The sequence below is a fragment of the Salmo trutta genome, chromosome 21 (genome assembly GCF_901001165.1).
Source record: "Salmo trutta chromosome 21, fSalTru1.1, whole genome shotgun sequence".
Lineage (NCBI taxonomy): Eukaryota > Metazoa > Chordata > Actinopteri > Salmoniformes > Salmonidae > Salmo > Salmo trutta.
Window position 1 is genome coordinate 32,616,359 of NC_042977.1, and position 135,963 is coordinate 32,752,321.

Consider the following 135,963-nt stretch of genomic DNA (forward strand, 5'->3'; position numbering starts at 1 on the left):
CATCACAAATGGTCCTTTTGTTCAATTAATTCCATCGTTATATATCCAAAATGTCAATTTATTTGGCGCGTTGGATCCAGAAAAACACCGGTTCCAACTCGCGCAACATGACTACAAAATATCTCAAATTACCTTTAATCTTTGTCCAAACATTTCAAACAAGTTTCCTAATACAACTTTAGGTATTTTTTTACTTAAATAATTGATAAAATTTAAGATAAACTGCATTCAATACCGGAGGAAAACAAAGTGGAGCGTGCTTTTCAGGTCACGCGCCTCTATCAAACAGTACACTTCCCTAACAGTTTTAGAAACCTTAGAGTGTTTTCTATCCAAGTCTACCAATTATATGCATATCCTAGCTTCTGGGCCTGAGTAGCAGGCAGTACACTTTGGGCACACTTTTCATCCGGATGTGAAAATAGCGCCCTCAAGCCATAAGAAGTTGAATGTACACGGAGAGCTAACATTGATGATGTGCATGTCAATCTCTCATAGCTCAAAGTGGAGGAGAGGTTGACTTCATCACATCTTGTTTTTGTAAGAAGTGTTGACAAACTACAAGCACACAGCTCAGACACCCATGCAAACCCCACAAGCCAATCCACCAGAGGTGTCTTCACAATCCCCAAGTCCAAAACAGACTATGTGAGGTACACAGTACTACATAGAGCCATGACTACATGGGACTCTATTCCACATCAGGTAACTGTTGCAAGCTGTAGAATCAGATTTAAATAACTGATAAAAAATATACCTTATGGAACAGCGTGGTCTGTGAAGAGACAAATACAGGTTCACAAAAATCAGCTTCATGAGGTAGTCACGTGGAATGCATTTCAATTAGGTGCCTGCCTCTCGCACTCTCTCTCCAGTGCGCCTGCCCAGCCCAGTTTGTCCTGTGCCTGCTCCCAGAGCCAGGCTTCCTGCATGTCTCCCCAGTCTGGTGAGTCCTGTGCCTGCTCCCAGAGCCTGGCCTCCTGCATGTCTCCCCAGTCTGGTGAGTCCTGTGCCTGTCTCCCCAGCCTGGTGAATCCTGTGCCTGCGCCCAGAGCCAGGCCTACTGCAAGTCCCGTCAGTCCGGAGCCGCCAAAGCCGCCCGCCAGTCCGGAGCCCGCCAGAGCCACCCGCCAGTCCGGAGCTGCCAGAGCCGCCCGTCTGTCCGGCACAGCCAGAGCCGCCCGCCAGTCCGGTGCAGCCAGAGCCGCCCGCCGGGGGGGGGGGGGGGGGGGGGGGGGGTACTGTCACGCCCTGGCCATAGAGAGGGTTTTATTCTCTATTTTGGTTAGGCCAGGGTGTGACTAGGGTGGGCATTCTATGTCCTTTTTTCTATGCTTTGTATTTCTTTGTTTTGGCCTGGTATGGCTCTCAATCAGGGACAGCTGTACATCGTTGTTGCTGATTGGGAGCCATACTTAGGCAGCCTGTTTTCCTTTGGGGTTTTGTGGGTAGTTGTTTTCTGTCTTGTGTGTTCACCTGGCAGAACAGTTGGCTTTCGTTTTTTTGTTTTGTTTAATGTGTCATTAAAGTTAATATGAGCACATACCACGCTGCATCTTGGTCCCCTCTGTCAGACGATCGTTACACAGACACATCTCAAAATCAACTGTTCAGAGGAGACTGTGTGAATCAGGCCTACATAGTCAAATTGCTGCAAAGAAACCACTACTAAAGGACACCAATGAGAAGAAGAGACTTGCCAAGAAACATGAGCAATGGATATTAGACGGGTGGAAATTTGTCCTTTGGACTGGAGTTAACATTGGAGATGAGCTGTGTCTTTGTGGGACGCTGTGTGGGTGAACGGATGATCTCTGCATGTGTATTTCCCACCGTAAAGCATGGAGGAGGGGGTGTTATGGTGTGGGGGTGCTTTGCTGGTGACACTGTCTGTGATTTATTTAGAATTCAAGGCACACTTAACCAGCATGGCTACCACAGCATTCTGCAGCGAAACGGCATCCCAACTGGTTTGGGCTTAGTGGGACTATCATTTGTTTTTCATCAGGACAATGACCCATGACACCTCCAGGCTTCTTTGACCAAGAAGGAGAGTGATAGAGTGCTGACCTGGCCTCCACAATCACCCGACCTCAACCCAATTGAGGTGGTTTGGGATGAATTGGACTGCAGAGTGAAGGAAAAGCAGCCAACAAGTACTCAGCGTATATGGGAACTCCTTCAAGACTGTTGGAAAAGAATTCCAGGTGAAGCTGGTTGAGAGAATGCCAAGAGCGTGCAAAGCTGTCATCAAGGCAAAGGGTGGCTATTTGAAGAATCTCAAATATAAAATATATTTGATTTTTTTAACACTTTCTTTGGTTTCTACATGATTCCATATGTGTTATTTCATAGATTTGATGTCTTCACTATTATTCTACAACGTAGAAAATAGTAAAAAATAAATAAAAACCCTTGAATGAGTAGGTGTTCTAAAACTTTTTACCGGTAGTGTACATTGTGGTATTGTTGTGTGGTAGGGTTTTTTGTGTTGTGAATATGTAGTGGTGTAGCGATGTTATATGATTTACTGTTTAATTGTTTGCTTAATTGTAATGTAAGTGTCTTGATGTGCTTAGACCCCAGGAAGAGTTGCTGCTGCCTTGGCAGAAGCTAATCTGCATCCATAATAAAATACCAAAAATACTAATACAAATGTTTGATGGCCCTCATATGCACAATTTTGAATCTGTTGTTATGGGGTAGGCTAGTCAAGGTAGATAAGGTATACCAGCCTGTCCAGCCCCCTGCTCCAGCACCCAGGCTATATCTACAGTAAATGACAAGTCTATTTTGGGAAGGAGGCTGGACCATAATAGGAACGTCAGCTACTTGGCATCATGAGGTACCAATGAAGAAAAAAGAAACACGCGTAGTCAACCACTCACTGCAGGAGACTGAAGGATGTTATACTGCCCTGGATACAAATCATCATTGTAGGAATATTGACCAAACATAAATTTGTTGAATCTCAACGGCAAAGATTGGATCATCTTTCGGACTGTAAAACTTTGTTAAAGTTTTCGTCCACATGTTTCAGCGCTTGTTTTACCAGAGAGTGTCTGAAGACTCAAGGTGAGAAAATTATTGCTGAAATTGAATTAACCCAGTTCCCAGTTGAAATAGTCTAAATGTAAATTCAATTTGCAATACCTGAACAACATAAATTGTAACTTAATCAGGCCTAATTAATTTTGGCCTATTTTTAAATGTTGAGTTTCTTATTTTTAGACAAATCATCTTCATTAGTGTGCTGTTCTATGTTTGTGGTGACAGTTTTACACTGTCTAAAACCTATGTTTTTATAACTTATATATTGAATTGCAATGAGTAACTTGTAGGTCCGAGAAGACCATATTTAAAATGTTTTTTTTGCCGACTATCTACAGTACATCAAACCAACTACATAAAACATGTATGATTTATTTGCATAATTGTAATGGTACATTTATCAAGTAATATCGAATAACGAAGCTTTTCCTTCTCTTGTGGGTTCCCTACCAAACAGCTGAACTCTCTTTGCTACTACAAATGGCAATGGACAGAGACGCGGCCTGACAGCTGAGGTTATTTTTGGGACAGGCAGCTCAGGGGAGGGAGGTGACAAAGATGGCAAATGTCACCCTTTCAAAGACAATATTTGCTCTATTTAACCTAGTTAAAACAGTATTTATCGTAATCTGACGGTGCGCTGATCAGTTTGGGTAGGCTACAGGCCTAATAAACCACCTGCTCCCCTCTGGATACGCCTTTTTAGCAAGTGTGTAGGTGTTATTTGATCTTGATATGGGTCTGGTTGATGTCCTATGCGACCGTGCTTCTCAAGTCCTGTCCTGCGGACTCAAATAATGTATAAATAAAGAATGTGCACCCCTGTGAGTTCCCAGGACCAGAATTGAAGAACAGTAGGCCTATGGCACCAACTAATCTAAATATTCCACTTCAGTAGGCTAGTATTGTTTTAAGTGTAACAAATAGGCAGAAACCTATGAAATATGTACCTCTAACCCAAAAACCTACTGTAGGCTATTATTTGGAAAGAATGAGGAGGATTGTTTTTCTATACATCCCTCTGTCACTCTAGAATCTCCCTCCCTCTTGGTTAGCTCTGATGATTGTTTATCATCAGTTGGACTATTTTTGCTAGAATATGATCCATTTTATGGTTGTTACTTGTAATCTTGTTAGCCTACTCTGTATCACGGTGTTTTAGTTGGAAATCTGTCCTGGGTAGGCAAATGTGCTGTACAAAACAATAAAACTGCAGATTGTTACATTGAATGGGACAATTTTATGTTCGACCTACATAGAGACATTATATACAATATTTAAGTCAGTATTCTGTATTGTTTATGTAAATGTAAACAGATGAAGGCTGAGTGATATGCTCTATAAATGTTTTAATTAGTGAGATATCATTGTTATCTGTCCATTGCAGACAGACGTCACTAAAAATATCTAGGCCATAAGTGAGACATGTTAACACATTCCTCCAAGTTCCTATGTAAACAATCTTAATTTACAGCAAACAATTAGCTCTACAATGGCCCACCCAAACACAGTGTGACCCTATGTGTGAACAAGGTTTTCAAACTTTAGTCATTACTTGCTGATGTAGAGTTGTTACATTATTATGTCAGGCATGAGAAGGATGAGACACTTGAGGCTGTGTAGTGTCATGCAAGTGATTTAAATGATTGACAATAAGATTAGAAGGATATCTCATAGTTTTGGTTGCCTTTCCTATGCACTTCTTGATATAGCCCAGTATTCTTGATTATTCTATTCTCTCAACGGTGTGTTTCAATTCTAAATGACACTATTTCCTTGGTACTCTAGGAACTAGTAATGGACCAGAACCTGTTTGGAGGGGCCCCCAGGTTTCTCACGCGGCCCAAGGCCTTCGCAGTGTGCGTGGGAAAGGATGCCACCTTGAGCTGCACCATCGTGGGCAACCCCACCCCACTGATTACCTGGGAAAAGGAGAAGCTACGTCTGACCTCTGGCGGCCGCTTCAAGATGGTGGATGATGGTGACGTCTACCGCCTCACCATCTACGATCTAACCCTGGAGGACAGCGGCCAGTACATGTGCCGGGCCAAAAACAATGTTGGGGAAGCATATGCATGCGTAACCCTTCACGTAGGCCTTCCACAGGAGATGGTGGAGAGGGCCCCCGTCTTCATGGTCAAGCCTACCTCCGCACGCGTAGGCCTGGGGGGCGACGTGGTCTTCCACTGCCGGGTTGCGGCTTACCCAGAGCCCAAATTTGACTGGGAGAAGGACGGGCGTTACCTGGCCGAGACGAACCGCATCAAGGTGACATCGGACAGTGACAGCAGCTCTTTGAGGATCCAGAGCGTGCGCAGCCTGGACAGCGGCACATACACTTGCCGCGCCCAGAATTCGGTAGGCCGCTCTAACTCCGCCGCCACCTTGGTTGTAGACACCCAGGACTCCCGTCACCTGGGCAAGGACAAGAGCACCTCCCTCCTCTCCCACCTGCAGAAACGTAAAGAAGGGATCTCTATCTACTGCACCGCCGAGACCAGCAGCTCCACTTACAACTCCACTACCACCTCCTCGACCGCCACCACTATGGTCACAGACGGGCTGAGCCTTCTGGGTCTAGACCACAGCAGCGCAGCACTGGTCAGTCATCTGCCCAAAGGCGTCTTCACCCGCACCTGCACAGTGACTGAAGGCAAGCACGCCAAACTCAGCTGCTTCGTGACGGGCCACCCCAAGCCTCACATCATCTGGAGGAAGGATGGGGGGAACATTGGCGAGGGACGCAGACAGATCATGTATGAGGACCAGGCCGAGAACTTCATCCTCAAGATCCTGTACTGCAAACAGAGGGACAATGGTCTGTACACCTGTAACGCCTCCAATATGGCCGGACACACCTACAGCGCCGTGCTGGTGATAGTTAAAGGTAAGCAAAAAAAACTATAAAAATCACAAATGGTTGGTATTTCAAGAGCGATGTTTGTTTGGAATATAAATTATGTAGAATAGTGCATTTACTCCATGGATTATTATTTTAATTTGATAGTGCATCACATCTAAGTCTTCTACAAATAAAATGTTTAACATTAGTTTTTCCATATTCTGCCATTATCATACTCCCAAGTCTAGTTCATCACTCGGCTGTTAAAGGAAAAAGTGAGGGTAGTTTTCTTTAATGTTTCCATAACGAGGCAAAGGGATTCATGACTATTTAAGGGACATGACAATGCTTGTCATGTGGGGAGATGACCTTAGATTAACTCTCTCTCATTGCTCTATCTGAATTGCTGATAATCGACTAGTATATAACATATATAACATTTGTTTAAATATAGCTCAAATGTCTCTGCAATGCAGGCCTGCATAACATTGGAGTTTGTCATTCTTGTGATGTTGGGGTCCCCCTGTACACGGGCTTATGTATGTGAAAGCATTGATTTCAAAGAGTGTTTAAAGACCCAATGCAGCCATTTTCAAATTTTTTACATTTTACATTTTAGTCATTTAGCAGACGCTCTTATCCAGAGCAACTTACAGCAGTGAATGGATACATTTTTTTATTTTTTCCCGTACTGAGCTCAATATCAAATAATTTCTGGGTGACAGTTAAGTACCTTATTGTGATTGCTTTCAATTAAAATGGTCATAAAGAAACAAAAATAGCTTCTTAGCGAAGAGCAATTACTCCAGCAAGAATTTTACTAGGACTGTCTGAGTGGTCTGAGTGGAGAGGTTAAAAACAAAAGAATTAGCTGTTATTCACCGCATGTTGATGTCTCCATGGGAAGGCCAACACTCCATTCCACCAAAACAGGCTGAAATTTCAGGCGGTCTTTACAAACATCTTTTACACTAAAAGAGCATTATCAAAATTTTACAATACACAGTATTATTACAATCTCATTGTGTGGAAATATACTGTATATAAAACACAGGAAAATCACATGGTCCTGCACTGGGCCTTTAAACATGATAGTGCAAGGAATCTGAAGAGGTTAACCGAGGGTGTGCTGTCCTTGAGATATCGGATAATGTCATACAGTCATGCTCTTACGGAAATTAGTCTCAACAATTCTATCCACACTAAAATAATTAACCAAAGTGAGCTAAAACGTTCACCTGAGCACAGTTTTACTTTGCCCCAACATAGACTTAAACTGTGCAACTAAGTGGTGGAATGCTGGCAGCGAAATGAAGGGGGAGTGTCATGTTTCATCTATTTTCTGCTAGTGATGAGTAGTTCACAGTTGCAATGATGGCCATTAGGTGCCAGCTCTAGGGTGATTTTCCATGAGCAACTCCTGATTTGCTAGAAGCCTGGAGCATGGAGATTTATCAATGGCGGTTGTTAATCTCTGTCTCAATTTGACAGCGAGTGCAGTGCCCATGGCAGTGATTTTGGTTGCATCTGGTTATACAGTAATTGACACTAGATAATGGATTCTTGAGAGGCTTTGCAAGCGAGAGGGACTGTATCCCTCCTCCCTTTATGTACCAGTGTTTTTATTAACACCAGATCATTTGATGACCCTCTGGTGTACAATAAGCACCTCTAGGAAATGTCATAATTGAAACATACTCAGTAGTCACAGTCCCAGCCAAACATTCAAAACACACATTCAAATGATAAGTTATATGGAAAGATGAAAGCAGCACATAAACGCTAAACTAAAATGTAAGTGAATATGGTTTAGCCTCTGTTCCTTCTCAACTGTTTTCAAAGAGCATAAGCCATTATTTAATATTTTACTGCAGTGGGCTAAACAAGGGTCACACAGTATTTCTTGGTAGTCTTAAACAAATATACTTTTAAACAAAAGTCTACACCTCACACACATGGTTAAGGTCTTAAAACAATAAGACTCCTGTACCATGTCAGATATGGAGTTTTGATGTATTACATTTTGAGTTTGCATCACAATATTACACTTGATATATATCACATAAGACTGAAATATAACAAAACTGTGTGACATAGAAACCCCATATTTTCGGGTGGGTTTTTGAAATAATGTTTATTAATTAAGAAATTATGAAAAATATGAATAACATTCCACCCATGAGGCAACTAGATCATTTGACTGTGTTGCCTATTTTGAAATTATGAATAAATAGAGCTGATTATTCTGAGTGCTGATGTCTTGTTCTAATATTGTCCAAATGGAAATGCAGTACATAATAATAGCCCTGTAAGTAGCTTTGTAAGCTCATTCCATAATAAAGTAAACAGACAGTTAAATCGTAGAGAACTAAAGCATTCCCCAAATGGAGATGTTTCCTTTTGTTGCTGAAAATGGAACAGCACTTGTCTATCTAATCTGCTTTCTAAGGACTGTAAATGTTAGTTTTATTTGATGGAAATACTCTGTGATGTATTGGAGCCCATAGAAATCAGTCCTATAGAATGTGTGTGTATCACATGAGGTGGATACATGACAAAATGCTGGCTTGGACTGGTTCAACCGTGGGTTGTTGATGGAGTACAGCTGAAATACATAAGTGATTGAAACTCTAGTACTGTACAAGTACTTTAAAGGTAGATTCAGTGAAATTACGTTGCCACGAGCAGCAGCGGAGATATTGAGATGAGCGAGAGTCACACATAGTATCTGCGCATGTGCACAGGTTCGCTTTGTGCTGTGTACAGTGTGGTAGCCAGGGCACCAACACAGTGGAGAAGTTGAGTCTCGCGCTTCAATGCTCTTAGTTGTTGCTGAAATTGATCCACTATGCTGTTTACTTTCTGCTGAGAAGTGTTCAAAAGTAAGATACATGAATTTAATTACTGGAGTCACTCAACTTTTTAAAAATGTTCTGCAATCCTCCTATGTCAGAGCCCATGGCAGGGTATGGCATATTAAAATAAATACATCCATTGTATCGGCAAAACAGAAAGAGATTGACTTTATGAGCAATTGATTTACGCATCCACCAATTTCCATTATTTCACTCACCTTGTGACAATTATTCTGTGTTCTTTCAATGATCCTCAGAGCCCAAGGTGCCGTTCAGGAGGAAGCTGCAGGATGTGGAGGTCCAGGAGAAGATGACGGCCACACTGCTGTGTGAGGTGCCCATCTCCACCACCCAGGCCAGCTGGTTCATGGAGGAGACGCGACTGGAGGACTGCTCCAAGTACCGAATGGAGGAGGAGGGCACCATGCGGCGCCTCACCATCCACAACGTCACCACCAATGATGATGCCGTCTACATCTGCGAGATGAAGGAGGGGAGCCGCACCGTGGCCGAGCTCACTGTGCTGGGTACGAGAGCCATTTTCTTGTCTCTAGTCTTCTGACAAACTCCTGATGCCTCCAATAACAAATATTATGCAACATTATCAACATTGAGATTGTTCCTACATTATACTTCGATGGAATATATATCAGACAGAAGTTTACAATGAAATGTTGTGCAGTTTCATCATGTAATAGGCATTACTGCCTATTACTGTCAAAATACTGTCAAAATATACTGTCAAAATACAGTGTCAAAATATACAGTCAAAATACTGTCAAAAAACTGTCAAAACATTTAATGATGCAAAGGGAGTCTCCAATTTCCTTTCTGACCTTTCAAGGGGGCAATAACCTTGGTATTTAGTTTACACAGTGTTAGTGCTGCAGCGTTGTAGACTACACTTGCCATTTGGTGACCCTTGTACTTGTCACTCACAGGCAACATCACTAAGAAGCTGCCCAGGAGGACTGTAGTGCCAGTGAGTGATACAGTGATCTTCTGCGTTGAGCTGGAGCACCCCTGTTCTGACGCCTACTGGACACGCAATGCCGAGCGTCTGAAGCCGGACACACGCATATTAATTGCATGCACCCTCAGGCAGTACACTTTAACCATCAGCCACTGCCAAGCTGACGACTCAGGAGAGGTGGCCTTCATGGCTGGAGACTGCAAGACCTCCACAAGATTCTCTGTCACAGGTGAGCTACAGACATAGACCTACATGCATAGCACAGACTCTAAAGCCCTTTTCCTATCGCAACATCAAATTAGGAAATCCTACATTTAAATTCCCTTTTGATTAATCTGATCACAAAGGTTAGGGTTAGGGTTAGGGTTTATTTTATTTCACCTTTATTTAACCAGGTAGGCTAGTTGAGAACAAGTTCTCATTTACAACTGCGATAACCATGATAAAGCAAAGCAGTTCGACACATACAACAACACAGAGTTACACATGGAATAAACAAACATACAGTCAATAATACAGTAGAAGAAAAAAAAGTCTATATACATTGTGTGCAAATGAGGTAAGATAAGGGAGGTAAGTCAATAAATAGGCCATGGTGGCAAAGTAATTACAATATAGCAATTAAACACTGGAATGGTAGATGTGCAGAAGATGAATGTGCAAGTAGAGATACTGGGGTACAAAGGAGCAAGATAAATAAATAAATACAGTATGGGGATGAGGTAGTTGGATGGACTAATTACAGATGGGCTATGTACAGGTGCAGTGATCTGTGAGCTGCTCTGACAGCTGGTGCTTAAAGCTAGTGAGGGAGATAAGAGTCTCCAGCTTCAGTGATTTTTGCAGTTCATTCCAGTCATTAGCAGCAGAGAACTGGAAGGAAAGGCAGCCAAAGTAGGAATTGGCTTTGGGGGTGACCAGTGAGATATACCTGCTGGAGCACGTGCTACGGGTGGGTGCTGCTATGGTGACCAGTGAGCTGAGATAAGGCGGGGCTTTACCTAGCAAAGACTTGTAGATGACCTGGAGCCAGTGGGTTTGGCGACGAGTAAGAAGCGAGGGCCAGCCAACGAGAGCGTGGAGGGTATTTTGTAAATGACATCGCCGAAGTCGAGGATCGGTAGGATGGTCAGTTTTACGAGGGTATGTTTGACAGCATGAGTGAAGGATGCTTTGTTGCAAAATAGGAATCCAATTCAAGATTTCATTTTGGATTGGAGATGTTTAATGTGAGTCTGGAAGGAGAGTTTACAGTCTAACCAGACACCTAGGTATTTGTAGTTGTCCACATATTCTAAGTCAGAACCGTCCAGAGTAGTGATGCTGGACGGGCGGGCAGGTGCGGGCAGCGATCGATTGAAGAGCATGCATTTAGTTTTACTTGCATTTAAGAGCAGTTGGAGGCCACGGAAGGAGAGTTGTATGGCATTGAAGCTCGTCTGGAGGTTAATTAACACAGTGTCCAAAGAAGGGTCAGAAGTATACAGAATGGTGTCGTCTGCGTAGAGGTGGATCAGAGAATCACCAGCAGCAAGAGCGACATCATTGATGTATACAGAGAAGAGAGTCGGCCCGAGAATTGAACCCTGTGGCACCCCCATAGAGACTGCCAGAGGTCCGGACAACAGGCCCTCCGATTTGACACTCTGAACTCTATCAGAGAAGTAGTTGGTGAACCAGGCGAGGCAATCATTTGAGAAACCAAGGCTGTTGAGTCTGACGATAAGAATGTGGTGATTGACAGAGTCGAAATCCTTGGCCAGGTCGATGACTACGGCTGCACAGTATTGTCTCTTATCGATCACGGTTATGATATCGTTTAGGACCTTGCGCGTGGCTGAGGTGCACCCATGACCAGCTCGGAAACCAGACTGCATAGCGGAGAAGGTACGGTGGGATTCGAAATGGTCGGTAATCTGTTTGTTAACTTGGCTTTCAAAGACCTTAGAAAGGCAGGGTAGGATAGATATAGGTCTGTAGCAGTTTGGGTCTAGAGTGTCTCCCCCTTTGAAAAGGGGGATGTCCGTGGCTGCTTTCCAATCTTTGGGAATCTCAGACGATACGAAAGAGAGGTTGAACCGGCTAGTAATAGGGGTTGCAACAATTTCGGCAGATAATTTTAGTAAGAGAGGGTCCAGATTGTCTAGCCCAGCTGATTTGTAGGGGTCCATATTTTGCCGCTCTTTCAGAACATCAGCTATCTGGATTTGTTCTATACGTCTGCAGATACGTCATATCACTGACTTTTCTCAGAATTTATCATACATACATGAGCCATTTCAAACTATACCTCCCTCCCTCCCAGCTGCCAGAAAGCATCCTCCTGATCCCCCCATTGATGTGGTGGTGCGCAACAAGACCGACTCATCCATCACCCTCCACTGGTCCCCCCCAGACAGTGACCGCCCTGTACCCATCAAGGGGTACATAGTAGAGAGGAGGAAGGTGGGTGCCCAGACCTGGCAGAGGTGCAATGGCATGGAGATTAGCCCCTTTACCGAGATCACAATCCAGAACTTCACAGAGGAGGCCAGCTACCAGTTCCGCATTTCTGCAGTCAACAACTATGGCCAGAGCCAATACCTGGAGGTGCCCGGGACCTTCTACCTTGGTGAGACAGACAAACATCTTCTTACTCCTTATTACTTGGTTTTATTGAAGAAGAAACTAATGGCAGTCTAGGAATACTCCTGGAGATGTATGAGGTAGACAAGAAGAATGTGGGTCTGTACCAAGGCTTGTAGGTAGAAGGTGACTTGTCCGTAAGAGTAAAATAACTAAGTACACTCTTAGAAAAAAAGGTGCTATCTAGAACCTAATAGGGTTCTTAGGCTGTCCCCATAAGAGAACCCTTTGAATAACCTTTTTTTGGTTCCAGGTAGAACCATTTTGGTTCCAGGTAGAGGTTTTTGAGGTTCCATGTAGAACCCTTTCCACAGAGGGTTCTACATAGAACCCAAAAGGTTTCTACCTGGAACCAAAACGGGTTCTACCAGGACCCTGAAACGGTTCTCCAATTGGGACAGCAGAATAACCTTTTTGGAACTTTTCAACAGGTACTCACAATCAAACCGTAATACAAAAAAATATATAAAAACACCACCATGCTACTTTTGTAATACTGATGTGATTCAACCCTTTCTTACAGAGCCCAGTGCAGAGGTGAAAACAGGCCTGATGAACAGCACAGCCATCTCAGGTGAGGAGGCCTCACTCTCCGTGGATCTGTCTGCCGTGTGCTCTGGCTTCTGGTCTATCAACGGACGCCTCCTGCGTAGTGGTGGTGACTACCTTATCACCCGCCAAAAGACCACACACACGCTGATGATCCGGACGGTCTTGATGGAGATGAACGGAGCCGTGGTCAAATTTGTGGGCGGTGGCTCTGAGAGCACTTGTATACTCAAAGTGAAGGGTAAGCACTGGAATAGGGGGCAATGCCAAGAATAAGAACTGTGGATTGAATATGCATGTCTTCATTAGCATGATGCTTTGAGTTGCCTGTATAAATCAAATCAAATAAAACATGCTTTGTAAACAACAAGTGTAGACTAACAGTGAAATGCTTAATTACGGGCCCTTCCCAACAATGCAGAGAGAAAGAAAATAGAGAAATAATAGAAAAGTAAAACATGTAACAATAAAATAAATAATAAATACACAATGAGTAATGGTAACAATAACACAATGAGTATAAAGGCTATATATACATAATAAAAAAATGATATTATCTAGAACCTAAAAGGGTTCTTTGGCTGTCCCCATAGGAGAAGAACCCTTTTTGGTACTACTGTAGGTAGAACCCTTTTGGTTCCAGATAGAATCCTTTTGGGTTCCATGTAGAACCCTTTCCACTCTTTCTTATTGATCAATTAACTAATTTACTGCATGGTGATGTCACCAGGCAGACTAAAACTCCATCCCACCAAAACAGGCTTAAATTCCAGGCTTTCTTTACAAATAGCTTTTACACTAAAAGGGCGTAATCCTAATTTTTACAATTTCACAGTATTATTCCAACCTCATAGTGCTGTACAAGCAGTTATGAACCTCATCTGTTAGCTGTTCTGTTGGTAGACAGTCACCATCTTTCCATTGGAATTTCCCATACAACAACTACAATTCAATACTCTGTAATTAGCATAGCCCTGGTAGCTTATGTAAAACCTCTATTTACAGCTCCACCTATCCGGTTCACCAGTAAGTCTGCTCACACTGAGGTGGTGACCTGCAGCGCCCAGTCCTCCGCCCAGCTGACCACAGAGGTGTCTGATTACCATGCCCAGGTGTGTAGTGGTCCTTTTGTAGCTCAGTTGGTTGCGCATGGCGCTTGTAACACCGGGGTAGTGGGTTTGAATCCCGGGACCAGCCATGCATAAAATGTATGCACGACTGTAAATCACTTTGGATAAAAGCATTTGCTAAATGGCATATATTATCTAATGGCACATATTATATAGAAGTCCAGATGACTGAATTAATTAATGAACAAATGAGTACTGTATTGGTCTGTTAGGGTTAGGCGTAGTGTTTTAAATACAAAAATACTTAAGACTTTCTCTTTTGAATTGTTCAGTTTCAATTCACTGTGTAAATCACTGTGTAATGCTGTCATTCCTGTGTAACTTATGAGGATTGTGCATTACAATGTTTCCTCTAACTCTGTAGGTGGTCTGGATGAAGAATGGACGGGAGCTGAAGATGGGCAAGAAGTATGAGTGCATAACCACTGACCACAAGAGGATCCTGATGGTACACAATGTCACTGAAGAGGACACGGGAATCTATGACTGTGTCCTAAACGAAGACAGAATGTCCCTGAAGCTTTCTCTAAAAGGTACAACAGGACAGCCAAAATATCAAGAATAAAGACTCAACTCCTGTAGTAATCTATCATGCTAGAAATAAGAAACCACTCCAATGTCTACAACATATTAATAACTTGTTGACACCTGGTGGAAAGTGGAAACCTGATCCCTCAGATTCCCATATAATTGTAATACAATAACAGAAATAGCTACATTTTGTACAGCTTCACTGAAAACCCGTTTTGTATTTTGTTTTATTTTTTTTACAAATGACAGATATTTTTACACTCGAAATCCAGTAGGTTAGTCTGACCCCGGATCTTAAACTGACACGGCGTATGAAGTGCAACCTCTAACCTACATTGCCTACAGAAAGCCCCTCTCACACCACGTGGCACACAGGGACAGACTGGGCTCTGACAACTAACACCAGGTGGTAGTGAGCCATCGAGCATGGGAAAGAGCTCTCTGTCATCATGTAATAAAGTCCAATGTATCACTGGTACCGTCCCCAATCCTCCAACCACGCACAGGCAGACACCCACCTATCATATGATGGTGTATGAAATGTAGCTGTTTGGTTATAAAAGCATAATCAAATATTTGTAAAGCGAATAAATCATCATAGATGATTCTGTTATTGCATATTTTTTTGTCATATTCAATTCCACATGGGCCTTTGTTAACATTTAATTATAACCTTAAGGTATTCATAGATTTCTACCACAACTCTATAAATTAAAAAAGCGTAAAATCATGATTTTGTTCTTGATGACAAATCCATCCATGTTTCTCTTCCAGATGAAGCAAAATTCCTGAACAAGGCCAGGGGTCCCATGGGGGTGGCACCTGCCCTCAGTGGGCACCTTGAGTTGAACTGTGAGGTATCGTCTGCCAGCGGGGTGGTGGTGTGGAGGAAGGATCAGACAGTGGTCATTGAGGACCAAAGAACTACCATTGTCTCCAAAGGGACACAGAGGAGACTGGTCATCAAGAACGCCAAGAAGAGTGACGAGGGACACTACTCCTGCGAGACAGCGGAAGACAAAGTCACATTCCAGGTCAAGATAAAAGGTAAGAGAGAGAAGGAATGTCTGTAGAGCACACCAGACAAACAATATCATTGTATTCAGTTTGTATAATAACCTAGTCATATATTTTTTTTAAAATGTTTAAGCTAGAAAAACTAGAATCCCAGACTGCCCATACAAATACTGTTCCTGTTTTTAGTGTTCAACCCAAAAAGAAAGGTTTCTGATTTTACTCTGCCATTCCATGACTGTTCCCTCAGAAGTTCAACAGGCTGCCTTCACCAACAAGGACTCTGTACAGAAGGAAGTGAGAGCTACTCTCTCCCAGAAAGCCACTCTGAGCTGTGAGGTGTCAGATACCAAGACAGAGGTGAAATGGTACAAGGATGGCAAACAGATCATTGCAAGTAAAACAGTCTCCATGGAGACAAAGGGCAAGAGTCGTCTGTTGGTAATAGACAAAATGGAGAAAAAGGATGCTGGAGAGTACACCTGTGAAGCTAGAGCAGAGAAGCTGGTCTTTAAAATACATGTGTCAGGTAAGCCAAATATTGATTGACTGTCTATTGTCTACTTTTGACCGAGGTTGCTGGAGTGGTTGTCCATGTGCCAGTCTTGCAAATTTGAAACATTTTCTCCCTTAGTCCTTGGAGATGGTTTGAACAATGTACAACATTTGAATTTCTTCAGCTCTGCTCATTATGTTAGAAATGTATGGTTGTTTTGTTAGTGTTCTAATTGAGACTTAAAAATGTGTGGGGTTATCAGATAAAATATTGTTTGTAGATATGGGCTTCAAAGTTGTTTCATTGGATGATTTTGCTTTCATGGCTTCTGAGGACACCTCAATGATGCGATGTGTCTGTCTCTGCTATATTAGTGCTGTAGCTGGTTGACTATGACTGTTATGCATGTCAATGCTACCCATGTCTGTCCAGTGTCGAATGCCCCTCCATGATTGTTCCCTCAGAAGCCCAACAGGCTGCCTTCACCAACAAGGACTCTGTACAGAGAGAGGTGAAAGCTATTCTCTCCCAGAAAGCCACTCTGAGCTGTGATGTGTCAGATACCAAGACTGAGGTGAAATGGTACAAGGATGGCAAACTGCTGACTTCCAGTAAGACAGTGTCCATGGAGACAAAGGGCAAGACTCGTCAGCTGGTGATAGAGAAGGTGGAGAAGAAGGATGCTGGACAGTACACCTGTGAGGTTGGAGCAGAGAAACTGGTCTATGAGATACAGGTGACAGGTAAGGAGGATATCGTCTTGTCTCCTTTCTGCCTGATTGCTTGAATGGTTGTCTGTCTGCTCTTCATATTAATGAGGAATTGGACCTTGCATGTTACAGGCACCACTAGTCCCCACCCCACCCCCCCGCACTCTGAGCTCTTTAGCCTACTGGAGTATTTCATATCTATTGCTTCTGATATTGTTATGTAACCCAGCTCGTTGTCTTTTTTCAATTATATGTGACATTTGAATTGTCCATTTTTTTTAATTCTTCCACATATTCCTTGCTAATATTGTATTCACTCCTTATTCGCCAGTATCTGATCAACTATCTGCTTGCACCTGTTGCCCCTGTTACGCACAGCAGGTGTCTTCTTAAGTACGTCTTCCTGATTTGTTTGTACATTACTGATGATCAGGTCGAAACGTATGCTCCGTTTTTCTTTATTAACTTTGTACTTTTTGTATTCTTTTGAGCGTGGATTAAATTAAGTATATTATTTTTGCACATCGGCCTCCTTGGGTTATTCCTTTTCATGGTTTTGAGTGCCAGTACCTTTTGAACTCTACATATATTTTTTTCTCCTACACACCGGCTGCCTTCCATTGTAGCCTGACTGCAAACCCTCATACTGGCTTCCTGCTCTACACATTGGACATGTTTATCTTAGGAGAAGATAACTATGAAATAGTTAGCTCTCCCCTCAGATGCTTTGGCAAGTGTACTGTTAAGTTACATTTAGCTTTTGTCTCAGTAAGAAACCAATACCTAGTTTTTTGTCATGCTGATAAAGTTGAGATCTTAGGATTAGTTGATTCCATCAGACAAGGGGCTATGTTTGAGGCTTCAAGGTTGTTTCCTTGCTTGATTTGGCTCTGGTTGTTTTGCTTTGTGGCTTATGGGGACGTCTCACTGGTCTCTGTCCCTTTTGCGGCTGTGTGTCGGTTCCCATTCTATATTTGAACTGCTAATGGTTGATTTACAGAAGCCCAGGCTGCCTTCACCAATAAGGACTCTGTACAGAAGGAGGTGAAAGCTGCTCTCTCCCAGAAAGCCACTCTGAGCTGTGAGGTATCTGACACCAAGACGGAGGTGAAATGGTACAAGGATGGCAAACTGCTGACTTCCAGTAAGACAGTCTCCATGGAGACAAAGGGCAAGACTCGTCAGCTGGTGATAGAGAAGGTGGAGAAGAAGGATGCTGGACAATACACCTGTGAGGTTGGAGCAGAGAAACTGGTCTTTAAGATACAGGTGACAGGTATGCAGGAGTTATTTTTTAGTTAGATGCCCTCTGTGATGTGATTTAGGTTTTGGTTGCTTGAATGGTTGTCCGTTTGTCTGTCTTATTAATTAAAATTTTATTCTCCTTATTTGAAGATAATCGTAAGAGATTTTCTGATGTCGGAGGAGATGTTATGGGACATACACAGTTACATTTTTAGTTCTGTTTTTTAACTTACAGCTATTTAGTTATTTTCTAAGTGTAATTGGTTACATTACCTTAGCATTTGTGAGTTCTATCTTGCAAACATATAGGTTTAATTGGTTGTTTTGATTGCGCACAGCATTGTCCTTTGAATATTTTGTCTCGATTCACTGATGTTTTTCATGGGGATATCTGAGTGCTCTGTTTCCCAGTTTGTTGCTCTGGACTGTGTGTCCGTCTCCATGTCACATTGGAATTTCAGATGGTTTACTTTGCAAGGCTGCTCTATGTCCAATACCTCCCGTATTTGTCCAGTCTAGAGATATGGTTCCTGTTTTGATGTGATATTGAGGTTTCTCATTTCCATCATATCCCTCAATTGTTCCTCCTTCAGAAATGAAGGCTGCTTTCTCCAATAAGTGAGAGCTACTCTCTCCCAGAAAGCCACTCTGAGCTGTGAGCTGTTAGATACCAAGACAGAGGTGAAATGGTACAAAGATGGCAAGCTACTGACTTCCACTAAGACAGTCCACATGTTGTCAATGGGCAAAGCTTGTCAGCTTGTGATAGAAAATGTGTAGAAAAAGGATGCTGGAGAGTACACCTGTGAGGCTGGAGCAGAGAAGTTGGTCTTTAAGATACAGCTGGCTCTATTATTGTTCCTCGGAAGGCTTTGGAGGCTGAATAGTTGTCAATGTATATGTTCTCTACATTGTCTACACATGTTTTCCCTAAAGGAAAGAGATGTTATATTGTTGTCTTTTTTGATTGTTTTGCAAATGTCTGAATTGTCCGTTTCCCTGTTTGTTGCATTGTCTTGGTCTGTGTCTTACTACTTTATAAATGCAGATGATTGATTTACCTAGCATTTGTATTGCTTTATGTCCCCTGATGTCTGTTGTGTGTAAGATATGGTATCTGGTTTGGTTGTTGGGATTTTTTTACCTAAAGTGTTATGTTTCTGGTACTATCATGCACCTCCATAATTGTTCCCTCAGAAACTCAAGCCGCTTTCACCAATAAGGACTCTGTACAGAAGGAGGTGAGAGCTACTCTCTCCCAGAAAGCCACTCTGAGCTGTGAGGTGTCTGACACCAAGACGGAGGTGAAATGGTACAAGGATGGCAAACTGCTGACTTCCAGTAAGACAGTGTCCATGGAGACAAAGGGCAAGACTCGTCAGCTGGTGATAGAGAAGGTGGAGAAGAAGGATGCTGGACATTACACCTGTGAGGTTGGAGCAGAGAAGCTGGCCTTTAAGATACAGGTGACAGGTATGGGACGATTTCAAAGCTGGCTGTCTGTTGATGTTTTTCTCAAGGTTTTGGAGGCTGGATGGTTGTCAATGTACTGTGTCTGTGTTTTACATTGTCTACAATTTTGTTCTCCCAAGGAAAGAGATGTTATACTGTTGTTTGTTATGATTGTTTTGTTAGTGTGGAAGTCTGAATTGTATGTTCTTGTCTGTCTCATAATGCTTTAGAAATGCAGATTTTTTTACTTACTCTGACAATATCGCTTGATTTCCCTTTTGTATGTCATGTGCAAGATACACAAAGGGTTTCTGATTTGGTGTTGGGATTGTTTGACCCTGAATGAAGGGTTTCTGGTTTTACCATGCCCTTCAATGATCCCCATTCAGAGGTCCAGGCTGCCTTCACCAATAAGGACTCTGTACAGAAGGAGGTGAAAGCTGCTCTCTCCCAGAAAGCCACTCTGAGCTGTGATGTGTCAGATACCAAGACGGAGGTGAAATGGTACAAGGATGGCAAACTGCTGACTTCCAGTAAGACAGTCTCCATGGAGACAAAGGGCAAGACTCGTCAGCTGGTGATAGAGAAGGTGGAGAAGAAGGATGCTGGACAATACACCTGTGAGGTTGGAGCAGAGAAACTGGTCTTTAAGATACAGGTGACAGGTATGGAGGATATGAAAGCTGGCTGTCTGTTGATGTTTCTCTTAAGGCTTTGTAGGCTGAATGGTCCCAAACAAGATGTTGTTTTGTATACTCAAGCCGATGGCCTCTGAATGTACTGCCCATTTTGTTTGGTTAGATGTCTGTCTCTTGGTTGCATATTTGTGTCTAAAACTATATTTGAATAGCTGGTTATTGACTTACTAGTCTAGCCATTGTTTTGCTCAACACTTCCCAGTCTCATGTCTGTCCAGTGTAGAGATGCGCTTCCTGTTTGTTTTGTGTTCAACCCTGAATGAAGGGGTTCTAATTCTACTGTGGCATGTCATAATTTCTCCTTCAGAGATTCAAGCAGCTTTCACCAACAAGGAGTCTGTAAAGAAGGAGGTGAAAGCTACTCTCTCCCAGAAAACCACTCTGAGCTGTGATGTGTCAGATACCAAGACTGAGGTGAAATGGTACAAGGATGGTAAGCTGCTGACTTCCAGTAAGACAGTCTCCATGGAGACAAAGGGCAAGACTCGTCAGCTGGTGATAGAGAAGGTGGAGAAGAAGGATGCTGGACAGTACACCTGTGAGGTTGGAGCAGAGAAGCTGGTCTATGAGATACAGGTGACAGGTATGATGTCATTGACTCATTCAACCGTATTTGTTATACCCAGTACTATCATCACTACGCTAACAAGTTTTATTTTTTTCTCTAGAATCCTCTGCCAAGTTTAAAAAGACTGCCGTGAAGGATATATGCAGTGTTCAAGCAAGTGAGAAGATTGTTTTGACCACTGAGCTGACTTCGGAGAGTGCCAGTGTTAAGTGGTTCAGGGATGGAGTAGAGTTGAAGGAGGGCACTAAATATGAGATGAAGAGAGAGGGACATTCTCGTACCCTGATTGTGAAGTCCACCGAAGTCAAAGACAGTGGCACCTACTCTTGCCACACTGATGATGACAAGCTTGAGTTCAAAGTTCAAGTCAAACGTTAGTTAGCAATTCATTCATCAGAACAATTGATTGGCGTGTACAGTCAATACTGACATAAGAGCATGCATATAAAATTAAGTAAATGAAGTTCTGTCCATGTTTCCTCTCAGATACACCGCTGAAGTTTGTGGTGCAGTTGCAGCCTGTAGCCACAGAGCTGGGTGTTACGCTGACCCTGACCTGTGAACTGAACCAAGCCTCAGGGGACGTACTCTGGCGCCACAACAGTCGTGAGGTCAAACCCGGTGGCAGGTTCTGTGTCAGCGCTGACGGTGCCAAGCGGGTCCTTACCGTAACAGGAATGACCAAAGAGGATGAGGGAGAGTACATCTGTGAATGCAAAGATGATAAGACCTCTGCCAAGGTCTCCACCAACGGTAGCTAAGGCTTTACTTTCATTAGATTTAACGCTTGGTCTCTCACCACTGCAGCACATAGTTACAGACATAAACGACATAGTTACAGACTTAAACGACATAGTTACAGACTGAAACGACATAGTTACAGACTTAAACGACATAGTTACAGACTTAAACGACATAGTTACAGACTTAAACAACATAGTTACAGACTTAAACAACATAGTTACAGACTTATACAATATAGTTACAGACTTATACAATATAGTTACAGACATATACAACATAGTTACAGACAAATACAACATAGTTACAGACATATTCAACACAGTTACAGATCTGTAAAACATAGTTACAGACATATACAACATAGTTACAGACCTGTAAAACATAGTTACAGACAAATACAACACAGTAACAGACATGTACAACATAGTTACAGACCTGTGCAACACAGTTACAGACATGTAACACATAGTTACATACCTGTACAACATAGTTACAGACAAATTCAACACAGTTACAGACATGTACAACATAGTTACAGACAAATACAACACAGTTACAGACATGTACAACATAGATACAGACCTGTGCAACATAGTAACAGACCTGTGCAACATAGTTACAGACATGTACAACATAGTTACAGACTTAAACAACATAGTTACAGACAAATACAACATAGTTACAGACCTGTACAACATAGTTACAGACATATACCACATATGTCACGGTCGTCGTAAAGATGGGACCAAGGCGCAGCGGGAATGTGAATACTCATCTTCTTTATTGTGAAGAAAAAACAAAATAAACACTTAAACAAAAACAACGACGAAAAACAGTCCTGTAAGGCACACAGCTTACATACGGAACAACTACCCACAAAAACCGATGGAAAAACACCCCTACTAAATAGGACCTTCAATTAGAGGCAACGAGGAACAGCTGCCTCCAATTGAAGGTCAACACAATAAACTAAACATAGAAATAGACAAACTAGAATGAACATAGAAATATACTAACATAGAACATTAACCAAAAAACCCCGAAACACATAAAACAAACACCCCCTGCCACGTCCTGACCAAACTACAGTAACAGATAACACCTTTATTGGTCAGGACGTGACAGTACCACCCCCCACAAAGTTGGAGACCACGGATGCACCTCAAACCAAAAAACACAAAAATAAACCTCAAAACAAAAATAATCCCGAACTAAAGGGAGGGAAGGGAGGGTGCCCACCGTCACCGACGGTTCTTGTGCTACACCCCCCCCAACCCACCTACTATGGAGGTGGCTCAGGCTCCGGCCTTAGTCGCCAACTTAACCTGTCCACAGGGCTAAGGCGCGTCGCTGGAGACCTCGGGCTGATGCGCGTCGATGGAGACCTCGGGCTGATGCGCGTCGCTGGAGACCTCGGGCTGATGCGCGTCACTGGAGACCTCGGGCTGATGCGCGACGCTGGAGACCTCGGGCTGATGGGCGACTCTGGGAGCTCTGGACTGGAGGGCAACTCTGGGAGCTCCGGACTAGAGGGCGACTCTGGCTGCGCCGGTTCCGGATGGGAGGGCGACTCTGGCTGCGCCGGTTCCGGACTTTAGGGCGACTCTGGCTGCGCCGGTTCCGGTCTGGAGGGCGACTCTGGCTGCGCCGGTTCCAGACTGGAGGGCGACTCTGGCTGCGCAGGCTCCGGACTGTAGGGCGACTTTGGCTGCTCAGGCTCCGGACTGCAGGCCGTCTCTGCAGGCTCCGGAATGCTGGCCGTCTCTGCAGGCTCCGGAATGCTGGCCGTCTCTGCAGGCTCCGGACTGCGGGCCGTCTCTGTAGGCTCCGGACTGCGGGCCGTCTCTGGAGGCTCCGGACTGCGGGTCGTCTCTGCAGGCTCTGGACTGCGGGACGTCTCTGCAGGCTCCGGACTGCGAGCCGTCTCTGCAGGCTCCAGACTGTGAGCCGTCTCTGCAGGCTCCGGACTGTGGGCCGTCTCTGCCGGTTCTGGACTGTGGGCCGTCTCTGTCGGTTCCGGACTGTGGGCCGTCTCTGTCGGTTCCGGACTGTGGGCCGTCTCTGCCGGTTCCGGACTGTGGGCTGTCTTTGCAGGCTCCGGACTGTAGGACGTCGCCGGAAGCTCTGGACGGGGAACTGTCGCCGGGAGCTCTAGACGGGGAACTGTCGCCGGAAGCTCTAGACGGGGAACTGTCGCCGGAAGCTCTAGACGGGGAACTGTCGCTGGAAGCTTTAGACGGGGAACTGTCTCCGGAAGCTCTGGACTGGACAGACGCACTACAGGCCTGGTGCGTGGGGCTGGCTTTGGAGGCGCCAGACTGGTAACAAGCACCTAAAGGCCAGTGCGAGGAGCAGGAGCAGGACGAACTGGACTGGGCTGACGCACTGGAGGCCTAGTGCGTGGGGCTGGTACTGGAGGTAACAGACTGGAGACACGCACCTAAAGGCTAGTGCGAGGAGCAGGAACAGGACGTACTGGACTGGGCCGACGCACTGGAGGCCTGGTGCGTGGTGCTGGCTTTGGAGGGGCCAGACTCGAGACACGCACCTCAGGGCTGGTGCGGGGAGCAGGAACTGGATACTCCGGGCCATGAACAAGCACTGGAGGTCTGGAGCGCACAGCCTGCACCACCTGTCCTGGCTGGGTAATCACAGTAGCCCTGCACGGGCAGAGTGCTGGCACAGTGCAAACTAGGCTGTACAGAGGCCTGATGGCTGCCTTGCGTAGAGCAGGCGCAGGGTAGCCTGGGCCTAGGAGACGTACTGGTGGCCAGATGTACTGCGCAGGCATACTCCTACCTGGCTGGATGCCCACTCTAGCACAGCACTTGCGAGGGGCTGGAATCGCTCGCACCGGACTGTGCGTGCGCAAGGGCAACAACGGGTGCACTTCCGCATAGTCCGGCGCTCTCATGATCCGCTGCTCCCCATAATAAGCACGGGGAGTTGGCTCAGGTCTACTGCCTGCCCTAGCCAATCTTCCCGTGTGCCCCCCCAAAACATTTATTGGGCTTCCTCTCCAGCTCCACCTGCTTCCCAGGCAGGCTGTTGCAATGGTCCAGTAGCTGTTCCCACGTCCAGTCTATCCTTGCCTCTAGTACCTCCAGCGACCAGGATGCCATCACCTCCCGAGCACCGTGCTTGCTCCACTCCTGGTGCTGCTCCCTTCTTTCCTGGCCCAGGATCCTTGCTCCTCCTGGGCCCGCTGCTTGGTCCGTTGGTGGTGGGTAGTTCTGTCACGTTCGTCGTAAAGATGGGACCAAGGCGCAGCGGGAATGTGAATACTCATCTTCTTTATTGTGAAGAAAAACCAAAACAAACACTTAAACAAAAACAACGACGAACAGTCCTGTAAGGCACACAGCTTACATACGGAACAACTACTCACAAAAACCCATGGAAAAACACCCCTACTAAATAGGACCTTCAATTAGAGGCAACGAGGAACAGCTGCCTCCAATTGAAGGTCAACCCAATAAACTAAACATAGAAATAGAAAAACTAGAACGAACATAGAAATACACTAACATAGAACATTAACCCAAAAAAAACGAAACACATAAAACAAACACCGCTTGCCACGTCCTGACCAAACTACAATAACAAATAACCCCTTTACTGGTCAGGACGTGACAACATAGTTACAGACAAATACAAAATAGTTACAGACTTATACAATACAGTTACAGACTTATACAATATAGTTACAGACATATACAACATAGTTACAGGCAAATACAACATAGTTACAGACCTGTACAACATAGTTACAGACATATACAACATAGTTACAGACATATACAACATAGTTACGGACATATACAAAATAGTTACAGACAAAAACAACATAGTTACAGACTTATACAATATAATTACAGACATATTTAATATAATTACAGACATATTAAACATAGTTACCAGACTTATACAATATAGTTACAGACCTGTAAAACATAGTTACAGATATATACAACATTACTATAGACCTGTAAAATATAGTTACATGAAATATACAACATAGTTACAGACCTGTACAACATAGTTACAGACTTATACAACATAGTTACAGACCTGTAAAACATAGTCACAGACAAATACAACACAGTTACAGACTTATACAACATAGTTACAGACTTATACAACATAGTTACAGACTTATACAATATAGTTACAACTTATACAACATAGTTACAGACCTGTATATAATAGTTACAGACTTATACAATACAGTTACAGACTTTTACAATATAGTTACAGACTTAAACAATATAGTTACAGACATATTCAACATAGTTACAGACAAATACAACATAGTTACAGACTTATACCACATAGTTACAGAGCTGTACAACATAGTTACAGACCTGTACAACATAGTTACAGACTTATATAATATAGTTACAGACTTATACAATATAGTTACAGACCTGTACAACATAGTTACAGACATATTCAACATGGTTACAGACAAATACAACATAGGTACAGACTTATACAATATAGTTACAGACCTGTACAACACAGTTACAGACATATACAACATAGTTACAGACAAATACAACATAGGTACAGACATATACAACATAGTTACAGACCTGTGCAACATAGTTACAAACATGTACAACATAGTTACAGACTTATACAATATAGTTACAGACTTATACTATATAGTTACAGACCTGCACAACATAGTTATAGACTTATACAATATAGTTACAGACTTATACAATATAGTTACAGACCTGTACAACATAGTTACAGACATATACAACATAGTTACAGACAAATACAACATAGGTACAGACATATACAAAATAGTTACAGACCTGTGCAACATAGTTACAAACATGTACAACATAGTTACAGACCTGTACAACATAGTTACAGACCTGTGCAACATAGTTACAGACATGTACAACATAGTTAAAGACCTGTACAACATAGTTACAGACCTTTACAACATAGTTACAGACCTGTGCAACATAGTTACAGACCTGTGCAACATAGTTACAGACATGTACAACATAGTTAAAGACCTGTGCAACATAGTTACAGACCTGTGCAACATAGTTACAGACATATACAACATAGTTACAGACCTGTAAAACATAGTTACAAACAAATACAACACAGTTACAGACATGTACAACATAGTTACAGATATATAGAACATAGTTACAGACCTGTGCAACATAGTTACAGACATATACAACATAGTTACAGACAAATACAACATAGTTACAGACATATAGAACATAGTTACAGACATATAGAACATAGTTACAGACCTGTACAACATAGTTACAGACTTATACAACATAGTTACAGACAAATACAACATAGTTACAGACCTGTACAACATAGTTACAGACCTGTGCAACATAGTTACAGACATATACAACATAGTTACAGACATATACAACATAGTTACAGACATATAGAACATAGTTACAGACCTGTACAACACAGTTACAGACATATACAACATAGTTACAGACAAATACAACATAGGTACAGACATATACAACATAGTTACAGACCTGTGCAACATAGTTACAAACATGTACAACATAGTTACAGACTTATACAATATAGTTACAGACTTATACTATATAGTTACAGACCTGCACAACATAGTTACAGACTTATACAATATAGTTACAGACTTATACAATATAGTTACAGACCTGTACAACATAGTTACAGACATATACAACATAGTTACAGACAAATACAACATAGGTACAGACAAATACAACATAGTTACAGACCTGTGCAACATAGTTACAAACATGTACAACATAGTTACAGACCTGTACAACATAGTTACAGACATATAGAACATAGTTACAGACCTGTACAACATAGTTACAGACTTATACAACATAGTTACAGACCTGTAAAACATAGTTACAGACAAATACAACCCAGTTACAGACATGTACAACATAGTTACAGATATATAAAACATAGTTAGAGACAAATACAACATAGTTAGAGACATATCGTCAAACATTCTAGATATTAACCCATGTATTTTAATATTTACTCATTTTCTGTGTGCCTGAGTCTAATTAAGTGTCTCCAGATAATCTTTTCCATTCTGAACTTTTCAGCCCCCAGACTGGTGAATCTGACCTCCAAGCTGAGCAGCATCGCTGCAGTGGAGGGGAAAGATGTCGTCTTCAAGTGTAGTGTCACCCCAGCAGACGTCAAAGTAAAATGGTTCCGCAACAACGTGCCAATCACATCTGGGCCCAAGTATAAGATTGAGCACAGGGCCACCAGCCACTCCCTCACCATCACGTCAGTCAGTCAGGAGGATGCTGGGGAGATCAGCATGGCAGCTGAGGGCAAAACCTGCAGCGCTACCCTCCAAGTGCAACGTAAGAACCAACCTCTATTCGCTTTAACACTTACTGTATGATATAATATCAGAGCTAATTTCCAGTGGATATACTTCTGTTCTGTATTATCATCAGATTGTTTTGATTGACTGATACACAATTATAGCCATTGTTTACAAAAATGTATAAGCCTTTTAAGCATTTTAGCTTAAAAGGGCTACAGTTATCATGAAGGAGTTGTAATATCTGTGTTTTCTTTGTACCCTGACAGTGGAGCCGGTGATGTTCAAGAAGAAGCTGCAGAACGTGACGACGGTAGAGGATCAGAAGGGAGTGAAGCTGGAGGTGGAGCTTAGTAGACCCTCTAAAGAGGTCAGGTGGATGAAGAACAGCGTGGTGCTGCAGCCCGGAGACAACATGGACATCAGGGTGGACGGGGCCAAGCAGACCCTGGTCTTCAAGAGTGTGACTACCGCTGACCGCGGCTACTACTCCTGTGAAACTCTGGATGACAAGACCCAGGCCAAACTCACTGTGGATGGTAAGTACATTTACATTTTAGTCATTTAGCAGACGTTCTTATCCTGAGTGACTTACAGTAGAAATTAGGGTTAAGTACCTTGTTCAAAGGCACATCGACAGAATTTTCACCTAGTACAGCTCGGGGATTCGATCCAGCAACCTTTCGGTTACTGGCCCAACGCTCTTAAGCACTAGACTACCTACCGCCCAAGTAAGAGTATGTCCCATTTACAGATGCTGTAGTTTTATGATTATGTATAAATAGCCCCTAGTGATCTTAGTTAAGCACAGACAGTATTTCCTAATCTGACATGCAGTTTGAACATTTGATCTCCACACAGATGTTTCTTTTTTTATATATATATTTTTGTACCTTTTTTAACTAGGCAAGTCAGTTAAGAACAAATTCTTATTTACAATGACAGCCTACACCGGCCAAACCGTAACCCGGACGATGCTGGGCCAATTGTGTGCCACCCTATGGGACTCCCAATCACGACCGTTTGTGATACAGCCTGGAATTGAACCAGGGTCTGTAGTGATGCCTCTAGCACTGAGATGCAGTGCCTTAGACCGCTGCGCCACTTGGTAGCCCCAGACTATTTATATCTACAGTTTCAGTGCTGAAAAGAGATGCACAGGACACTTAGTGATGATTCTGTATAACCTAAACATTTAGCATATTCCAACACACCTAAACATTCCCTCTATCTGTATTTCACAGTGCAGAAGATTGAGGTGGTGAAGGGCCTGCTGGCCGAGGTCAAGGCCAATGAGAAGGAGACAGTGACCCTGGAGGTGGAGCTCAGTCAAGCTGATGTGGAGGGTTCCTGGACCAAGAGCGGAGCCAAGCTCAAGGCAGGGTCCAACTGTCGCATCACGGCCCTTGGAAAGAAGCATGCCCTTACACTGTCCCAACTCAAGATGGAGGACGCAGGAACGATTGTCTTCCAAGCGGAAGGGGTCAAGTCTTCTGGCAAGCTCATTGTTGCAGGTAGGTTATCTCAATGTTTGTCCAACATTAAGCTATTCATCAAGTTGAGTGTTATTTGAAGTGGCACCTCTTATTTAAATACTGTACCTTTTGCATTGTGGCTCGTACAGAACCTGCTGCCATGATCTCTAGGCCCATGAAGGATGTCAAAGCTCCAGAGAAGGAGAAGGCAACACTTGAGTGTGAGGTGTCCAGAACCAATGCTGAGGTCAAGTGGTTCAAGGTGAGAAAACATATTCTTGTGGTAAATCATAGAACTCGAACATCCAGTCATGCAAAACGAGAAAGTGTTCAATGTCAGCAATTTACTTTGCATAATTGTGTATACAAAGTGAAGTAATCATTTGTACTAAAATATCACTGTTACCTAGGGTGATACGGAACTAAAACCAGGAAAGAACTTTGGCATCCACTCCCAGGGTCGCACACGTAGCCTCCTCATCCATAAATGTTCCAAAGAGGATGAGGGCACATATGTTTGTCGAACGTCTGACGACAATACATCAGCCAAACTCACTGTACATGGTATGAGTCCCTACATGTTATTCATATGATACAACATGATACATGGTATATTATGCAATCCAATGATAATGATTGTATAATACAATCCAATGATGATTGAATAGGCTTGTCAATGATAGATGTACTTACAGGTTGGTAAAATAGTGCATGTCTCAATTTTAAATAATAGACATCCTTCTTACCAGATATATAGCTCTGAATCAATGGAAAAGAATGCCCATATTCCATTCAGCATTAGATGTGTTGAAGGCTCTCTGATGTCTCTTTTTATGGTCTCTTGTGATTCTCCCCCAAAGCCCGAGACATTAAGATAGTGAAGAAGCTGGAGGATGTGGAGGTGATGGAGAAGGAGAGTGCGTCATTCATGTGTGAGATCTCTCACGATGAAGTGGCCTGCCAGTGGTTCAAAGGAGACACCAAACTCAAAGTCGGTGACAACATCAAGATGAGACAAGAGGGTGAGGAGGATACACACATTTAGAATTCTTTCCAAGTATATGTTATATTTTAGTAATAGACACTCATACATTTTAGTAATAGACACTCATGCATCAGCTTTTGAATTATTAGCCATCATTGATTAATTAGGTCTAATTTACTATTTCTGTGTTTTACCATTCTGTACTATTCTTATAAGTTGCCCTCTTTCAATTAAAGGTAAAATCTATGTGCTGCTGATTAAGTCGGTGACACCAGAAGACGTGGCGGAGATTAAATTCACAGCTGAAAAGGCCTCTTCAACGGCCAAACTGACAGTGAAAGGTAAAGAAACAAACCTATTTCCAGCATGCATTCCCCATAGAATGCTATATACGGCACAATATGTCATATGATAGAATACCTTTGTTAAATGAATGATGTTCAGGTCAGCTCATCACAATATACATAACAAACTCACAGAATTCACTAACAGTTATTAAACATACCAATGGTGACTTCAGTGCTCTAACCATAACTAAAATCTGATCCAGTCAATCGGTCAGCTAGTTAGTCTGTCCTCTGTGTCCTCAGAGTTATTGTCCTGAGGTTTATTTTGGTTCAGCAGCCAGATGTCTGTGGATATTGCCTCTTTTATTCTGAAATGTTGGTGTTTTGTATCCCTGGCCAGAGGGCAAGATGACCCCTAAGAATATGTAGAGGTTGTGAGTTGTTTCCCTAGAAATCCATGGTGCAGTCTTTTTTTGATATACGGTTGTTTTACATCCTCTGGAAACCTGAACCACAGGACTCAGATCCCAGGGTGACCTGACCACCCTCGGGAGCTTGCTCTCATGTTGCTTATGGAGATCCCTCTGTACCAGGCCAGGAGTGAAAAGGTCATGCAGTGACTATCCAAGCCCCTCAGGACTTTGGAGTAGATGGAGTGCAGCACAGGAGAAATCCCTGTTCCTTGAGGTAGCCCGTGGATATGAATTGCACAGGAAGATGTTTTCTTTGGCTTACTGACAACTATTGAGGAGAAAGTCAATGACCAACTTAACTAGACTTAAGTCCACTTTGAGATGCTGTAGATTGGGACAAAGTTGGTACAAAAAAATATTTAAAAATAATTACATTGAGGAAAAATGTATTTACTATGACTGTGATATGTGGTTGTCTCATCTAGCTATCTTAAGATGAATGTACTAACTGTAAGTAAATCTGGATAAGAGCGTCTGCTAAATGACTGAAATGTAAAATGTAAAAATATAAGTCTGTCTAAGTGTGTGTAGGCTGCTGATGCATCAGGGCAATTATTATTACGTTTTACTCCAATGAATTCCTCATCTTGAGGATTGGACATATTTCAGAGCTCCTTGAAGTTATTTCAAGATCTTTCCTATGATGAGATCCAGGGGACATGGCTCTTTTAGTATTTCCATCTCAGTTTAGGGAGTTTGCTGTTCTGTAAAAAAGCCAGTATGTTTGCCAGTGCTGTAAAGTACAGTCGTGGCCAAAAGTTTTGAGAATGACACAAACATACATTTTCACAAAGTCTGCTGCCTCAGTTTGTATGATGGCAATTTGCATATACTCCAGAATGTTATGAAGAGTGATCAGATGAATTGCAATTAATTGCAAAGTCCCTCTTTGCCATGGAAATTAACTGAATCCCCCAAAAACATTTCCACTGCATTTCAGCCCTGCCACAAAAGGACCAGCTGACATCATGTCAGTGATTCCCTCGTTAACACAGGTGTGAGTGTTGACGAGGACAAGGCTGGAGATCACTCTGTCATGCTGATTGACTTCGAATGTCACGGCTGTCGAAAGGAGCAGACCAAAGTGCAGCGTGGTTGTAGTTCCACATTTTATTAAATCCGTGAAACTTTGCAATAGATAAATAACTGAAATGACAAAACAACAAACTGTGACGCAGAGAGAAACAAACAGCACTCAAAATATACAATCACCCACAAAACCCAGGAAGAAAAACCCCTACTTAAATATGATCTCCAATTAGAGACAACGAGGACCAGCTGCCTCCAATTGGAGATCATCCCAAACAAGCCAACATAGAAATACAAAAACTAGAACCTAAGAACATAGAAATAGAAAACATAGAAAAACACAAAACACCCCCTGTCACGCCCTGACCTACTCTACCATAGAAAATCACATCTTACTATGGTCAGGACGTGACATCGAATAACAGACTGGAAGCTTCAAAAGGAGGGTGGTGCTTGGAATCATTGTTGTTCCTCTGTCAATCATGGTTACCTGCAAGGAAACACGTGCCGTCAGCATTGCTTTCCACAATAAGGGCTTCACAGGCAAGGATATTGCTGCCAGTAAGATTGCACCTAAATCAACCATTTATCGGATCATCAAGAATTTCAAGGAGAGCGGTTCAATTGTTGTGAAGAAGGCTTCAGGGCGCCCAAGAAAGTCCAGCAAGCGCCAGGACCGTCTCCTAAAGTTGATTCAGCTGCGGGATCGGGGCACCACCAGTACAGAGCTTGCTCAGGAATGGCAGCAGGCAGGTGTGAGTACATCTGCACGCACAGTGAGGCAAAGACTTTTGGAGGATGGCCTGGTGTCAAGAAGGGCAGCAAAGAAGCCACTTCTCTCCAGGAAAAACATCAGGGACAGATTGATATTCTGCAAAAGGTACAGGGATTGGACTGCTGGGGACTGGGGTAAAGTCATTTTCTCTGATGAATCCCCTTTCCGATTGTTTGGGGCATCCGGAAAAAAGCTTGTCCGGAGAAGACAAGGTGAGCGCTACCATCAGCACTGTGTCATGCCAACAGTAAAGCATCCTGAGACCATTCATGTGTGGGGTTGCTTCTCAGCCAAGGGAGTGGGCTCACTCACAATTTTGCCTAAGAACACAGCCATGAATAAAGAATGGTACCAACACATCCTCCAAGAGCAACTTCTCCCAACCATCCAGGAACAGTTTGGTGACGAACAATGACTTTTCCAGCATGATGGAGCACTTTGCCATAAGGCAAAAGTGATAACTAAGTGGCTTGGGGAACAAAACATCGATATTTTGGGTCCATGGCCAGGAAACTCCCCAGAACTTAATCCCATTGAGAACTTATGGTCAATCCTCAAGAGGCGGGTGGACAAACAAAAATCCACAAATTCTGACAATCTCCGAGCATTGATTATGCAAGAATGGTCTGCCATCAGTTAAGATGTGGCCCAGAAGTTAATTGACAGCATGCCAGGGTGGTTGCAGAGGTCTTGAAAAAGAAGGGTCAACACTGCAAATATTGACTCTTTGCATCAACTTCATGTAATTGTCAATAAAAGCCGTTGACACTTATGAAGTGCTTGTAATTATACTTCAGTATTCCATAGTAACATCTGACAAAAATATCAAAAGACACTGAGGCAGCAGACTGAAAATTAATATTTGTGTCATTCTCAAAACCTTTGGCCACGACTGTACTTACGTAAAAATACTTGAAATTACTACTTAAGTAGTTTTTTGGTGTACGGTTCTTTACTTTTTTTATTTATATTTTTGACTACTTTTACTTCACTACATTCCTAAATAAAATGATTTACTTTTTACTCCATACATTTTCCCTGACACGCAGAAGTACTAGTTACATTTTGAATGCTAAGCAGGACAGGAAAATGGTCCTCTGAACTGGTGGACTCACTAAACACAAAGGCTTTGTTTATAAATGATGTCTTTGTTGGAGTGTGCTCCTGCCTATACGTAAATGAAAAAAAACAAGAAAATTGTGCCATCTGGTTTTCTTAATATAAGGAATTTGAAATGATTTACACTTTTACTTTTGATACTTAAGTATATTTAAACCAAGCCTTACTGAAGAGCTCAGTGACTTTGAACGTGGCAATGTCATAGGATGCCACCTTTCCATCCAGTCAGTTCGTCAAATGTTTACCTTGCTAGAGCTGCCCCGGTCAACTGTAAGTGCTGTTATTGTGAAGTGGAAACATCTGGGATCATCAACGGCTCAGCCGCGAAGTGGTAGGCCACACAAGCTCACAGAACAGGACCCCCGGGTGCTGTAGCGCTCGGGTGTCCTGAATTACGCTTCACCATCTGACAGTCCGATGGAGGAATCCGGGTTTGGCGGATGCGAAGAGAACGCTACCTGCCCCAACACATAGTGGCAACTGTAAAGTTTGGTGGAGGAGGAATAATGGTCTGGGGCTGTTTTTCATGGTTCGGGCTAGGCCCCTTAGTTCCATTGAAGGGAAATCTTACAATGACATTCTAGACAATTCTGTGCTTCCAACTTTGTGGCAACAGTTTGGGGAAGGCCCTTTCCTGTTTCAGCATGAAAATGCCCCCGTGCACAAAGCGAGGTCCTCACAGAAATGGTTTGTTGAGATTGGCGTGGAAGAACTTGACTGGCCTGCACAGAGCCCTGACCTTAACCCCATCGAACACCTTTGGGATGAATTGGAACGCAGACTGCGAGCCAGGCCTAATCGCCCAACATCAGTACATGACCTCACTAATGCTCTTGTGGCTGAAAGGAAGCAAGTCTTCTCAGCAATGTTCCAACATCTAGTGGAAAGCCTTCCCAGAAGAGTGAAGGCTGATATAGCAGTAAAGGAGGGATCAACTCCATATTAATGCCCATGATTTTGGAATGAGATGTTTGATGAGCAGGTGTCCACAAACTTTTGGTCTTGTAGTGTATGCTGGAAGCAACTGTACAGTAAATAGATCAGATATGCTTACAAAGGGTTTCTGCATAGGCTTATAGGCTTCTTTGGTATTGCCATGGCTCGTCAAGTACTTTCTTTTCTTTGTAGACTGTATTATTTTAGTGCTGCTTACAGCTTTGATGTATGATAGAGTTTTTATATGCTACTGTGGTACTGCTTAGTATGGCTTCCTTGTATTGATACGGTTGTTATTGTTACTGTAGAGCTCCCTGTCCAGTTTGTGAAGAAGCTCAGGGATAAGTTAGCCATGCATACACACCGTGGGTTCCTGCAATGTCAAATGTCTCGGGCAAGCGCCAAGGTCAAGTGGTACAAGAACAAGAAGGAGATCAAGTCCAGCAAGAAGCACGAGATTAGCAGCAAGAGTATATACCGCAAACTCACCATCAATGACGTGGGTGCGGACGACGAGGATAATTACACCTGCAACGCCATCGACGACAAGACATCCTGTAAACTTGTTGTGGAAGGTAACGGGATGAAAATCAGGACATCGTCTATTGTAAACTTCTAGGAATTTTCTTTAAAGTGTATTTTTATAAAGGTTGATGTGACTTTATAAAAATACACTTTCAATCTCTTTTAGCATGTATGAATACTTCAGGACACAGGATTACCAGTCAGTGAGTGAATGAATGGAAATAGCACTCTTATAATATCCCTAAAGAGTGTAATTAAGAGTGCTTCTCTCTCAAGTTTGACCTATACGCTCGGTATCTATGGTCCCTCTAGAGCAGGCCATCAGCATTGTACGGGAGCTAAGTGCCGTGGAAGTGATCGAGCCCTTCGCCGCCTTCTTCGAGGTGGAGATCAACATCAACTCAGTCAAGCCCCCCAAGTGGACCCTGAATGGTGTGGCCATGCAAGACAGCGCTGACTTGGAGATGGAGAAGGAGGGCTCCATGCACCGCCTCACCTTCAAGAAGACCAAGGCCTCCATGACAGGACCTGTCCAGTTCAGTGCTGGCAAGAGCAAGTCTGTGGCCCAGCTCACTGTCAAAGGTCAGAGGCTCCTCACACAGAGCACCATATTCCCAGTGGATATAACTGGTTGAAATGACGTTATTACAACCAGATTACAACCAAAACTGGGTTAGGAGCATGTTACATGACTTGCCTATGATCAGAGCAGTTTGCATGTCTTATTGTCTCGACTACAGAGCGCCCTCTTGAGGTTGTAGAGCCCATTAAGGATGTGACAGCCAAAGAGAAGGGCTCAGCCACGCTGAGCTCCAAGTTCTCCACCGCACCCAAAGAGGTGAGCTGGTTCAAAGGCCAAACCCTCCTGGCGACATCAGACAAGTACAGTCTGAAACAGGACGCTGTGCGGGCTAAGCTGACCATACAGAAGCTGACTGAGGAAGACACTGGGGAGTACCGCTGTCAGTCGACTGCTGCCGAGACCAAAGCCACTCTCACTGTAGAGTGAATGTTTTGTATTGCTTTTTGGTGTTGATTTGACTTCAATGCTATTTGCTTTGCTGAGCATTGATGGTTCAAATGAGATTCCATCCTCTTAACTTAAACCAAATCCATGGTACAATGATGATGTGTGCTGTGGTTTATCACAGTTCGGAAAGTGGAGATAACCAAGCACCTGGTGGACACTGAGGTGGATGAGGACAGTGATGCAGTGTTCACCTGTGAGCTCAACTACGCTGATAAGAAGGTGCATTGGCTGCTCAATTTACAAAGTACTCTTCTCCAACGAAGTCAACACCATCACTCAGGTGGGCAAAATGCACACGCTCACACTCAAGAACCCATCACCTGAGGATGGCAGCACCATCACCTTCAAGGTCAGGGAGGTCAAGGAGGCTGTGACCCTAAAGGTCAAAGGTAAGGACTCATGACCTAGTCTGGTTCCAAGTCAAAATACTGTAGTGTAGAAGTGGGACTAAAGAATATGTTAAACGTCTTTGACTGGTGGTTGTGGGGTTAAGTCTTGCTCTCCATTTGGATTCCTCCAGAGAAGTGTGCAGTGTTCCTCAAGTCTCTGGATGACGTGGTGGGAGAAGTGAAAGGTATGATCACCCTGACGTGTGAGGCATCCAAGCCCAGGGTCTCCCCCACCTGGAGGAAAGATGGTACGGTCTTGACCGCTGGGCCTAAGTATGAGGTACTGCACACAGGCAAGTCCCTGGGTCTGATCGTCAAAGCCGTTACCAAGGAAGACGCAGGGGATTACAGATGTGACCTGGGAACTGAGCTTTCCAAGTCAAAGGTCACTGTGAGAGGTGTGTTTGACGACGCAGCATAATTTGCGAACAAATGAGTATAGTGCGCTGAAGCCTCTACAGCAATTTTGTCATCATGTCCTTGAAACAAAAATCCTCTCCCCACCCTTTACGTAGACCTGAGCACAGGTATCACCAAGCAGTTGAAGTCTGTGGAGGCGATGGAGGGAGAAACATGTAGCTTTCAGTGTTTTCTATCATGGGAGAACACTGATGAGTGTGCCTGGACCTTGAATGGCCAGACTGTGGCAAATGGAGGACGCTTCCAGGTCTCCAGTACAAGTTGCAAACACATGCTGGTTATCAAGGATGTGACACCAGCCGATACTGGTGAGGTGGTTTTCAACATCAAGAACCTGAACTCCAAGACTACCCTAGCTGTTGAAGGTCAGACATCTGTACCAGTTGAGGCTCTAACATCAATCTGCAGGGCTTTTAGCATTCATTGTTTTGAAACTTCGATCAACTGATCCCTGAGGTTATCGTTTTAAATTGGATATGTAGACTATTAGGAGAAACTAATCAAATTAATCAATTAATAAAATTAACCAATTTCTGAGCTTTTTTGTTTCTGTAATTGGAAGGAAATTGAGCCATCCTCAAAATTAAAACAAAGGTAATATAAATGTCCTTTATTTCAGGCAAAGCCCAATCTGTGTCACGGGAGCTGCAGAACGTCAGCGTTGTCTCAGGGGAGGATGCTGTGTTCACCTGTGAGGTCACACAGAACAGCGCCACCGTCCAGTGGGCCAAGGATGGGAAGGACATCAGGAAGAGTGAGAAGTATAACATCAGCAAAGAGGAGAGGGTCATGAAGCTGACCGTCCGCAGCGTCACTGTCCAGGACTCTGGAGAATATAGTTGTGAGGTCATCGGAGGAGCCACTACCAAGGCCAAGCTGGTGATCAAAGGTAAGTCTGACAAGTTCCTTTCACAGACACCTTCAGTTGTTTAATGGTTCTTGTTTACTAGATATTTAGGTATCATTGACCGTGAACTACCACTTTTCAACTATGACTGCTTTTTAATGTTAAATAACACTAAATATAAGCGCTGCCTCTCCTACCTCAATGCCTTCTGCTGTGCTCCTACGGGAATGTCCGTTTCTTCAGAGCCAGTCCACAAATTCACCAAGGAGCTGAAGGACAGTGAGGCGGAAGAAAAGAGCTCAGTGACCCTACAGTGTGAGACGGCCCAGCCTGCCTCTAAGGCCACCTGGTCCAAGGGAGGCATAGAGCTCAAGGCCGGGGGACGCTGCGAGATGACCCAAAAGGAGACCGTTCTCACACTTACCATTAAACAGCTGGAGGAGAAAGACAGCGGAACTTACACCTGTGACGTTGGCACCGCCAAGATGACGGCTAAGGTGACAGTCAAAGGTAAGATCTTGGCCTATATGTTTGTCTTTGTCTGAAATCATGGTTTTGCACATTTAGTAATTACACTTTGAATTAATGTTGAGAATTTGGATTCTTTCGTGAAAAATGTTTTGTGAGTGATGTGATTGACCTCTGCCAACGTTTAAAGATCAGAACTTGAATATTACTAGAGGCCATATGAGTCATAGTTTGGTTGTGGTGTATCAGAGCTGACATTGTGACATCTAGTAAGATTGACTCCCCTGCTTGTCTTCTTGGGCAGACATGCCGATTATTACAACATTCACACGATGCAACAGTATTGACTGAGCATAATTCATGTCCCTTTGCTTTGCTTCATTTTTAAACATTTGGGAGATCATTCCTTCTTACTATCTATTCCCATGCTGGTTGGTGGACAAGAAATACATTATGCTCAGTGTCATGTTCTGACCATAGAGAGTCCTTATTTTCTATGGTAGAATAGGTCAGGGCGTGACTGGGGGGTTAGTCTACTTTATTATTTCTATGTGGGGTTCTAGGTTTGTTTTTCTATGTTGGTGATTGTGTATGATTCCCAATTAGAGGCATCTGGTAATCATTGTCTCTAATTGGGGATCATACTTAAGTAGCATGTTTTTCCACCTGTGGGTTATGGGATATTGTTTATGTTTAGTTGCCTATTAGCACTGCATTGTCGTCATGGTTCGTTTATTCTTTATTGGTTTGTATTTGGCTAAGTTTCACTTTCTAATAAATTATGTGGAACGCTACTCACACTGCGCTTTGGTCCGATCATTCCAATGAACGTGACACAGAGCAGTATTTGACCTGGATGTGTTCCATCCAGGCCAGACAGTGCTCATAGTAGAGCCACCCCAGGACGTTGAGTGTTTTGAGGGGGACTCTGCCACGTTTAGGTGCCTTGTAAGCCTGCCTGACCTAACCCATCAGGTGCGGTGGTGCCTAGACCAAACCCCTCTGCAGCCCAGCCCCCTCAATGAGATCCAGGTACCTCAGGGGGGTTTCCACTCCCTCACCATGAGGGAGCTGACCCCTATGGATTCAGGCACAATCTCTGTGGTGGTTAGGGATAAGAGAGTGCACGCTTCGCTAATGATCAAAGGTAACTCCCATGGCCGGGTCCATGGTTCGAATTATATGTGAGCAAGAGGGGGCTGGGAACCCTCATAACAATCCACCCCTCCCCCCATAATACTGTATCTATATCTATTGTAGGTCTACAGCTCCAGTAGATACCAGAGATGGAAGTGCATCACTGCATTTGCCCTCTTTTTCAGTTTCTCTGAAATTGAAATGATACTTGCTTGACGTTCATCTTTTCATCGTTGACTCGTCGTTGCAGTGTTCATTGTGCATTGTGAAATGCCCAATTTATCCAATATCATAAGTGACCACCGCTGGTGTCTTCGATGCCTGTGGCACCATTCATACCATCAGATCTCAGTCAACCATTCTGTATCGGTCTGCGTTGGTCTTGTTAATCATTCTCTCGTCTTTGGGTCTCCCATCCTCATGGGAAGTGCATGATGTATTTGAATCCATGACGCAGGTAAAAGAGTAAAGACAGAAAGATTTGATTCTTAAAGGATGCATACTTGATGAATAGAGGCATCCCTGATCCGTAGATTCTTAGTTGTCCAGTTTATTTGCTCACTCCACTCAGACAGTTAACAAATGTCTATGTAAAAAAATATGTATACGGTACAATACCAGTCAAAAGATTCATTTAAAGTTTTTCTACATTGTAGAATAATAGTGAAGACATCAAAACAATAATATAACACATATGGAATCATGATGTAACCAAAACAAGTGTTAAACAAATCAAAATATATTTTATATTTGAGATTCTTCAAAGTTGCCACCCTTTGCCTTGATGACAGCTTTGCACACTCTTGGCATTATCTCAACCAGCTTCATGAGGTAGTCACCTGGAATGCATTTCAATTAACAGGTATGCCTTGTTAAAAGTTCATTTGTGGAATATCTTAATGCATTTGAGCCAATCAGTTGTGCTGTGACAAGGTAGGGGTAGTATACAGAATATAGCCCTGTTTGGTAAAATACCAAGTCCATATTATGGAAAGAACAGCTTTTTTTTACCATGTAGGCTCAGTTTTACGTCAAAGGTTTGGACAATGTTTCTATTGTGTCTTGGAAAATACTGCAGGGTCATAAACTAAGGCATTATTCCTATCTTGAAACTATTCTGAATATTGTTCATGTACAGATGTGTGCCTCAATGCAAAGTTAAGCTGCATAAGTTATGCAAAAGCTCCACAAATGTATTTCTCTGTATGCTGCTGATCCTTTGTGCACTTTGGAAGGATTTAATTTTGTGGTGGTGATCAGCTGTGAACACCATGTTCATTCCATTTACTGGTTTGATAACTATCTTCAGTTAACAAGTCATCTGTTTCATTGAACAACCCAATCATTGGAATCATATTTAGGTTCCAAAGGACAGCAATAAAAGCATCGGGATCATTGTCCACGACCCATTCTTCTCCACCATTTTGATTCTTATGCCCTTCCATTACAACTGAAGATGGCAAAGAAAATGATTTTGCCTACTTTTTAATGAAGTCGGGCATGTTGGTCTTTTTCCAGCCTTGCCTGCCAGCTTTAAACAGAAGCTGAAGAACCAGCAAGCCACGGAAGGAGAGAATGCTACTCTCTACTGTATGTTAGCCAAACCTGGAGCCACGGTTCAGTGGAAGAAAGGCACTGAGAATCTCAAAGCTGGAAACAAATATGAGATTAAGCAAAAAGATGCCGGCTGTGAGCTTCAGATAAAACATCTGAAGGTTGAAGACAGTGGAGAGTACTCTTGTGAGTGCGGAGATCAGAGGACCACAGCGACTATAAAAGTCAATGGTATGGGTACATGTTCTTGGTCAATGGGAATGTTGGGGAGGACTCAGTCAGCCTTAATTGATATGTGTAAGCTCATGTGTTGGTAGCAGAAATGTGTGTAGTTAGTGGACTGTATATACAGAATAATTTCACATTTAAATCAATGGTTTGTCAGCGTTACCTGTGACCTACAAACACAAGCTGGAAAGCCAGGAGGCTGAGGAGGGGGGCAGTGTTACCCTGCACTGTGAGCTCTCTAAACCTGGAGTCCCTGTAGAATGGAGGAAGGGAGCACAGGTGCTGAAGTCTGGAGAAAAGTACCAGATGAAGCAGAAAGAATCTGTGAGTGAACTCCTGATCAGCAAAGTAGTACCCGAGGACAGTGGAGACTACAGCTGTGTGTGTGGAGACCAGAAGACTACAGCCAGTCTCAAGATTAAGGGTAGGGGGCAGATTGGTGTCATTAAATAGCTACTTTATGTTCCACTGAAGTTGTTCTGTATTGTCTTTGTCACTGTCGTTATCAAAGTTTCACGAATATTTCAAAGAAGTTGGTTTGGTAAAACGGCTCTGATATGTGTTGAGTAGGCATAGTTGTCAACTTGACTTTGATACATTTTGTACATTTAATGATTCATTGTCAGCAGCAAGTTCTGAATTGTCTGAAAATGTAGTGCGTAAGTTGAGAAATGTTCCCATTTTACTATTACTCTCTCAATGTCTTATCTGTCTCTGTGTCTTATCGTCTCTGAGTCTTATCTGGCTCGGTGTCTTATCTGTCTCTGTGTCTTATCTGTCATTGTGTCTTATTTGACTGTGTCTTATCTGTCTTATCTGTCTTATCTGTCTCTATGTCTTATCTGTCTCTGTGTCTTATCTGTCTATGTGTCTCATCTGTCTATGTGTCTCATCTGTCTCTGTGTCTTAACTGTCTCTGTGTCTTATCTGTCTCTGTGTCTCATCTGTCTCTGTGTCTCATCTGTCTCTGTGTCTTATCTGTCTCTGTGTCTCATCTGTATCTGTGTCTCATCTGTCTCTGTGTCTTAACTGTCTTTGTGTCTTATCTGTCTCTGTGTCTCATCTGTTTCTGTGTCTCATCTTTCTCTGTGTCTCATCTGCCTCTGTGTCTCATCTGTTTCTGTGTCTCATCTGTCTCTGTGTCTTATCTGTCTCTGTGTCTTATCTGTCTCTGTGTCTTAACTGTCTCTGTGTCTTATCTGTCTCTGTGTCTTAACTGTCTCTGTCTTATCTGTCTCTGTGTCTTATCTGTCTCTGTCCAGTTTGATCTTTGTAGTCTGTCTGTCTTTATTGCGTTGATTATCATGTTGTTAGTCTTTGTGTGCTATTGATCATTCTGTCTCGGTTTCTGTGTTTGGTTTCATTATTCAAGTATCTGCTTTCTGAACTGTGCCATTCTCATGGTTTTAGAGGATGAACTCATGTCTGATTGCCTCATATCAGTGGTTATTGTGTTTCAGTGTATTTTATATGGTTTAATTTGAATTCACAGCCCAACCTGTTACATTCAAACACAAACTGGAGAGCCAGAAGGCTGAGGAGGGTGGCAGTGTTACCCTGCACTGTGAGCTCTCTAAACCTGCGGTTCCTGTAGAATGGAGGAAGGGAACACAGGTGCTGAAGTCTGGAGAAAAGTACCAGATGAAGCAGAAAGAATCTGTGAGTGAACTCCTGATCAGCAAAGTAGTACCCGAGGACAGTGGAGACTACAGCTGTGTGTGTGGAGACCAGAAGACTACAGCCAGTCTCAAGATTAAGGGTAGGGGGCAGATTGGTGTCAATAAATAGCTACTTTATGTTCCACTGAAGTTGTTCTGTATTGTCTTTGTCACTGTCGTTATCAAAGTTTCAAGTGTGATTCAGCAGAATATTTTAAAGAAGTTGGTTTGGTAAAACGGCTCTGATATGTGTTGAGTAGGCATAGTTGTCAACTTGGCTTTGATGAATTTTGTACATTTAATGATTCATTGTCAGCAGCAAGTTCTGAATTGCCTGAAAATCTAGTGCTTAAGTTGAGAAAGGTTCCCATTTTACTATTACTCTCTCAATGTCTTATCTGTCTCTGTGTCTCATCTGTCTCTGTGTCTTATCTGTCTCTGACCTGTCTCTGTGTCTCATCTTTCTCTGTGTCTCATCTGTCTCTGTGTCTCATCTGTCTCTGTGCCTCATCTGTCTCTGTGTCTCATCTGTCTCTGTGTCTCATCTTTCTCTGTGTCTCATCGGTCTCTGGGTCTCATCGGTCTCTGGGTCTCATCTGTCTCTGGGTCTCATCTGTCTCTGTGTCTCACCTGTCTCTGTGTCTTATCTGTCTCTGTGTCTCATCTTTCTCTGTGTCTCATCTTTCTCTGTGTCTTATCTGTCTCTGTGTCTCATCTGTCTCTGTGTCTCACCTGTCTCTGTGTCTTATCTGTCTCTGTGTCTCATCTTTCTCTGTGTCTCATTTGTCTCTGTGTCTTAACTGTCTCTGTGTCTTATCTGTCTCTGTCCAGTTTGATCTTTGTAGTCTGTCTGTCTTTATTGTGTTGATTATCATGTTGTTAGTCTTTGTGTGCTATTGATCATTCTGTCTCTGTTTCTGGGTTTGGTTTCATTATTCAAGTATCTGCTTTCTGAACTGTGCCATTCTCATGGTTTTAGAGGATGAACTCATGTCTGATTGCCTCATATCAGTGGTTATTGTTTTTCAGTGTATTTTATATGGTTTCATCTGAATCCCCAGCCCAACCTGTGACCTTCAAACAGAAGCTGGAGAGCCAGAAGGCTGAGGAAGGGGGCAGTGTCACACTGCACTGTGAGCTCTCTAAACCTGCGGTTCCTGTAGAATGGAGGAAGGGAACACAGGTGCTGAAGTCTGGAGAAAAGTACCAGATGAAGCAGAAAGAATCTGTGAGTGAACTCCTGATCAGCAAAGTAGTACCCGAGGACAGTGGAGACTACAGCTGTGTGTGTGGAGACCAGAAGACGACAGCCAGTCTCAAGATTAAGGGTAGGGGGAAGATCTATGTTAACTATTTACAGTACTGTATAATTGTTGTGTTCTTGCGATGTTCTGATCAATTGTAGGTAATATTTCAAATGGAGTTTCAGTGCATTGTCAAGCAGATTACTTTTGGTTTTAAATATATCTGTATTCGGTAATTGTCAATTATGATGTCCATTTGTTGGTTAACTTCATCATGTTTTGTGAAATGCCATGTTATGTCTGTCTCTCTGTGTTTTGTCTTTGTGTCTGTCTATGGATACTTTGCTTCAGTGTTACGTCAGTGTATCGTTGTTTATATCGCTTTGATTCAAGGAGTTATATTGTTGTTTATGTATTGTTTTAGTACGGTTTAGTTCCATTTATTGCTTTAAGTGTGTTTCATTGACTATGTGAGGATGACTTTAGTTTTTGGTTGTTAACTGTCATCATTCGTAACTAAACCATGAATGACTTTCAGCCCAACCTGTGACCTTCAAATATAAACTGCAGAGGCAGGAGGCTGAGGAAGGGGGCAGTGTTACCCTGCACTGTGAGCTCTCTAAACCTGCGGTTCCTGTAGAATGGAGGAAGGGAACACAGGTGCTGAAGTCTGGAGAAAAGTACCAGATGAAGCAGAAAGAATCTGTGAGTGAACTCCTGATCAGCAAAGTAGTACCCGAGGACAGTGGAGACTACAGCTGTGTGTGTGGAGACCAGAAGACTACAGCCAGTCTCAAGATTAAGGGTAGGAGAGAGTTAATACATTTAGAGGTGCCTTTGTCACTAAATATGTTTGGTAAAACTATATTTGGTTGCGCTACAGATGGTCATTCTATCAACAAACTATATGTTGATAAGAAACTGCTTTCTAAGGTTACGGTTAGGGTTAGGGTTAACAAGAGCCTCTGAGGCAGGAGACCAAACTGGATCAAGGTAGGAAGGGGAGCGTACATGGAGAACAGTTTGTCTGTCTGCTTTAACTTGTCATCTGTGCAGTTTGTCCTGCTTCTTGGTCCTGTTGATAATGTCGGTGATGATGCTGATAGTATTCATTGTCCTTTTATAGTCAGTGCATATGTCACTGTACTTGAAGTTTCTTGTGGTTTGTTTGTGCCACTGTTTGTTGTGCTTAGAAAGGAAATTGAGTAGGCATCTTTGTCTCTATTCTGTTTGCAGTCAGTCCACATGTTCTGAAGGCTTTGTCTCATTGCTTCTGGTGTTCACAGTTATCATGTATTTATTTGAGACTTGTGTGGTACATCCTTTGTTGGCAGTTTGTATGATACATCCCTCTGTTGGCTGTTTTTCTGTTATGGTCAGTCTTGTCATAAAAGGTTTGGTTATGAGGTTTTGTATTCTAAGTTGCATGTTTTATGGCAGCTCTGAAGTATTCAGCTCCTCCAGTAACTCTCAAACAGGAGGAGCCCCAGAAGGAGAAGGCCAAAAAGGAAGAAGGTAGGGAAGGACAAGGAGAGTAACAGTTTGGTTTACTGCTTGATTATCTGTCTTTATGGTATGTCTATAGTGCCTATGTCTTGGCTGAATGCGGTGTGCAACATCCTGAATTGTCGGGAAATCTGAACATGTTGGTGTAAATTTGTGTTTAAATTAGGACAGTACAAATATACAAATGGCGGTTCACCATTAAAGCTTGTTAAGGAGGAAAATGATGCCTTTGCAGCCTGAATGGGGGATGCTTTATGTACTAGCCGGTCCACGGGGAACATAAGTGTATTACCTGGAATGCACATCAAACTTAAATGATATTGCAAATTTAGTGCCCACTGTCGGCTGCCTAGGCTATGCAATATGCATATCACCAAATACATTTTTCCTAGTGCTATTTTCAATGACAAATTTACCTAATTTACAGGTGTAACTTTGTTTATAGTGACTGGAGAACATTCAAAGTTTCTATCTGATACCTCATCTCTACAGAATGTGCAACTTCTCCTCTGTCAATCAAGGGTGCAGGGCGGGACTAATATAGTAGCTTTCTTCTTATTAGTTCAGTGCTCTCCGGGATCCTTAGAACATTCCTACACCATTGAAGTTGAAATTGAAAATGGTTAAGGTAAGGTTTAAGGTTAGGGTTAGGTAAGGGTTATGGTTAAGGCTAGGGGTTAAGGTTAGGGTTAGGTAAGTGTTATGGTTAAGGCTAGGGGTTAAGGTTAGGGTTAAGGTTTAGGGTAGGGACGTCCCGAGGATTCCGGTTAGCACTGACCATTCTTATTAGCCAGATGTAGTTTGTTGTTTATCTGTCAAGAATTAACCCTTAACCAGGTTGCAACTATGTTTTGTATGTGTATGCAAACCTTGTCTGTGCACAATTATCACCTTAGCTTTGAGCAGCCTGACATTGTTTTGGATTCTCTGCTTCCCTTTGAGGGCATGCTTTTGTGAGCATACTCAGCTCAGAGTTGGATCTAAAGTGAAATGTTTAAACCCCCAGCTCCTCCAGTCACTCACAAACAACAGGAGACCCAGAAGCAGCAGGAGACCAAAGAGGCCCAGAAAGAGACAGTAGAAAGGAAGACAGTAGTAGAAGCCCATGGTAGGAAAAGATAAGATATGTTCTCTGTTGAGCTCATTCTGGAAGTTATAGAATATTGAGGTATTCTGATTTCTGCTATATCTGTGAAGCCTGCTGTTCCTGCCGGCCCTAAACCAGAGCCCCAGAAGGAGACCGTAGAAAAGAATACAGTAGTTAACATTTCTGGTTACTTGTTGAAGTAAAGTTAAAAAATGTTTAGTTATTATGGTGTTTTGTCATAGTCTCGAAGCCTGCAACCCCTATTGCTCCTGCCACCCCCAAAACGGAGCCCCAGAAGGAGACATTAGAGAAGAAGACCGTAGTAGAAGCCTCTGGTAGGAAAGATGAACTATCTGTTGTCTGTCACAGCAATTAAAAAAAAATGGTATTCTGGTGTTGCTGTATGTAATTGTGTTGTTTTATCTGGTCGATAATTGCAGTCAGATAGGCCAACAAGCAGCAGTTCATATCTGTTCCTTTGTGGCTTTAGCACTGTGTGACTCATTTTTTGGGTCTGTGTTTCAACTTGTGATCCTCTTAGTATTTTCTTACTTGACACGAATATGTAATAATGTAGTAATGTAATAATAATATGTTTTTACTTGGTTTTCACTCAGTTTTAATGGCAGTGTGTGTCTGTTTTAAAGATGTTTTGTTATATGATGTAATATGAATTCATGTTCATGCGTGTGTTATTGAGTTTTCTGCTTTCTAGACAACTGATGAAGTTCAGTTATACACTGAGTGTCCAAAACATTAAGGACACCTGCTCTTTCCATGACATAGACTGACCAGGTGAATCCAGGTGAAAGCTATGATCCCTTATTTATGTCACCTGTTAAATCCACTTCAATCAGTGTAGATGAAGGGGAGGAGGCAGGTTAAAGAAGGATTTTTAAGCCTTGCGACAACTGAGCATGTTTTGTGTATGTGTGCCATTCAGAGGGTGAATGGGCAAGACAAAATATTTAAATGCCTTTGAACGGGTTGTGGTTGTAGGTACCAGGCGCACCGGTTTGAGTGTTTCAAGAACTACAACGCTGCTGGGTTTTTTACTCTCAACAGTTTCTCTTGTGTATCAAGAATGGTCCACCACCTAAAGGACATCCAGTCAACTTGACACAACTGTGGGAAGCATTGGAGTCAACATGGGCCAGCATCCCTGTGGAGCGCTTTTGATTCCTTGTAGAGTCCACGCCCAGACGAATTGAGGCTGTTCTGAGGGCAAAAGGGGGTCCAACTCAATACTAGGAAGGTGTTCCTAATGTTTTGTCTACTCAGTGTTTTCTGGTAGTCATCTTGATGTTTTGTCATAGTCTCTAAGCCTGTTGTAGAAAAGAAGACCGTAGAAGCCCCTGGTAGGAAAGATGACCTATCTCTTGTCTTTTCAACTCATACCTGTGGGTAGTTGGTCACATCAATTCACATATGGCTGCTCTTTGGCCTATCTTTTCAACTTCAAGCAAACATCATTCATGGCTTTAGTATTGTTTGGCAAATTTTGGGGGTGTATATAGTCATTTTGGTGTTTTCTTATAGCCTTTAAGCCTGCTGCTCCTGCCACCCCCAAACCGGAGCTCCAGAAGGAGGAGACCGTAGAAAATAAGACTGTTGCAGACGCTCAGGGTGGGTACTTTCGTATAGGGACTGCTGCTCTTTGGTCAGTCTGTTCAAGCGAACGTCATTTGTGGCTTTAGCATTGTATGGCTAATTTTGTGGTTTCTGCTTCACCTTGTGGTCCTGTTAGTGTGTCCTGTAAGCTTCTTCTGTTTAGTCTTTGTCCTTTACTTGCAGTGTAGGCTATGTATTGGCAGTCTGTGTCACTGTCTGTTTCTCTCTTTGAAGACTGTTGTATGACGTTGGGAATTCATGTTCATGAGTTCATGCTTTTGGTTGAGCTTTCTGCTTACTAGACAGATGATGAAGTAAAATTATATACTGGTAGTTATTTCGGTGTTTTGCTATAGCCAAGAAGCCTGCTGCTCCTGCCGCCCTCAAACTGGAGCCACAGGAGGAGACAGTAGAAAAGAAGTCAGCAGTAGAGAAGATCAGCTATCTTTTGCCTGTTAAGCTCATACCTGTGCAAAGTCTGTCACATCAATTCAAATTCTACTGCTCTTTATCCGTTCAATTGGACATCATTTGTGGCTTTCACAATGTGTGGCACATTTTTGGCTCTCTGCTTTATCTTGTGTGGTCCTATTAGTCTGTGTCATGTATGACGGTTGCCCTTCACTCAAAGGGATGTAATGGCAGTTTGTCTGTTTAAATACTTTTTGTTGTATGACATTGGGAAGTTAAATCATATACTGGCTTTGCTGTTTTGTCATAGCCGTGAAGCCTCCTGCCGCCCCCAAATTGGAACCCAGGAAGGAGACAGTAGAGACGAAGACAGTAGTAGGAGCCGCTGGTAGGAAAATATGAGCTTGCTGTTGTCTGTTGAGCTCCTACCTGTGCATTGTCTGTCACATCATACTGTGTTTCTCAATGTAGTCTCAGAATGTAGACTCTTTGCTCTTGATTCGAGTTGTATGTGGTGAACAGTGTGGCTTGATTCTTTCTGAAGGCAAGTTGTGTCACATAGTCTTTCTGTAGCCCTTCAGTTAGCTTCCCTTATCTTGTGGCTTCAGCTGGTTTGTCAGGCTGTTCTCTTAAGAGGTGTTGAGGATCTTATCAAGTGTATTACTGTGCCACAGTAGAGAAACCTCCAGTTCCTGCAGTCACCCTTAAACCAGAGCCTCAGAAGCAGGAGACCAAAGAGAGAGGAGATTAGTTTGTCATTCTTAAGTTCAGTACATCGGTCCATTGTTCGTATGAATGGATAGAAATGTTTGACTTTGGACGTTGTTTGCTTCCATCAGGTTTGCACGTGCATTTTTTTTAAATGCAAAAGTTATTCAACTCGTACTTTAGGCTATCTGATATAGTTCCTGTTCTTTTCATCCTTAACTCGACGAAGTACATTCTTTATTGACAATATATTCAGTAGATTTTGCTACAAGTATTGTTTTGTCTGCATACTTTGCCATGCTTCTAAATGGTGGTGGAAAGAAAGTAGGCTACAATGATGGTTGCCATTTGAATGGGTAAGACTTGAAGCTCCGTGGACATTGGGCTTTGTTCGCTTCCGTCTGGTTCGCTTAGGTGCACAATTTTAAAGTTGATGTTATAATGAAGATATATTCAACAGATTGTTCATGTTTGTACTGTAGTTGTGGAGACACCAGTTGCTCCTGTCTAGCCAAAACTAGAGACCGAAAAGGAGGAGAAGACAGTGGTAGAAGCCCATGGTGGGAAAAGGAGAGCTTTCTTTTGCAGTCTATTCCTGTATAATGCTGCCATGGAGCTTGCAGTTGTAATGTATTACAAGTCTCCTTGCCCTTAAATGGGGATCTACTATAGGTCTTCACTTGGTTGTCTTTTGTTGACCTTGCTGGAGTCTCCTTGTTGTAGATTCCTTGTTGTAGTTTGATTATGATATTCCAGGTGTATTCTGCGTACAAAATATTGAATTTAGGCAGAGACCAGGATTGTTCATGCAGTCCTGTACATAACCTTGGTTATGTGTAAACCCAGAGTAGTTAAAATCTCACTTTCAATGTGGTGGTGGGTTACACACACAAATCTTTTTTTAAACTGCTGGCCTGGACGGATGGACACCAAGCAGAGAAGAGTGCATACATTAACGGTCATTGAAAGTGTTTACCATACATAGAGACACCATCCCAGTGGGATCGTCTTCTAGACGCTAACACCATACGGGTTTGCAATGTCTCTTTTTGAGGCATTGTGACAGTGGATGAAGATATTTTTTAACCCTTTATTTCTCAGCTCTTCCAGCCACATTCAAACACGATCTTGAGAGCCAGGAGGTTGAGGAGGGTGGCAGTGTTACCCTGCACTGTGAGCTCTCTAAACCTGGAGTCCCTGTAGAATGGAAGAAGGGAACACAGGTTCTAAAGTCTGGAGACAAGTACCAGATGAAGCAGAAAGATTGCAGTGTGAAACTACAAATCTGTGATTTGAAACCTGAAGACACAGGAAACTACCACTGCAGCACTGGAGACCTAGAGAGCTCAGCATACCTGAAAGTCAATGGTAGGATGATGAAGACCTTTTCACTGCAGCCCAATTCTTCCCTAGCACAGAAAATATCACCTTGATTTATGATAAATTGATCTGAAGCACCACATGTATTAACTGAAATGCAATTAATAGTTAGTAAAAATGAGTGATGCAACAAAACAGTTGGAATAATACCTACCATTTATTATGTAAGTGTAGGCTTATAATGAATCTTTTGCGATTTTGATTTGTCAGCTCTCCCAGTCATATTCACCAAAGATCTGCAGAGCCAGGAGGCTGAGGAAGGGGGTAGTGTTACCCTGCACTGTGAGCTCTCTAAACCTGGAGTCCCTGTAGAATGGACGAAGGGGGAGGTGGGTCTTTGCCCCTGTGCCAAGTATGAAATCGTCCAGGAAGGGCACAGCGCCAGACTAGTCATCCACAGCTTAGACTCTGAAGACTCAGGCAGCTATACTTGTGACAGTGGCGACCGGAAAACCACAGCAAACCTTTCTGTGAAGGGTAGGCTGAGAGAAAACTCTTCTGGTTTTAGCTGTGTATGTTGTCGGGAAAGAAAATCAAACTTTCCCACATGTATTATACATATTTTGTGGTTTGGAGGCACAATTCTGCCCTCTAAAAGTTTCTCTATCTCACCTCTCCCAACCTACATCATTCCTATCCCCCTCTTGCTTTCCACAGCCCTGCCTGTTTACTTCAAAACCCGACTACAGAATCTAGAGTGGGACGCAGGTGAGATCGCCATCCTCCGCTGTGAGATCACAAATCCTGGGGCCAGCGTTGTCTGGAGCCGGGGCGACAGGGTCTTGGAGTCTAACAACAAGTATCAGCTGAAACAGGAAGGTGCCATAGTGAAGCTTATCATCTATAACCTACAAGGGGCTGACTCTGGGGAGTATATCTGTGACACGGGTTACCAGAAGACCTCATCCATGCTCACTGTACAGGGTAGGGGACAAGATGAAAGTCTGCTACTGTCTTCTGACATTCTTTTCAATCATTCTCTCTCTCTACACACCTCTTGAATCATGGCACCTCTTTTAATTCACTCTATCCCTACCACCGCTTTCCATCCTGAGTGATTCCCACAAGACTAATATCACGCAAGGCTTTAGAGGACCAAAGGTCTAAAGAGCAGAGAAGTAAAGATTGTTGGGATCTTCATACATTTCCTGATTCACCTACTGCTTCCTATGTCTTTCATATCCTTCACACACCTTCACACACCTTCACACACCTTCTTCTGCACTTCTACCTTCATAACCATTCCACCCGAGTGCTCTGCTGTTAAGGACAATGATCTGTCTCACACTTCCACTTCTTCTGTCTTGACAGGAGCAACCTTATGTTTTGACAGTTGTCTCTGTATTGTAACTGTATTGAGTGTGTATGGTTAGGTGCCTTGTTTCTGTTGTAATCTAACCATGTACACCCATATAGACACTAGTGCTCCCTTAGAGTGAGATTCGCATCTAAGCAGTAACACATAACTGGCTTTTTAAAACAGAGCTGGAGGTGACCATAGTGAAGGTCTTGAACAGCTGCTCGGTGCGCGAGGGGGAGGACGTTCACTTTGAGTGCCATCTGTCCCACGAGGATGCCAAGGGGGTCCAGTGGAAGCTTGCGGATGTCCCTCTGCAGAACAATGAAATGAATCTGATCCGCAGCCAGGGCAAGGTGCACAGCCTCACCCTCAGGGGGGTCACCCAGGCCGACTCGGCCACAGTCGCTTTCACCGTGGGCCACCATACCTCCACCGCCAGCCTGACCGTCCGAGGTAAGGGGTGCATATACTTAGTCCAAGGTTAGGAGTATACAGTATATAGTCATATGCTGTACATAGTCTGAGGTAAGAGATACATCTGCTGGCAATCAGCCCCAACCTTCTCCCATTGTACCCCAATACCAGGATCCATTCTGTCCATTCCAAATCCGTTTTATACCCTGAACGTCCAAGGTAAAGGGTACATATACTGTATAGTCTGAGGTAAGGGGTTATATAATATATGTATGACGCTAATCACTGACTTTTACTAGACCTAACCCTTTTCCATTGTACCGCAATACTTGGAGCCATTCTGTCCATTCTTTCATAGATTCTTCATGTCTTTTATCTTCTCTTATCAATAATGGATCTCTCAATTCATGTTCATCTTGTTGTGGAGATCGATTATTATAGCAGTGCATGCCATTGGTAGGCCACTTGTTAATTTCTCTCACATTACAACATAGCAAGAAACAAGAAACCTCCCCGTTTTTGTCATTTGCTATTTGAAACCTGCAGTGGTTAATGTCTGTTTAGCAAATGCTTTTAAATGTTGTGTTGAATGTTTCCTTTCAAGATATTGGATGTGATTGGATGTCCGTCCCGTCCGTGTCCACTCCCTAAACCAGGTAACATCTCCATCAATCTTAACCTGGTCTGTATCTATCTTGCTGTGTCCCCCCAGGGGCCCCTGTGGTGTTCAAGAAGGAGCTGGAGAGCCAGGAAGCAGTTGAGGGGGGCAGTGTCTCCCTGACCTGTGAGATCAGTGCTGAGGGCAAGGTGACATGGAGAAGGGGCTCCGTGCTCCTCACCCAGGGGGAGAAGTATTCCATGGAGCACACAGGTTCTACCTACATCCTGATGGTTCACAAGCTGAAGGTCGAGGATGCTGGAGAGTACACCTGCGATACCGGGGATAAGCAGAGCACGGCCACCCTGACAGTCAAAGGTAATGGAGCCTCTGTATTCACATCGGTTTCTCGTTTGCTGTGACTCTACAATATCGTCTGCTTTCATTCAGTGTGCCAACGGACTAAGAACTTCCATCTTAATGCCAAGGCAGCATCGACTCTTCCTGGGGTCCAACAAAATTAAGGCAGTTATACAATTTTAAAAACATTACAATACATTCACAAAAGATTTCACAACACATTAAGTGTGTACCCTCAAGCCACCACTCTACTACCATATATCTACAACACAAAATCCATGTGTATGTGTGTGTACAGTGCATTCAGGAAAGTTTTCAGACCCCTTGCCTTTTCCACATTTTGTTATGTTACAGCCTTATTTTAAAAATGGTTACATTACATGTTTCCACATCAATCTACACACAATAATACAGAATGACAAATCAAAAACAGATATTTAGAAAATGTTCAAATTTATAACAATAAATATCACATTGACATAAGTATTCAGTCCTTTTACTCAGTACTTTGTTGAAGCACCTTTGGCAGCGATTACAGCCTTGAGACTTCTTGGGTGTGACGCTACAAGCTTTTCACACCTGTATTTGGGGAGTTTCTTCCATTCTTCTCTGCATATCCTCTCAAGCTCTCCGTCACTGCACAGCTATTTTCAGGTCTTTCCAGAGTTGTCCAGGTTCTGAATGGGCCACTCAAGGACATTCAGAGACTTGTTCCGAAGCCACTCCTGTGTTGTCTTGTTGGAAGGTGAACTTTTACCCCAGTCTGAGGTCCCGAGTGCTCTGGAGCAGGTTTTAATCAAGGATCTCTGTGTACTTTGCTAAATTCATCTTTCCCTCGATCCAGACTAGTCTCCCAATCCCTACCGCTGAAGAACATCTCCACAGCATGATGCTGCCACCACCATGCTTGACCGTAAGGATGGTGCCAGGTTTCCTCCAGACGTGATGCTTGGCATTCAGGCCAAAGAGTTCAATCTTGGTTTCACCAGACAAGAGAATCTTGTTTCTCATGGTCAGAGTCCTTTAGGTGCCTTTTGGCAAACTCCGAGTGGGCTGTCATGTGCCTTTTACTGAGCAGTGGCTTCCGTCTGGCCACTCTACCATAAAGGGCTGATAGGTGGAGTGCTGCAGAGATGGTTGTCCTTCTGGAAGGTTCTCCCATCTCCACAGAAGAATTCTGGAGCTCTGTCAGAGTGACCATCGGATTCTTGGTCACCTCCCTGACCAAGGCTCTTGGTTTTTGCTCTGACATACACTGTCAACTGTGGGACCTTATATAGACAGGTGTGTGCCTTTCCAAATCATGTCTAATCAATTGAATTTATCACAGATGAACAATAAAGTTGTAGCATACAAGCATCTCAAGGATGATCAATGGAAACAGGATGCACCTGAGCTCAATTTCTAGTCTCATAGCAAAGGGTCTGAATACTTATGTAAATATGGTATTTATGTTTCTATTTTTAATACATTTGCAAAAATGTATTAAAACCAGTTTTCACTTTGTCATTATGGGGTATTGTGTGCAGATTTATATAAAACAAATATAATAATTATCCAATTTAGAACAAGGCTGTAACATAACAAAATGTGGAAAAAGTCAAGAGGTCTGAATACTTTCCGATTGCACTGTATAGTGCGTATGTTATCGTGTGTGTGTATGCATGTGTCTGTCCGTGTGTGTCTCTTCACAGTCCCCGCTGTTCCATAAGGTGTATTTTTATCTTTTTTTATCTGATTCTACTGCTTGCATCAGTTACTTGATGTGGAATAGAGTTCCATGTAGTCATGGCTCCATGTCGTTGTGGCTCTATAGCAACCAGTTTTAGAAGTATAATCTGTGAGTAAGCATAGTTGTCGAGGTAACAATAAAATGTTTGTTGATCATGAAATGTAGGTTTCATAATCAATGTGTGGTTTTATGTTTGAACCACAGTCTATTTGCCGTGTTGGGGACTACTGCATGTTGGTTTTGTTTTCATATTCAGACCTATACTAAGCTATTGTGTCAGAGATCACTTTTTGCATATACATATGTCTACAGTACCTTCCTACACGTTAGCCATTACGTAGGAAGTGAAAGTGTGTTTTGTGTAATATTGTACTCTTTCAATGAGAAGTCCTAAACATTGAGTTGGCAGAAATAGTTTCACTAATATCCATGGTGTCTCCTGGAGTGCAAGTGTCCATCCTCTTTAGAACTCACTTTTAAATCGGGATACCAATGTTGGTGCTCTAATGTTGAGTGTTTCACCTTAATGAATCTCCTGGGAAACCTTGACCCTGGGAACCTTTAAATCTCTCACTCCCCCATCATCAAATTCATTCGCCTCCAGAGTCTGTACGCATCACTCGGGAGCTGCACGACATCACAGTGACCACCGGGCAGGATGCTGTCTTTGCGTGTGAGTTGTCCCAGGAGGGCGTGACCAACGGAGAGTGGTGGCTAGGGGATAACCTCCTCCAGAACAACGACCTGAACCAGATGACCTTCCAGGGCCGGGTGCACCGGCTGACACTGCAGATGGTCACCACTGATGAGTCAGGGGACGTGGCGTTTGTGGTGGGCGAAGAGAAGACCGTCGCCTGCCTACTGGTGGAAGAGAAGCCCAAAGGTAATGGAGATGTTAACGGAGACGTTAAAGATGGCCATCTAGTCCTCACCCTTCTTCATCTCTATCTTCCATCAAACAGCATTGGAACAACCTCTGTTCATCTGCTGTGCACCATCATCCATTCCATTCTAACCTTTCTTTAGACGTGTGTTGGCCATCCTCCTGGCTTTTCTTTTTATAGCATCTTTGTCTTTAAAGATACTATAAAATGAAGTTGACAACAAGATGGTTGTCACTTACATAAACATATCACTTTGCTAACTTCAGTATCAATTTGAATATCAATTGAGTGATGCACGCCTAATAGACATAGTCTTTATGGTTAGCATTGGCGGCATTGTAGACCTGTGGAAAAAGAGCCACTTTAAACACTGCCCATAGAAATATCATACAAGTTTGACATGCATGACATCTGACACTCAAAGTGCATTACACTGTATGTACTTAGCTTGGGATTTCCCATATCTACAGTGTTAATCCTAGAGAAGCCTCATGACACAGTGGCCCTGGAGGGTGAGACAGTCACCCTGTCCTGCACCGTCTCTGACCCCACGGCCACTATCAACTGGAGCAGGAATGATGTTGCCATCAAAGCAGGCCTCAAGTACGATCTGCGGAAGAATGGAGCTCTCATGCAGCTCCGTATCCACAACCTGGAGATGGAGGACTCTGGAACTTACTGCTGCGATACCGGGGATGCACAGTGCACCGTCACATTGACTGTGGAAGGTAAAGAATGATGCTGCCACTTGAAAAGTTTGGACCCTCTACACTGCATCTAATGGGTACTAGAAAATAGTCTCCTAAAATTGAAGGCTCAGGATCAAGAATAACTCAGGATGAGTTCCCCCACAATACTGTTCTTAACTTGCTTGCCCTCTACAAACTATCAGGCACCCAGTCTTCCGTCAACATACAACAGAGCCATCTTACGCCCCTGTCCACCATGCCACCATCGTCTACACATCTTCTATTGTCTGACACTGATGTCATGTCTCCTACTTCCACCAGGTGCCCCGGCATTCTTCCTGAAGGAGCTGAAGAACAAGGAAGCCCAGGAAGGCGACGATATCACTCTGCGTTGTGAGCTCTCCAAGGCGTGCACACAAGTGGAGTGGAGGAAGGGAGGCATGGTCCTCCAGGCTGGTAAGAAGTATGAGATGAGGCAGGAGGGCTGCGTTCAGGAGCTCCGCATTCGTAACCTGGAGCCAGAGGACAATGGCTACTACACCTGCGATGCTGGAGACCAGCTCACCACGGCGTCGGTGGCAGTGCAAGGTATCATGTCACAACTACACCATCTGTCCCTGAAAGGGTTCATTTCTGTATCGTTTTTTCATTTCTCTAGGATCAAGGAATTAATTTCTAATAGTTTATGATACACTTGTTGAAACCACAAAGGCTATTGTATGTTTTTCAGCAAGTTAAAGATGATCAGTTGTAGGAAGTAATTGTAAATTAAAAAGATGTAAGATTTATTTGTTTACATAGACAGTTTCCAGTCTTGATTGAAAACAGATGGTTAACATTTAGTGGAACAAAATGTATATTGTATCATGGAACGTGTAGGGAATAAATAACCCAGTGAAGTGAGCAAGGAGGCTTGTCCTCTTAAAGTCAAAGTTTAAATGAGGAATGAGACAGGTCGAAGTAATCTTTATTATCCCATAGGCTGGCATTGTGAGTTTGAGGTGAGTTGTGTGAGTGGCAGTAGCTGAGTGTCTGACTGTATCTCCACTACTCTGCAGAGGCAGAAGTCCTCATAGTGTGTGGTCTAAAGAGCACCGATGTCTTTTTGGGCGAATGGGCCACCTTCTCCTGCCAGCTGTCCCGCGGTGTGAGGCCCGGGGGGGTGCAGTGGTGGCTGGACGGGACCCTTCTCCAGGACAGCCCCTCCAGCGAGATAGGGCTGAGCCAGGGCCACGTCCACACCCTCACCCTAAAGGACCTGGCCCCAGACGCCTCTGGCACCGTCACGTTCAAAGCCTGCAGCCTGGTGTCCTACGCCAAGCTCTTAGTTAAAGGTATCAGGGAGGAGGAACTAGAGGGATTGAGAGGAGGAGGAGAGTGACTTCTAAAGATCCAGCTGTGTTCTCCAGACCTTGCAGCATCAATGCTCATAATACTCAACATACATATGTGTGATTAGATATAATATTCAATTATGGTATTTATCTGTAAGTGACCACCAGAGCATTTTCACCACATTGAGAGTACACTACTATTTGCACACTTTCTGTCTAAGGCTAATGTTAATCTTGACAGTATTATGCCAGTGTCCTCAAGAGTTCAAAGCTCCCTGATTCAGTAGTGGGAATGACTAGTTCAGTAGCTAAGGTCTTTTTGTGCCTCATCCATGCATGCTTCCATGCATGAGCATACATTTGACTCATTTCACTAATAGAGTTAGAATGAGAGTTTTCAGGCTGCATGCTTTTGATAAGACCAAAACATACAAGATGGTGCAGCAGTAGAGGATGTTTCCACCAGTTTCTTAGTAATATGGAGCAAGAGCAATGTTATCCAATGAGGATTCACACCCATAGTTACATTGTGTATCTATACTTTTAGCTAATAATAGCAAATGGTACGTAACAGTTGTGGTTTACAGAATATCTAGTTGTAATAGAGTAGGACTGGTGGACATATTTTGATAATTAAAGGTGTAATATGCAGAAATCGCACCGTCATTCCTGGTTGCAAAAATGTGAATAGTTCGCCTAACTTCAGTTTGTAGGTAGAGAATCATTGTACCATCTAAAGCACTTTCAAATACATTTTCAATAACCAAAAATAATGTGTTTGAAGCTGGTTTACAAAACCGAAAGTAAAAGATGCAAAACAAAACTTAAGAATGGTAAGCGTAGAAATAGAGCACATAGAACAGATCTACCACTTCTTAGACTTGCTTTCAATGAAAATAACAGATCTATAACTCACATTTATATGTGAATTTGCTCGGGTCACCCAAAAATGTACATATTGCAGCTTTAAGTATAGTTCTAGGAATCATCCACTCTAATCTTATCCAACAATTATAGAAATCATATCTGCCTACTGTAGTGTATTCACATTGAAATATATTACATATTATGTAATCTCTTTTGTGGCAGTATGTGGGATCTATGATTGCTGATAATAAGTGATGTGTGCACACAGGTAGTAATTAAGAAATAAAGTGTGCATTGTGTATTTTATGAACTTAGTTTTGATGCAGTTCTATGGGTACAGTGGGACAGATTTTACCTGTAAACAAGCTTTGCTGTTGTATGTCAACCTATAGAATCAGCAGTAGCTGGAAATTACAGTGTAGGGCAGTGCTGCTCCACCGATCCACCCTGGCCGGCCACTTTCCCTTACTTACTCTCACTCTCACTCTTCGCTTCACCTCCACCCAGCACTGCACCGCCCCGAGCCTGCAAGCACTAAAACTCTCTAATCCTTCCTACCTGTGCCCTGTCAGTCTGGCATCTCTATCCACCCGCTGGCATATCTCCCCTTTCTCATTGGTTGGTTAGTGGGCAGTAGTTGTGTCCAACTCCCCCTGCCTCTTGAGATGATTGGGCTTTTCACTCCCCCTTCAGTTTGGAGTAACAAAAACATCTGTCACAGATAAGTAGACATTCACATACTGTATCTAAGTGCATATTTGGCCACAGAGTGCTGCATCCATAAGATGTACTGTTAATCAAGGCACCTCTAAGGGCTTGCCACAGCAGCACACAACGCATACTAAGCCACCTCTGATACCACCAACAACTCAAACCATTTATCAAATTTCCCCCTTGGGGATCAATAAAGTTAACTCAATTCAAAGTAATATACATAAAAATACTCCAAGGTGTACTGGGGTGTTTATAAAGCCCAGGTATTGTTCCTTGGCATGTCGAGAGAGTGCATGTCAGTCATGATGACCTTGTCATATGACCCCTGCCCCCACTCTCAGACCCCACAGTAGAGGTGGTGAGCGAGATGCAGGACCTGCGGGTGGCTGAGGACAAGCCGGCTGAGTTCATCTGCCAGTACTCCCGGCCGGTCCAGGCCCAGTGGAAGAGAGACGGTCGGCCATTGCAGCCTGACGGCCAGAGGGTGGTAGTGGAGCAGGACTGGACCGTGGCTCGCTTGTACATTAGCCACGTGTCCACTGAGGACAGGGGGAGATACTCCTGTGAGGCAGAGGGGACCTGTGTGGTTGCCTTACTGGAGGTGGAAGGTGAGCTTCTCTCCGTTTGGAAAGAGCACCTTGCTATTCTACCCTTCCCCTGAACTTGTAAAAATGTTCGTTGTTGTTTTCAATTATGATCAGCAGATAGCGATTTCAAGTGGGTCTTTTTTTTATCCTTTAATTTATGCCATCTTTCCCCACACCCCTCTTTAGCAGGCAAGGCAAAATGATAAATGTACATGACTTCTAAACCATGAGACCTGATCAGGAAAAACTCTGATCAAATAGGGCACTTGTTTCTCATGGTCAGGTCACATGCACAGGAAAAACTCATGGCCCTAGTGTGAAAATGGGTATCAGAAAACAAAGCATTGTAAGATTCACCAAAGACTGCATTGACGTCCCTGGCAGGTCATTTCATGCATTATGTGTGTCCAGCAGTTTTGGCAGGTTTTCATTGTGAGGTTCCGCTTGAATAGCAGCAAGTGTCAAGCATAAAAAATCCACTTGACCTACAGGCCACCGTAAACCTGAAAACCCCACAACAGCTTGTCTTATGACACATTCTCCCCTCTCAGTCAAAGCTATTATTTTACAGTAAACTGCCCTCTCCCTGCTTCCCTCTCCTCCCGTACAGCCAAACCCATTGAAATCCTACAAGGCTTGGAGAACATGGACACCATTGACGGCGGGGAGGCCCTATTCGAGTGCTCTATCTCTCGTTGCGAGATCAAAGACTGCCGCTGGCTGATCGGGGGCAAGCCGGTGAAGGAGTCGCCCACCATGGAGATCGTGTCCTTCGAAAGTGGACGCCGCCACCTCTTGCTGCTCAAGGATCTGCACGTTGGAGACAGCTGCAAAGTTACTTTCCAAGCCGGCACCGCAACAACCTCCGCCATGCTCAACGTCAAAGGTGTGTCACCCCAATTAATGTCCAACTTACAGTGTGTTTGTTTGTCAATTAGTCACTCCATTTAATGTCCCCTTATGTTTGTTAGTTCCTGTTTTTTCTGGAAACATAAGTCTTAGGCCTGGTCTACTGGTGGAAATTACATACTACAGATGAAAATAAGGAAAATCTGCCTGCAATTGCTATAGGAACTGAGACTAGCATTAGTTTCTGTATATGTAACAGTATTGTGAGTCTTGAGTTTATGTTAGGCATTATTTGACATGGATTTTGTGTGAATAGGCTGGCAGCTGGATGTGGTGAGTGGTCTGGAGGATAAGGTAGCTGTGGTGGGAGAGACTCTAGAGTTCAGCTGCATGCTGACTGAGCCTGTGCCTGAGGCGGAGGTAGCCTGGTACTCTAACGGAGCCGAGCTAAAGGCTGATGACACCTGGGGCATGAGGGCTGACGGCTGCTCCTACCACCTGGTGCTTAGACAGGCCCCAGCCATGCCACCACAGGAGATCACCTTCGCTGCCAGGGACGCCATCTCCATGGCCAAGCTCACCATCATCAGTAAGTGTCTGAACAGCCATTTTGGAATCAATAATAGAAGCGTTCTCCAGGGAAGTGATTCTCAATTCTGTTAGATCCATTCGTCTCTCTTTCTCCTATTCTCCGGTGTTGCGGTCTACATTCAGAACCACATTCCTGTTCATGTTAAATACTGTTGAAGTTATATGGCTACAGGTTAATCTGCCTCACCTAAAGCCCATTCTGGTGGGAAGCTGCTATAGACCACCAAGTGCACAGTATCTGGATAATATGTGTGAAATGCTTGATAATGTATGCGATATCAACAGAGGTATATTTTCTGGGTAATTTAAATATTGACTGGCTTTCATCAAGCTACCCACTTTAAGAAAAAGTTTCAAACTGTAACCAGTGCCTGCAACCTGGTTCAGGTTATCAGTCAACCTACCAGGGTAGTTACAAACAGCACAGGGTTGAAATCATCAACGTGTATTGTTCACATCTTTACTAATGCTGCAGAACTTTGCTTTAAGCAGTATCCAGATCCATTGAATGTAGTGATCACAATCTAGTAGCCATATCTAGGAAAACCAAAGTTCCAAAGGCTGGGCCTAATATAGTGTATAAGAGCTCAAACAATACGTTTTGTAGTGATTCTCATGTTGATTATGTAAATAATATTTGCTGGTCTGTGGTTTGTAATAAAGAGCAACCAGACGCTGCACTTGACACATTTATGACATTTCTTATTCCAGTTACTAATAAGCATGCACCCATTAAGAACATGACTGTAAAAACTGTTAAATCCCTGTGGATTGATGAGGAATTTAAGAATTGTATAGTAGAGTGATAAGACAAAAGTTATGGCAAATAAGTCAGCAGAACCGAATGGCAAACCTACTGCAAATTAAGAAATCATGTGACAAACTGAATGAAAAGAAGAATAACCTATACTATGAAACAAAGATGAATGATAGTAAAAAGCTTTGGAGCACCGTAAATGATATTTTAGGCAAAAAGGCAAACTCAGCTCCATCATTCATCGAATCAGATGGCTCATTCATCACAAAACCCACTGATATTGCCAACTACTTGAATGATTTTTTTCATTGGCAAGTTTAGCAAACTAAGGCATGACATGCCAGCAATAAACACTGACACTACACATCTATGTATATCTGTCCAAATTACGAAAGACAAGCATTGTAATTTAGAATTCCGTAAAGTGAGTGTGGAAGAGGTGAAAAAATTATTGACAATGACATGCTACCGGGGTCTGGATGGAAAATAGAGGATCAATATTACCACTCCTATTTGCCATATCTTCAATTCAAGCCTACTAGAAAGTATGTGCCCTCAGGTCTGGTGGGCACAAAAGTCATTCTGCTACCTAAGAATAGTAACGCCCTCATTACTGGCTCAAATAGCTGACCAATCAGCCTGTTATCAACCCTTAGTAAACTTATGGAAAAAATGATATTTGACCAGATACAATGTTGTTTTACGGTAAACTAATTTACAACAGACTTTAAGCACGCTTATAGGGAAGGACAGTCAACAAGCACAGCACTTACACAAATTACTGATTGGCTGAGAGAAATTGATGATAAAAAAATTGTGGGGTCTGTTTTGTTAGATTTCAGTGTGTCTTTTGAAATTATTGATAGTCTGCTGCTGAAAAAACATATGTGTTATGGCTTTACATCCCCTGTTATATTGTGGATCAAGAGTTACCTGTCTAACAGAGAACAGAGGGTGTTCTTTAACATAATCCAGGTCAAATCAGGAATTCCTCGGGGCAACTGTCTAGGCCCCTTACTTTTTTCAATCTTGATGAACGACAAGCCAGTGTGTCTATGTACATTTGAAGTCGGAAGTTTACATATACTTAAGTTGGAGTCATTAACTCGTTTTTCAATAGTTTTAGCAAGTCGGTTAGGACACCTACTTTGTGCATGACACAAGTCATTTTTCCAACAACTGTTTACAGACAGATTATTTCACTTATAATTCACTGTATCACAATTCCAGTGGGTCAGAAGATTAAATACACTAAGTTGACTGTGCCTTTAAACAGCTTGGAAAATTCCAGAAAATTATGTCATGGCTTTAGAAGCTTCTGATAGGCTAATTGACATCATTTGAGTGTACCTGTGGATGTATTTCAAGGCCAACCTTCAAACTCTGACCACTGTTCAGTTGGGTTGTCAGGTACCACAAAAAGGGACTTAGGAAAATTACAATTGGTTTGAACACGGCAGCACGGCTAGCCCTTAAAAGTGCACAGGGGCGCTAACATTAATGATATGCATGTCATCTCTCGTGGCTCATAGTGGAGGAGAGATTGACTTCAGTACTACTGGTTTTTGTAAGAAGTGTTGACATTCTGAATGCACCAAGCTGTCAATATAAGCTACTAGCACACAGCTGAGACACCCATGCTGTCACGCTCTGACCTAGGAGAGCTGTGTTTTCTCTGTTTAGTTAGGTCAGGGTATGATAGGTGGGTGGGCATTCTATGTTTTGTGTTCTATGTTTTGGCCGGGTATGGTTTCCAATCAGAGGCAGCTGTCATTCGTTGTCTCTGATTGGAAGCCATACTTAGGCAGCCTGTTTTTCCCTGTGTTTTTGTGGGATCTTGTTTTTGTGCAGCTGTGTTTGAGCAGCCCCAGAACGTCACGTTTGTTTCAGTTTCACCTGTTTATTGTTTTGTTCGGGTTCACTAATAAAACATGTGGAACTACCGGCACGCTGCGCCTTGGCTGATTTATGACAGGGAATTCGAAGACAGCACACGTGACAGAAGATCCCACCAAAAGAAAGCCAAGCACCGTGCGCTCACCAGGAAGACGAGCGGGACCAAGCAGTGTGGATCAGAGGACTGGACCTGGGAAGAGATCCTGGATGGGGAAGGACCTTGGACAAGGCCTGGAGAGTATCGCCGCCCGCCGGAGGAGATAGAGGCAGCAAAGGCAGAACGGCAATACTGGGAAGAACGGCTAAGAGAGCTACAGGAGCCCGAGAGGCAGCGCCCCCAAAAATGTTTGGGGGGGGGGGTGGGCACACGGGTAGATTGGCTAAGGCGGGTTTAAGACCTGAGCCAACTCCCCGTGCTTACCGTGGGGAGTGAGTGACTGTACAAGCACCGTGTTATGCGGTGGTGCGCACGGCGTCGCCCATGTGCACGCACAGCCCGGTGCGCTCGGTGCAAGCTCCTCACCGTTGTCGTGCTAAGGTTGGCACTCAGCCAGCTTGGAGTATGCCCGCTCAGCATTCCTGCCCTCCAGTGCGCCTCCATAGCCCAGTATGTCCTGTGCCTGCTCCGCGCACTCTCCCTCCAGTGCGCCACCATAGCCCAGTACGTCCTGTGCCTGCTCCTCGCACTCTTCCTCCAGTGCGCCTCCATAGCCCAGTGTGTCCTGTGCCTGCTCCGTGCACTCTCCCTCCAGTGCGCCTCCCTAGCCCAGTAAGTCCTGTGCCTGCTCCTCGCACTCTTCCTCCAGTACGCCTCCATAGCCCAGTACGGCCGGTGCCTGCTTTGAGCACTCGGTCCTCAGTGAGTCTCCCCAGTCCAGTGAGACCTGTTCCAGCTCCACGAATAAAGCCTCCAGTGATAATTGAGGGTCCGAAGCCTGTAGAGATGATCAATGGCACGAAGCCTCTAGTGATGATCCATGGCCCGGAGCCTGTAGAGATAATCCATGGCAAGAAGCGTGTAGGGATTATCCATGGTCCGGAGCCTGTAGGGATAATCCATGGCACGAAGCCTGTAGGGATAATCCATGGCCCGGCACCTGTAGAGATGATCCATGGCACGAAGCCTCCAGTGATGATCCAGGGCACGGAACCTGTATTGATGATCCAAGGCATGGAGCCTGCAACAATGCTCCTCAGTCCAGAGCCTCCAGTGACGCTCCTCAGTCTGGAGCCTCCAGCAACGCTCCTCAGTCCAGAGCCTCCAGCGACGCTCCTCAGTCCGGAGCCTCCAGCGACGCTTCCCAGTCCGGAGCCTCCAGCGACGATTTCCTGTCCGGAGCCTCCAGCGACACTTCCCAGTCCAGAGCCTCCTGCGACGCTCCCCAGTCCGGAGCCTCCAGCGACGCTCCCCAGTCTGGAGCCTCCAGCGACGCTCCCCAGCCCAGAGTCTTCAGCGACGGTCCGCAGCCCAGAGTCTTCAGTGGCGGCCTGCAGCCCAGAGTCTTCAGCGGCGGTTGGCGTTCCAGAGCCTCCGGAGATGATCCATGGTCTGGTTCCTCCGGACACACAGAAGCGGGGGGGATCAGTGGGCGGGGGGGTGCTACACCCGGAACCAGAGCCGCCGCCAATTATAGATGCCCACCCGGACCCTCCCCAATAGGTTCAGGTTTGCGGCCGGGAGTCCGCACCTTTGGGGGGGGGGGGGGGGGTACTGTCACGCTCTGACCTAGGAGAGCTGTGTTTTCTCTGTTTAGTTAGGTCAGGGTATGATAGGTGGGTGGGCATTCTATGTTTTGTGTTCTATGTTTTGGCCGGGTATGGTTTCCAATCAGAGGCAGCTGTCATTCGTTGTCTCTGATTGGAAGCCATACTTAGGCAGCCTGTTTTTCCCTGTGTTTTTGTGGGATCTTGTTTTTGTGCAGCTGTGTTTGAGCAGCCCCAGAACGTCACGTTTGTTTCAGTTTCACCTGTTTCTTGTTTTGTTCGAGTTCACTAATAAAACATGTGGAACTACCGGCACGCTGCGCCTTGGCTGATTTATGACAGGGAATTCAAAGACGGCACACGTGAGACATGCATACCCCACAAGACATGTCACCAGAGGTCTCTTCACAATCCCCAAGTCCAGAACAGACTATGGGAGGCGGACAGTGACTACATGGAACTCTATTCCACATCAGGTAACTGATGCAAGCTGTAGAATCAGATTTTTCTTTTTTAAGATACAAATACACCTTATGGAACAGCGGGGACTGTGAAGAGACACACAGGTACAGAGACACGCATACATACACAAACAATAGCACTCTACACACGTACATTGAAATAACGTTGTATGGTGTTATTATAGATTTTGTATCGTAGATATGTAGCGGTGTGCTAATGCTATATGATCTTTTGTTTGTGTAATATAAGTGCCTTGGCAGCAGCTAATGGGGATCCTAATAATTACAAATACAAATTCCTCTCTCTTCAAACCCACCACTGACCCGCTCTCCTTTTATAGCTGTTCCTGACCCCCCGGAGGACCCAGAGCTGGTCAGTAAGAGTAAGCAGGCGGTGACCCTGTCTTGGTTCACACCCCTCAGCGACGGAGGCAGCCCTATTTTGGGCTACAGGGTGGAGATGAGGCTGGCGGACAGTGTCCTCTGGCTGCCGTGCCATGCAGAGCCTGTGTGTAACACAGAGTTCTCTGTGGATAACCTCATCCCAGGGAGTGGCTACAGGTTCAGGGTGGCAGCCATCAACAGAGCTGGGACAGGAGAACCTGTCCAGCTGCCTCAGAGCGTTCAGCTGGGTGAGTTGGCTATATGATGAGCTCACACCTGAGACAAACATAGATATCTCTATATGGCTCTGTCTCAAGCCCAGCATGTTGAACACCCTAATTATAACCTAGTCCTAGATCATGTATGTGTTAGTTATACCATTTAAAACCAAGGAGAGTCTAATAAATTTCCCATTGGCATGAATTGTATCTGTAGTGTCCCATCTATTGGAAAAAATATAAATCAATCAACAACCAATCAATCAACGAACAGTCAATGAATCGTTTTGGTCCATAGAGGCTCCAGTGACAGTAACACAACAGTTGGCCTGTCCAGACCTGCAGGAGGGTAAGATGGCCCGTGTGGAGTGTGAGCTCTCTGCTGAGGGAAGCTCGGTCACCTGGCTCAAAGACAACAAGGAGCTGGAGTATGGGGTCAAGTACCAGGTCACCACAGAGGGCAAGACACAAGTGCTGCTGATCAAAGACTTTGAGTCTGCTGACCAGGGTGTGTACACCTGTGTGGCCTCTGATGAGGCAGAAAGCTCCCTTAATCTCAACCTACCAAAAGGTACACATGCCCAAACAAACCAGAATATTATACCATGTAACTTTAATTTTGCTTTTCCATTCGCCCACATTAATTTATTATGAAACTCTTGTAAGCCATTGTCCTCAAGCCAAACTGGAAGCTTGGTGGAGATGTGTTTGTTATTTGAGGTTAAGGTAAGTTCATCTGCTAGTTCTAGCAATCAATCAAATGTATTTATAAAGCCCTTCTTACATCAGCTGATGTCACAAAGTGCTGTACAGAAACCCAGCCTAAAACCCCAAACAGCAAGCAATGCAGGTGTAGAAGCACGGTGGCTAGGAAAAACTCCCTAGAAAGGCCAGAACCTAGGAAGAGAGGAACCAGGCTATGAGGGGTGGCCAGTCCTCTTCTGGCTGTGCCGGATGTAGATTATAATTATTATCAGCTAATAATGATGTGAGGTGAGCTCATTCTTCCAAAGTATGCACGAACACACTACTCCTATCAGAAAATAATTTAATCCCGTGGGTATTTGTCACTACATGATCAACATAGTTCTTATAAATGTAGTGTGTGTTGGGGCTGCTATACTGTAGAGGTGTCCATTTGCTGCGTATAACATTCCATTGTGTCCTGGTTGTAGGTGGAGATGGGGTTCAGTTGGAGGAGGGGGCCCAGCCCAGCCTGCCTCCTGAGGCTGCCTCCGAGGGTGACGTCCATGCACTGTGGGAAGACCTGGCCAAGAAACGCCGCATGAGCCGAGAGCCCACCCTTGACTCCATCTCTGAGCTGCCTGATGAGGAGGACAAGGAGCCCAAGACACCCAAGGGACCAGTCAAGGAAAAGAAAGCCCCGGAGAAGGTGGGGGTGAAAGCCCTGGAGAATGAGAAAGTGGATGTGAAAGCCCCGGAGAAGGAGAAGGTGGAGGTGAAAGCACCAGAGAAACAGAAGGTGAAAGAAAAGGAAAAGGTCGTAGAGCATGTCATCGTCCCTAAGAAGAAGGTGTTGGAGCCAAACTTGTACACTAGCTCTGAGGACGAGTCCAGGCCTCCAACACTGGTTTCCTACCTGAAGAAGAGCAGCAAGTCCTCCCTCTCTGTGTGTGACCAGACAGAGTCCATCTCCACTGAGAAGTTCTACGCACAGTTCAAGTTGAAAGAGGAGACCACAGTCCAACAGACCTCAGTCCAACAGACCTCATCTTCAGTACAGCAGATCACAGCACAGACCACAGACATCACGAAGGTCGGTGATGAGGAGGACGAAGAAAAGGGGCTACTGGATGCTGCTGTAAAGATCCAGGCTGCCTTCAAGGGGTACAAAGCCCGCAAGGACATGCGTCCAGTCTTCAAGGACGTCTTCAAGGACCAGACCAAGGAACCCAATGGCACCATCCACCTGGAGTGTGTGGCGGAGGGCAAGCCAGAGAAGGTGCGCTGGCTGAAGGATGGCGAGCACCTGGTGGATGGCAAGCACCACCACATTGACATCTACAATGATGGCACCTGCTCTCTGGTCATCACCGCCGTAACCACCAAGGACACGGGCGTCTACACCTGTGAGGTCACCAACAAGTTCGGTGTGACCACCCACAGCGGCAAGGTGACGGTGGGCTCAGCGCGGGAGGCATCTGGAAGGAGGCCCCTGACCATGGGCTACAGTGCCGACAGCGAGGCGGAGAGCTCGTCGGCAGAAAGCGAGATGGACGAGTCTCTGAGGCAGGCTAGCAAACGGCTTCGCCGCCTCCTCCGCACACGCCTGCCGGCCACGTCGGAGGAGGAGTCGTTCGTCAGCTGTGATGATGAGGCTGAGCTGCAGGCCCCCGACCCCAAATCGTACCGCGAGGACGAGCGATACATCTACATCCGCTTCGACAAGCGGTCTGAGGCCCAGGTGGCGTCTCAGCGCTTCAAGGAGATGTTCACGGCCCAGGGGGTCCCTGTGGAGACCACCATCCAGGAGGCTGGACCTCTCAAAGTGGAGCTGCGCATCATGAAGATGGGATACACTCAAGATGGCTCTGCAACACCCACACAGGAGAAGCAGCTGCCTGCGTTCATGACAGGAGCCCCCGGTATGAAAACCAGAGAGTACATTTCTCTGTACGTCTTGCTGCAATTAAGTTTGATGTTGAGATTATACCATAGAAATAAATAGGTATTTAATGTATCTCTATCGGTAATACTAAGTCATTTTGGCTACCATTCTATTTAGTAATCAAAATTAACCAGTTAAATCACAAAAAGACTAATGCCTTCGTAATTCAGGAAAGGTCATATTGATTTTAAGTCAATCAATGTTTGATATTGAAGTAATGTAGTTTATTTCGCTTTAATAATATAAATACATGTTTCAATGTGTTTAAATTCCAAACTTTTTTGCACATTAACAGGAGCCTTTGCTTGTTAGCTAAGACGTTTAGTGTGTACTTGCTAAATAATTTGTCAAATTGTCCTCATCCAGGCTTTCATCTTGCTTTTCATGGTGTGTTGTGTGTTCCGTGTGGTTACTACATTACCTTTTCTGTCTTTGTGTGTGACCTAATGTTCCTTTTCTTTTGTCCAAACAGTTTGTATTTCAGTCATGTCAGTGTGTGTCTTCTTTGATATGTTTGTTTTGATGTAGTGTCATGTGTCCTCAGTTTTGTCCCAAACATTTGTGTTTGTTTGTCTTTGCTGTAATTGAATGGTTGTTTCAATTTCTTTTTACACACTTCTTTCCAGTATTGACACTATATATCCGTTCTAATCACACTTACCCTCCATTTCTCCTCATGTTGTGCTGCCCTGCCGTAGTTCTCAGTTTTAAAGGTGTTTGTGTCTTTGCTCTCCTTGACCCACTCCATTCTAGTATTGATACAATCCTTTCCATCCAATAATCCTCATGTTGTACTGCCTGCCTTTACACCCTTTCATATCTGTGCTGTTTATTGTTGTACTGTAAAAGCAAATTGTAAAAAAAATATAGATAATCCTGTTCAGTAAGAATTACACATGGAATACCAGTCAAATTAATCCCCTGCATAATGAATAAAACCTCCTAATTTATTGTTGTGCCTAACTGATTGTCCCTGTCTCTCCCCCAGCGGCCCCAGTCTTCCTGACTGAACTCCAGAGTCAGGACGTGCCAGACGGTTACCCGGTCAGCTTTGACTGCGTGGTGATCGGGAAGCCTCCACCCAGTGTACGTTGGTTCAAGGATGGTAAGCTGCTGGAGGAGAACGACCACTACATGATCAACGAGGACCAGGAGGGCTGCCACCAGCTCATCATCACCACCGTGCTGCCCTCTGACATGGGCGTCTACCGCTGTATGGCTGAGAACACCAGCGGCATCGCTGCCACCAAGGCTGAGCTCAGGGTCGACAGTGAGTACAGAACATATGATATTGATTGGTAGGTTGGTTATTTTGTTTGTTATTTTGTTATGTTTTTGTTGTTGGTTCTTTTGGTTATTTCGTTGTTTATTTAGTTGATTATTTGGGTATTTAGTTGGTTGGTTGACTGTATGCATAGGATATCCTCATCCGTGTTATTTTGAGAGTAATTGTGTAATGCATCTCTCTTTCCTCAGTGTCTTGCAGCTCAGACTACGATACTGCAGCTGATGCCACTGAGACCGGCTCCTATATCAGTGCCAAGGGTTACATGTCTAGGTGAATGACACAACCCAGAGTTTACAAGCCCTTTGACTTTGAATGTAACCTTCTTTACAATGGAATCCTGATTCCTAATAGTACCTAAAACGTTTCTCTGGTCATGTTACTTCTTTACTGACAGCTTTACTTTCTTCCTATCCTCTCCCCTCAGGGAAACGGAAGCGTTTGAGTCTGTGGTAGAGGATGAGCAGATGCCACAAGTACTGGATGAGCTCCATGATGTGCACGTCAGCCCAGGCTCACCCATCGCTAAGATGCAGCTGAAAGTCAAAGGTTGGTTTGTGGGTTACTCTCCACCTCCTCTGCATTAGTCAAACCCTGCTAGACTACATTGTCTCTGTGCAGGTACTTCAGAGGTCTAACTTTAATAGAGAAGAATTAACTAGAGTCATGTGTACCTAGATATAGTAGAGCAGCTAAAAAAGCCAAGTAAACACTAAAATCAAATGTTATTTGTCACATGCACCAAAATGCTTACTTACAAGCCCTTAACCAACAATGTAGTTCAAGAAATAGAAAAACTAAAGTAAAAAAATACAATAAAATCGAAAAGTAACTCAAGGAAATTAGAACAATAATGAGGCTATATACAGGGGTACCGCTACCAAGTCAATGTGCGGGGTACAGGTTAGTCAAGGTAATTTGTAAATAGACGATGCATAGATAATAAACAGTGAGTAGCAGCAGTGTAAAAACTACTGCCCACAGGGCAGGTAAGTCAGAGGCAATTTATTATTTCTGCCCCCAGGGTCAATAACTAAGTGAGTTGCTTACTCTTTGTTGATATTTCCCAGGGTTCCCTAGTCCAAGGGTGTACTGGTTCAAGGACGGCCACCCGCTGCGTTCCTCAGACAGGATCCTGCTGCTGGACAAGAGAGACATCCACAGCCTGGAAGTCCTGCAGGTGAAGAGGGAGGACACAGGAGAGTACTCTGCCTACATCAGCAACGCTGCTGGAACTGCATACTCCTCTGCTAGGCTGCTGGTTCTGGGTAGGTCTACTCATGACTGAAAGGTTTATATTGAGAGGGATTCCTGTCTTCTACTTAGGATGATGTATTTAGTCTGCATTATGATATGTGTGTTATTGTATACACAACATAACATTATTGTATTTACTGAAGAATTCATGGTTACCCTCTCAACAGGTCCAGGAGAGCTCACGCCTGTAGAGAAGCACGGTATTTAATTATGATTTTATAATATTCATTGATTTTTTTATTCATTCATTACTGCTTGCACTGTTGTCTATAGCATGTCACATTGTTCTGAATTTTGAGCTACATGATGATGACGCTTTTCTACACCCATGTTTGACTTCCTAGATCCCAAGGTGCCTCTGGTGCCGCCCCGCTTCCTGGAGAGGTTCAGCAACAGGAAGGTGAAACAGGGAGCCAGCGTCACCATGTCTGTCAGAGTGGAAGGTATCTATCAACAACACTGTACACTGAACTCATATATAATGATGGTATATTTAAGCAATAAGGCCCATGGGGGGGGTTGTACAGTATATGGCCAATATACCATGGCTAAGGGCTGTTCTTATGCACTACACAACGCGGAGTGCCTGGATACAGCCCTCAGCCCTGGTATATTGGCCATATACCACAAACGCCCAAGGTGCCTTATTGCTATTATAAACTGGCTACCTACTTAATTTGAGCAGTAAATGTTTTGTCATACCCGTGATATAACACGGCTGTCAGCCAATTCTCATTCAGGGCTCGAACCACCCGGTTTATAAAACATATTATAAACTTGGTAATTTGTGTCATGCCTAAGAACAGCCCTTAGCCGTGATATATTGGCCATATGCCACACCACCTCGGTCCTTATTTATTAATTATAATATGCTTGTACGTTTTTGTTTTGCGGTAGAGAAACATCAACTTCAACCTCAGATTGTTTTGGCATGTAGTAATCGGTTTCTATAGCCGCAGTAACAGTACAGTATATCTCTCAACCTTGGCTGAGAGTTGACCAAGTCAGAGGAGCAGACCCAGGAGCAGACCCAGAATCAGTCACGCGTCCTATGAGAGATACGCTTCCATAAAGGATATTGTCATTCATCATACAGACATGCATGCGAGTCCACAGACTACTGTTTGATAAGACTATTCATATCTATATGTGTGCTCTCCAAGGTTCTCCCACCCCCATGGTGACGTGGCTGAAAGAGGAGTCTGCTGAGGACGTGTTGTGGATCAAGCCAGACACTAAGGGTTACAAGGTGGCCAGCTCTGGGCGCCAACACAGTCTCATCCTGATGGATGTGGGCTCTAAGCATGCAGGCACATACACCTGCATCGCCACCAACAAGGCCGGACAGTCCATTTGCACTGCCCAATTTGAGGTGGAGGATGGTGAGAAATTGAACGATATACCGTACTTGGTTTGTTTGTTTGGATCCCCATTAGCTGTTACAATAGCAACATTTCTTGAGTCCACAATACATATAAACAGCAAAACATACTGACACATGCTTTTCTAATCATACATAATATAAATTCATGTACTATATGCGTGGCAGACAGCAAGTTCTAATGTGAAACATTCCTAATGTATTATCTGCTTTCTGTTGTAGCACCACGACCAAAGGAAGAGACCACAATCCCTCTGGGGATTACTATCAGCCCTCCAGACGAAGATGTTGGCAGAGGAAAAATGCAATATCTAGGTGAAGTTGGAACAGAAGAGTTCCTTATGAAGCTCACCTCCCAGATCACGGAAATGGTATCTGCCAAGATCAGCCAAGGTGAGTGAAAATGTGTCATGGGCTGTTCCATCAAAGCTCCAAAATAGGGCACAGTTAGAACATTTTCTTATTTGATTTAAAGAAATGTTCTTCCACTCTTTGTGTTGAGATCAAGTAAATACACTTTGTGAGTTGATGCAAATGTATTGAGATTTTACATGTAACTTATAATGACTTCTAGAATAGGTTAAAGTAATGTAATATTAATATCTGGGAAATGGAGATATAACAGCCAAATACATCCTGGTGTATTGTACAGTCTGTGTACTTTTATTGCAGGCTAAAACATTTGTATCTGCTTGTCTCTGGTAATACAGAGAAGGTTCTTAGTGTTTTAATAGCATAATAATATATATATATATATATCTCTAATATTGCCATTGATCTATCAAGTCTAAATTCAAATTGTATATATACATTACCTTTGTAATGCTGTCATGAACACTATAAGCTATCTGTCATAACACTTCATCACAGTTTATGTAATGTTATGACAAGTTACTGTCATCCCACATGCAGTCCATCAGGCAAAGGGCCAACTAACACACCAGCGTTTGTTGGACTCAGCTACACCGCTGCGACTATGGATATGTCCGTTCCTAATAGAGCTTCATGCAGGCTTTAAGAATGAACAGCTCAAAGAAAATGTCATGCACATTGCCTCTTGCTGCTCGCCATTTTCTTTATGTGGCTCAGTTGGTAGAGCATGGTGTTTGCAACGCCAGCATGGTGTGTGCAACGCCAGGGTTGTGGGTTCGATTCCCACGGGGGGCCAGTACAAAAAAAAAATGAATGAAATGAAATGTATGCATTCACTACTGTAAGTCGCTCTGGATAAGAGCGTCTGCTAAAATGTTTAAAAAAAAAGAAAAAAAAAAGTGTGATTTGATCTCTCTTCTCACTCGCTAATACTTGTTCTGCTTGTGTTTTGAGCAATGTGTGGATTCCTACACCATGTCCTCCCCTACGACCGACAGATATGGATTGTCATTGCTTCATTTCATCATCCTTCAGCCCTCCATCCATCCATTAATTCACTCACATGCTCTCATCCGATCGTTAATTTGTTATTCAGACAGCACACAGAACCATCAAGTGCTCCAGTGGATGAAATCATGGCCCAAAGCCTCCAGTATGTATCCACAGTACATAAAGATCTCAGCTACTCTCACTAAAAACGATACATCCCTTACACAAGTTAGAACATAAGAGGAGACTCACTATGTCCTCTCTGCATCTGTCTCTAGCTGTCTGACTTGGATTGGATTCATTGAATTTAATGGAGGAGTACCACTTGACATGAAACAAGGGGTTAGAAAATGACGTCCCTCTGTTCGTGTTGCACGACAGTAAGAATATCTTGGCTATCACCGGCGGTGATGACTTGTGGAGATGACATTAACATACAGTATTTCACCGTTGAAGACACATTTAAACATTTTGAAACAAAATGGTCAAGATTCCATTGTATAGTGGGGGACAAAACTATCATTAAAACAGTACCATTGTTCTGCTGACATTTCAGTATAACAAAGAATATATATATAAGTGGTCAAACATTTCTCCCTTTATGATTTTGTGCTCCATGATATGTATTTGATGCATTGGTAGAAGTTGTGTCTTGGCAAAGCAGTGATTACCTGAGCACATGATTCAAATGGCTTTGAAGTGATACTCAGGATAGCATATAGCTGAAATACATGCCTGCACTCAGACATGTATGGACACAACTTAAGACCCCACGTCTTATTTGTACAGTGTCTTTCTTATGCATGCATCTAGTGTTCTAACTAGTTTGTAATAGTGAAAACTATTTAATCAAATAACTTGTGCAGTAGCAGCAAAACTGTTGATGGCACTAATGTGTAGCTTAGCTAACCTTCTGAGGAATCTTGATAATTCATTGTGCTAACTTTAAAAGAAATGTGATACTATTAATTTTACGTGTCAAGAAGCCAAAGCTACACATTCCAGGTGGTCTGTGGATGTTTCAGTGGCCAATTTCATCTTTCTGTGAATGTGTGTACAGTATTAGGCCTATGTGCAGGTAAAGGAAACACTTGTGTAAATGAGGGATTCTATTGACACTTAATGTAGGTGTTTACTTTATTTTGGCAGTTACCTGTATATACTGTGATATTCTGAGGTGTGTGTGTGTGTGTGTGTATTGTATGCTCTCCTCGCTGTCTCCCTCTGAACCCCTCCCCCTCGCTGCCCTAGCCTCACTACGTGTCCCGGGAGGCGATAGTGACGACGAGACCAAGACACCCTCCGCCTCACCACACCACGGTCGCTCTCGCCCCGGCTCCATTCTCGCTGACTCCTCCTCTGAGTCTGACGACCCTGATGCCAGGGGAGAGGTATGGAACTATATAAAAGGATCTGTCATTCTTGTTCTTTGTTTGGAACACCTCAGTATCACATCACTCATACTGGGTCCTCTCTAATGACTCGGAAGTTTTTTCTCTTATATTTTTGACTGGATTTGCAGGCTACTTACTTGACTTATTCCTTTCAGCTCCTAATGCAGAAAAGGGCCTCAACTGGCCTGCATCACCAGCAAACCCAGTTCTGGGCAAATCTCTTATAAATACAATTACGTTTTTTCATCCAAGTCACTGCAAATGTAAGCTCTTATAGACAAGACTTTGTCTGATGTTCGACTCTTTCTACAGATGTTTGACATCTATGTGGCTACGGCTGACTACAGCCCCACCATCCCCAACAAAGATACCATTTCCCTGAAGGAGGGCCAGTATGTTGAGGTTCTGGACTCGGCACATCCACTCAAATGGCTGGTCCGGACCAAACCCACCAAAACCACTCCATCCCGCCAAGGCTGGGTCTCACCTGCCTACCTGGATAAAAAACTCAAGGTGTGTTTGAAGATACAAGTAATTGCTTTAGCACCAATATTGTACATCGACCTCTACTCTCTTGACCCTACTTTAGTTAAATGTTATTGTGTTCTTAATGTTTTATTAAACTATTGTGTTCTAGCTGTCTGATGTTGCTGGTGACATCCCAGAGGGAGGTGGAGAAGAGGTCTCAGAAGGAGAATACAAGAAGAGACTACTGTGAGTCTAGAACTTCTAGAACTTCTAGAACTTCTCACACTCTCTTCTATTAGGGCCAAAACTTAAACTGAGATCAAACTGCCATGCAACTCTGACTTTCACATAAATCATCTTGATTTGTGTGAAATCAATGCGGGTGCTTCTACACCTGCATTGCTTGCTGTTTGGGGTTTTAGGCTGGGTTTCTGTACAGCACTTTGTGACATCAGCTGATGTAAGAAGGGCTTTATAAATACATTTAATTTGATTCGAGAATGAATGTAAAAAGAAAATAGTTAGGATTCGGCTCTGCAAGAAACACAACCACAAGCAAGAAACACCACCACACTCAACGACACCCCATAATAACCACAATGCTCTGTCATCCTCAGCCAACTGATTCAAGACATGATCAACAGCGAGGCAGAGTTTGTCAAAGAGATGGACTTCTTCACCTCCCACCACGTCAAGCAAGTGGAGAGCCCTGACGCCCCATCTGACATCACCAGCCAGAAGGAGGCCATATTCAGGAACATCAACGAGATCAAGGCCTTCCATAGCGAGTAAGTACTACTGACTGTTTTTTTGGCCCGTCTTTAAACAAACTTCAACTTTTAAGGATTAATTAAGCTTTCATAAACCCTTTATAAGGCCTGTATATATGCTTCAGAAATGACCTAACTGGTTCTATTGCATTGATGTTTTGTCATTGTATAATACCATACCATTACAAAACATTAACACCTGCTCTTTCCATAATATAGACTGACTAGGTGAATCCACCTGAAAGCTATGATCCCTTATTTATGTCACTTGTTAAATCCACTTCAATCGGTGTAGATGAAGGGGTTATTTTTAAGCCTTGAGACAATTGAGACATGGATTGTGTATGTGTGCCATTCAGAGGGTGAATGGGAAAGACAAAAGATTTGAGTGCCTTTGAACGGGGTATGGTAGTAGATGCCAGGCACACTGGTTTGAGTGTGTCAAGAACTGCAATGCTGCTGGGTTTTTCACACTCAAAAGTTTCTCATGTGTATCAAAAATGATCCACCACCCAAAGGACATTCAGCCAACTTGACACAACCGTGGGAAGCATTGAGTCAACATGGGCCAGCATTCCTGTGGAACGCTTTTGACACCTTGTAGAGTCCATGCACCAATGAATTGAGGCTATTCTGAGGGCAAAACGGGGTACAACTCAATATTAGGAAGGTGTTTGTAATGTTTTGTGCACTCTGTATATACCACTTATAAAGTGGATAGTTTGGGTTCTGGATGCTGATTGGATGTGTTAGGTTCTAAATAAACACAGTAAAAAACTCAGACTCTTATTAAAGCTCAAACCAAGTTTATTCACCCACTGGGTCATACAGCTGCATAAGACAAAGACACATCCACACAAGCACTAGTATTTCATCCTTTCTCCTATGCTGAGCCCCTCCTTACACATCTGAACAGCCAATACACCTCTGTTGCTATGCAGAAGATTAGTGATATATGTTCTTCCTCACTTCATCTAACCTGACCTCTGCTCAAATTCCTCACTCCTCCCCAACTCACGGCTGTCATGAGACTGTGTCTCTTCTCCTCCCATAGGATCCCTAATGTCTGACAATAACATATCCTGGTAGAATGTAAACATTCTACATTCCCCTCTCTCCTCCAGTGACATGAAAAAGGATATTTAATCAAATCAAATCAAATCAAATTTATTTATATAGCCCTTCGTACATCAGCTGAAATCTCAAAGTGCTGTACAGAAACCCAGCCTAAAACCCCAAACAGCAAGCAATGCATGTGAAAGAAGCACGGTGGCTGGGAAAAACTCCCTAGGAAAAACTCCTGAGAAAGGCCAAAAACCTAGGAAGAAACCTAGAGAGGAACCAGGCTATGAGGGGTGGCCAGTCCTCTTCTGGCTGTGCCGGGTGGATATTATAACAGAACATGGTCAAGATGTTAAAATGTTCGTAAATGACCAGCATGGTCAAATAATAATAATCATAGTAATTGTCGAGGGTGCAACAAGCACGTCCGGTGAACAGGTCAGGGTTCCGTAGCCGCAGGCAGAACAGTTGAAACTGGAGCAGCAGCATGGCCAGGTGGACTGGGGACAGCAAGGAGTCATCATGCCAGGTAGTCCTGAGGCATGGTCCTAGGGCTCAGGTCCTCCGAGAGAAAGAAAGAAAGAGAGAAAGAGAGAATTAGAGAGAGCATATTTACATTCACACAGGACACCGGATAAGACAAGAGAATACTCCAGATGTAACAGACTGACCCTAGCCCCCCGACACATAAACTACTGCAGCATAAATACTGGAGGCTGAGACAGGAGGGATCAGAAGACACTGTGGCCCCATCCGATGATACCCCCGGACAGGGCCAAACAGGCAGGATATAACCCCACCCACTTTGCCAAAGCACAGCCCCCACACCACTAGAGGGATATCTACAACCACCAACTTACCGTCCGAAGACAAGGCCGAGTGTAGCCCACAAAGATGTCCGCCACGGCACAACCCAAGGGGGGGACGCCAACCCAGACAGGAAGACCACGTCAGTGGCTCAACCTACTCAAGTGACGCACCCCTCCCATGGACGGCATGGAAGAACACCAGTAAGTCAGTGACTCAGCCCCTGTAAAAGGGTTAGAGGCAGAGAATCCCAGTGGGAAGAGGGGAACCGACAAGGCAGAGACAGCAAGGGCGGTTCGTTGCTCCAGCCTTTCCGTTCACCTTCACACTCCTGGGCCAGACTATACTTAATCATTGGACCTACTGAAGAGATAAGTCTTCAGTAAAGACTTAAAGGTTGAGACTGAGTCTGCGTCTCTCACATGGGTAGGCAGACCATTCCATAAAAATGGAGCTCTATAGGAGAAAGCCCTACCTCCAGCCGTTTGCTTAGAAATTCTAGGGACAATTAGGAGGCCTGCGTCTTGTGACCGTAGCGTACATGTAGGTATGTACGGCAGGACCAAATCGGAAAGATAGGTAGGAGCAAGCCCATGTAATGCTTTGTAGGTTAGCAGTAAAACCTTGAAATCAGCCCTTGCCTTAACAGGAAGCCAGTGTAGGGAGGCTAGCACTGGAGTAATATGATCAAATTTTTTGGTTCTAGTCAGGATTCTAGCAGCCGTATTTAGCACTAACTGAAGTTTGTTTAGTGCTTTATCCGGGTAGCCGGAAAGTAGAGCATTGCAGTAGTCGAGCCTAGAAGTAACAAAAGCATGGATTAATTTTTCTGCGTCATTTTTGGACAGAAAGTTTCTGATTTTTGCAATGTTACGTAGATGGAAAAAAGCTGTCCTTGAAGCAGTCTTGATATGTTCTTCAAAAGAGAGATCAGGGTCCAGAGTAACGCCGAGGTCCTTCACAGTTTTATTTGAGACGACTGTACAACCATCCAGATTAATTGTCAGATTCAACAGAAGATCTCTTTGTTTCTTGGGACCTAGGACAAGCATCTCTGTTTTGTCCGAGTTTAAAAGTAGAAAATTTGCAGCCATCCACTTCCTTATGTCTGAAACATAGGCTTCTAGCGAGGGCAATTTTGGGGCTTCACCATGTTTCATTGAAATGTACAGCTGTGTGTCGTCCGCATAGCAGTGAAATTTAACATTATGTTTTCGAATGACATCCCCAAGAGGTAAAATATATAGTGAAAACAATAGTGGTCCTAGAACGGAACCTTGAGGAACACCGAAATTTACAATTGATTTGTCAGAGGACGAACCATTCACAGAGACAAACTGATATCTTTCTGACAGATAAGATCTAAACCAGGCCAGAACTTGTCCATGTAGACCAATTTGGGTTTCCAATCTCTCCAAAAGAATGTGGTGATCGATGGTATCAAAAGCGGCACTAAGATCTAGGAGCATGAGGACAGATGCAGAGCCTCGGTCTGACGTCATTAAAAGGTCATTTACCACCTTCACAAGTGCAGTCTCAGTGCTATGATGGGGTCTAAAACCAGACTGAAGCGTTTCGTATACATTGTTTGTCTTCAGGAAGGCAGTGAGTTGCTGCGCAACAACTTTTTCAAACATTTTTGAGAGGAATGGAAGATTCGATATAGGCCGATAGTTTTTTATAATTTCTGGGTCAAGATTCGGCTTTTTCAAGAGAGGCTTTATTACTGCCACTTTTAGTGAGCTTGGTACACATCCGGTGGATAGAGAGCCGTTTATTATGTTCAACATAGGAGGGCCAAGCACAGGAAGCAGCTCTTTCAGTAGTTTAGTTGGAATAGGGTCCAGTATGCAGCTTGAGGGTTTGGAGGCCATGATTATTTTCATCATTATGTCAAGAGATATAGTACTAAAACACTTTAGTATCTCCCTTGATCCTAGGTCCTGGCAGAGTTGTGCAGACTCTGGACAATGAAGCCCTGGAGGAATACCCAGATTTAAAGAGGAGTCCGTAATTTGCTTTCTAATGATCATGATCTTTTCCTCAAAGAAGTTCATAAATTTATTACTGCTGAAGTGAAAGCCATCCTCCATTTGCGAATGCTGCTTTTTAGTTAGCTTTGCGACAGTGTCAAAAAGAAATTTCGGATTGTTCTTATTTTCCTCAATTAAGTTGGAAAAATAGGATGATCGTGCAGCAGTGAGGGCTCTTCGATACTGCGCGGTACTGTCTTTCCAAGCTAGTCGGAAGACTTCCAGTTTAGTGTGGCGCCATTTCCGTTCCAATTTTCTGGAAGCTTGCTTCAGAGCTCGTGTATTTTCTGTATACCAGGGAGCTAGTTTCTTATGACAGATGTTTTTAATTTTTAGGGGTGCAACTGCATCTAGGGTATTGCGCAAGGTTGAATTGAGTTCCTCGGTTAGGTGGTTAACTGATTCTTGTCCTCTGACGTCCTTGGGTAGGCAGAGGGAGTCTGGAAGGGCATCAAGGAATCTTTGGGTTGTCTGAGAATTTATAGCACGACTTTTAATCTTCCTTGGTTGGGGTCTGAGCAGATTATTTGTTGCAATTGTAAACGCAATAAAATGGTGGTCCGATAATCCAGGATTATGAGGAAAAACATTAAGATCCACAACATTTATTCCATGGGACAAAACTAGGTCCAGAGTATGACTGTGGCAGTGAGTAGGTCCAGAGACATGTTGGACAAAACCCACTGAGTCGATGATGGCTCCGAAAGCCTTTTGGAGTGGGTCTGTGGACTTTTCCATGTGAATGTTAAAGTCACCAAAAATTAGAATATTATCTGCTATGACTACAAGATCCGATAGGAATTCAGGGAACTCAGTAAGGAACACTGCATATGGCCCAGGAGGCCTGTAAACAGTAGCTATAAAAAGTGATTGAGTAGGCTGCATAGATTTCATGACTAGAAGCTCAAAAGACGAAAACGTCATTGTTTTTTTTTTTGTAAATTGAAATTTGCTATCGTAAATGTTAGCAACACCTCCGCCTTTGCCGGATGCTCGGGGGGTTTGGTCACTAGTGTAACCAGGGGGTGAGGCCTCATTTAACACAGTAAATTCATCAGGCTTAAGCCATGTTTCAGTCAGGCCAATCACATCAAGATTATGATCAGTGATTAGTTCATTGACTATAACTGCCTTGGAAGTGAGGGATCTAACATTAAGTAACCCAATTTTGAGATGTGAAGTATCACAATCTCTTTCAATAATGGCAGGAATGGAGGAGGTCTTTATACTAGTAAGATTACTGAAGCGAACACCGCCATTTTTAATTTTGCCCAACCAAGATCGAGGCACAGACACGGTCTCAATGGGGAAAGCTGAGCTGACTACGCTAACTGTGCTAGTGGCAGACTCCACTAAGCTGGCAGGCTGGCTAACAGCCTGTTGCCTGGCCTGCACCCTATTTCATTGTGGAGCTAGAGGAGTTAGAGCCCTGTCTATGTTCGTAGATAAGATGAGAGCACCCCTCCAGCTAGGATGGAGTCCGTCACTCCTCAGCAGGCCAGGCTTGGTCCTGTTTGTGGGTGAATCCCAGAAAGAGGGCCAGTTATCTACAAATTCTATCTTTTGGGAGGGGCAGAAAACAGTTTTCATCCAGCGATTGAGTTGTGAGACTCTGCTGTAGAGCTCATCCCTCCCCCTAACTTTTAAGTCTAAAAGTTAGAACCCAACAGATGAAACAGCATTCCAGCTGTGAGTATATCAGACAATATACCATACAATTACACTAAACAAATATAAACGCAACATGTAAAGTGTTGGTCCCATGTTTCATGAGCTGAAATAGAATATCCCCAAAAATGTTCACACACAAAAAACGGATTTCTCTCAAACTTTATGCACGAATTTGTTTACATCCCTGTTTGTGAAAATTTCTCATTTGCCAAGATAATCCATCCACCTGACAGGTGTGGCATATTAAGAAGCTGATTAAACATCATGTAATATTTCTAATTGTATATAACTGCCTTAATTTTGCTGGACCCCAGGAAGGGTAGCTGCTGCATTGGCAGCAGCTAATGGGGATCCTTAATAAATACAAATACAAATTACACAAGTGCACCATTGTGCTGGGCACAATAAAAGGCCACACAACACAATGCCACAGATGTTTTGAAGTGGTGTGCAATTGGCATGCTGACTGCAGGAATGTCCATCAGAGCTGTTGCCAGAGAATTGAATGTTAATTTCTCTACCATAAGCCGCCGCCAACGTCATTTTAGAGAATTTGGCAGTACGTCCAACCTGCCTCACAACTGCAAATCATGTGTATAGCGTTGTGTGGGTGAGCGGTTTGCTGATTCAACGTTGTAAACAGAGTGCCCCATGGTGATGGTGAGGTTATGGTATGGGCAGGCATAAGTTACGGACAACAAGCACAATTGCATTTTATCAATGGCAATTTGAATGCACATCAATACCGTGACGAGATCCTGAGGACCAGTTTCATACCATTCATCCACCGCCATCACTTTATTTCAGCATAATAATGCATGGCCCCATGTCACAAGGATCTGTACACATTTCCTGGAAGCTGAAAATGTCCCAGTTCTACCATGGCCTGCATACTCACCAGACATGTCACATATTGAGCACGTTTGGGATGCTCGGGATTGACGTGTGTGTGTGACGGCGTGTTCCAGTTCCCGCCAAAATTCAGCAACTTCACAGAGCCATTGAAGAGGAGTGAGACAACATTCCACAGGCCACAATCAACAGCCTGATAAACTCTATATGAAGGAGATGTGTGGCGTGCATGAGAAAAATGGTGATCACACCTGATACTGACTGGTTTTCTGATCCACGCCCTTACCTTTTTTTTAAGGTACCAGTGACCAACAGATGCATATCTGTATTCCCAGTTGTGTGAAGTACATAGATTAGGGCCTATCTCAATTGACTGATTTCCTTATGTGAACTGTAATTCAGTAAAATCTTTGAAATTGTTGCATATTGGATTTATATTTTTGTTCAGTATATTTTTTACTGTTCTATTTATCTTGGTAACCGGTTTGTAAAAGCAATAAGTCACCTCTGGGGTTTGCGTCATGCCTAAGGTTTGCGTAAGAACAACCCTTAGCCGTGATATATTTGCCATTATAAACTGGGTGTTTTGAGCCCTGAGTGCTGATTGGCTGACAGCCATGGTATATCAGACCGTATACCATGGGTATGACAAAACATGTATTTTTACTGCTCTAATTACGTTGGTAACCAGGTTATAATAGCAATAAGGCACCTCGGGGGTTTGTGGTACATTGCCAATATACCACGGCTAAGGGCTGTATCCAGGCACTCTGTTTTGCATTGTGCGAATGAGCAGTCCTTAGCCTTGGTATATTGGCCATATACCACACCCCCTCGGGCCTTATTGCTTAAACATATCACACCACCTCTGGGTGTATTGCTTAAATATACTGGTAATAATTACATTTCTCACAAAGCTGCTGAATGAATTGACCCCATACTGTGTGATGTGCAGGTCCATGCTCCCTAAGTTGATCCACTGCGACACTGATGATGACGTGGCCATGCGCTTCCTGAGGAGTGGCGAGGGCTTTGAGAAATACCTCCAGTACCTCGTAGGCCAGCAAAAGGCAGAGGCCGCTATCAGTGACAAGACCGTACACCGCTTCTTCAAGGTAAGTGAACCCTTCACAAATACTGTTAGCACAAATGGTCATTAATGTGTAAGTCTCGTCATCTTTGTGATTATGATGGCCGACTGATGTAAGGCTAGTAATGGCCATATTTCTAAACCCTGTTGTCTTTGTCACAGGAATACACAGACAAAGAACAGGCCAGTGCCGACCCTGCTGAAGGTCCTGTACTGAGCATCAACGCTTACCTACAGAAACCTCTGGACAGAATCCAGAAGTACAAGGCCTTGCTCAAGGTGAGAGTTTAAAGCTGTAAATAGGTGTCATAGGCGTCGTAAGGGACAGACCAAGGCGCAGCGGGTATAGTGCTCATCTTCTTTCTTTATTTAGAGTGAACACTCAAACAAAATAAACAAACGACCAAACAGTTCCATAAGGCACACGGCTATACAGAAAACAACCACCCACAAACCCAAAGGAAAAAAGGGCTGCCTAAGTATGGCTTCCAATCAGAGACAACGAAAGACACCTGCCTCTGATTGGAAACCATACTCGGCCACACATAGAAAACGAACATAGAAAATGAAAACTAGAACAAATCCCCTCTAAATAAACCAACCCCAAAACACACAAAAACAACACCCCCTGCCACGCCCTGACCATACTACAATGACAAATGACCCCTTTACTGGTCAGGACGTGACAATAGGGTATTCTTTGTTCTTGTTCACATACTAGAAATGAATGCACCTGAGCCTAAATTGTCATATGTTTTTATGTTATAAAATCTTGTTTAAATATTACTGTTATTATTACTATTATTATTGTTATTATTATTATCTTAAATCGTTGTGCCCATTTCTGTGACTGTAGGAGCTGATCAGGAACAAGGCCAGGAACGGTCAGAACTGCTGCCTGCTGGAGGAGGCCTATGCCATGGTTTCATCACTGCCTCAGCGTTCAGAGAACACACACCACGTCTCCATGATAGAGAACTACCCTGCCACTCTGGATGTATTGGGGGAGCCCATCAGACAGGTGAATAACCAAAATCCATTTGCTTCCTTCTGGTGGCTAGTGAATACGACCATATTCTTGAGGATTTTCAACTCATTTTGTTTCTGTAGCCTATGTGACGGTGTTGTGTTTTCTGAAAGGGACCCTTCATGGTGTGGGAGGGTGCACCTGGGGTACGGTCCTCCTCCAGAGGTCACCATCGACACGCGTTCCTCTTCAAAAACTATGTCATCATCTGCAAATCCAAGAGAGACACCAACACAGACACCCAGGGCTACGTCTTTAAGAACATGATGAAGGTAAGACTCTTCATTGCTCTTTCTAAAAACTCCAGATGTAACTCAGCATGTCTATCCACTGAAAAAAGTCACTAAAGAATTAGTCAACTCGGAATACCAGACAATTCCAATCTGTTGTTCAGGGTTGGCATAGAAATAGATTATTGCTGCTGGAGAGAATATATCATCAATGTCACACTTCCTATGACATAAAAATAATTTCCTAACAGATAAATAAAGTCAATCATTAGTCTTGAGGATAACTACTGTTTCTCTGTCTGTCTTCCTCCCTAGCTGAACAACATAGATGTGAATGAGACAGTGGAGGGTGACGACCGGGCCTTTGAGATCTGGCACGAGCGTGAGGACTCTGTTAGGAAGTACACGCTTCAGGCTCGCACCGTCATCATCAAGAACTCCTGGCTGCGAGACCTCAGGGAGCTGCAGCAGCGCTACACCATGCCTGCCTGGAGTGAGTCTGACACACACACATTCACTCAGATCCACCAGACAAACAGAGACATAGTTTGACATAGCATATTGTGATCTAACCTTCACTATCAAACAAGTACTTTTACATACTATGAAATTGCATACTATAATTTAATTGGTAATTGCATCAAATTTGTCATCTCTCCACTCAGGATTGATTGATGTGTAAATACATCCCTCTATCTGTCCAGGTATGCCTGACTTTGATGAGCTTCTGGCTGATTGCACAGCGGAGCTGAGACAGACGGTGAAACTGGCCTGCAAGGTTACTGGAGTACCCAAACCTGTGGTCACCTGGTACAAGGGTAAGAGACACACCAGCGAGACCACTGTGCGAAACCACGCAATAGCTGTGCATACAGTGCATGTTTGTTTTTATCTACATAGCCCATACCATGTTCATGTTTTTGAGGTAGAAACACCTCCTGTGTTAAAACTGTTTCCTCCTCTGATGACAGACGGGCGTGCAGTGGAGGCCGACCCTCACCACATCATCATCGAGGACCCTGACGGTTCCTGCACCCTGATCCTGGACAACATGACGGCTGATGACTCTGGACAGTATATGTGCTTCGCCACTAGCACAGCAGGCAACGCCAGCACCCTGGGAAAGATCACTGTCCAAGGTCAGTCTCTATTACAGAGGGGAAATGACACCAACATTACGCTTGAACTGTGAAAGTGAACATAGTGCACACCCAGACCCTACTCATAAGAATCATTGACATACAATGAGTGTCCAAAACATTAGGAACACCTGCTCTTTCCATGACATAGACCGACCAGTTGAATCCAGGTGAAAGCTATGATCCCTTATTGATGTCCCTTGTTAAATCCACATCAATCACATCAGTGTACATGGGGGGGAGGAGACAGAATGAAGAATGATTTTTAAGCCTTGAGACAATAGAGACATGGATTGTGTGCCATTCAGACGGTGATTTAGGTTCCTTTGAACGGCTTATGGTAATAGGTGCCAGGCACACCGGTTTGAGTGTGTCAAGAAATGCAATGCTGCTGGGTTTTTCATGCTCAGCAGTTTTCTGTGTGTATCAAGAATGGTCCACCACCCAAAGGACATTCAGCCAACTTGACACGACTGTGAGAAGCATTGGAGTCAACATGGGTCAGTATCCCTGTAGAACGCTTTCGATACCTTGTAGAGTCCACGCCCCGATAAATCAAGGCTGTTCTGAGGGCAAAAGGGGGTCCAACTCAATATTCGGAAGGAGTTCCTAATGTTTTGTACACTCAGTGTACATGTCAACAGTAAAAGTGATTGATACTTTGCTTTGGGGGAAAAAAAATCTACAATTCCAAGAATCTAAATTGTCTGGGAGGAATGTTAATCTTGTTAAAAAAAAATAAGCCTGTTTTCAAGAGTAAATATTGTGTGTGGTAGTGCCTCCTCGTTTCGTGAACAAGATGAGGAATGCTGTCTTAATCGTTGGTGAGGATGCTCAGTTCTCCTGCACCATCCAGAGCGCCCCCAGTCCCAAGATCAGGTACACTACACCACACCTGTCTCCTAGGCTCTTTAAACTGACAATCTTTTAGTGACAGTGGACTGTGCCATTTGTTTCTTCCTACTGTGCTCATTATGTTGCCCATTCTTAATAGTTAATATACTGTATAAGATAATAAATAAGTATGCGTAAGGTAATTCATATTATCTCAATGTCATTTCATGCGTGTCCCTGAACAGGTGGTTCAAGGAGGGCAGGCTGCTGACTGACCAGGAGAAGTATCAGACCTACACTGAGTCCCGTAGTGGAGTCCTGGTGCTGGTCATTAAAGGCCCTACGGAGAGAGACCTGGGACATTACGAGTGTGAGGTAGGCCTTTAATTCACCACCCCTCAGCTAAAGAAAACAGGGCCGGTGTCCCAGCCAAATAAAGCCTAGTACCAGACTGAAATGTACTTTCAATAGAGATTCTTAATCCAGGACTAGCCTAATATGGGTCCAGGAAACCATTCCATACAGTTGTAAAACATTGGACTGCAAAGCACCTCGTGTGAATAGCTGCTGCTGTATCACAGATCAATATAAAAGAAAAACGAGAGATACAGTAGTAGTAACATGTAACAGTAGTTACATTATTTGGATGCTTGGCATCCTCCAAAGAGGATTGTTTTCATGAGACATTACATTGATAAGATGAAGCCATTGTTTCAGTAAGCCTAATGTATTCTCCTCCCTGCCCATCCCAGTTGTCCAATCGACTGGGCAGTGCTAAATGTGCAGTTGATCTGTGCCTTCCTTCTGCTGTGGCTAGAAGAGGAGAGCAGGCGATCACCATCGAAGGTAGGAATACTCCCATTCATGCACATTCCGTTATGCATTAGTTTCATCATTTACCTCTTTTACCAGGTCCTTAAAATGTAGAGAATGTATGCTTTAATTTCCATAAGCCATGTTCATTCAAAGGAAAAGATGAACCATCAGTTGATCAACAATTTAGATGATGTAGTCTTTTTGTCTTGACATTAGCTATCAATTTATCTGACTAACTCCATAAGCCCCGTCCTGCTTTCCTTCTAGTCACTGAGCAGGAGACTAAAACACCAAAGAAAACCATCATCATGTAAGTGTGACCAGGTTATGATACAGGCTAGAAGAAGCATGCATACTTGTGTGTGTCCTCCTTAGGCCTCTGCATGCATGGCCAGGCAGTATGTGAACCCTGAGGGTAAGAGGGGCTCGCTCAACGCCAAATATAACTTCCAAGGAGCCGGCATATGGAATGGTTCCATAAGGGAATGGTTGTTAATATTTTTTGTGTCTGCACATTTTCCTTAACTCATGTACCATTGCATGACATGTTTGTACGAGTAGAAAAGACTCTACTTTGTGTGTGTGCGTGTCCGTGTGCGTGTACACGCTAATTAACATATTTTGTATGTAGGCTTATTGTGAAAACAGCATGCCCGCAAGTTGTTCTCTCTCTCTGCTGTCTCTCTCATACCTTCTGTTCTATTCCCTGCATACAATACACTCTTAGAAAAAAGGGTTCTAACTGGAACCAAAAATGGTTCTTCATAGGGTTATCCTATGGGAACAGCCAAAGAACCCTTTTAGGTTCTAGATTTAACCTTTTTTTTAAGTGTACCTTCCGGTCTGTCCCTCTCTCACACCCTCTGTGCTGTGTACCCTTACAGAGAGGAGACCATAACTACGGTGGTGAAGAACACCCGTATGAAGCGTCGCGGCGTGTCTCCATCTGGGTTCAACCGCTCCGAAACCACCACCCCAGATCTCCCCACCACCTCCACCGGCACGGCCAGGCAGAGGAGGCAGGTTTCTGCCAGCAGGAAGACCACTATCCCCACCCTGTACGTCACGGAGCCCGAGGGGGGTTTTGGGGCCCGGGCCGCAGAGAACAGGTGGGTGGAGGTAGAGGAAATCATTGAGTACAAGGTCAACAAGTCGCCCAGGCTATCCAGGAGAAGAGGGGTCTCCCCAGCTGGGTCGGAGCGAGCGAACACCCCCTCCTTCACCCGGCCACAGAGGTCCCCGAACCCCAACACCAACAATTCCAACAACAAGCTGGTAGAGCTGCAGAACTGCTCCGAGCTGGAGGGGGCTCAGCCTATAACCTGGGATGATGATGAGGAGGATGAGAACATGGCTGGGTCCGAGGTCGCCCCTGGACTCAGTGAAGAGGCCTGCGAGGTCTCCTCTGTTCTAATCCCTAACGACCATGAACATGATGAGGCCTGGCTAGAGGAGCAGCAAGAGGCCTTTGTCACAGAACCGGATGATGATGATAACATGGAACCTCCCAGGAAGCTGGAGCCTAAGACCCTGACCCAGGACGGTCGCGTTCTCACCCTGGAGGACCTGGAGGACTATGTTCCCAGGGAGGGGGAGACCTACGGCTCCTCCAACACCAGGCCCTCCCCTCCCGAGAGACCCTGTGAGATCTCTGTGCTTCAGAGGGAGATTCGGGGCTCTGTCGTGGGCCAGCCAGTGCTGCTCAATGTGGGGAGGCCTGTGGTGGTGCCCAGGGGGAGGCGCAGCCCTGGCTTCTTCAGCCGCTTTAGAGAGTACCTCTCAGGCAGCATGTTCTCCCTGGCTGGCCCCCACCACCACCCCAGCAGAGGCCAGTCTAGAAGTGAGAGCGAGATTCCCATCCAGGTCAGCCACGCCAAGCAAGAAGTCAAGCTTGCATACTGCTCCGAGGTGCAGAGAGTGGAGGGAGGGCAGCAGAGATACAAAACCAAAGTCTACACGTCAGTGGGCAAGCCAGTCACTCTTCAGATCAGCCAGAACCCATATCAAAACCAATAACCTAGTGTGTGAATATCAGTTGCTGGATTAGAACCAAGCAGGTTTTTGTTAATTGGTGATACGTACAATAGCCCTTTTAGTCTTAAATGGGAACATTACTACTTAAGTGTTAAAAAGCATATTCTAACCTTGCATTTTATTGCAAATGGGAGGATCATTCCATTTTGAAGCAACCCATCTGAAAGTCAAATGCAGACACAGGAAGTCAGTTGTTTTGGTCAGACAAAGTCGTTTTTAAAGGACAAAACATCAAAAGGGGGTTGGATATGTTTAGGCTAAATGATTTCCGAACGCCATTGTATACTATCCAGGCTTCAATTTATTGTTGCCTTGCTTGCCACGTATTTGATGTACAGAAAAATACAGAATAATTGCAAGTCGTGCAACATGGACTGACACCATTTGAAAGTTTTAAAAAATCCATCTGCTTTACCCTCAGGTGACAGATGTTTTGAATGTCAACATCTTGATGTTAAACTTCTGTTCTGTAGGAGAACATCAGTACAGTACTATATTTCTCTCTGTGTGTTGTATCTGAAGTTTATTGAACAAGGAATATCCACCTTGACTTGTAGCATATCAGTTTGTAAATAGGCTAACTAACTCCTGTGAAAGGAAAAATGTTTGTCTCGACAGTAACTTACCAAACCAATGACTTCAGCAACAAAAGGGAAGTCTGATTTGAAATGTTATGAGGAAGGGGTAATTCTGGGATAATATTATCCAACATAAAAACATTGACAAGATTGCTAGAAGTATAAAAGAGCATTGATTACTGACATTGTTGGATTGTGTGAAACATTGACGATGTTCTTTCAACTGCAGTCACTGTCTGCTTGAGAATACAAGAAAGCCAGATTAAAGACTAATTCATGGATCATTGAATTGTACTTCAGATTGGGCTGTCCTGTCCTATGGAGAAGTCTAGAATTTTCTAAGCAATTCTAGATGGGCAGTTACATGTTGTGCAGTGCTGATGCTTTTACATTAACCGTATATCACTCACTTGTGGTGTGGACTGTGGAATGATATAGGTCTATAATTGTGTTATACAGGTCTCGTATAAAGGGTCTCTGTTTACTTTAGGTTATATACATCCAAAACATAGACCTATTTAGGATATTTCATTTTGAACTGGGTCATTTGTTTTATAGAAAGGCACTTCATTATCAGTTTCTTGAGAGCAATAAAGAGTAGATTGACCTCAGATAATTAAGAATTTGTGATTACTTTAAGGTAAAATGTAATTAATTATATTTAGAAAAGTGCCAGCATGTTATGTATTAGCTTTTTGAAAGCTGATTTGCATGTTTATCTGATTGACATAATTGAATTAACCCAATGAGTCCCACTGTAACGCCGGTGCGTTTTGGACTTCTGGGTAGAACCATTGGATTTGTCTTGTTTCTGCATCCGTAGATACCAACCATTAGTCTGTGTAATTAACGGGGGCTGTGCTAGAGCTGTGTTTGTGAGACAAGTGCGGATCCCAAAGAGGCCCTGGACGGGGTCTTTTTACAAAAACGTATGTAGTCTGAAAGGTTTGAGCAACAAACTATTCAAAGATATTTATGAAAAGGTGAGACTCTCACGAACACGTGCATGTAACTATGACGCTCAAAACCTACACAAGAGTTGTTAGAAGGTAAGGGGTTGTTCTACATAGAAGATCATAGGAAATCCCAGGACATAGTGTCTATAATAAGCTCACATAGTGGCTCTCTCAAAATCCAAACAGTTGTCATTTCCCAGTGAGCATACAATTTCTGTACTTACAGCATTCATATCAATTCATTTGATCAGGTTTTTGCTTTGGCTGATAATTTTTTTTTTTAAACATTGACATTTGTCAATAAAACTCATGAATGCAACTGTTTTATGTCAAATCGTTTTGTGTTCTACTTGTAGCCCTGGTTGTCCTGAAAATAACACTCCATTGTGAGGCTAAATATAAGGTCTGGACATGCAGATAAATGAAAGTCAGATACATTGAAAGACGATTTTTGCTGGGGTCGCGGGACTGATAGGGTTAATATTAATCTTGTCACATTCGGTTCAGGTGAGAGCACAGTTACATAGTTAGTAGTGAGCCATTGTACACTGGATTTATTAACTTTGTTGCAATATATTGTTTTAAAAAGTGAATTACCGCTTTCCAAAGTAAGAGTAATGTTTTGTTTTTATGTTATTTTAAACATCTTGTAAAAGCATTGAATGTTTAACTTTGTAAGAAATTCAACATAAATCACATATAGGTTTTGACTGCCTGCACATGTTTAGTTAAGAGAATGAATAGTTAATGGATTTTTGGGAGGGTACTCCCAAGTGTTTAATACATCAAAATAATTAAATAGCAACTGATGAACTGATCAGCCTGTTGTTTTATTCACTCTTGGTGAATGTGTGGGTTGGTTGGTAATGCAATCACCGAATGTAAATGGTTGTGCTTTGTCTTCCTCTAGTCTACATCCTCTTCAATTACATTGAATCTTTCACATATAAAAGTGTAGGCCTAAGAAATACTAGTCAGAATTGGGAGTCAACAATGGTAGCTCTAACCATTGATTATATATTTCAGGTCAGGTGCTTGGACTTCAACCATTCTGCCATACTGGTCAGACTTCAACCATTCTGCCATACTGGTCAGACTTCTGCCATTCTGCCATACTGGTCAGACTTCTGCCATTCTGCCATACTGGTCAGACTTCAGCCATTCTGCCATACTGGTCAGACTTCAACCATTCTGCCATACTGGTCAGACTTCAACCATTCTGCCATACTGGTCAGACTTCAACCATTCTGCCATACTGGTCAGACTTCAACCATTCTGCCATACTGGTCAGACTTCATTCTGCCATACTGGCCGCTTTCAGTCAAGTTAACAGGATCACTACGCTTAAAAAATAGAGATATCCAGGCAAAACAGTTTTATTAATTTACTTGACTACACTTGTAAAATACATAAAATGTTACTAGAAATACATATTACAAAACAATGACTCGTTGAAGGCTGGGTAAATTGTCAATATTTGGCCAAAGATGACACATTCAAAGCAGTGGTATAACATTTGCACCATTAAAAAGCTGTTCAGAGTGAAAAAGTTAAATAAATATATTGCAATAAGTAATTTGTGCAAAGGAAGGAATGTTTTGTTCAAAGGGAGATCAAATACAGAGGACAAGAAGCTATAGAGTATGTCATATTAGTTACCAATGAACTGAATTTGGGTTCTGAATGGAAAACATGTTAAACTACAAACTTAAAATAAGTGTAGCCTTTTTAGAAGGCTGCCTTGAACAAAGAGGTTTTGTGGAATTCAATGTAACCAGTTTCAAGTAAAGCAGATGCTCTGTGTGCTTGGTTCTAAGCTTTTCTATATTCTCCTGAGGACAGAGCCAATATTTGCTCCATTTATTTAATATTCATTCTCTTTAATTCTCATTCAAACATTTTCTTTCCAAAAAAAGGCCAACTGAATATCATAATATAGGTGAGATTGTAAAATAATAAACATACAATACAAAAGTTTTACACCATTACAATACAACTGTCAAAACAACAAAAATATATTAGGGGTTAGACTACGTCACCGTGAGTTGTGGTCTCCAGAAGTGTAACTTTGTTATACAGAGGTTAACATCATGATTGTAAATCCTGAATGGCAATCCTTTGTTTTATTAGTGAATGAATATTGTACTTCATCATAATTGTATCAGTATGGTCAAACAGGGAAACTTCAAACAGATCTTTTCACACACAAGATGTCTAGGATCATTAACAAACAGCAGCTAGGCTACAGTAAGTTCCTGAGATCAGCTGTAATAAATATGGTGCTTCCCTGTGTGACTATCTTAGAGCCAGAGTTAGCCTGTGCTTAGCTAGTGCCCAAGCACCTGGCATTGTGATTGTTTGTTAGCTGCCCTATGTTGACAAACTACTATGGGTCAAGAATCCCTCTTTTAAAAAGAATGAAAAGGCAACAACATTAAAAAAATATAACCATTGATTTTCTCCTGTTCACATTTCTGGCTATGGCACCTTGCTGTGGCCATTATGACAACCAATGCATCTCTGTACAACCACACTAACTGGTTTAAGGACATTTCTGCTGGACAGAAACAGAACAGCAATGACATTTGCGAACATACCATACCAGTGTCTACTCTTGCTGAACAAATTGGTTTATCCACTAGTCAGTGTTGTGTTCGAGACCACGTAAAGCGAGACCAATTCAAGACCAAGACCGGAGCAAATAGAGTCTGAGTCAAGACCGGGAGGGGGACAAGGGGTCCGAGACAGAAAAATGCAAGTCCAATTCAAGACCATGATTGTAATTTGGTCAAATCACCACCATACTGTCCAGTCTACACAGACTGGTGCGCTATAGCCAATCAGAGCCACAGTAGGCCTTTAAACAAACAAGCCATTTGCCAGAATGAATTTGCGAACGCAGTTGTTCAAGTTCTTGCTAGCTAACCAAATGATACCTGCATCTCTAGCTGTGTATAGCCACCGAAAAACGATGAGGGGGAAAAGTCAGTCAGTCAACAGCTGGTTGGTTTAGCTATCTAGCTAACGTTAGGCTCCATGTTTTTTAGCTTGCTACATATTGTGTTTTACAAAAAGTGCACTCTCATACATGAGTGTGCTGGTATTATGGTTGCTGTCCTTTCAGAATCACGAACATGTCACACACTGAAGACCTACAGGTTCTCCACTATACTAACCTGTCACACACTGAAGACCTATAGGTTCACCACTGTACTAACCTGTCACACACTGAAGGCCTATAGGTTCACCACTGTACTAACCTGTCACACACTGAAGACCTACAGGTTCTCCACTATACTAACCTGTCACACACTGAAGGCCTATAGGTTCACCACTGTACTAACCTGTCCCACACTGAAGACCTATAGGTTCACCACTGTACTAACCTGTCACACACTGAAGACCTATAGGTTCACCACTGTACTAACCTGTCACACACTGAAGGCCTATAGGTTCACTACTGTACTAACCTGTCACACACTGAAGGCCTATAGGTTCACCACTGTACTAACCTGTCACACTGAAGGCCTATAGGTTCACCACTGTACTAACCTGTCACACTGAAGGTCTATAGGTTCTCCACTGTACTAACCTGTCACACACTGAAGACCTATAGGTTCACCACTGTACTAACCTGTCACACTGAAGACCTATAGGTTCACCACTGTACTAACCTGTCACACACTGAAGACCTATAGGTTCTCCACTGTACTAACCTGTCACACACTGAAGACCTATAGGTTCACCACTGTACTAACCTGTCACACACTGAAGGCCTATAGGTTCACCACTGTACTAACCTGTCACACACTGAAGGCCTATAGGTTCACCACTGTACTAACCTGTCACACTGAAGGCCTATAGGTTCACCACTGTGCTAACCTGTCACACACTGAAGACCTATAGGTTCACCACTGTACTAACCTGTCACACACTGAAGGCCTATAGTTTCTCCACTGTACTAACCTGTCACACACTGAAGACCTATAGGTTCTCCACTGTACTAACCTGTCACACTGAAGGCCTATAGGTTCACCACTGTACTTACCTGTCACACTGAAGGTCTATAGGTTCTCCATTGTACTAACCTGTCACACACTGAAGACCTATAGGTTCACCACTGTACTAACCTGTCACACACTGAAGACCTATAGGTTCACCACTGTACTAACCTGTCACACTGAAGACCTATAGGTTCACCACTGTACTAACCTGTCACACACTGAAGACCTATAGGTTCACCACTGTACTAACCTGTCACACACTGAAGACCTATAGGTTCACCACTGTACTAACCTGTCACACACTGAAGACCTATAGGTTCACCACTGTACTAACCTGTCACACACTGAAGACCTGTAGGTTCTCCACTGTACTAACCTGTCACACACTGAAGACCTGTAGGTTCACCACTGTACTAATCTGTCACACACTGAAGGCCTATAGGTTCTCCACTGTACTAACCTGTCACACACTGAAGACCTGTAGGTTCACCACTGTACTAACCTGTCACACACCGAAGGCCTATAGGTTCACCACTGTACTAACCTGTCACACACTGAAGACCTATAGGTTCACCACTGTACTAACCTGTCACACACTGAAGACCTATAGGTTCACCACTGTACTAACCTGTCACACACTGAAGACCTGTAGGTTCTCCACTGTACTAACCTGTCACACACTGAAGACCTGTAGGTTCACCACTGTACTAACCTGTCACACACTGAAGGCCTATAGGTTCTCCACTGTACTAACCTGTCACACTGAAGGCCTATAGGTTCACCACTGTACTAACCTGTCACACACTGAAGGCCTATAGGTTCACCACTGTACTAACCTGTCACACACTGAAGACCTATAGGTTCACCACTGTACTAACCTGTCACACACTGAAGACCTATAGGTTCACCACTGTACTAACCTGTCACACACTGAAGACCTGTAGGTTCTCCACTGTACTAACCTGTCACACACTGAAGACCTGTAGGTTCACCACTGTACTAACCTGTCACACACTGAAGGCCTATAGGTTCACCACTGTACTAACCTGTCACACTGAAGGCCTATAGGTTCACCACTGAGAAAACAGCTTTTATATCTAGTATAGACATGTTAAGATATTCATGTTTCAAGAAAGGAGTGTATGTATTTGGCCTGGAGAAGCAGTTTTATGCGCTGACTGAATGGAAGCTGATAATTATGAGTTTTTTTACTCTGCTGATCTCGGCTGGTCCCAGACTGAGTTAAGACCGAGTACAAATGTATCCAACACTGAGACAACACCGAGACACTCAATGTGGTCTCGAGTACTACAACACTGCCATTCGTGGGAATGAGTCTTGTTATTATGGCCTTCTGTTGTTGAAGAGCAGAGAGAACACAGTTAATGCTTTGGGGATATAATACTACTAAATGGACAGAAGAGAAAAAAAATGGCAGAAACTCCTGTATGTAGTAAACACAGGAAAAACATATTAGGGACCATCTCAGTTACAGGTTAACCATTAACGGAGTGTTTTGTCTTTGTGGATAAAAAAAATAAATAAAACTGTGCCAAATGAGTAAATAAAGCAAAATAGTCCACTTCTACCTCTACTTACAGTTTTTATCATCTTAATACCTACCTATATCCTCCAAATATGTAAAACATAAGCTAGATCTTAGTGCACACTCAAAAGGCTACCGTATGTGGTTAGGTGCAAGGGATGTTGTCTGGAGTTCCTTCCCACACCAGTATCTGACGGAATGTTCAGGATTGGAATAGAGGGGCTGACATTTTGTAAGGAGTGGCCAGGATGGCTGGAATGGATGTCAGGCTTCTCGTCGCTTAAGAAGACAAGTTGGTTTTCTGGACTTTTTTGATTTCCTTAAGAAAGAAAGTAGGTTTGAGGATGACATTTTGGAGATGGTGAAATTCAACACTGACAAAGATCTATTAAGGATTTAGCAATACACATTATGTGACTACTTGGTTTTCAACAAGTTAAATGGTGCGTATGGTCCAGTCCATCATACCAGCTATGTCATGTCGATACCAACTGACCTCAATAAGAGTGTCTTTCAACTTCCCATAGGCATCGTCAAGACTATCATTGACAATGACAACGTCAAATATGCCAGGATCTTTGCCTGAAAGATATGAGAAGCAGTTTTAGACAATTTTTGAACATTTCATTTATAAACATGCAACTCTGTTTTAGCACAAAGTCTCTCCAGAATCAGACTCACTTATCACCATGTCCACCTGAGCAGCATGCAAACGTTTCTGGAGGCTCTCCTCTGACTCAGTCTCTCGGTCTCTTAAACGTTTCTCCTAAAATTACAAATGACAGAAGAAGATGAATTAAGTCATGGGGGTTTATCTTTGGATCACAATCCCAGACAGTTATTATAGGTTTATAACCATATTACACATTTAAACAGCATTCAATATGGTATTTCAAAGTAAAACGAGACAAAAATGGCCCTGGTAAACAGTTTTATAATGGTGCCTGTCTCTCACCAGGATGCTCATGGACGGGGGTTGGATGAAGATGTAGATGGGGTTGAGGTCTGTCGTCTTGACCGCCCTCACTCCCTGCATGTCGATGTCCAGGACGCAGATCAGGTTCTTGTCCTTGACGGCCTGCACGGAGGCCCTGCTCGTCCCGTACATGTTCCCGGAAAACACTGCGCTCTCAATGAAATCCCCTTTGTCGATGCTGGCCTGCATATACTCCCTTGTAACATAATGGTAATCTGTAACACAACAACAGTTGCATGTTAAAAGGTTGGTTGTTGAAACCAATAGGACACAGCCGACAGCATAGGTGGTTGAAGCTAATTAAAGAGACGCAGCAGGAGGATTTGGAGCAAGATCATCCATCCTGGGAGATTAAAAACCCTACCTACCTTTACCATTCTCTTCACCAGGACGAGGGCTCCTTGTTGTGTCTGACGGATGAGAGCACACAATTGGATATCTTATTTCTGTAACTGACACCTCCCTGACATTATACAAAGTTAACATGGGACTGGAGCAGAACACACTTACGTGAGACGCTGAAGCCAAAGACGCCCTCGTACTCCTTGAGCAGCTTCTTGAGCAGTGTGCTCTTCCCAGCCCCCGACGGGCCACTCAGCACCACTGGCCTGGGTCCTGCCATAGCTGGGGGAGAGAGAAAGAGACAGAGGGTTAGAGGAGATAAGAAGAAGAAAACACACACACACACCACAGGGTGTGGTGGTTAATCAAACAGAAAGATAATTTTACACAAATGGTTGGAACTGGTGTCATGAGGAGAAACAGACAGATTAAAAACATACCTAGGCCTATCCTTTACTCACATGAAACTGGTACAATCTCAAGTAGCCTATATTGAAAAAGATCAGACAGGTGGTGTAGTATAGGCTGGTACTACCACACTGATCTCATGAGCTTACATAAATAGTTCACCTGTAATATGAGGCTAGGTGTAATATGAGGCTAGGTGTAATATGAGGCTAGGTGTAATATGAGGCTAGGTGTAATATGAGGCTAGGTGTAATATGAGGCTAGGTGTAATATGAGGCTAGGTGTAATATGAGGCTAGGAGGCTTGGTGTAATATGAGGCTAGGTGTAATATGAGGCTAGGTGTAATATGAGGCTAGGTGTAATATGAGGCTAGGAGGCTTGGTGTAATATGAGGCTAGGTGTAATATGAGGCTAGGTGTAATATGAGGCTAGGAGGCTAGGTGTAATATGAGGCTAGGTGTAATATGAGGCTAGGTGTAATATGAGGCTAGGTGTAATATGAGGCTAGGTGTAATATGAGGCTAGGAGGCTTGGTGTAATATGAGGCTAGGTGTAATATGAGGCTAGGTGTAATATGAGGCTTGGTGTAATATGAGGCTAGGTGTAATATGAGGCTAGGTGTAATATGAGGCTAGGTGTAATATGAGGCTAGGTGTAATATGAGGCTAGGTGTAATATGCCTGGTCTAAAGGATACACTATAGGGATGAATATGAAATGGACCTAATGAACCAAGCATCCCATAAAACATGGAACAAACAGATTAATTGCCTTTTGAAAAAAAAAAAAAATTTCAGAAGGTGATTCTGTATTAAACATCCTTAGCAATCAGAACAGGTTCCAACAAGACTAGTAGGACCAACACTGCTAGAGGAGTTATTAAGTCCCATTAGGCCGTTACCACGGCACCATCTACTAATTGGAGTGCCTAAAATGACCCTGCTGCTTCTGATTGCAAGGCATAAGTGCTTTCAGTACACTGTCTGCAATTACTTTTTTTTACCAGAAAATACATTTAAAAAGACTAAAATGATCCTAAGCTAAATGTTTACTTGTTTCTTATGATGTAACCTAGGCTATTTTTGTATGGGTTGTCCAATTTAGACATACCCGGCAAATGTTCCACTAATAGGTCTAGGCCTAAACTGAAACTAGTACAATCTGAAAGAGGAACAGCCACATACCGTGGAGTTATTTGATTTTCAATCTAGCTTGTGTACTAAAAACCATCAGCCGAGTCAACACAGCCGGGTCAACTACAGAGATAATGACAGTGATAATAGCAATGACAGACTATTTTGGAATTAGTTAAACAAAACAGCTTAACAATCATATTTTTTTCTGACCTATCCTATTCCAGAATGATCTTTGTCTTTAGTTGTTAGCCATATAGGCTAGATCATATATATATAGGCTAAAGTCCCTCTTCCTCCTTACCTTCAGTCACTTTCAGTAGACGTGTGAGTGAGGGAGAGCAGCAGGATGTGGGAGGACTGGATTGGCAAGAGAATGAGCAGCACTATTATATACCGGAGAGGGTGTGTCAGTCTATGTGGTGTGTGTGTGTGGGAGCAGACTGAGCACTGTACAAAACATAGGGAACTAAATCGCTGCTCCCTCCAATCACCGCTCAGTAAGTTACACAGTAGCCTAAACCCTGCCCAGCAGCTCGTGACATAGCCTAGATATTGACAGCTTCTTTCAGTCGTCTATGGAAATGATAAACGAATCATGCAAAACACAAAATAATCTCAGGTGAGAAATTATCATACAACAGTCTACTGCATACATAACTAGACCTAAAAGGCATATCTCATAAATGACAAATGCCTCTTCCATCCACAAAATAACATTGCACCTTAAACGACCGTGTCACTTATACATTGCTAGCCTATACTGTTTTAGGCTACTTACTGAAAAGTAATGTATCAGTGGGTTTGGTTAGATGTCCAAAAATAAGAAACTCCATGCGAATGACGTGTCATACTTTACTTAAGTGATGCCGCCTCCTCATAAATCTACAGATGCTAATTTAAAGGAACTAGAGTAATCTGTAAAAAAAAAGGAGTTTGTTATAATAGCCATGTAGTCTATGATCCCATATAAGCTAATTTCCATTTTAGAAATGATTCTCTCTTGTAATAAGGCTAATCAGACCTGAGCTCACCCCCTGCAAAAAGGATAGGAAAAACCTCAGTGCGTGTAGCCTGACAGCTGCAGGTGACAGAAGCATTCATTCTCTGCCGCCTCTTGAATGTTTCAACCACAAACAAATGTACAGCTCCTTTCCAAGTCAGAATCAGTCATGGGGTTGACGCTGGGATGCAGAGGGTCAGACTATTGTCACAAAAACATGTGGACCGAAAACAGACTATAAGAGTGGTTTAGGCTACATCCAGTCATAAGAAACCACTTCTCGCTAGGTTCAGATCTAACCTTCTCTTCCTTACAGTCAGAATACCAGCCAGAAATGGTACAATTCGAGAGAAGGTGACAAGTTAGCCTGTACAGCAAATATTCAAAACAATGAGGTCTACAATGACACCATACATAGGGACATCTTATAGGCTTGGCCTAACATCTAAAGGCACCACTTTTCAAACGTGACAGAAAAATTGGCTATAGGCTACGTCTCCACAGGCAGCCCAATTCTGAAATTGTTTCCACTACTTGGCCTTTTGCCCAATCACACCAGATCTTTTCCCATCAGATATTTTTCAGATATGATAGGTGAAAGGACAAATTAGTGAAAATAATATCAGAATTGGGCTGCCTGTGTAAACAAAGCACGTGTTACAGAAAACGAGGTGCATGTGAGCCGACTGCAGGCACGGGATAAGGCTAATTGAAATGGTTACAGGAAACATTGTTCTGCATGCCATTACAGATTTGGCATTAGGTTTACTTTAGGTTAACCCTTATATATGCGTTCCACTGTTCCATAGCATGTGATCGATCTTTGCCAGACAGTGACCAACCTTTCATCATGTGAATTCAGTTGGCTCCTAATTTCATTAGGCTGTTACTGATTAGTGTGTTTTCTAATCAGCTGCAGCCTGCGATAACAAAGTGCTCAGTTAGGTAAGATACACTACATGTCCAAAAGTATGTGGACACCTGTTTGTTGAACATCTCATTCCAAAATCATGGGCATTACTATGAAGTTGCTATAACAGCCTCCGCTCTTCTGGGAAGGCTTTCCACTAGATGTTGGAATATTGCTGCAGGGACTTGCTTCCATTCAGCCACAAGAGCATTAGTGAGGTTGGGCACTGATGTTGGGCTATTAGGCCTGGCTCACAGTCAGCATTCCAATTCATCCCAAAGGGTGTTCGATGGGGTTGAGAGCAGGGCTCTGTGCAGGCCAGTCAAGTTCTTCCACACCGATCTTGACAAACCATTTCTGTATGGACTTCGCTTTGTGCACGGGATTATTGTCATGCTGAAACAGGAAAGGGCCTTCACCAAACTGTTGCCACAAAGTTGGAAGCACAGCACTCTCCGGTCCCGTTTTGTGAGCTTGTGTGGTATATCACTTCGCAGCTGAGCAATTGTTGCTCCTAGACATTTCCACTTCACAATAACAGCACTTACAGTTGACCGGGGCAGCTCTAGCAAGGCAGAAATGTGACAAACTGACTTGTTGGAAAGGTGGCATCCTATGACAGTGCCACGGTGAAAGTCACTGAGCTCTTCAGTAAGGCCATTCTACTGTCGATATTTGTCTATGGAGATTGCATGGCTTTGTACTCAATTTTATACACCTATCAGCAACCATGCTCGGAATGCATGTGTGGGTATGGATGTGGGTAAGCAGACAATCAAGCCACTACGCCCCCCCCCCCATGATGAGTTCAGATTTTTTGTGACTGCCACCCCATCAAAGTTGCCTATCCCCGATCTAAAGCACATTGCATGACAAGGTTCTTACCTAAAAAGGTCTTCTATCCCTATTCTATGCGGTTAAAATTAGGCCAAAAAATGATTTCCCATTCAACAGTAAGAAGGCAAAAGCTGCCAAACCAGATCCAATCTGTACTAACAATCAGTTTTCCTTTTCTCCCCATATTGTCCCCTATAATAACTCCTAGCTTTCTAGAAACATCCAAGTTGATAAGATATCAAACCATAATAGATAATAGAGCAATGTACTTGATACCTAATTTAGGCACCACTTACTGCTATAGCCTAAATCTAGCAGGTTAGCTGTGTGGGAGAGGATAGATGATGATTATGTAAACAAGACATTTCAACTTCAACACAAATGGACAGAGAATTAGACAGTTGGGTCATTCCTACTATGCCGTGCCTATTGGAGCTCATACTTTTTTGGGAAAAGCATATATTTGTGTATTCTATCAGAAAAAGGACATTTGACTTTCAGAAAAACATATTGGTCAAGCTCAGGCACGTAAAAAAATGCTGGGGTGTATTTTCCAACCTGTTAGCTGCATAATCCTAAATGGGTGGAATTGAACAGGGTGGGAATGTGGAGCCTAAATTAGCCATAACTCTGTGAGTGAGCAAGATTGAGCTAGTATTATGGTGAACATTTGAGCACAGAAAACAGATAAAACAGTGTTTATATTTATTTAGCTTTGCACCATTGTTTCCCCACAAAATAAATTATGACATTTCCTGAATGTGGTGTCGATTTAGGAAGGGTTTGTTCCTTAAACGGAGATTAACAACAAATTAACAGGGTGGAAAGTGATATCAGAAAATCTTAAATAAACCATAGATACAATAATTATTAAAAAACGTTATTGATGAAAGACAATGTAACTTGGACTATAAAATAACTAAGAAAGATTTAATTTTTTATGGTTTATATTTCTCCTGGAAGTTGATGAATAACACCCGGGGACATGGCAAAAAATGCATAACATTTCCTCTCAAGAGACATATTTTTGTATTTTTGAAGTAAAAGACACCTGACGTTATATTTAAAGTATTTTGGAATCCACATTTTACAGTAAATAAGTGATATTTCCTGGGGACAGAATAATGCCTTGAACACGGATTGACCAATGCGTATGGCCTGTGTGACAGACTGGCTCGCTTCAGTGATGATAAAGAAAAACAGCAGGCTATTGAGAATTAGTTCATAGACTAGCGGTCAAAATAATATATGGTCATCCTACCTGAGAAGAGCCTGGATAAATACCTCGTATACATCTACAATGACTGCGGTTCAATATCTGAATAATGTCTCAAAGACGTCTTTTCCGTACTTATTAGGTTGTCTTCTCCCTTTTCTGTCTACATTCCGCGTGAGAGCCATTATATAGATTGTGTTTCGACGTCATCATCACGAGCCAAATAAACGAGAGAGTACATCGTTCAAATACCAGTGTGTATCCGTCCTCAATGGAGTACAGTCAGAGAAAACGCTGTCGTATTTTTGTGAGCGTTTAAACTCCGCGCGCGATACATAGACCGTTTGAAAATCTACATCCAACCCAATATGCAGAAATAATATAATTACTTCATATAAGTATTTTACAGAGGTTGCAGATTCAGCATTACGAACTGTGCGTAATGAACGCCCCCAGCTAAAAAGAGCTATTTGCGTGTAGATGATCGGCGCACAAACACTCCAGACAGAACAGTTAGCAACGGTGTGGTTTTCGGTCTTAGTTTTTAACTTTTTTTAGCTAGCTAACTCAGTTTATTCGAAACACGGAAAAGGTTACTATCCATGCTTCTAACCATCGCTTGCTATATCATCCAAGTGCTAGCTATCTCTTCGTAAGCGGACGTGGGAGAGAAAAGCCAGAAGGAAACTCCCCGGATGGACAACGAGAGGGCCTAACGTGTAAACAAAGCTTTCATCGTCTTTATTCAACGCTAAAATAATGTTTGGTGCTTCGAGATCTGGGGGTGTAAGGGGAGGGCAAGACCAATTCAACTGGGATGACGTGAAAGGCGATAAACACAGGGAAAACTACCTCGGTAAGTGGAGAAAAATGGGCATTAATCCATCGTCGTCCATGACCTTTGTCTGTCTACTGTAGCTAACGATTCGCTTCTTTGCGAATACACAGCAGGGCGACTATCCAACTAATAATTCGGTCAAATGTTTGTTGTTAGTAACTAGCTAGCTACTTTCTAGATGAAACTAGATACAGTAGGTAGCTACTTAGCAAGTTATAATAATCGACAATGTAGTTAGTAACGGTAGTTACCGTAAGAAAGAAATAGGTTGTTAGCCTGTACTCATGTATTCTCGAGTGCCACGTTCTTACCTTTTTCCGAAGTGTAGTCAGTCCCTCATTAACGTTGCATTACTTGGCAACAACTCAGATTATCTGCCTGGAATATACTTTTTTTTAAACTCAGCTAGCTATGTTGGAATGTGAATTTGAAAATAAGATTAAACTACGCGCAAACAATTGACTGAGCGGCCACGCACACTCGACTGCAGCTGGTCAGGGAATGCAATGATGCTAGTCTGCGCACATGCATGGCTTGCTATATTATATACATGATGTTATCCAAATTAATACACTGGTCACGATCGATTACAATTTCTCAAAGATTTTACACTGCAGCCAGGAGAAGAGGGGGTGTATTCAACATGGCAACGTTTTGCATCGTTGCATACTCTTTGATTGTAGAAGAATAGTTATGGCAATCACTTATTTATGTAACTTTATTACTGAAGCCATGTCTCTGATTTGGACATGCATGCATATGGAGTATATTTACATCCCTGCTATTGTTTCATCCCCAGGGAACTCTCTTATGGCACCAGTGGGACGATGGCAAAAAGGCAAAGATCTGACATGGTATGCCAAAGACAAAAAAGGCGGTCTCAAGCCTATGTCAAGAGAAGAGGAGCTTGCTGCTGTGAAGGCAGCAGAGCAAGAGGCACTGCTGGCTGCCCTGTAAGTGGAACATCAGACAGAAACAACTACCTTACATTACAGTAAAATGTCAAACTAATGTCTTATTCATTCTTTTCAGAGGCCACAAGAATATAAAGAGACAACCATCTGGCCTGACCAAAGAGGTGCTTTTTTTGCCTTCATAGTGTTTGAGACCCATTTGTATTATGTGCTTTTTGTTTACACAAGTTCTAGTATGTTTTGGATTATAATCATGTCTTAATTTGATAGTATCACAACTGCATTAGACCAGGGAAGAGGACATTTAGTTTCAATCTCATTTATTTAGATTTTTTTTTTATAGCATTTGTCACAGTGATTTAACGTAACTAGCCTAGTCATATTTTATCATAAATCTTAAGGATGAATACGGGATTGCTTTTGTAATGCCGATTCCAATGTGTGCAACAGGACCTTGCAGATGTGTGCAGGAGGGAGGATGCAGAAGCTGAGGACAGAGATGTGGACAGAGTTTCTGGACTTGGAAGCTCCGGGTAACTGACTGAACTGTTTGCAAAAGTGGTTGTTGCTCAAATTCTGTTTTAAAGCTGAGTTGATACTGTAGGAGACTTCTCACCAACAATATATATTTTTTTTAATACGTAATTTAGTAGGCCCTCTTATCCAGCGCGACTTATAGGAGCAATTAGGGTCAAGTGCGTTGCTCAAGGGTACAACGGCAGATTTTTCTCCTAGTCGGCTTGGGGATTCAAACCAGCAACCTTTTGATTACTGGCCGACGCTCTTTAACCGTTCGATTTCTTTTCTCCCACGCCTTCTAAGCATTCTCTCAGGTCGCTCTTCACCCTTGTTTAGACTTTTTTTAGCAGCATATATGAGTACATGGCTGAGTTGAATTTCAAGTGGAAGAAACGGTGCTTGCCATAATGGATTGGAGTGTACTAGTTGAGTAACTATGAGTATGTTTTCTGTCACCAGTGCAACGTCACGGAAAATGGTGTTCTCCCAACAGGAGAAGGAAGCTGCCAAAATAGGCTTGTCAGTCTTCACAGTAAGTTTATTTTTATGCTCTCTGAGTAAAGCATCCTCACGCAAAGGTGAGCCATCTAAAATAATACACAACTCTGTGTAGGTGTGTTAATCCATTTGTGTTAGCTACATATTTTTCTAACATGATACCGCTTGGGAATTGATTCTGTAATAGTCATGTTACATGATTACGGTCATAATGGAGAGCATTGTTTTCACAGCACCATAAAACAGAAGGGAAGTCTGGAAACCAGGAAGCCTCTGCCAGAAAAACATCTGCGAATACAGAGAAACAGGATGTGGATCAAAGGTAATGTGTTATTGATCACATAGTGTGTTGACAATTGAATATCTAAGGTAAATTTCTTCAGATTACTGTCTCAAAAAAAACTCGAAAGACTTCTCTGTTATACTTTACCATCATAGACATGATAGCAGCAAAAAGAAGGAAAAGAAGTGCAAAAAAGAGAAAAAGAAGAAAAGGCAGAGAAGAGACTCTTCCTCCTCCGATTCGGAAGATGACAAAAGGTTAGCGTGTTGTTTCTCCCTTTTAGACCTGTAGGTCACTTGTATGTCATGTTATCTTTTCCTTTCCTTTTTTAAATGATAAAATCACAAGAAAACAGAACACCAATGTCCAATAATGTTACAAGTGGTGCAGCGGTCTAAGGCACTGCATCTCAGTGCAAATCCAGGCTGTATCACATCCGGCCGGGATTGGGAGTCCCATAGGGCGTCGCACAATTGGCCCAGCGTCGTCCGGGGTAGGCCGTCATTGTAAATAAGAATTTGTTCTTAACTGATTTGCCTAGTTAAATAAAGGTAAAATGTAAAAAAGGCTTATTTGCTTTAGCACTAGAGGGTGCTAAATCACTGTTGGCGAGGTAGAGAGCTGGTCTTTGGTTCCATCTCAAAAGATGAGTTTTTGCCAACCTGCAAATGTTCTGTCAACCATTTAGATTTTGTATGCTTGGTAGAAACATAGAACAGGTTGTACCCTTACTAGGGATGTGTCAGTTAATGTGTCCAGCTGCTGTATTCTGTGGTAATACAGGATTGATTTATGTGGGATGTTTAGCAACAGGAAGAGGTAGTCTTATTTTAAATAAGGTGTAGGGTTGATTTTGAACTGAGTGAATGCATCATCCAGCCCATGTCATGGTTATCTTGTTTGGGGACGGGCCTTATTTATTATTCTCCTATGGAACCCAGATAGTTATCCTTTTATAGATGAGGCAATGGTTTGTATCATAACATTCAGTGTATCCCTAATTTATCTTCCTCAGCTTACTTTGACCCCTGCCTATTAGTCCCAATCATTGATCGTGTGTGTGTTTCTTTACTCCTCAGGCGCAGAAAGGACCATCATCATAATCCATCATGCCTCAGTCAGACTGGAGCCAGACCCCATGACAGCCATTCAAAGGGGGGACCAAAGGGTGAACGCCACCCCCCCTCCTCTCAACGACGCCAGCAGAGGCATGACGCACACTCCTCCGACAGGGAGTCCCCCGTCCCCCGTCACCGTGCCAGCCACAAGGCAGCCCATGCTGCTCTGACACAAAGCCACAGGCGGCGCCATGACACAGACTCTGATGATTAATGTCCCCCCCACTCAATCAGACACATTGAGGGAGAGGAGTGCTCTAGCCCACAGCAGAGCAGCTTAACTGGTCTATGGACTGTCCTCATGTACTTCTGGACTGGACTCAAGGGCTGTGGTTGAGAATAGTAGGTCAATCTGTAGGCTACTCCTTAAACCACTAGCAGGCTTGTGGCCTTATTTGAACTGACCAGTTTTTATTAGTTGAATTTTGAATTGCTAAATTTGTTTCTATTGGTGTTTTATTTTTCTGAACCAGCTCAAATGTATTTTATGATCTGTGTCTAGCTACCAAAATTGAAGGACACTATTCATGCAATTGAATCAGGGACTACCGAAAGCAAGTTAAGTGCATGTGTTCTTGGTGCTGAAAATAGGTTAGGCAATACAAACTATTGCTGTCCAAGACATTAATTCTGGTGTGACACTTGCCCATACTACCAGTAAAACATGTATTTAAATGTGTGCCACACCTAAATGTTACTGAGTCTTCTCTTTGGTTTTTTAGTCTCGTCATCAGTTGAGAATCTTCACTTCTCTCCATCCCACTGTGCCTCACACTACTCAGCAGTTTTGCTCCTTTTCTTTCCTCTATCAAGCAAGAACTCCTTTGCCCCATCACTCTTTTGTGTTTTAGGTTCAGTTGCCTGCCTCCCTGGCTGGGGTAAGATACAATGCACTCCAGTGGTCATAATGGAGTGTAGTGTTTGTATTTGCCTTAAATCAGGTCTGAAAGGGGGCATTCTGCTGGCTGGCACCTGATGGTCCACTAAAAAGAAAGGAGAGTGCAAAGAAGAAGAAAAAGTCTGTTCTTTTATATGGCAGAGTACCATTAGGACTGCCACACACAAACCAAACTGATGGACAAAGCCACACTGTAAGGGACTCGAGACTCCTGCCCCCTCCTTCCACGACCACCATACTTCTGACATGTTTTATAGGCTTGGCTGCATTAACCATGGCAGTCTAATCAACCTGAAGGAACATCCTATAATGCTCCCCAATTATTGCCACCACCCATCTCTGGCGCAGACCTAATGTAACAGAGACAGGCCAAGCTGTAGCCATTTGTAACTTATTCAACACCCGCTTTGGGTGGTTAGTTGGCTGCCATCACCTTGGACCAACCCACTCTCTTCATCCAGATCATGGGGGAGAGTAGTTGGGTGTGGTTGAGGATTTGGGACCAAAGCACAAGCAAAGTCCATTTTTAGATTAGGTGTCATTTTGAATTCATAATGGGGAAAGATAAAGGCTTGATTAACTCCTACTCATGGGGCAGTGTGGGTTTCTAACCTGGAAGTTATTAATAATAAATATGGAAAAATGTACAATATTTGCATTGTACCAGTTGGCAGATTCATTCAGTATATGTTGCCTTCCTTGCTGTTGATTGATAATGTTCACTGTGCCTTCTGCCCTCTGAGTCCAAGGAGGAGATGGAGGTTAACGGTGCAATGTCAGCATGATCAAATCCAATAAATTCACTTAAAAGAGAATTACATGAAAAACAGAACATGTAAACATTCTCTAATCACTTTAATTACAGTGCTTTTCTCCAAAAAATTAAAGCTGAAATAACTTTACATTTAAAAAAAAAAAATGTTTAGATAAAAGTTCTGCTAAAGAGATTAACGTTTCACCAAAAGGTTCAGGCAATCAGTTTTAATCCAACGCCTTGCTTTAAAAGAAAGACTAAGAAGTGTCCATAGCACTCTGGTGGAATAACACCCAGAACCTTTTGATAAGAAGCACAAAAGGTTTGTAATGGAACAGCATGTTTCTTTGACATGAGGACAAAAGTATCCCCTCAGAACTTAGCCAAGGACAACATGAGCTACAAAGGACAAAAAAATACTAGCGCCCACTAAGTAAAAAATATGGAGTTCATACATATTTCATATTGCCACTGACATTGATGCATGCCTTGTTCCAAAACTATTAATATACTTTTATCATTCTCAATAAAAAGGGATGAAAACAAGGTCTTCAGGTCATGATGGAGGACATCAGAATTTAGAATACAACTGCTTTTGTCATATCAGAGCATCATATAGCATATACCTTGAGTGCAGGGGTAAACAACCGGGGGGTCTGTGATGGGGGTTCAATGTTTTTATGAATATCGCTAGCAACAACAGACTAAACACATTTTGAATAACATACCTACATTAAAAAAGAGGAACATATCTTATTTCTAATGATGTCAACTTTATTTCTAATATTGAACAAATTACACTCACTGGAGTATCTGACAGGCTTTGAAAAATAGGCTACCAGTGTGGCAAGTGCTACTGGCTGCTGGTAAGTGTTCTTGACTTGGACATACATTTTTGCCAACACATGGATAGCGAGCTAAACAGCTGCGCTTAGCGAAAGTGTTTGCAGTTACCTTTCTAGCTAATTGGCTATGTTAGAGTTTACACTTCCTCTTCCAATTATAAATGTGGGGAGGTCAAACTAATGAAAAAACATACCAAATCTATTCATTTCAAAATGTTTTGATTACTTCACCTTGACATTCACCTGATAAGACATGAGGGAAAAATGTTTTGGCTAACATAATGGGAGTCCCTGGGTCAGCGGTTTGCCTGGGAGGGGGTCCCTGGGAAAGAAAAGGTTGAAGACCCCTGAGTTACAAGGTTGTTGTGGCGCTAAGTCATTGTGATGATGTTGAGGACATCAAGGTATCCCAACCCTTGAGCACCTGCAGCTGACAAGAGTAATGACAATGCTTATGTAGACAAAATGTTTAACAATCAATTAGCTAGTCCCGCTGACAATCAATGTGTGTTCAAGATATTAGATTCTGCACAGAACATGGATTACAGCAAATGGATAGGCAGGAATTCTGCTTCTCTAGGCATTGTGAAAATCTGTTGCTTTGCACAGAATCTGCATCTTGAACATGCATTTGTCCAACATACAGACCACATCATGCACTTTTTTTGCTATTAAATTCAGGCTCACTGCGACAAAGGCAGTACACATGATTATTAACCTGAGCCACTTTCATACATCATAATGCTGACCAGACAGCACCTCTGTCCATCACAAAGCAGGTGAATGATGAGATTCATGGAGGAACATAGTTACTCTGCATGGCAGCCACTTCTCAATGAAAGCCAACATGATCTGACACACAACAAAGCTGGTAAGTGTCGACAAGAGTTCGACTTTGAAGCCCACTAACCTCAATAATATTCTCGCTTCACCTCAATAATATTCTCTTCAGTGTTTTGCTAAATGGTATTTTGGGGTAGCAGGATATTGTAGCATTCAGAGGTGTAAACCATAATTGTTGCAAGTAGTACATCTGTATGTATGCTTAATTCAGAAGAAACACTCCTTTCAGTAAATATTACCAGCAGACTTATGTAAAAAAGTCATTAAACATAGGGTCCCATCAATTATTTTTTGCCTCCCTTTTCTATTTACTAGACATTTATATGTCTGCCCAAGGGTCAAGAGGAGGAAATAACCAAGGTGGATTTTTTAAAAGTCTGCAATAAGCTGCCTCTTAAACCCCCCACCACAAGACTATTTACATTAAATAAGAAACCCAGACAGCTTTCCATGATTGGGTTATTATCCTCCCTGGCCCATATGGTGTATTGTTGTAACGAGAGATGAGAAATGAGGGCAGCTTTCCAGTAGGTACTTTTTGACAAAAGTCACTTAATTTTCAACATCAGAAGAGTACAAAGCAAAGATAGAGAGAAGATACAGTGTCACACTTTTCACACTACTGAGCCGAGCCAAACTGAGCCGAGCAGAGCTGTACTGCGCCAGCCTGGTAACTCTTCTACCACACAGTTGCTAGAACCGTGCAGGAAAGGACAACGTGAAAGAAAATCATCTGAGCCACTGTACGGTTTGAGTCGGCACGATAGAGTGAAAAGGGTATATGTGAGTTGAGGAGGACAGTGGATTATGAGGATTAGGCCTATTTCTGGTTTTTTAACTGATTAGACAACCAATCCAGTCCTTCATAGAGACCGTCTCCGCTGGTGGCACAGGTGGCCTGGATGTACCAGTTTCTATGGCGGAGAGAGTGCAGTCCCAGCTTGTCTGTGAGTTCAGCTGCATTCATAGCATTTGGGAGGTCCTGAAAAGAGAAGTTCTCCCACAATGAGACAAAAGCCAAGCCAGGGAAGGACATCCGAAGTATATAACATGTGTATCGTCCTTTCTATTTTATTAATACAAAAAAAGCAAGTTGGAGGCTTTTGCTTTTACACAATGGACAGGTGAAAAATGTAGGAGTACCTGTTTGTTAGCGAATACTAATAGGACTGCCTCTCGTAGTTCATCCTCTGCCAACATTCTCATCAGTTCTTCACGGGCTTCGTTCACTCGCTCTCTGTCATTGCTGTCCACAACGAAGATGAGACCTGGAACACCAAAATAAAAACATTTTGAGTCAACATCTCTAGTCTGTTGGTCCACCTTTGACAGGAGTCAAATTACTTGCTGTCAGCACACATCTTACCCTGTGTGTTCTGGAAATAGTGACGCCACAACGGTCGAATTTTGTCTTGACCACCGACATCCCACACTGTAAAACTTATGTTCTTGTACTCGACTGTCTCGACATTAAAACCTGAGTTGAAGAAAGAAGGCATTAATAACCCACACAATCTATTTCATGCAACAATTGAACATGTCCAGGGGGAAATTGTGTTGTTTCTAATTCTATATTTTTAAATAGACTCAACATTACACAAAATATGATATTCAAACAAACTGGGCTGACAACACTTAGGCCTACATTCCACCACCAGTGCTACTACTTACCTATAGTTGGAATGGTAGTTACAATTTCTCCAAGTTTGAGTTTGTAAAGGATTGTTGTTTTACCAGCAGCATCGAGACCCACCATGAGGATCCTCATCTCTTTCTTGCCAAATGCTTTAAAGAGGCTTGCAAATAAATTCCCCATAGTGAAAGACGGATTCAACTTTGGCAGTAGGAATACTAGAAGAGAACAAGAAGAGGAACCCACCGTCAGTGTGTAGTTGTGCGCTGCCAAATACATAAGGTTTACCCATCTTATAAACTAATTGAGTTGGTTAATATACCTAGTATATCAACTTTCTGCCAACTATGTTAGTTAATTAGCTAGCAATATAACTAAGAACAAGAAGCTATTTAACTAATCATATAGTTCGCGTAAACGCTTAGATAGCTGCTAGCTAACGTTACACAAATCATTTCATAAACTAACCAGTTGGATAGATGAAGATAACAACCATCGCGTTGAAAACTGTCTTGCAGCGAAAGACAAATGGCTATTACGTTAGCTATATCGAAATACCACTATATGTTAGCTCTCTAATAGATAACTAGCTGACTGTTTTGCTAGCTTTAGCAAGCGGCGCCAAGCTAGCCTAACCAGCCATCTGGCAAGTTTTTTTCAGACCTTTTTAACTAGCTAGACCCCTTTACATTATATAGCTAAGCAGCTAAATACAATGTATGAGACTATTATCATATTCAAACAACATCAAGCGTAACAATTACAGTTTTCTGCTTACAGTTGTTTTCAATCCTTTCCTCTTTAAGGCGTTTCCTTCCTCAAGATGTCGGGTTATTATTTGGCCACGTCAGAGCTTCCAGAACGACTTCCGTGAAACAGAGCGTTTGGTATGTCGCGCCCTATGGGCTGGAGGCGAATGGCACTCATTTTCACATTTTTGTGCTGCTAAAACATGTTTGCTTGTTGCAGGTGCGTGAGAATAATTATTCGATTATATGAAAATAAAAAACTCACACACTGCTTTTTCTTATATAACTTTAGTTTGAGGAATGCCAAAAGCTTGGCCAGAAAGGTAAACTTATAGGGAAAGACAACATTTTAAGGGTTGCAATGTATTGTACTGAACATTATCTCCAATCAGAAAAATGTTTTACCTGTTGATGTGCCATTCAACTTGATCTCCTCTCTTCCTGTACAGCATAGTGAAAGCTACTGAAGAGTGCTCTTATTGGCAAATGCAGTGTTTTTCTTTTCTTTCTAATGAAATTGTATTAGTCACAAGTGCCAAATACAACTGGTGTAGACTTTACCATGAAATGCTTGCTTACAAACCTTTCCCAATGATGCAGTTTAAAAAAAGTATAACAAATAAAATACCAACACAAGAAATAAAATAAAATAAACAAAAATGGAGCTATATACAGGGAGTACCAGTGCCAGATCAATGTGCAGATGTACAAGGTATTTGAGGTAGATATGTACATGAAGGCAGGGTAAAGTTACTAGGCATCAGAATATATAATAATGCGAGTAAAATAAAGAACAGAGTAACAGCAGCAAATGATGAGTGCAAAAGTGTGTGAGTGTGTATGTGTCGGTATGCATGTGTGCGTATGTGCGTATGTAGTGTATGTGAATGTGTGTGGGAGTGTCAATGTAGTGTGTGTGTGTGTGAGTGTGTATATTGTGTGTATACTGAGTCTTCCTCTGGCACCGCCTGATATAGAGGTCCTGGATGGCAGGGAGCTCAGCCCCATTGATGTACTGGTCAGTCCACACCACCCTCTGTAGCGCTTTGCGGTCAAGGGCGATGCATTTGCCATACCATGCGGTGATGCAGCCAGTCAAGATGCTCTCGATGGTGCAGCTTTAGAACTTTTTGAGGATCCGAGGGCCCATGCCAAATCTTTTCCTGAGGGGGAAGAAGCACTGCCATGCCTTCTTCATGACTGTGCAGATGTGTGTGGACCATGTTAAGTCCTTAGTGATGGACCTTGAAGAGCTCGACCCACTCCACAACAGCTCCGTCGATGTGGATGGGAGCGTGCTCTCCCCTCTTTCTCCTAGAATCCACAATCAGCTCCTTGGTCTTACTGACATTGAGGGAGAGGTTGTTGTCCTGGTACCACACTGCTAAGTCTCTGACCTCCTCCCTGTAGGCTGACTCATCGCAGTCGGTGATCAGGCCTACCACCGTCTTGTCGTCAGCAAACTTGATGAGGGTGTTGGAGTTGTGCATGGCCACGCAGTCGTATGTGAACAGGGAGTACAGGAGGGGACTAAGCACACACCCTTGAGGGGCGCCGTGTTGAGGGTCAGCATGGCGGTGGTGTTGTTGCCTACTCTCACCACCTGGGGCCGGCCCATCAGGAAGTCTAGGATCCAGTTGCAGAGGGAGGGGTTCAGTCCCTGGGTCCCTGGCTTGGTGATGAGTTTGCTGGGAATTATGGTGTTGAGCTGTAGTCTATGAATAGTATTCTCACATAATTAATTCCCCTCTTGTCCAGGTGGGAGAAGGCAGTATGAAGTGCAATTGAGATTACGTCATCTGTGGATCTGTTGGGGCGGTATGCAAATTGGAGTGGGTCTAGAGTGTCTGTTATGATGGTGTTGATGTGTGTCATGACCAGCCTTTCAAAGGACTTCATAATTACAGATGTGTGTGCTACAGGGCCATAGTCATTTAGGCAGATTACCTTGGAGCTCTTAGGAACAAGGAAAATGGTGTCACCTTGAAACATGTTGGGATTACAGGCTGAGACAAAAAGAGATTGAAAATGGTTGTAAAGACACTTGCCAGCTGGTCTGCGCATGCTTTGAGAACGTGCCATGGTATTCCTTCTGTCTTGGTTGCTTTGTGATTGTTAACCAGCTTAAACGTTTTGCACACAACACAACCACCCATTATCTTTGCATTTGATAATACTCAAGAATGGGTTTGCAATCTTTGTGCATTGGGCAATAATTCACTATGACATAATTCATTCTTTCTGCCATAGACTTCAGGAGACTACAGGACTTCAAGGGACTTCACTAAAGGCCCACAAGATCCAGACCAAGGCTAAAAAAAGACCCAGCTCCTCTTTCTCCACATCTAGCACAATGGAAGACCATCAGTTTGTGGAAAAATTAAGAGTGCATGTGGTAAACTGCCTTGTTTTATTCAAACTCACTAAGGACCAACGTTTCCATTATAGGCCATTTCAAACCCTCCTTTATTCCTTGACAGCTTAGCAACAGGGCAGATTGAGTTACAACACTGAAATGTTTGATAAGGTATGAAAAAGATTCTGTAACTCTAACCAAGACCTGTGACACTGTTTGAAAAACATTAGTCATAGCAAACCCATGAACATGAATCCAATCCAATGTTTTCATCATCAGACTTATGGACATTGGTTGTCCTAGTTCTACTCTAGTGTAGATATAATAATATAAGTCAAGGGGTGGTGGTGCTGCTGTCACTATAAAACATCCTTGTTTCTTTCTATACATGTCCTGTCTTGCCTCCCAGGTGTTAGATTGAGTAGAGTAATGAACCGCCCTTGCCCCTTGATATTGCCGCCACTGTACAATGTACAATGGCACATAGGCCTATTCATGTGGGCAAATCTGCAGTGCCAATCCGGGGCATTTGAGGGGTGTCTACGAGACACTTGGCTTTTCATCATGTCTGTCTTCTCACGGTCTCAGGGTGAAACCAGGGTAGCTCAGCTGTTGCCATTATGGGGGTGGAGTGCAGAGGCTAGCCAGCCAGCCAGCCAACCCGGCCCAGAATCACCCCTTTCTCTGGCATGGCAAGACCTTGTCCACTGAATAGCTTACCACGAAACAATGTCCTCTGTGTGACTGTGAGACAGGTGTCCGTACATTGACAATAGATGCTAATGTGAGCAAGCAAAAAGATGTTATTGGAAAAAGCAATGAGAACATAATGCTGCTGCCACAGGGTTGGTTGCAAGAATAGATGTATGACTTCATTTTCCATTACTTGACTACTCTATTCATAACCAAATGTTAAAGTGTGAGTTGGTTCCATTTCAAGAGAGAGCAAATTGTGAATGTGCTTTTATATTCTGATATACAGTATGTGTGTGTTGTCTGTTGGTATATAATGGTTTAAAGTTGATATGTTCACCTGCCCAGAGACTGCAGTTAAGTAAATTAGCTGTTAGCTAAATCTGGGGCAATGCATCACTTCTAATTTCTGAGACTTAGCCTATGTTGTTGTACATTATCCTTTAACAAATAAACATAATAAATCAATTAAATACAATTCAGGCTAAAGGTTTCCAAGGGACAGAATGGGGATGTTCTCTAGGCCTACTAAAGATAATTAATTCACACTATTGTGATTGTAATTTGTTGTGCATGTCACATAGGCCTATATTTATCTGACTGGAATTCCAATACATTTCGTCCCCAAAAATATTCCAAATTCTTCCTCTGATTCACAGAAGCCTAGTAATCAAATATTTATGTGCAACAAGTTGAATTTTAACCAGGGTCAACCATGTCTGCCCCTTCTCCAGTGGAGAGGGCAGTGCCTGGGACTCAGAGACAGAGCAGCAGGGGGGCGAGTGGGTCTGTGGTTGGTGGAGGACCACACAGCGAAGCCTGCATAATGCCGTCTCACTACTGGAACCTTCATTTGTGGTTTTGGCCTGCCAAATGCCTGAGGAAGAAAAGCTTTCAGCATAGGTTCGTTTCGCAGGCAGACAGTGTTGTATTCACTTGTAAAGGAGTGCTGTGTTTTCTCTGCAAGATGGTTATTTTTATTTTGGATGGTTGGGGTTTCACTGTTCTAATGTTGCAGTCCTGTGCCAGATGAATCTAATATTTTTATCATTTGGCCTTTAATTCTCTTTCGTTCCTTTCCTTGTACATCTCTGTTGTACTTTGAGACTAAGATAAGAGTACCATGATTTGTGCCTTATATACTGGATTTGGCTGCATGATTTCAACAGGATAAATTGTAAACTGTAGTAGTTACAATCCACATTTGTTAAGATCAGGTTTTAGGCCTAAAACATTTAGAAAAAACAAACATGATGATTTCAATTGTAATCGTCACAAGTTTTTGTAGTTAAAGCGTATCTGTTTTTGACAGATGACATTAACACATTTTGGCAATGGCACTGGAAATATTAAAATATCACAACAAGCAAAAACCATTACTAGCAATAAGCACTAGGTATCATACTGGTATAAACCTAGCACTGGGGAATCCCTTTCTCAATAGTGACCTAACGCCCTCTATGGGTCAAACAGAGACTGCATACATAAGAGGTTGACAGCAAAAAGTGACTGGGATTTCCCCACTAATAGGGTACTTACTTATAGTTGACTACCTAGTTGAAAAAATGGAAACCACTTTTTGTTTGTTAAAAAAACTAGGTAAGATTACTGGGCTATCAGCTCTTTTCATTATTATTGTGGGACACTTTTATCAGTTTCAGAAAAGTATGATTCAAGTCAATTATTTCCTCTTTTCCTCACTGCTTAAAACAGCTCCACCCAACTGGGTCTGTGCACTTCATGTATCAGTGATTCCAATGTTGTCATCACTTTTAGTTTTTGTCATAGCTATGATCATTAAAGTTAAATATTCAGCTTTAATTAGTTACAATTAGTTGGGTCGTTATATCCAAACATGCTGTAAGACCAGAAAAGAAGGACTATATTTAAAGACATGAAAAGCAAAATTCCTCTTTACAAATACATCAATGCTGTTTGTGAAAAATCCCACCAATTCAAGTTCATACACAATAGGGGATAGGCAAGGTTGCTTTGTGGAATGTCACACAGTCTTGTCAACGATTTTCCTCAAAACTATGGATTGTTTATTGGGGTTCTATTTAACCAAACCAGGCTGAATAAGGAATACTATTACAATCCTTCAATTTCACAATGAAGGTTTGAGCGTCGACGCTCCCACCCAGTCCATGCATCAATACAGTGTGATTGTAACCCCCTCAGTACCGTAAAAGCAGTCAGTGCATTAGCCCCAGCCCCAGAACTAGCACGCAGGAACGTGATTAGACAGATGGAAGGCAAGGGAACGAACGGAGGCCTCAACAACAATGCATGCTCTGTGACTCCTATCCTCCTATCCTGTAGAGTTTGGGTGATTTCCTACTTCCCAACCCATGCCCGAGGGCCACATTAATAAATGCACTTTAACAAGACCAAATTAAGCACATCCAGCAACAAAGCACTGTTTGACTTGGAGAGGACTTGCTTGCTTACAACTGGAACCAATGAAAGTCCGTCGGTCACCCGCCCCCACATAGTGCCTTCAGAAAGTATTCATACCCCTTGACTTATTCCACATTTTGTTGTGTTACAGCCTGAATTCAAAATCGATTAAATATTAATGATTTTTTCTCACCCATCTACACACAATACTACATAATGACAAAGTGAAAACATATTTTAGAAATGTTTTGAAAATGAAATGCATAAATATCTAATTTACATAATTATTCACACCCCTCAGTCAGTACTTTGTAGAAGCACCTTTGGCAGCGATTACAGCTGTGAGTTTTTATGGGGAAGTCTCTAAGATCTTTCCACACCTGGATTGTGCAACATTTGCCCATTATTCAAGTTCTTCAAGCTCTGTCAAATTGGTTGTTGATCATTTCTAGACAACCGTTTTCAGGTCTTGCCATAGATTTTCAAGTAGATTTAAGTCAAAACTGTAACTCGGCCACTCAAACATTCACTTTCTTCTTGGTAAGCAACTCTAGTATAGATTTTACTTGTGTTTTAAGGTTATTGTCTTGCTGAAAGATGAATTCATCTTCCAGTGTCTGGTGGAAAGCAGACTGAACCAGGTTTTCCTCTAGGATTTTGCCTGTGCTTAGCTCCATTCCTTTTCTTTCTTATCCTGGAAAAACTCCCTAGTCCTTGAAGATTACAAGCATACCCATAACATGATGCAGCCACCACTATGCCTGAAAATATGACGAGTTGTACTCAGTACTGTGCTGTATTGGATTTGCCCCACACTTTGTATTCAGGACAAAAGGTGAATTGCTTTGCCACATTGTTTGCAGTATTACTTTAGTGCCTTGTTGCAAACAGGATGCACGTATTCTGTACAGGCTTCTTTTTTTCACTCTGTCATTTAGGTTAGTATTTTCGAGTAAATACAATGTTGTTGCCCCATCCTCAGTTTTCTCCTATCACAGCCGTTAAACTCTGTAACTGTTTTAAAGTCGCCTCATGGTGAAATCCCTAAACTGTTTCCTTCTTCTCCGGCAACTGAGTTAGGAAGGACGCCTGTATCTTTGTAGTGACTGGGTGTATTGATACACTATCCAAAGTGTAATTAATAACTTCACCATGCTTAAAGGGATATTCAATGTCTGCTTTTTTTATTGTACCAATAGGTGCCCTTCTTTGCGAGGCATTGGAAAACCTCCCTGGTCTTTGTGGTTGAATCTTTGTTTGAAATTCTCTGCTCGACTGAGGGACCTTACAGATAATTGTATGTGTGGGGTACAGAGACAATGTAGTCATTCAAAATCACCATAAAAACTATTATTGCATACAGAGTGAGTCCATGCTACTTATTACGTGACTTCTTAAGCAAACGTTTACTCCTGAACTTATTTTAGATTTGCCATAACAAAGGGGTTGAATACTTATTGACTCAAGACATTTCAGCTTTTCATTTTGAAAAACAATGTTCCGTTTAGGCCAGTGACTAAATATTTTTTTGTAAAAATCAGGCTGTAACACAACAATATTTGTAAAAAGTCAAGGGGTGTGAATACTTTGTGAAGACACTGTATATCCCCAGTCAGTTATTCTACAGACACACTGAGTAAGACAGAGCACAGGTGTAGGTGATGATGTTTGAGAGGTTAGGTTAGGGGGAAACACCTGCGTGGCATCATGTCAAATATACATATTTTATTTTGGTAGTATTTCATTTTATCCTGTCAATAAGCCAAGATGCCACAAGGACGGATGTGAGAGCAGAGCAATCACTTTTTCCCTGCAGGTTTTGAAATAACAAGCGCTATACGGATGCTTGAAATACTCTTTGTAAGGCTAGAATATGTGAATAGGGGATTCGGTATGTTACAATACAGGCATAGAATTTTTTAGGTGCCGCATTCTGCATGGGTCTCATTCTCAATTTATTTCTCAATACATTACACAATTTATTTATCTAAATGTATTCTTAACCTAATATTATTTCCCAAACAAACAATTGCGCAATCAAAACGTGTGTCAATGTTTATACATTTTACTCACTGCATCATGAATAGAAATACAACATTTATACCACAAATAGAGCTAAAATATAACTTTTTTTTACAGTAAAATCTATTAATATTCATATTCACTGTTTCTGGACGAAATGTTCTTCATATCATACATAAGTAGTCATCTGAAATATATACCGGATAAAAAGTTAATCATGCTCATTTGCAACATACCCTGACCTGTTTTTCGTAGGCGAGATTCTGCGGACATCCTCCCATAGTCAGAGTGGTAGCATCCATATGTTGGTGTTCCTCTTCTCTTAATAGCTATCTGAAGAGTGACTGTTCACATGTGTGGACAGACTGTTACAACTGAGATAATACAGGGTCTATATCTTCCACCCTCCCTTCTGAAAAAACACAAACACAAACACATGCAAACGCACGCACTCACACACACACACACACACACACACACACACACACACACACACACACACACACACACACACACACACACACACACACACACACACACACACAGTTTCCTTATGCTCGTCAATAGCTTCTCCATATCAACCTTTTGTTGAAAGGAGACTGGGCCCCAGCAAGGACAGTAAGGGCCATAAGAGTATCTGTCTTAAACACCTGCTGTAGGCTACATATGACCATGGGAAATGTTGAAGTAGCGTCTTCAGCTTTGGTCATCAACCCTGGATGTGTTATTCATGTAGCTGAGTCATTCATGCCCAAATCAAAGCAAATTCATGGGTAACCAGCCAGGGAGTCTGCAGGGCTAGTCGGCACTGTCTGAATGGAGGAAGGAGGCCAGCGGGCTGATCAGAACAGGCTTTCCTCACTGTAGGAAGTGGGTATTGGTCTCAGTAGGGGGCAGACGTGCTCCCCTCTGAGATGATGCCTGGAGAGGATAAAACACGCTCAGTAAGGGACTTGGGAACAGTGGACTCTTGGGTGTGTGTTGTTGCTGTGTGTATGTGTGTGTTTTTATGTGTGTGTGTGTGTTGTGTGTGTGTTGTGTGTGTGTTGCTGTTAGTCGGTTACTGTGTGTGTGTGTGTGTGTGTGTGTGTGTGTGTGTGTTAGAGCCCTACTGATGTATCGGTTCACTAATATTATCGTCTGATTAACGCTATATCGGTATCGGTAACCAATAACCGATATTCAATAAATTGGATGAAAAAAGGGAATCTCATGCTGATCTGAACATTTGCGGCCATTCCCATGTGTCATTCACTTCACAATGTAATAAATTAACAATTGAAACATTTCTTGGAGAATTGCTGTTTTGGATGGCAATCGGTAAGTTTTGTCCCCCCAAAGAATTGCTATGATTCCCCCCAAAAAACATATCGGTCGGGCTCTAGTGTGTGTGTGTGTGTGTGTGTCACAGGGGGGTACTTTGTCATCCTTGTAGCAGATTAGTAGCCCTTCAGAGTTTTAGACAGTCTGTGTATGGATGGAGCCCATGTACTGTATACCCCCCCCCCCCCCCCCCCCCCCCCGTGAGGACTACACAGGGGTTCCAGGGTGGGGGTTAGGTTTGGGGCAAATAATAATAATCAGAATAATGATGATAATAGAAACACATTATGGAGCAGATTGGTCCAATGGGACCACTAATAGACTGCCCTGTGAGCAGTACAATGGGGCGGAGGAAGGCCAAGCCGTGCTGGAACTAAAATGTAAATGTAGACAGGCATGGATGCCTTCCTCTGCGCCTGATGTGCTGGAATATTGGCCCTGGCCTATTCCCCAAAGGGAATGGGATGTGTGGGGCTGGAAACAAACTGAACATTATTACCACGACCCACATGGTTGCCGTGAGAGGATCCATGCTGGCTTTACCCCTTTGGCAACGACCGCCACTGGGCACCCTACCCCACGCCTCTCACAGTAGGGGGCGCTATAGAGCGAGGTGGTGTGGGGTAAAGGATAACTGTGCACCATGGTGTCGGCTGCCAATCACCTTTGTGTTGCGATTGTCAGCGGCCTGAAAAGGTCGTTAAGGGGATTTACATAACATTTTGTACGCCTTGGGCGCATAAGGAAATGTGTGGTACCCCGTTGAGGGTTCATCTTCAATGAGATTTTGATGACGGATTGTGCCAAGTAGAAGACTAAACGAAGTAGACCAATCACTATAAATTAAATGTCGTCAGCAAAAGTAATTAGGACTTTAGGTATTTTGCATAAGATTATCCCAATTACAATAAGGAGCTAAGCAGACCACAAGGCACAATAAAACAATAGCCCCTATACTAAATAATTCTGAAAGAAACCCAATCCAATCCTGAAGACAGAAATCCATTCTCCATTTGCCCTAGCTTCTGCAAAAATATGAGGAGGCACTTTCCTATAGCAGATACAAACAAAATCAGTAGCATTAACTTGTGGGAGCTAATTTGGCCAACATTAATTCCACATTGGTGCTGAGTGGGATGATAAGTGGTGACTGTGTGGGTCATTGGACCCATGGGGAATATCTACTAGGGACATGTGTGACGGACGATTGAGACAAGCGCTTCAATGATGCACTCCCTCAGAGAAAAGGGGGGCCACGTATTATCAACCATGCAGGGGCATTGTGGGTCGTAATGTAAGATGTGTGTGTTGGCGAGTGGTGGATGTTACCAAAGAATGTCTATTTAGTTGACTGGATTGGAGTGGAGGTTATCAAGGACTGTTTTGATGGACTTTCATTATTCATGTGGATTAGTCTTTCCGTCTCTGTCTGACCTCCATTGCAGTGTGCAAAAATGTACTGTTTTTCTGAGTTGAGAACATCAGGTAATGATGTGACCAATTATTCAGAAACCTGACGATACTATCAACAGTAGTTGAGGTTAATCAAAGAGAGGGAAAAAAAATAAAATGTCCTCAGTGGTGTCCGTTTGAAGTTTCTCCCTGTTCGTCTGCCATGAACTGTACCTGAATGATGACTAAAGAAAGAATAAAGGATGCCCCACCCTGTACCTTTAGTTTGCCATGATTAAATCAAAGACTCTGTAGAGGAGGCATCAAAGGTAAGATGTTAACCTGTTCCACCTTGGGCTAGATAATTGGTTGGAATGTAGTAGCGTGTCAGAGCACAGACTGAGGAGAGCAGAGAGACCCAGCGCCAATTGAAAACCTGTGGCATCCTAGGTACCTATACCTACTACCTTTAATTTGGCATTGCCGAGCCTTGCAATTGTGACGGCGTCGATGCCAAATTATTTGGAACCCACCCTCATTCAATTTCTCTAACACTGGAAGCATCCGACTGACAGGGTGAATGTTAGTGACCCTGTGGGTCTGGAGAGAGAGACCTAGACTCTGACAAAGCCAACAGTCTCATAACATATCTCTCCAAGGTGGTCTGGGTCTGAACTGACTGGGGTCTGTGTTGCTACTGACATCTCTCTTGTGTGTATGCATGTCCATCAGTGATATAATAAAGCCATAAGCTATTGGTTATTCCAAATTGTGTTATGTGATTATTATTCCTCTATACAAAGTAACCTTAGTACACCTGCTATGTCATCTTGGTTATTGGGCAGAATACCGTCATGGAATTAGTGACATTTCTGAAATTATCCAAATAATTGTGGTAGTGCAGAATTAGCACCCATAATTATCTGACAGAAGTTGAATCAGTAGTTCTTCCCAGGATGTCATCCAGCCAGTGTACTTTGTGGAATCAACAGAACAATAATGTTTTGTTTGTTATCATTTTTTCAGTTGCCTGATGCATTTTCCCGTGTGTGTGTGTGTGTGTGTGTGTGTGTGTGTGTGTGTGTGTGTGTGTGTGTGTGTGTGTGTGTGTGTGTGTGTGTGTGTGTGTGTGTGTGTGTGTGTGTGTGTGTGTGTGTGTTGTTCCAGAGGGGAGCACACCTGCCTACCTCCAGGCTAAAATAGACCACAGTGGGTAGCCTCTCATTGCTGGCTGGAGCCACAGCTCCTCCTGTAATAATGCATTAGAGGGCTTGTCATTTTACTTTATTGTAGCCCTCTGACAACCCATTAGACACAGCAGGGTCAGAGGTGTCAAACTTCTCTGACTGACAGACGGAGGGAGGGAGGATGGAGGGAAGGGGGATGGACAGATTATGGCACAGACGAATTGGGCTGCTCCCAGAGTCAATGACCAAGTCCTACCCTGGGGCACCTCAGCACACAACCCGGGAGAGCTGGATGTACTTTAGTTTGATGTATCACCTTTTATTCCACCTTTTGGCACACAAAAACAGGAAACAGGGTTATACATACAGTGATATATATCTTTAGAAAATAGGGCTGTGTAACATGGCCTTACATCCCTGTTGGTTTTTCAGTAACCTTTATAATTGCTTCTCAAAAGAAGGATAACAAATAGAAAAGGAACTGAAGTTGAATGCAAACATATTTGTAATTGTATTTGTGTGTTTTTTCAATTTATTTGAGAGTGAAAAGGAACATCTGATTAACATATTATTTAATGTACGACATGGGGCCGTGTGCTTGTGTATAGGAGTTTGAGTTGGGGGGGGGGGTTGTTGAAGCTGCCTTGTTGCACTGTCCGGTCCACCAAACTGCAGACCATTTCGATGAAACTGCATTGGATGGATATAATGGCAGTCTAAAGTCTAAAATCCTTGTTAAGTCCCTCCATCTTTCAAACTCAACTGGATCACACCAAGAATATCTTATTATTTTTATCCTGTCTTGATCCTCTAATCCTTCAACCATTTCCATCTTCTCCTTTTCTCATTTCAAACGAGCAGCTGTTTTTTGATTGTGGAGCATTGAAACATCGAGAATTTGTCCCCTCTTCCACGAAAAGAAAAGTAACTATATTCAGGAGAAAAAAGAGGTACAGCTTGACAGAGCCAAGAATGCAACTGGATCTGTTTCAGTGTGATAATGAGCTGTTTTCTGTGCTCGGAGCTTGTATTGACATGGAGACTAATTATTTCCACGTAGTACAACACTGAGGGAATAATGTGGAGGGATGGGAAAGACAATAAGCAGTGATTACACTTGTAGACAAGCCAAGATGCTCAACTGCTACTATATCACTTGAAACAAGACAGGAAGTCCGTCAATAGCAGACTGACCCATACACTTTTTGTTTGTTGACCATTTCAATTATTTTCTAGACAGAAAATATGCAACTGATGAATAGTTAATTTAGCAGTGACGCCATGATGTCCGAACCGGCAATGGTGGAATATATTGTGAAGAGACGAGAGAAATAGAAAAGCTCAAATCTTTTGGAATATACGCACCTCCCTCCATTCTTAGATTTTCCAATAAGAGAAATAATGCAATCTATGTTAACCCCTCGCCCCCTCCTTAGTGGAAACTAGCTTTAGTTTGAAAGGTGGAGAACGGCAGTGCAGAGGGGGTTCGGGGGGGGTCGCCCCAATAAAAACAGCACTCAAATGCAATTACAGTGCTGTGAAGAATGGTCTTGTCAGTAATTTGCTGGCTAAAACCAAGGAGATTGCAGGTCTGGGGCCGCTTGGAATTCTGAGCCTGCAGTGCAGTGTGGGAAAAGCAGTGGGAAGGCAGGCAGCGCCCTTTGTGAGGTAATTACTGGAACTAGCAGCGGCCAGCGCCAGTCCCTGCTAATGATAACCTCTCTACCGGGGGACTCCCCCTGCTAGTCACCTTGTCATTGATACACCCTATCGGACACATACACACACACACACACACACACATACACACACACACACACACACACACACACACACACACACACACACACACACACACACACACACACACATTGTTAGATATTACTTGTTAGATATTGCTGCACTGTTGGAACTACAAGCACAAGCATTTCGCTACACACGCAATAACATATGTGACAAATAACATTTGATTTGATTTGACAAAGTGTTGCTGTGGTATTGTGAGTAGATTAATATGGTTGCTTTTGTTTAGCGGACAGAAAATGTCTCTCATAGTTGTGTTTTACGCAATGTATTTTCATTACCGATTGTCTGGGTTATCTGTTCAGTTACTACAGATGCAAGTCATTTTAAGTTCTCTGCCACGAGATGCAGTGCATGGTCCTTGTTCAAGGAATGACTGAATACCATGTTGTTCCACATTGATAAGATCAACTGAGAAGAAATCCATGGATGTCATACATGTTAAACTGCTTCAGCTTGAGAGGTGAAAGGTGACTGAGTGATCATGTCAGCTCCCACCTAACTGCCCCCGCCACCTTGGTCTAGCTGACCTCTCGTCAACCCCTGCCCCCGGCCCCGCCCCCCAGACTGCCTTTACAGTAGCACACCCACCTCACAGAGCGAGCTCATTAGCATCCTCCCTGCTATTACCCTCCACGTTTGACTAAAGGTGGCAAAATTCCTTTGTTCGCTTTAACAATACAAACAAGCACTTCAAAAGAAAGAGGAGTGCTGTGCAGGTGCTACAGCTTTCCTGGTGGTGGCTCTCATCTGTAGAAAGCAAGGGGATAACCCAGTACTAGCCATTCAGGGCAGGTGACACACTTCTCACGTTTCCCCTTCATGGGTGTAAAAGATGAAATAGGGCAATGATTGGCACAACTAAAGCTATAAGATATTTCACAGCAACAGAACAGAGGCATTCGTGTCCAGTGTGAAGTTACCATATGTTATACATCTAAATAGATGAAGATACTTTTATTTTATATTAAATGTGTTTGCTTCTTAAATTGTTTGTAGTATTGTATGTTCTTATTACATTGTATGTTTGAATGTTGTAATTTAATTTAATTTGTTTATAAATTGTGTTAATGCAAGGCTCCCTTGGAAAAGAGGCTTTGGTCTGAATGGAACCCCCTGCTAAAATAAAGGTTCAATAAATATAAATAAATACATATTTCACCCCAGGACCTAGTCTGGATTCAATGATGGAGTGTGATGTGATTGTTTATTTTAAATGACTATCAGTAATCAGGTTTGTGTTAGAAACAACACGTCTATGTTTAACGTAAAATATGTGTTTGAAATCACATTTACCTTGATTGGAACGGGATTTATATTGCTGCAAGTGATAATATTTTGCACTTCTGTAAGACTAACTGTAGGCCTCCGTAATAGTTACACCTCAATCTAGCATTATCGACATAGTTTACCTAAAAAAAGGTGTAGAAGGAGTCTATAATCATGCCATTGTGTCACTCATTGCACTATGGTACTGGGACTGAAACACACATGCACATTAAAAGGTTTTCTTCACAGTCCGCTGCATAATGAAATGCCCACACACTGAAGTAGCTTGCTCTGTACATCCATTATTGCACCAACTCTTTGCGATGTATGATATACAAATAGTGCTTTGACTGCCACGTTCTTTCCCAAATTGCTGTTCAATGTCAGACATTCCACCCAGTGCTATAAAATACCATCAGCGAGGGTTCAAATCTAATTTAGTTACTAGAAGTGTTGATTTGATGAAATCTTGGATGATCAAATCAACCTTTCTTTGACAATCTTTGAAATCTAAGTGCAATAGGATACTAGATATGTCATGTGTAATACGGTAGTCAAACGCCATAAACATCTATCACCATCACCAGGCCAACCACAACAACAATAACAACATCTCAAAGTGAACTGTATGCAAATATGACATTCGGGAATCCCTACTACATGGACATCAAAAGGTTTTGGGAGAATGAGACAAGGTCTATGTCCGTTCAAAGTAAAGTGTGACTTTAGACCGTGGGAGTGTTTTGCACCATGTCACTTGTAAAGAATGGGCTTTGCGTCACACCACCAGAGCACACCACCACTATGTATCATGCCCCAGTCTTCCTACCCCTCCAGAACACCACAGCTTTATTGAAATGAATGGGATGGAGATGGGACTCTCTCTATTGTGAAACTCTGGGTTCTCTCGCTCTCCCAATCCAATAACAGCAAAAACAGGACATAAAAAGAGGCGGAGGGCACTGATTGCAATTAGGGCCATTGTCTCCCATTTATATGGTTATTGGGTGGTGCCACTTGAGGGTCTAGCCGCGTCGATTATCTCACAGTCAGGATGCCAGCTTCCATAGCTGGAGCCGCCGTAGCCTCCTCTGGCAACTATCTGGTACATCTCACCAGGGTGACAATGCAGTTAGGTGGCTCTGGTGGAAGAGGAGGGAGGGAAGGGCCCATTTCCCCCCTCGGTGTTGCTGCAGGGCCTGAGTTTCTGGCCATCCTGTGATCTCTCTGTTGTTTGGTTGTTTCATGTTTTATACTGGGTTTTCGGGTCCTTTTCAGTCTGTGTGAAAAGTGGAAGAATCAAAGTGTGTGGAATGAGTGAGCTATACTGGTCTGGGCTGTCACTAATCCGCTCTAGCTGCAAGCCTGCTCTCTTCTTGAGGGGACACATATGAGTGAATGTTACTAGATAAACATCAACACTTTCTTTATTCTTTATCTTGAGAGATAAAGTGTTTGCATGGCACAACTGCCGTCATTCCTTCATTAATTTATTGCTGGACCCCCAGGCCTACGAAGAACTTTAACAGTGAATGACAGCCTGCGATAACATTTGAGTCAGGAGAAAGACATGAATCCACATGAATAAGAACAGAATGAAATGGGTATCATAGTTGCCTGGCTATATTGTAGCCATTCCTCTCAGAGTGGGGGTTGTGTATCAATGTATTCTCTGATAATGAGGTTAGTTAGCACTGAGCCCTGGCCTCTGGTGGTGATATTGTTGTGGGTCTGAAAGAGTATCAGGTGGCTGGTTCGGGAATGAGGGGCAGAGCTGGAGCACTGGTGGGCTCTATTCATCAGAGCACCCCCTCTAATCTATCTACCCCCAGATCAGATCAGCGCTCTCTCCTCGCAAAGCTCCCCCCACTCTCCCTCTCTACCCCCCCCCCCTTTAATAATTTGTTTTGTGTCATTTATAGTCTCCCCATCAGCAGGAGATAGCCATGGAGGATACAATGACCTTAAGGCGTATGAAAGGGCAGCTCAAGGGACTAGGTCCATTCAGTGTCAATTGTACTTTTGCCTGCATGTTGAGATAGTTATTGTGAAGGACCCACTGAGGCTGGCTGCATTTGTCTGTCCAGCCAGTCTATGCATTGATGCAGTGAGGCATCTTATCTATCTTATCCCCTTTACAAGTGAACATGTAGTTTGTCCATTGGCATGCCAATAGGCAATGCTGTGCAAAACCTTCAAGGGGTGGTTGGAGTGTGTGGGTAGACATGTCATGATGCCATCTCTATGGTCCTCCCTAATAGGCCTCAGGCAATGTTCTCCCTGTGACCAAATAAGGCACAGCAGAGGAGGAGCCCAACGTTCACATTAGTATGTAAACTACAGACCTGGGTTCAAATGCATGTGTATTTCAGTATCTGGTATTACAAATACTTTTTCTGTGTATTTGAGTATTTTCAAATGCACAGCCCAAAACAAGTACTTTTATTTGAGTATTTGAGTGGTTATTTGTAAAAAATAAAAAAAATAAAAAAGTTCTGCCAAATAGTTTTTGACAGCATTTTCAAATACTTATTTCAAATTATATTTTTAAATACCTGGTTTAAATGCATGGAAGTGTATTTGAGTCTTGTGTATTTTTGTATTTCAAATACTTCCAAGTGTATTTTCAAATACATTAAAATATTCAACTACTTGTCGTTCCCCCAAAAAATATCTGAATACTTACTTTGAATGTATGTGACATTAATTGGGATATTTGAAATAGTATTTTAAACCAGGTCTCGTAAACTACTAGGGTACTAAATTACGTAGCGTTGTTAGAAACAGGAGATGAAGGTTAACCATAATCAACCCATTTGCCATTTTCTATGGCCATGTCTCTCTCTCTCTCTCTCTCTCTCTCTCTGTCTCTCTCTCTCTCTCTCTCTCTCTCTCTCTCTCTCTCTCTCTCTCTCTCTTTGTCCCTGTCTCTGTCTCCAGTCAATTAGAACTGGCTTCTCCTAAAATGAATCAATCTTCTCCTCTCTCCTCACTTTGGAATTTTTATTGTATCTCCATGCTCAATGCAGAAATATAGGGAATTAAGAAACTGTATTCTGGAGACCTGCCAAGTTGTTCTTGTAGTTCTTGTCAGCTGCACCTATCCTCCACATGGTAATATGATTTTAGAGCGAGAAAGAAAAGTGTGACCTCACTTGGAGAAGGAATGGAGTTTACGGGACATGTTTTATTTATATATTATCCTCTCTGTTTTTAGAGTTTAGAGCATAATTTTACCTCTACACGTGCTTTAGTTAACATCATTTATCAGTCGATGCTAAAACAAGCCATATTCTTGTAATCGAATTACCTTTATCTATATTAAAGAAATATATGGATGGGTACATGGTTAGAACGACTTCATGATCTCTAGAACTAAACATGTTTGTGGTTGGTGAGACATGGAAGTTCCCCACATCATTCTGGAAGGATGTTTGTATGTTGTACTATAGGCCTATATAGAAAAATGCATTAAGCAGTGGAGGCTGCTGAGGGGAGGATGGCTCATAATAATGGCTGGAACGGAGCAGATTGAATGGCATCAAACCATGTGTTTGATGTATTTGATACCATTCCAATCCTTCCACTCCAGCCATTACCACGACCCGTCCTCTCCAATTAAGGTGCCGCCAACCTCCTGTGATTCAAAGTGACTCCATGTTTGTAGTTTCTTATGTTGTTTTATTATGTTATTCTAAAGTTAACATCTATCAATCTATTACAGACAGTATCCTGTGTACAGTCAGTGATAAAACAGACATTGGAGGTAAAACTGTTACAGTGCTAAAAGTAACAACACTGTCTCGGAAACTAAAATATATACTCTTACTTACTAATATATACAGTTACAGTAAAATAAATAATCATTACAAAAACATCAGACTTTAGAAATACATAAACGCAAATAACAAATTTGTACAAAACTTTGGATTTAAAGACCATAACAAAAAATGTTGAACGTCAGCAAATTGTCTACACAGACAGACAAACAAACAAACAAACAAACAAACAAACAAACAAACAAACAAAACATGAACTCAAATATAAATGCAGAAAAGCACAGCTTGTATCGAAAATGGTTGCTCAGTAGTTTATCATAGTCAAAATGTCATCTCATGTGAAACATGATTGTGTCATTCTGGGGCTTTCATTTATACAGCATAGTGGCAGTCAATGTATGAGGCATTTTAAGTCTATGGATGTCTATGGAAGATGAACATGGTGAGAGCTACACATGCCTGACAGGAAAATACATAGTTTACTATCAACCATCAACCTTTCCTATTTCCCAAGAGCTTCTGGAACCAACAAAACTATTGCTGAAGTTCTTTGCTCCTTATGGAATTCATAACTCTTGATTCGAGGTTCAGTAGTCTCATTTTTGTTCTGCAAAGGTGTGAATATTATGTTGTATTTGATCTCACATATAACATAAGTGATATAGGTTTCATATTTGTCCAAACAATCAGTAGCTCATCTAAGCTTACGCTCTACATAACTTTTAGTCCAGTTGGACCAGTGAATACATGGTTCCCCAACCGAAACACAGACTAGTAAACAATACTTATCAAAATATGTCTATTTGGTTAACATTCATGTACATGTCTATCCAGTCTGTATGCAAAATGAATTAGTAGAAAACTTCACATTTTTGTTCAACCTACATCTAAACGCTGTCTTTCATAGAAAGAAGAATAACTAACATACAGTACATACATACATACACTATATATACAAAAGTATGTGGACACCCCTTCAAATTAGTGGATTTGGCTATTGCAGCCACAGCCGTTGCCGACAGGTGTATAAAATCGAGCACAGACAAACCATAGACAAACATTGGTAGAATGGCCTTACTGAAGAGCTCAATGACTTTGAATGTGGCACGGTCATAGGATGCAACCTTTCCAACAAGTCAGTTCATCACATTTCTGCCCAGCTAGAGCTGCCCCAGTCAACTGTAAGCGCTGTTATTGTGAAATGGGAACGTCTAGGAGCAACAACAGTTCAGCCAAGAAGTGGGAGGCCACAAGCTCACAGAATGGGACGGCCCAGTGCTGAAGCATGTAACGTGTAACAATCAACCCTCCCCTAACACGGACAACGCTGGGCCAATTGAGCGCCGCCCTATTGGCCTCCTGGTCACAGCTGGTTGTGACACAACCTGGGATCAAACCCCAGGCTGTAGTGACACCACAACATTGTGATGCAGTGCCTTAGACCGCTGCGCCACTCGGGAGGCCCCTATATATATTTTTTTGAATATACTTCAATGGGTCTTACACTTCAAAATCAAATAGCTAAATGTATGACCTTCTTAAAACAATTCCATATAGTTTAGTAGAACCCATTTCCCCCGGCTTACACTGTTTGGTGCCAAAAATAAGGGCTTAAGTAAAAAAGAATATCAAATGTTTCCTGATATTTCTGATTTCTCTCAGATATAGGAGAGACACTTCAAAACAATCCTCCTTTTGATATTTTTGGGGGACTGTCTGTTGTTCCATGTAGTGAATCTGTTATTCAATGCGTTTGTATGGGCTAATAGCAGTAAGGTCAAAAATACATTTTCATCAAATATTTTTTTAATATATTTTTTTGATACTTCAAGGGGTCTTAAAATTCTAAATCAAATAGCTAAATTATCCTTGGTACGACCTTCTTAAAACAATTACATATATCCCCCGGTTTAGACAGGGCTTGGACTCTAAAGGGTTAATGCCCATGATTTTGTAATGAGATGTTTGACGAGCAGGTGTCCACATACTTTTTGGTCATGTAGTGTACATACATACATACATACATACATACATACATACATACATACATACATACATACATACATACATACATACATACATACATACATTCATTCATACATACATACATACATACATACATACATACATACATACATACATACATACATACATACATACATACATACATACATACATGTATAATTAGCAGCATACAAAGGGGAAGTCTTGATAGTTTCAGTGATGCTGCAGTTTGTAAGGTTGGAGGAGAAAGAAAACAGATGTAGGATCATAATTTGAACCAGTTTGTGAATTATTATGTGGATTATAATTAATGGACATTTTTGTAGTTGGTTGATACATT

At 42.9% G+C, this 135,963-nt stretch overlaps 4 protein-coding genes across 24 annotated transcripts; 2 read left to right on the plus strand and 2 right to left on the minus strand.

Annotated features, from left to right (window-relative positions):
• The first annotated feature begins 2,871 nt into the window (after positions 1 to 2,871).
• LOC115157190 (obscurin) lies at positions 2,872 to 93,945 on the plus strand. Of its 20 annotated transcripts, none has more exons than XM_029705230.1 (75): positions 2,872 to 3,075; positions 4,840 to 5,938; positions 9,006 to 9,275; positions 9,690 to 9,950; positions 12,027 to 12,332; positions 12,870 to 13,136; positions 13,901 to 14,007; positions 14,390 to 14,558; positions 15,331 to 15,603; positions 15,821 to 16,099; positions 16,531 to 16,809; positions 17,777 to 18,052; positions 19,219 to 19,494; positions 19,863 to 20,138; positions 20,479 to 20,754; positions 20,840 to 21,112; positions 21,226 to 21,492; positions 27,600 to 27,869; positions 28,102 to 28,371; positions 29,077 to 29,346; positions 29,457 to 29,569; positions 29,718 to 29,871; positions 30,168 to 30,329; positions 30,529 to 30,633; positions 37,895 to 38,164; positions 38,366 to 38,632; positions 41,246 to 41,512; positions 41,667 to 41,933; positions 43,002 to 43,268; positions 44,229 to 44,495; positions 44,950 to 45,216; positions 45,852 to 45,926; positions 46,924 to 47,025; positions 47,247 to 47,339; positions 48,544 to 48,630; positions 49,337 to 49,414; positions 50,836 to 51,102; positions 51,325 to 51,591; positions 51,772 to 52,038; positions 52,598 to 52,867; positions 53,541 to 53,804; positions 56,123 to 56,401; positions 56,873 to 57,130; positions 57,413 to 57,679; positions 58,150 to 58,425; positions 60,348 to 60,614; positions 61,204 to 61,479; positions 61,759 to 62,031; positions 67,193 to 67,483; positions 67,752 to 67,961; positions 68,629 to 70,059; positions 71,071 to 71,352; positions 71,559 to 71,640; positions 71,795 to 71,916; positions 72,438 to 72,635; positions 72,792 to 72,824; positions 72,969 to 73,067; positions 73,788 to 74,006; positions 74,228 to 74,398; positions 76,619 to 76,758; positions 77,074 to 77,274; positions 77,399 to 77,475; positions 77,847 to 78,017; positions 85,380 to 85,539; positions 85,677 to 85,793; positions 86,371 to 86,535; positions 86,655 to 86,813; positions 87,087 to 87,264; positions 87,476 to 87,589; positions 87,743 to 87,910; positions 88,687 to 88,789; positions 88,990 to 89,119; positions 89,497 to 89,590; positions 89,828 to 89,870; positions 90,445 to 93,945. In XM_029705230.1, exons 2-75 carry the CDS (start codon positions 4,849 to 4,851, stop codon positions 91,574 to 91,576), a joined length of 18,117 nt encoding a protein of 6,038 aa, XP_029561090.1. In that variant the 5' UTR covers positions 2,872 to 3,075; positions 4,840 to 4,848; the 3' UTR covers positions 91,577 to 93,945. The 20 variants fall into 20 exon arrangements, with proteins under 20 accessions (XP_029561090.1, XP_029561088.1, XP_029561092.1 ...); XM_029705228.1 differs by having other exon boundaries at positions 2,873 to 3,075; positions 67,752 to 68,024; XM_029705232.1 differs by lacking the exon at positions 58,150 to 58,425 and having other exon boundaries at positions 2,873 to 3,075; positions 67,752 to 68,024.
• A 4,334-nt stretch (positions 93,946 to 98,279) lies between these two features.
• On the minus strand, positions 98,280 to 105,707 carry guk1a (guanylate kinase 1a). Its single transcript, XM_029705251.1, has 7 exons — positions 105,549 to 105,707; positions 100,165 to 100,278; positions 100,023 to 100,064; positions 99,634 to 99,869; positions 99,360 to 99,444; positions 99,175 to 99,260; positions 98,280 to 98,997 (listed from the first exon to the last, which is right to left on the minus strand). Exons 1-7 carry the CDS (start codon positions 105,580 to 105,582, stop codon positions 98,959 to 98,961), a joined length of 636 nt encoding a protein of 211 aa, XP_029561111.1. The 5' UTR covers positions 105,583 to 105,707; the 3' UTR covers positions 98,280 to 98,958.
• A 77-nt stretch (positions 105,708 to 105,784) lies between these two features.
• c21h1orf35 (chromosome 21 C1orf35 homolog) lies at positions 105,785 to 110,370 on the plus strand. The gene is made up of 8 exons (XM_029705250.1): positions 105,785 to 106,359; positions 107,141 to 107,294; positions 107,374 to 107,419; positions 107,706 to 107,788; positions 108,234 to 108,306; positions 108,506 to 108,594; positions 108,711 to 108,812; positions 109,635 to 110,370. Exons 1-8 carry the CDS (start codon positions 106,263 to 106,265, stop codon positions 109,885 to 109,887), a joined length of 897 nt encoding a protein of 298 aa, XP_029561110.1. The 5' UTR covers positions 105,785 to 106,262; the 3' UTR covers positions 109,888 to 110,370.
• Positions 110,371 to 111,987: 1,617 nt separating this feature from the next.
• arf1 (ADP-ribosylation factor 1) lies at positions 111,988 to 115,530 on the minus strand. 2 transcript variants are annotated; one of them, XM_029705253.1, is made up of 5 exons: positions 115,425 to 115,530; positions 114,685 to 114,864; positions 114,380 to 114,490; positions 114,157 to 114,281; positions 111,988 to 113,995 (listed from the first exon to the last, which is right to left on the minus strand). In XM_029705253.1, the coding sequence occupies exons 2-5, from the start codon at positions 114,827 to 114,829 to the stop codon at positions 113,834 to 113,836; spliced, it is 543 nt and encodes a 180-aa protein (XP_029561113.1). In that variant the 5' UTR covers positions 114,830 to 114,864; positions 115,425 to 115,530; the 3' UTR covers positions 111,988 to 113,833. The 2 variants fall into 2 exon arrangements, with proteins under 2 accessions (XP_029561113.1, XP_029561112.1); XM_029705252.1 differs by lacking the exon at positions 115,425 to 115,530 and adding an exon at positions 115,115 to 115,216.
• Between the last annotated feature and the right edge of the window lie 20,433 nt (positions 115,531 to 135,963).

Excerpts from the sequence above, each read along its gene's own strand:
- LOC115157190 (XM_029705228.1), top strand. The coding sequence starts at position 4,849 with ATGGACCAGAACCTGTTTGGAGGGGCCCCCAGGTTTCTCACGCGGCCC. Across the intron at positions 47,340-48,543 it reads GACCGTAGTAGAAGCCTCTG|CCTTTAAGCCTGCTGCTCCT; the intron begins GTAGGAAAGATG and ends GTTTTCTTATAG. Across the intron at positions 60,615-61,203 it reads TGCCTTACTGGAGGTGGAAG|CCAAACCCATTGAAATCCTA; the intron begins GTGAGCTTCTCT and ends CCTCCCGTACAG.
- guk1a (XM_029705251.1), bottom strand. The coding sequence starts at position 105,582 with ATGTATACGAGGTATTTATCCAGGCTCTTCTCAG. Across the intron at positions 100,065-100,164 it reads CTTTGGCTTCAGCGTCTCAC|ACACAACAAGGAGCCCTCGT; the intron begins GTAAGTGTGTTC and ends CTCATCCGTCAG. Across the intron at positions 99,261-99,359 it reads TCAGGTGGACATGGTGATAA|GCAAAGATCCTGGCATATTT; the intron begins GTGAGTCTGATT and ends CATATCTTTCAG.
- arf1 (XM_029705252.1), bottom strand. The coding sequence starts at position 115,142 with ATGGTTGTTATCTTCATCTATCCAACTG. Across the intron at positions 114,865-115,114 it reads TATCTTCATCTATCCAACTG|TATTCCTACTGCCAAAGTTG; the intron begins GTTAGTTTATGA and ends GTTCTCTTCTAG. Across the intron at positions 113,996-114,156 it reads TAGTATTCGCTAACAAACAG|GACCTCCCAAATGCTATGAA; the intron begins GTACTCCTACAT and ends TTCTCTTTTCAG.
- c21h1orf35 (XM_029705250.1), top strand. The coding sequence starts at position 106,263 with ATGTTTGGTGCTTCGAGATCTGGGGGTGTAAGGGGAGGGCAAGACCAA. Across the intron at positions 107,295-107,373 it reads GAGGCACTGCTGGCTGCCCT|AGGCCACAAGAATATAAAGA; the intron begins GTAAGTGGAACA and ends CATTCTTTTCAG. Across the intron at positions 107,789-108,233 it reads TCTGGACTTGGAAGCTCCGG|TGCAACGTCACGGAAAATGG; the intron begins GTAACTGACTGA and ends TTCTGTCACCAG.